General features: G+C 38.5%; 7 protein-coding genes across 10 annotated transcripts; 1 reads left to right on the top strand and 6 right to left on the bottom strand.

Annotated features, from left to right (window-relative positions):
- Positions 1–23486: 23486 nt before the first annotated feature.
- LOC307135810 (transforming growth factor-beta receptor-associated protein 1) lies at positions 23487–32054 on the bottom strand. Its single transcript, XM_079832489.1, has 12 exons — positions 31973–32054; positions 31073–31806; positions 30592–30786; positions 29683–29837; positions 28222–28304; positions 27601–27945; positions 27455–27512; positions 27218–27361; positions 26722–26862; positions 25046–25202; positions 24369–24790; positions 23487–24277 (listed from the first exon to the last, which is right to left on the bottom strand). Exons 2-12 carry the CDS (start codon positions 31734–31736, stop codon positions 24131–24133), a joined length of 2511 nt encoding a protein of 836 aa, XP_079688615.1. The 5' UTR covers positions 31737–31806; positions 31973–32054; the 3' UTR covers positions 23487–24130.
- Positions 32055–34617: 2563 nt separating this feature from the next.
- fhl5 (four and a half LIM domains 5) lies at positions 34618–48347 on the bottom strand. Of its 2 annotated transcripts, none has more exons than XM_079832876.1 (6): positions 47840–48347; positions 38575–38745; positions 38230–38404; positions 37949–38118; positions 35830–36016; positions 34618–35707 (listed from the first exon to the last, which is right to left on the bottom strand). In XM_079832876.1, the coding sequence occupies exons 2-6, from the start codon at positions 38731–38733 to the stop codon at positions 35556–35558; spliced, it is 843 nt and encodes a 280-aa protein (XP_079689002.1). In that variant the 5' UTR covers positions 38734–38745; positions 47840–48347; the 3' UTR covers positions 34618–35555. The 2 variants fall into 2 exon arrangements, with proteins under 2 accessions (XP_079689002.1, XP_079689001.1); XM_079832875.1 differs by lacking the exon at positions 47840–48347 and adding an exon at positions 38964–39109.
- Positions 48348–51320: 2973 nt separating this feature from the next.
- Positions 51321–60052, bottom strand: fut9a (fucosyltransferase 9a). The gene is made up of 3 exons (XM_079833647.1): positions 59646–60052; positions 57507–57601; positions 51321–55568 (listed from the first exon to the last, which is right to left on the bottom strand). The coding sequence occupies exon 3, from the start codon at positions 55558–55560 to the stop codon at positions 54481–54483; it is 1080 nt and encodes a 359-aa protein (XP_079689773.1). The 5' UTR covers positions 55561–55568; positions 57507–57601; positions 59646–60052; the 3' UTR covers positions 51321–54480.
- On the bottom strand, positions 59142–67643 carry manea (mannosidase, endo-alpha). 3 transcript variants are annotated; one of them, XM_079833646.1, is made up of 5 exons: positions 67522–67643; positions 66219–66831; positions 66038–66147; positions 65871–65947; positions 59142–62015 (listed from the first exon to the last, which is right to left on the bottom strand). In XM_079833646.1, exons 2-5 carry the CDS (start codon positions 66712–66714, stop codon positions 61379–61381), a joined length of 1320 nt encoding a protein of 439 aa, XP_079689772.1. In that variant the 5' UTR covers positions 66715–66831; positions 67522–67643; the 3' UTR covers positions 59142–61378. The 3 variants fall into 3 exon arrangements, with proteins under 3 accessions (XP_079689772.1, XP_079689770.1, XP_079689771.1); XM_079833644.1 differs by having other exon boundaries at positions 60314–62015; positions 66038–66138; positions 67522–67638; XM_079833645.1 differs by having other exon boundaries at positions 60314–62015; positions 66038–66135; positions 67522–67638.
- A 4950-nt stretch (positions 67644–72593) lies between these two features.
- Positions 72594–103156, top strand: bach2a (BTB and CNC homology 1, basic leucine zipper transcription factor 2a). Its single transcript, XM_079832714.1, has 5 exons — positions 72594–72800; positions 88920–89173; positions 92784–94217; positions 100105–100311; positions 100400–103156. The coding sequence occupies exons 2-5, from the start codon at positions 88934–88936 to the stop codon at positions 100838–100840; spliced, it is 2322 nt and encodes a 773-aa protein (XP_079688840.1). The 5' UTR covers positions 72594–72800; positions 88920–88933; the 3' UTR covers positions 100841–103156.
- Positions 103157–103168: 12 nt separating this feature from the next.
- Positions 103169–105373, bottom strand: gja10a (gap junction protein alpha 10 a; the record flags this gene model as incomplete). The annotated part of the gene is made up of 3 exons (XM_079832760.1): positions 105191–105373; positions 103537–104947; positions 103169–103299 (listed from the first exon to the last, which is right to left on the bottom strand). The coding sequence occupies exons 2-3, from the start codon at positions 104924–104926 to the stop codon at positions 103169–103171; spliced, it is 1521 nt and encodes a 506-aa protein (XP_079688886.1). The 5' UTR covers positions 104927–104947; positions 105191–105373.
- A 14403-nt stretch (positions 105374–119776) lies between these two features.
- On the bottom strand, positions 119777–138535 carry ankrd6a (ankyrin repeat domain 6a). Its single transcript, XM_079833541.1, has 15 exons — positions 138499–138535; positions 129778–129883; positions 129488–129586; positions 129157–129255; positions 127715–127817; positions 127501–127595; positions 127076–127174; positions 126798–126875; positions 124002–124091; positions 123680–123805; positions 123297–123458; positions 123075–123227; positions 122179–122292; positions 121772–122084; positions 119777–120879 (listed from the first exon to the last, which is right to left on the bottom strand). The coding sequence occupies exons 2-15, from the start codon at positions 129778–129780 to the stop codon at positions 120317–120319; spliced, it is 2097 nt and encodes a 698-aa protein (XP_079689667.1). The 5' UTR covers positions 129781–129883; positions 138499–138535; the 3' UTR covers positions 119777–120316.
- Positions 138536–139610: the final 1075 nt, after the last annotated feature.

Raw genomic sequence — 139610 nt, 5'->3', positions numbered from 1 at the left:
CACAAGTTAGTGACTTTCTAACAGTGTGTTTTTTGTGTGTGCTTATAGCATTGCAAATGTGTTTTGTGTAATCTATCTATCTATCTATCTATCTATCTATCTATCTATCTATCTATCTATCTATCTATCTATCTATCTATCTATCTATCTATCTATCTATCTATCTATCTATCTATCTATCTATCTATCTATCTATCTATCTATCTATCTATCTATCTATCTATCTATCTATCTATCTATCTATCTATCTATCTATCTATGCATTTATATGAAAATCCTATTTAGAAATGTCCAATTATAGACACTTTTTATCTGGTATTATTTTTTTGTTTGTCTGGCTGGTTGTATTTACAAATCCCTCACTTTTTTGGGACTGTCTGGTGCATTTGAATTTCTCCCAGAAAAACATATACAAAAACATAAAGGAAGATTAAGCAGGTTGGTGTGGGAACCGAAAACCTCCCGCTGTCCATAACAACAAACACGATGGATCCAAATGTGTCTGACCATTAGAGAACACATTTAACTCTTTTCCTTGAGAAGTGCTCGTACAGGAGCCACTTTGACTTTGTTTGTTCAGCGTGTCTGTTCGGAGAGTGTGTGAGGCTTTCATAAAATGTACTATTTCAGGCCAAACAAGTTTATGGTTCTTTACGTGTGTATTTTTGCAAGTGCTTCACCCAGAAACAGCTAATAAAGAATATATAAAAAGACGTTCTGGAAAATACATCTGACTTTGACTTTTTTACCCTCTTGTGTGGGGGTGACGATGAGAATTTCACAAAGCGTCCAGAAGAGGGCGTACATTTTGTACAGTCCACTGTAAGTGCATGCCTTTGGATTTGTCAGCATCTTCATCACTAAGCATTTCTTGCCATTATGGTCCTTTCATCATGTTTTATTTCCTTAAAATTAGGTTTTCTCACTGAGCTCTCCCTCACTTTCTGAGGCTGCTGCTGGATTCTTCAATTTATTTTTGGGTGCATGGGAAACGCGCACACCCAATTAATCATACCCTTTACAACACTAGAGTGGTCTTGAGGTATGATCATGATCAGCTATGTGCGGCAGGCAACAGCTCCTAAATCTTTACATAATAACATATACGGTATGGTTCTGCCCATATGATTCCATATGATCCTGTTTACTGAAGCGGAAAGACTAGGTTGAATGGAAGATCCCTTTTGCACACATGATGGAAGATTTCTGCCACATAGTGTATCATTAAGTGAGCCCTGAACATGAAGTTTGTTTCAACATCTCCAATTTTCAGAATTAGTCTCAATCAAGTATAATTTTCCAAAGTGGTGCCTTAACATATAAATAGTTTTGAACAATAATTGCATTTGACAGGCATTGTTTTAACATGTTCTGTTCTGAAAAACCAACTTCTTTGACTTGGTAAAATACTGCATTGCTGAGAATTTGAAGACATGCTGTTTTATAGACATGGCATGACATCTAAAAGAAAGATCACAATATCAGCTGTCTGCAGCACGTGTTTGATTACAACCTACACTCAGACATTTAATTTTTTGCCTAAGACAGGATTTTTCCTCTTTCCTCTGATGTGTTTTTAAAGGGAGAGTTCAGCTAAAAATGAAAATTGTGTGATCATGTAGTCCCTCTTAAACTTGTGTTATTTTTCTGTGGAACACAAAAGGTGAAAGGTTTCTTACAACGACGATTGTGAGTTACTACAATTCAAAGTTTGGGGTCGGTAAGATTTTTGGAAATTCTGGGGTTTTTGAAAGAAGTGTCTTATGCTCACCAAGGCTGCATTTATTTGATCAAAAAATACAGTAAAAACAGTTTACATATTATTACAATTTAAAATAACTGTTTTCTATTTTAATATACACTATATTGCCAAAAGGATTGGGACACCCCTCCAAAGTTCAGGTGTTCAGGTGTTCCAATCACTTCCATGGCAAAGGTGTATAAAATCAAGCACCTAGGCATGCAGACGCTTCTACAATCATTTGTGAAAGAATGGGTCACTCTCTGGAGCTCAGTGAATTCAAGCGTGGTACCGTGATCGGTTGCCACCTGTGCAATAAGTCCATTCGTGAAACTTCCTCACTCCTAAATATTCTAAGGTGAACTGTGAGTGGTATTATAACAAAGTGGAAGCAATTGGGAACAACAGCAACTCAGTCACAAAGTGGTAGGCCACAGAGTGGGGTCAGCGCATGCTGAGGTGCACAGTGCGCAGAAGTCGCCAACTTTCTGCAGTTACAGTTTTTCTCCATTGGTTTGGCTCATTTCTTGAAACAGAAATTACATTCTCAAAATTGTAAGATCATTTGGCAAAACTGTCTTACAGTTCAGCACAACACTATAACTCACTTGCAAAAGCTAATATCTCTACCAAAACTGTTCACTCATGCTTCAGAACTAAATTCCTTTCCCATATAAATAGTCAGTGCCATGAAAATGGCAAAGATCTTTCTCATTGCTTTGGCTCATTTCTTGAAACAGACCGGACGTTCTCAACACTCTTGGTGCTTTTGCCAAAATAACGTGGATGGTTCGGCACAACACCATGGTTCACCTGCAAAAGCTCATACCTCTCCCAAAACAGTTCACTCATGTGTCAAAACTAAATTTCCTTCTCATTTAAACAGTCAGTGCCCCCAAAATGCTTCGTCCCTTTGGCATTGTGTGCACTGCAAGTCAAAATGTTTAGATGTTTTGTCACTATGGCATAGGACCATTGAAATATCCCTCATGTCCACCTTTCAGTCTTAGCCCAGTCCTTCATTTTTGTCTAGCTAACAGAATACAATTGTGTATAAAACTGGAAAAAAAAAAGAAATAGGATTTTAGGGTAAGAGTAGCCTCCAAGGTTTGACATCACACATTTCACTCATACTGCCAAGGAAAATGTAACCATTATCATTCACACACATAAAGTAACTTCCATACATCAGAGTAAAAAGAAAATGTATACAGCATAATATACTGTAATATAACACACAAAAAAACAATGAAAATTACCGTCCTCACCCTCCTGGCCATCCACACGCTGCTGTTCTCAATCTTACTGTAAACACTTGTAATATTATAAAATTTCTACTTTTCTAATGATATAATCTGGGTTTGATTTTTTTCAGAGATATTGTTAGAGTAAAGTATATGAATATATTGACCAAACAGTACACACAAGACCAGTACTGCATATTGATGAAAATATGTATTTCTCTCCACATTTATAAAATAATTAGATTCATTCATGCATTTTCAAAGGTTTGTTTTTTTTTATATCTGCTGAGGTTGGGCTGAATTCTCTGTCCAGTCTCTCTCAATGTCAACCCATGGGTCCTCAGTAGAATCGCATCTGATAAATTTGGTCCCCGTCTTCTTTGGCCACATCCTACTCCAGGTATACCTCTTCCTACCCCTCTCTTCCCCTCTCTACCCCTCTCTTCCCCTTTCTACCCCTCTCTATCCCCTTCCCACCCCTCTCTTCCCCTTCCCCTCTCTTCCCCTTCCCCTCTCTACCCCTCTCTATCCCCTTCCCACCCCTCTCTTCCCCTTCCCCTCTCTACCCCTCTCTTCCCCTTCCCCTCTCTACCCCTCTCTATCCCCTTCCCACCCCTCTCTTCCCCTTCCCCTCTCTACCCCTCTCTACCCCTCTCTATCCCCTTCCCACCCCTCTCTTCCCCTTCCCCTCTCTACCCCTCTCTTCCCCTTCCCCTCTCTACCCCTCTCTACCCCTCTCTTCCCCTTCCCCTCTCTATCCCCTTCCCCTCTCTACCCCTCTCTTCCCCTTCCCCTCTCTACCCCTCTCTATCCCCTTACCACCCCTCTCTTCCCCTTCCCCTCTCTACCCCTCTCTACCCCTCTCTTCCCCTTCCCCTCTCTTCCCCTTCCCCTCTCTACCCCTCTCTTCCCCTTCCCCTCTCTTCCCCTCTCTACCCCTCTCTTCCCCTTCCCCTCTCTTCCCCTCTCTTCCCCTCTCTACCCCTCTCTATCCCCTTCCCACCCCTCTCTTCCCCTTCCCCTCTCTACCCCTCTCTACCCCTCTCTATCCCCTTCCCCTCTCTACCCCTCTCTTCCCCTTCCCCTCTCTACCCCTCTCTATCCCTTTCCCACCCCTCTCTTCCCCTTCCCCTCTCTACCCCTCTCTTCCCCTTCCCCTCTCTACCCCTCTCTTCCCCTTCCCCTCTCTATCCCCTTCCCCTCTCTACCCCTCTCTTCCCCTTCCCCTCTCTACCCCTCTCTACCCCTCTCTTCCCCTTCCCCTCTCTATCCCCTTCCCCTCTCTACCCCTCTCTTCCCCTTCCCCTCTCTACCCCTCTCTTCCCCTTCCCCTCTCTATCCCCTTCCCCTCTCTACCCCTCTCTTCCCCTTCCCCTCTCTACCCCTCTCTACCCCTCTCTTCCCCTTCCCCTCTCTTCCCCTTCCCCTCTCTACCCCTCTCTTCCCCTTCCCCTCTCTTCCCCTCTCTACCCCTCTCTTCCCCTTCCCCTCTCTTCCCCTCTCTTCCCCTCTCTACCCCTCTCTTCCCCTTTCTACCCCTCTCTACCCCTTCCCACCCCTCTCTTCCTCACTCTTCCTCTTCCTCGAGCAGGCAGTTGCCCTTGTTCATTTACTTGGCCAGGTGCCTCCATGTTCAGAAATTGTACTGGTTCTGCATGGTCAAGCTCTTTACATGTATGTTTGGCAGCATTCACAGTCACGGACAGCACCTGTAAACATACTGTTTGATTGGTCATCTGAGATGTGTGAAAGTCCTCCTTCATTAGTCTAGTTTCACCTGACTGTCAATTGCTGTAATACATTTAGCAAATGTTTCAAGGGATTCATATATGGTATTCATGGTATTATGTTCTTGACTAATTTTGACAATTGAACAGACTATTGTGCATGTGATGACTTATACAATGAAATGACGCTGATACGTTTTGGAGCGAACGACCATTAGACTGAGAATCTAACAATCTGTTTAGATCAAAAAGATCTAATCACTTGCAAACTGTGCTAAATGTAGGCTACCTGTACTTAATAATTTGCAAAGATGTACTGAGACATTGAGACATGTACATAGACATTTGCAATTTGATGAAATGAATGAGAAATGCTATTCTGTTGTGAACAATTGCCAAGTGGTTTGGAGATTTGTCCATGTTGTTTTGAGAATGTAATTTCTGTTTCAAGAAATGAGCCAAACCAATGGAGAAAAACTGTAATAGCTACAGACTTCCAAACTTTGTGTGGCCTTCAGATTAGCTCAAGAACAGTGCGTAGAGAGCTTCATAGAATGGGTTTCCATGGTTGAGCAGCTGCATCCAAGCCTTACATCAGCAAGTGTAATGCAAAGCATCGGATGCAGTGGTGTAAAGCATGCTGCTGTACTCTAGAGCAGTGGTTTTCAAACCTGTCCTGGAGGCACCCCAGCCCTGCACATTTTGTATATCTCCCAGACACACCCAATTTAGTCCTCGCAGTCTCTACTAATGAGCTGATGAGTTGAATCAGGTGTGATAAATGAGGGAGAAACACAAAATGTGCAGGGCTGGGGTGCCTCCAGGACAGGTTTGAAAACCGTGTTCTCTGGTGTGACCAATCGTGCTTCTCTGTCTGGCAATCCGATGGACGAGTCTGGGTTTTGTGTTTACCAGGAGAACGGTGCTTGCCTGACTGCATTGTGCCAAGTGTAAAGTTTGGTGGAGCGGGGATTATGGTGTGGGGTTGTTTTTCAGGGGTTGGTCTTGGCCCCTTAGTTCCAGTGAAAGGAACTCTTAATGCTTCAGCCTACCAAGACATTTTGGACAATTTTATGCTCCAAACTTTGTGGGAACTGTTTGGGGATGGCCCCTTCCTGTTCGACATGACTGCGCACCAGTGCACAAAGCAAGGTCCATAAAGACATGGATGAGCGAGTATGGTGTGAAGGAACTTGACTGGCCTGCACAGGGTCCTGACCTCAACCCGATAGAACACCTTTGGGATGAATTAGAGCGGAGACTGCGAGCCAGGCCTTCTCGTCCAACATCAGTGCCTGACCTCACAAATGTGCTTCTAGAAGAATGGTCAAAAATTCCCATAAACACACTCCTAAACCTTGTGGAAAGCCTTCACAGAAGAGTTGAAGCTGTTATAGCTGCAAAGGGTGAGCCAACTCCATTTTAAACCCTACGGATTAAGAATGGGGTGTCATTAAATTTCATGTGCATGTAAAGGCAGGCGTCCCAAAACTTTTGGCAATATAATGTATTTTAAAATATAATTTATTCCTGTGATGGCAAAGCTACATTTTCATTACGCCATCATTACGCCAGTCTTCAGTCACATGATCCTTCAGAAATCATTCTAATATGTTGATTTGCTGCTCAAAAACATTTATTTTTATTATCAATGTTGAAAACCGTTTGTCACTGTACCAGCCAAGTGTAATAAAAACTAATGTTGTTTAAACTTAAAAAAGTAAGTGTTCATGCTGCCTTAAAATTTAAAGTTTAGTCAACTTGAAATGGGAAGTGACATCTTGGATATTTGAGTTTATTTGAATTTTAAGGCTGCACAAAAACTTACTTTGTTTAAGTTGAAAAAAAAAATCATTTTTTATTGTGTGCTTAATGTTTTTGTGGAAACTGTGATACTTTTTTAGGATTCTTATGTGATTATAAAGTTAAAAAAATTTGACATTGAAATGTATTTGACATTTTCTGTAACAATGTAAATCTTTACTTTCACCTTTGATCAATTTAATGCATTTTTGCTGAATAAAAGTATTAACTTCTTTTTTTTTTTTAAATCATACGGACTTATACGGCAGTATGTCACACTAAATAGCTTGATAGCTTCTTAAATTTAATTTATTAACTGAATTTAATTAGTTAAACTGAAGAACCAGATCTTGAGATCATAAGTGAACAAACTGGTTCACTAAAAAAGAATCATGCCAAAAATTCTGCTAAAAATCTATCTTATTGTAAACTTGGCATTGCATATGAATATTGTTGGCTCTTTGACATTTTTAAGTCGCTTTGGATAAAAGTGTCTCCTAAATGAACAACTGCAAATGTAGAAGAATTCATCATTAATGAACTGATCTGGTTCTTTAGTTGAACTCACTGAATGATCAGATTCTCTCTGGAAGACTAGATTATTAGTGAAAAAAATCTGGAATTTTTCCTTCTAAAATAACATCATATGGGTTAGGAATGATATAGGAGGACAAGTAAATAGTGACAGAATTTACATTTTTGGGTGAACTATCCCTTTAAGTGTGTGCGCATGAAGACTTTCCTCTGCTGACAATAGTTCTTTCTAAATGTGTCATTGCACCTCCTGCAGTGAAGTCTCCAGCAAACATTCATTTTTGCAAACTATGTTTGTGTTTACAACCCACTAAGGAGGCGAGTGACTCAAAATGCTACTAACATTTTGTTTAATGACAGAGCAAGTATGGGTGGAGTCTGTCTTTTTGTAACATTTTCAGGTTTTGTTAATTTATGTCTTTACTTCTTTTGAAAACTGTCAAAACGAACAGCATGGAGTGCTTTTCATCACTCAACTCACAACCCTCAAGACGTGTCCATCTGAAATCATACTTCTGTTTGCTGTATGGGTCATTAAAAGTCTATACTGTCCTGTGAGTGATTTAGTTTTCTTTTTATGAGCTGTGTCATAGGGCCATAAAATGACACAGCACTTAGGTTACAGTGACTTCACTTTGCAGTAACAGAGGAAAAGATAGAAAACGAAAGAAATACATTGTACTTCAGCCACATAGGCCTCTGTTAAAGTCATTACCCTCTCTGACACTCTTGTTGTGGTTACCATCTTACTTGATAATAACCATTATGGCCTGCATTGTAGGCATTAATACAATTAACAAGACACTGTACATCTGAATTAAGTGTCTACCTACAGAAAACTATTGTTAAACAAGTGAATTTATTGTCATTACAGACACTAACATTCTACAATAATGATTTCTTAAAGGGACAGTTCACCTAAAAATGTAAATTCTGTCACAATTTTATCACCCTCATGTTGTTCCAAACCAGTATCTTTCTTTCTTTTATGGAACATAAGAAACAGTGGACAATGGACACCGTCAACTTTCATTATGGAGAAAAAAAATACTGGCATTTTTTTCAAAAGTGATGCTTTCTGTTCCAAAAGTGATCCTTTTAATATATATATATATTTTTGGGTGAAGTTTTTAATTAAATCACAGAGCCCCTGCTGGTGGGTACTGTAACTAAAACAAAAAAAGGGGAAAAAAAGAAAATCGAAAAACATTTTTCTGTATTAATGGCCATTCAAACGGATAGTTAACCCAAAAATGAAAATGCTGTCATCATTTATTCCCCCTCAAGTTGTTCCAAACCTCTGCTGTACACAGAAGAAGATATTTTAAAAAATGTTGGTTATCAAACCCATTGACTTCCATAGTAGGAAAAAAAATACTATGGAAGTCAATGGATGCCATGAACTGTCTGGTTACCGATATTATTATTATTATCATTTTTTAAATCTTCTTTTGTGTACAACAGAAGAATCTCATACAGGTTTGGAACAACTTGAGGGTGAGTAAGTAATGACAAAATTCATTTTTGAGTGAACAATCCCTTTAAAAGGCAAAAGTTAAAAATAAAAAAGGCACAAAAAAATGCCAGCAACATAGAAATTGCTAATATTTCCTCTCTTTTTTTTTTACAGCAGATATTTGTCATTCGAAAATAGTTATGTATTTTGATAAAAAAAAATAAGCTACCAATACATAAATCACATTTTTTCAATACACATTTAAAGTAATGATTCTATATTGGTACTTTTTTCCACCAAAATACAAAGCTATTTTTGAATGGTAAAACATCTATGATGTAAAGAAATTCATTACATTTTAAATGTTTCATGAAATTAACAATTATAGATGTTTTGCCATTAAAAGTAGCTATGTAATGAAATTCATTGAATAGCAAAACATCTATAATGTGATGAGATTCTATACTGTAGATGTTTTGCCATTCAGTAGTTGTCTATTCGGATGGAAAATAAATAGCCAGCAACAAAAAAAAATGCAAATATTTTGTTAAATTATAGTAAGTTTTGTCATTCAAAAGACAAATACACTGCCAGGACCATAATACTCACATACAGTATGCTTAGGACAAACAAGTGTTTTACTGAGGGCCACAATGGTGGTAGTACAGGTTTGAACCTCCAACCTTCATTAGCTTTACTAATCTGTTATTTGAAGATACATGTGAAGATGTTTGGGGTTTACCTCCCAGTGACCAGAGCACTTCCTCACCCAGGAAAAGAACATGCTATATAATAATTATTGGTTGATGCACCAGGGATCTGCCTTTGAGTGAGAGCTAAAGATACCCCATCTAGACTGGGACACAAATTTAAGATTTCAATAAACTAACTGTACCACTAAAAGCTACTTTGAGTTTTATGAATGGAAGGGTGGATGGGAACTACTCAAGTAGATTGTCGGTGAAATTATAGGGTCTCGGAAATAGACACTCTGAAACTGGTCTCTGGGACGTTATTCATCAAGCATGAAACGTCAAACATACGCTGATACCATCATTGTTATTTGTCCCAAGTGGCAGTACAAAGATCACATGTGCTAAAACGTGAAAGAGAAAGGTGTGTTGACGGTGTCAAGTGCCCAGCTCTGAGTTAAACGCATTATTGGCTTCACTTGCTTTTCATCTCCACCTATAGGTGGGTCTTCTAAAAGCACCAGCAACAAAGAGACTCTTTCTTTGGAGTTGGTGTGTCTGATCCTCTACCTTTCAGACATGGCTTGCCTTTCACTCTTTATAACAGCATGGGAGGAAAAATATATCTCTCGCCTCAGGGAATCAGAATCACTTAAAGTAATCGGTTAAATAAAGCTACCTAATGGGTTTTTCAGAACATAAATTTTGGTGGTTAAGTCCTGTATTTAAAGATAATAACTGATCCAAGAGTGTCTTCCAAAGATAATTGCAGGTTTTCTGTCTGCAAGAAACAATTTAAGTGGTTTTAGAATAAAACACGACAAACATCTAAAAGACCTAAAGAACACTTTGGAGTTTAGGGAAGTGTTCTGCAATGCAAAAGTCAAAGCAAAAAAAAAAGTACAGAGGCTGTGTTATACTGTACAGTTATAATCAGCTGTAATCTTAATTATTCATGTGAATTCATACAATCTACATTAAAGTTTCAATGAAGCACAAGTAGCGACAGATCTTTTCTTCTGTATTGTGAAGTACATCTCAGTGTAAAAAAATATTCGGTCCATTGGTTCTTGACAGGATTTTGAGATGTGGGTGTTGTTCTCAAAAGTGAACACCATCTTGCAGTCAGTTGTGAAGGGGTGGGGTTTAACCCTTAAATGCATGAATGTTTCGCCAATCATTATTACCTACCCTGATCTATATTTAACATATAAAACTTCCCTGATAATACAGTAACAATTACAGAAGAATAAAATAAAGCATACTTTGTTACCTTTTGGAGCTTGGAAGGGTTCAGTTTGAGCAGATGTTTTATACCATCACCACTGTCCTCGTCAGAGCTAATTTCCCAGTACATTAAGCATCTGGCTCATATTCGCCATCTGAAACATATTCTCAAAACTATAATTTTCAATGATCACCGATAGCTTCTTCACCAGATCCACCATCAAGTGACAGTGACACTAATATTCGATTGTGAAATCGCTGAGCCATTTCAAGTTTTGCTGATGATACTTCCTATTCTTTTGTTTTCTGCCTGCGGTAACTATGAGTGAAACGTCACTTCACCATTGTGTATCAGACATTGCCACCTTGGGGAATAAAGGTGAACTGCACTTATTCAGTCATCAAATTATTGTTGTGCATAAAAAAATATATACTGTTACACACTTCTGGTTGTTAGCGACCCTATACAATTTTTTTTTTTTTTAAATGAATGGGAAAACAGGCATTATTTATTTATTTTTTACTGTTAAATTGTTTATAATAAATTGACTGAGGAATACTAAGACATTTAAGAAATTTAAATAAATAAATAAAATGAATGAGGTCCCGGGTCATTAAAGAGCCGTGGTATGCGTTTAAGAGTTAAGCGAACTAATTATTGCAGAAGTCCGACATACGTCACCAGAGAGATTTCACCAGAAGATGGAGTTTGATTAAACATTACTATGGGTGCGTCTCCATCAGCTCCCTCGTTCAGTCAGGACACTTATCTGGGAGTCAGCCATTTTAAGGGCTGTCTCAATAGCAAAATTCTTCCAGCATCCTAAACATTTACCCTCTAGTCTCTAAGAAGTCCCACAATGCATAGTGAAAACCAGGGAGCATTGATGCTCATGTTCAAATTCTAAAGCATGATATATATTGTGCGAGCCAACATAATACACATCATGGCAAGTGATAGATGTTTAAAAAAAACAAACCGTTATTTAACTATATTTTAGCATAAACATAAATTGATAGACGGGTAGTGAACATAATCTAGCTATCATAAAATATGTACGTTCAGAGTCATTTGAACTATGCCCGTTGATCACATATCTTGTGGTCTGATTGGTTGAAGGACTATCCAATTGCATACAGAGACATTTGAATTATGCCAGTTGATCATGCCTCTTGTGCAGTAGAAAATACAGACCATCCCCCCCCCCCCCCCCCCCCCGGAGGCTGTTATGGGCAATATTCTTTTTGAAATGGTCCATAAATGCTTAAATAATGTGTAAGAGTAACAACTTGCATTTCCTCTTTTAATAAACAGCATTTAAATAACGTGCTGAAGCAAGACCTACATTGCCAGACAGCTTTTAGAAACATATATTTGAGGGGCTAATGCATTTATAAACTATGCCAGTCATAAACAGTTGGAGTCCGGATGAGTAGACAAGTCCTCAGCGGAAAGTCTGGGGCTAATATAGGAGCTTGGCACCAAATATGAGACAACCTCAAGAGTATTTGACTGTGAGAGCTACAGTGATCTCTGTAATTTCAGCATGTGCCAAAGTTGCTCTTCAGGAACCACAACTGATGACCTGTTGACTTTTAAGAACCACATGTAAGATGGTCTCCTCTGCCCCACATTAAGGATCTCTTCTGAGGTTTTTCCTCAATAGCAACATTCTGGCCTCAAAACAGAAGTGAACAACACTATGAAGTTTAATGTTCCAGAACGAGCAAAATTCCTTTTTGTTAAATTTTTCCTGTACGCCTGTGTTGTGTGATAAGACATTCTTGAGAATTAAATCAATTAAGTACATTTTTGATAGCTTTGAAATGCAGTATAGGCTACTTCATAAGGAGTGATGCATTTTTAAAAGAGTCACTTTTAAGGTGTTTATGTTGGTTTAAGGGGACACCTAAGCTATTTGTAGTGATATATGAATAAATTCAGAGAAGGCAGTTTGTGGTTTTATGGTGTACAAATAGAACAGCTGAAACCACAGGGCTAAACTTGCCAGAAACGTGGGTTTAGAACCTTTGGTAAGTTGTGTTTGGTCGAAATTCAGCTATTAGTGGTAGAAATAAAACTTCAAATTTCCTCTTCTACAGATGTTCCAACTTAGAACTGACAATTGCAGACAAATTACCTTCAGAAGATTTTCTTACTCGGGTTGATTTGCTTTTCCTTAAAGATATGTTACTCCATTAAAATATCCGCTCATTCATCCACAAACCAGAGCAGGTGGCCAAAATCCAAACATTTTCATCTGGACAGGTTTTCTTTATCCTTCATCACCACTTAAGAGGCAATTTTGCTCGGAAATAAACTAAACATGGCAGCTATGAATAATGTTGTTTGCTATATAAATGATACTTTTGGTGCAATTCAGAAATGATCTTCTTATTTGGCAGAAAAAATTAGGCATCTCTTTAAAGGCCCAGAGTTAAGTGCCTTTTGTGTTTTTGAGAAAAGTTGAGCATTTAAGGTCAATTGAATATTTTTATCAGTGTTAAACTACATTTACAGGCTTCCGACTGTGGGTTTGTTCCATTGAAATTAGCCAAATTATATCGTTGGACTTTGGAAATCCACTGTAATCTATACATTTACCCTCCATTATCTTTCTAAGTTCCGTCACATTTCTGAAACGCCCTTTCCAAATTAAAGGACAGAAATGCGGCAGAGCCCGACATTATGAGCCATGTGCTTTTTAAAGCAGCGCCTACTCAATCTCAATCTATCTTAATGTGAGATAAGCGTCTGACAGTCAACTTCACGCCAAGTGCCCATTATTGTCAATATACAATAGCTATTTTTGATATTCCTAAAGTGTGACAGGTTACTTAGGTTGAAACCTTTGCATACTTACAAATAAAAAGACATAATCCAACACTCATATACTTGGATAAGGAAGAGCACTAATGAATGCTACTAATAAATCATGTTAGTGTCTCTGACATTTATATAGAGATGTACCTTGCTTTTTATAAGGTCACATCTCTTCTCAGCCAACAATCTCTCCAGTAGAGCAGTTAAATTAAAACACACTCGCCCACTGTGCATTATTAAAAGCTTGATGTATTGGAGATAAGGATGAAAATTATTATGAAAGATCCACCTTTTGGACAATCTTCAATATGAATAGTTAAACAGCTGTACTGATACTGATACAACTGCTTCAGCATAAACACACACACACGCACACACACACACACACACACACACACACACACACACACACACACACACACACACACACACACACACACACACACACACACACACACACACACACACACACACACACACACACACACACACACACACACACACACACACACACACACACACACACACACACACACACACACACACACATGTAGTGTTTTCATCTTTTATGGGGACTTTCCATAGGCGTAATGGTTTTTATACCGTACATACCGTATATTCTATCCCCCTACACTGCCCCTGCCCCTAAACCTAACCCTCACAGGAGACATTCTGCAATTTTACATTTTCAAAAAACATCACTTAGTCTGATTTATTAGATGTTTTCCTCATGGGGACCTAAAAATGTCCCCACAAGGATGAGGATTTCGGATATTGCTATCTTTGTGGGGACATTTTGTCCCCATAACGTGATGATTACCAGTCCACACACACACACACACACACACACACACACACACACACACACACACACACACACACACACACACACACACACACACACACACACACACACACACACACACACACACACACACACACACACACACACACACACACACACACACACACACACACACACACACACACACACACACACACACACACACACTACTAGTTTACCATCATGGGGACTCTCCATATAGATGTAATGGTGTTTATACTGTACAAACTGCATACCATCCCCTTACACTAACCCTACCCCTCAACCTACACATTTTTTTTGCATTTTTACATTTTCAAAAAACATAAATAATAATAATTCTGTATGATTTAGAAGCTTATTTCCTCATGGGACCTCAATTTAGGTCCAAATGATGACACGAGTCCTCATGAGTCTGTGGGCATTCATGTTGAAGTCCCCACCGGAAATAAAAACATGAACACACACATACACAAAACAGGATTAATCAAGGATTTCAATGAATCGTAAAACAGAGATATTCACTTATACCATAGAATAAAGGCTCATTCTTTACATTTCGATGTTAAGCAGGGTGTTGTAAAATTGTCACTGTGCCAGAGTTCAACAGATGTGTCTTCATGGGAACTTTATGAAAATGGATGACATGCGATTTGTGTCCGTGTGCAACTGTTTGGGCCTCATAATTTCTCAGCATGTGCCGCTGGGAATTGCTTGTGCGTGGTTCCTCTCCCACCATGCAGCGTTTTGTTTGGGTGTGTTCATTTGTGGAAACTGATGTTGCTGAATTTCTAAATACTGCATGGCCGATGCCGTTTGTAGGTTCTTAAGTGGATGTCAAGGAATGTTTAGCCTTTAATCAACAGCGTTATATTTCGGTTGAATCCGCAGAGTTGCTGTAAAAGTGTTTAAGAGTAAATGTTGTTGGTCAGAACATGTTAAACGATTGATTCTCTTCATTGTTTACCTTGTTTTTTTGCCCATGAAGAGTATGCACTTTATTTTAAAAATCATATTGATTATCATAATAGTAATTTATTGTCTGAACAATCATACTTTTATTTTGCACCAGATTTTAAGCACTGGTACTGATCTTAATTGCAAAAGTATGATGTCCCACGTCAAGTGATCATTCCAAATTAGACTTTATATACAATAGATACAGTGGTAATTGACAACTGTTTAATATTTAACAGTTAGTACTTAACTAAGGTCTCCATTTAAAGGCATGATATTTGTTTAACCCTTTGATGCATTAATTAATACATCTGTTTTGAAAGTCACACCATGTGACCACTGTATAGTTTGGAATCCTACAATAAGGATTGTAATAGAAGCCAAAGACTATTTGTAAGTAAGCAAAGAGGATTCATTTTTAAACCACTACCCAACAACCATATTATTAATTTTAGGAATAACATACTATGATAAATTATGATCTACCCTGAGTAGAAAATATTCAGCAAGGAGCAACTTTACAACAAGTCTTATATTATAATGCACACTTTAATAATGAGTAATATTAGAATAATGTTACCTAATTGTTTTACTTTAAATACTCTTAGCAATATTCTCAGTAAACAAATATTCTATATTGCATGCTGTCTGCTTTAGGTAATTTTTTTTCCAGATATGAAAACTAAACTGCAACAAATATAATGCATCAATAAAATGATGGTAAAACCTTACCATAAGGTTTCATTTGTTATCATTAGTTAACACGATCTAACAATGAACAATTAACTTCTACAGCATTTATTAATCTTAGTAAATGTTCATTTCAAACTTTAGTTATACATTATTAAAATCCAAAGTAAAAGTATTTGTTAAGATTAGTTAAAGCTACACTATGTAACTTTTCCGTCCACTAGAGGTCGCCTGTTCAAAACAAAGGCGTAGTTTGATGACGCCACGTTTGAGCACAGAATCTTGGGACATGTGGTCTTCACCTCACAGCCGGTGGAAAACAGTCAGGATAGGACTCGGGCAGAAATCATGTTCATGGATGCGATTATTAACATTACTGTAGTGAAGCAGAGCAGGACCGAGTGTTGTGGAGCTGAGCAAGGCCGCAGGAGCGATTGAAGAGCGGGACTGTTATTATGGCATAATCGCCGGCGGGACTTTTATTATGACACGGTTGCCGGCGCCACTTCCTCTTTTCCAGTCATGAGTATATGAGGTAACGCAACTCTGTTTATCGTATTAGATATATCTGAGTGTGTTGAAAAGGAAGTTATGACGTTCGCTCAGCGGCTGCTATGATACTTGTTCACACTGCAGTGAGAGTAAAGTGTTTCACTGAATAAAACTGGAAACCGAGGGTGACGCAGATATGACGCAATCGACAGGTGACTCCCTCAAACGCATAGCTCACACGTCCTGGTTCCTTGGTTAAAATGGCAATTTCTCACGATTTACAAATAGTTGGAAACATGTGGGATATTCTAAGTACTCAACTGAACAAAATATATAACACTGGCCTAGTGGTTTCTTGATATTTTACTGCAAAAATCCTACATAGTTCACCTTTAATGCACTCTGAACTAACACAAACAAACTACATTCTAAGAAAGCCTGGGTTAATTTTCAACCCATGTTTGGGTCCGATATGGACAAACCAAACCGTTTGTTTAAATTTGTTAAAGCTGCAGTCCGTAAGTTTTGCCTCTTTGTCGCCATCTCTGTTTGAAATCTGTTTGAAATAATTGCAGTTATTTGCGGAATTATCATCTTTACGTGGGTTGTGCATCGGCAAGGCTCCTCAGCCTGGATGAATATAATGTTTTGTGTGGCTGTCAGTCACCGCACCCGTGTCTTGGATGTATGACCAAAATAAGAAGCTTCACCGGAAAATGTCATCTGAAGAAGTGAGTACTGCCACTTTTGTTCTGACCAGCTAAGAAAAAACAATTGCTTAGCTCACATCACATCAAACCATGCAAATTATTATTATTGTTATACTTTGTTCTCGAATTGTTAATGTTAACAACATCAGCGCGTGACTATGTGTATTTAGTAGGGCTGGGTAAAAAATATCGATTTATCAATTTTAATCAATTCTCATTTTTACAATATCAAGAATCGATTAGTCATCCTGTTTTCAGTTGATGAATGAATGGGACATTGTAGCGCACCTCCCATCCAATAAATCGCAATAATCTTTGTGCTTTGATACTTTTGATATGAAACAAAGTCTCAGATTTTAAATTATGTCCATATTATTACGTTATTCAAAAACATAAATACCGTTTTTGCGTTGTGGCGCGAGATCGCCCTGGCGCAGGGCTGCTCAGCTCAAGAGAAGCACAAGCAGAAGCGCGGAGTGAACATGTTCTTCTCCTCCGCTCCGCCTTATACCAGTTACAGCGCAAAATAAACATGAATGAGCATCTGAAAGTGTGTTAAAAGATACAGTACAACTTACCGAAATTATCATGTCTCATGTAATCGCTCAATCAGTGTTTCAACCACAGAAAGACGTCAGTAAAACTTGTAAACAATGTCATAACGTCACATTTACGTCAGAAAAAAAAACATATCGAATGTACATAACTCGTTAGTCAACTAGAAAAATTAACTCTAGAGAGGAGCATTTTGCTAAATATATGCACCATATTACATAGGCTATTCATCATCATTTTTAATGTTCTTCAATATTTAATTATCCTATATCCAATATCCAAAATAATCGATATTGAATCGAATCAAAATCGAATCGAATCCCAAGCTTGTGAAACGAAATCAAATTGAATTGTGAAATCGGTGTCAATACCCAGCCGTAGTATTTAGTGTGTATTTTGGCGTTACCTGTAGATTTCAATTTACGTACAGTCTAATATTTTGCTTTTGACTACGGGTGAATATCCAGTTGTCACTGATGATTGTTGTTTGGACGATGACGAATATGACGAAAGGACGAATATAATTATTCCAGCTGCTGTGAGAAAAGGCTATAAATGATTCGCCACCTGCAGCATCCTCACATGCAATAGCCTACTAGCCGGACTCCTTCTTTATGTATACAGACGTGATGTAATGATGCAGTGACAAACGGTGGCATGCTCGAATTTCCCACGGAAAGCTACCACTACCACTCAAATTACAACACATTATTACAAGCTTACCATAGTGAATAGGGCTAAGGTAAGGAGATCGTTTTTTATCAATGGCTGGTTATGTACTTGCGGAAACTAATTTTGGATAATTTTTAACCAAAAAAAGTAACGGACTGCAGCTTTAACTACATTTTTAAACCCAACGGTTGGGTTTGTCCATATTTGACCCAAACATGGGTTGAAACAACCTAACATTTTTTATAGTTAATGAACAATTGTATTTTTACCAAAATTAACAAAGATTAATAAATGCTTAAATATATTGGTTATTTTTAGTTCATGTTAGCTAATGCAAAGTAAAAAAGTGTTACCAAAATTATTCCTCAGATCCTATTCTATTGATGAAGTACTTTGTGCTTCACCACTTTCATCAGCCGTGCCGAATTTGTCTTAAATAACACATTACAATGACATATAAAGTGGATAATCATATGGAATTATAGGTATGGGTAAATTATGGTGGTTTTAGCCACCCTGAATGGTTAAAAATGACCTTTAACTGTAGTGGAGCATCAGAACACCAAATGCAAGGATAACAATGCCACAATGTGGACTTTCATGAGTCAGCAAAAGCAATTGCTTTCCTTCCCAGAAGCTGGGATGCAGTTGGGTTTGGAAAACTACTTTAAATGTATATTACACTCGAGTTCAAAAGCCAGTCAAGGGAACCACCCTTGAACATACACTCGGTTTAGTGCCAACATGGCAATATTGTTTTATGATTCCAAGATCTGTAAATTTCCTGCCCTATTATAATATTTTAACTCAATATCTTCATTTTCCCTTAATTAACACATTTGAGCCAAGAGTTTTCTATGGAAAGCGACCAATCTCATGGAGTCATTAGTCCTTATAGTCCCACTCATTATGTTAATAACCCATAAGTAGAAGATAAACAGGTTTCTAGTTGAGTAAAGGAGCGTGGCGTGTTCATGAATCTATATTTACTTCTCAAAAACATCTGCATGCAAAAGGCCCCATTTACTGCCAGTTTAAAGCCAGTTCACCTTGCCAGTTTGCATATCTCTTCTGCATACTAAACACATTTTAGACTTTAAATATAGCACTCTGATGACAAATTGGTAAGCCGCTAAAGTTTGACATTGCCATTGTTACATGTTAATTAGACTAATTGCATGGCCGTCAAACATGCTAACAATGAGCATTCAGTCCATTGTGTGAGGGCACGACGGCTAGACAAAGCAGAGTGTGCTGCGAATGAACAAATCCCATATGCCCTGCTGTGGGATTATTCTACACGCCACACTACAAGCCATGTCTGGGAGCCAGGATGCATGGTAGGAGCCTGTGGTCTTCGCCTCTCCCCGGTGTCTCCAGTGGTCTATGCTGTGACTATCCCCTGGTGGCCTGGCTCCAAAACCAAAGGTAAAGAAAGCTATGGAAATGACAGCGTTGCTTATAGAGGTTGAAAAATAGATATGTTCTGATCATCCTTTGAACTATTTATTCTCGGATTTACTCACTACAGCGTTAGCTTCTTCAAGGAAACTGCAAATTAGAGATGGTTCTATCTTTATGTTTCTTTGGTACCTTACCATTATTGCAAATTAAGATTCCCCTTGTGTCTCAGCAACCACTGAGGCCATAAAAATGCATGATAAAGAATACGTTGCAATAATTTGTGGCGTATTTGCTAAAAGTGTCTGAGATGCACTTCCTCTTATAAAGTACCGGTTCCCATGGTTATATTTAAGCAGCTACCTGATGCTACCAGTATGCGCTCACAGTGTGATGGGTTTTTGTTCAGATGCCCAACAGATGTCTCAGGATTATTGCATGTTGGCATCGCTGGCACCAACAGCTGACTGAGCATCGCTGTTTGTCTTAAAGTGATAGTTCACCCAAAATAACAATTCTGTCACATATATCACATAACTCACCCTCATGCATTTCAAAACCTATGTTGTCATATTTCCAGAGGAACGCAAAAAAAGAGCTGTCTAGCTCCAGAAAGGAAAGGAAAACAAGTAGCGGACTTGCCAAATCCTGACATTTAAAATAGATAATTTTTACCTCTGCCAAAACTTGGAACTAGCTTGTGTCCATGTCTAGAATAAAAAAAGCACATTAATGTCATTGACGATTAACATCATTTTTTTTTGGAATGCCGTTATATAATGAATGTATATTACTGTATATTATATTTTTTGTTGTATTTTTTATTGTGCAGGTTTTACTATATATACACATATTGTATCAAACAATATCTACAATATACGTTTTCTTTATAGTCTGTCACAACATATTTCGTCATGTGTCACAAAGTATAAATTGGTATGTTTCCAATGCATTTCGAAATGGCTGTTGAAGTAAAAATGTTTTGAAGTAAACACCAGCATTTTAGATGTCTGCATTTATATTTAGAAGCACGAAAGGAACATGTTTTTTGTCTTTTCCTCTGTCTGTGGTGTAGATATTTATAAAGAGGGACCAATGCCTGCATGGTTCTCTACCACAATTTGTTCTGTAACTGTTGATTTTTGCATCCATCCTGTTTCCTCATGTGTAAAATGACCATCTGTGCAGAAGTCTTTAAAGATCCCGGGCTCCTCTCCAGGGGACATGCTGACCGGCCATATAAGCAAGTATCTGCACCAGATTGCTTTATTATTTGAGTATTGGTGAGCATAAATAACATCTGAAAGGTCAAATGAAGCTAGTTTAAATCAAACCTACTAAAAGTGCTACAAAACTGCAAGCTTGTGGGTTTGCAGTCTCCTTAGCCATGAAATGTCAAAACATTGAAGGCCCCAAGAGGCAGCAATCAAAGAAGGGAGGGATCCTAAAGTAAACTCAGAGTCCACCCAAATGACCATCGGCCCGGCCCTGTACACAAATGGACAGCTTTAACTCGGGGCAGAATGAGTCACCGTCAGTGTGGTCAACACATAAATACAGTGCATATTGAATATTGTACTCTCTTTGTTGAACATGCACATGCACATACTTTATGCATAATCTCTTTGTTTGCCCTAATGCACAATTGCACACTGTTTGTATTGTGCTTCACAAATAGTAAATGCAAAAATCACATCCTGTTTGGATTAGTTTGTACTCAGTTTTTTAGTCTTTTATATATTTTACTTAAAGAAACTGATGCTTATCTATTTGCATTGTAGATATAATGTATGTATATATATATATATATATATATATATATATATATATATATATATATATATATATATATATATATATATATATATATATATATATATATATATATATACAAAAAATTCTCAAGTTGTCATATATATACAGTATATACATTCATAAGTCGCACGGGTATAGCAATAGCCAACATTGTATGGGTCAAAATTATCGATTTTCTTTTATGCACACAATCATAGGGATATTAAGTAAAGATCATGTTCCATGAAGATATTTAGTCAATTTCCTACCGTGAATATATCAAATATTTATTATTATTGGTAATATGCATTGCTAAGGAATTCATTTGGACAACTCTAAAGGCGATTTTCTCAATATTTAGACTTTTTTTGCATCCTCAGATTCCAGATTTTTAAATAGTTTTATCTCGGCTAAATATTGTCCTATCCTAACAAACCATACATCATTGGAAAGCTTATTTATTCAGCTTTGGATTATGTATAAACTTCAATTAAAAAAAAAATTGACCCTTATGACTGGTTTTGTGATCCAGGGTCACATATTGTGTGTGTGTGTGTGTGTGTGTGTGTGTGGACTGGTAATCATCACGTTATGGGGACAAAATGTCCCCACAAAGATAGCAATATCCGAAATCCTCATCCTTGTGGGGACATTTTTAGGTCCCCATGAGGAAAACATCTTATAAATCAGACTAAGTGATGTTTTTTGAAAATGTAAAATTGCAGAATGTCTCCTGTGAGGGTTAGGTTTAGGGGCAGGGGCAGTGTAGGGGGATAGAATATACGGTATGTACGGTATAAAAACCATTACGCCTATGGAAAGTCCCCATAAAAGATGAAAACACTACATGTGTGTGTGTGTGCCTCACCACCCTTCTGTATGGTTCTGAAACATGGACTATCTATGCTAGACATCTGAAAATGTTGGAATCTTGCCACATTAGATGCCTGCAGCGCATCCTCAAAGTGACATGGCAAGATTGAGTGCCACATATTGAGATCCTGTAAAAAGCTAACTGTTGGAGTATAGAAGCAACCCTAATGCTCTACCAACTTAGATGGCTTGGTCATGTTGTGAGAATGCCATCAAGTCGCTTTCCACGTAAGGTATTGTACTGTCAATTACATCCTGGCTGCCGTTCTGCAGGAGGTCAGAAAAGAGACTGAAAGAACAACTAAAAGCCCTTCTTAAGAAGTGTGGGATAAACCCCACATCCCTGGAAAGTATAGCGCCATGAACCTGCAAACTCTTGCAGGCAGCTCCTGTTAGAATTCAATTCAATTTAATCAAAGAATTGAGTACAAAGCTATGAAGAAAAGATAATTGAACTTATCCTGTCTAAAAGACATGATAGAAAGCAGCAGATGCTTGTTCCGCCCCACAAAAAATTAACATGCTCTCAAAATGCATCTCTTTGGCTAATTTAGCCTATGAATAATGCTTATGAACACTCTCTCAGACACTATATATATATATTTATATTTAGATACTCATAGATGGTTTGTCACATCAATCTATGTTTAAGCTTTGTTTAAACACCACTGAATGCCAGCTAGTGCAATAGGAAGAGAGTGGCAAGACATTTATTCAAAACAGGAATGGAAGCAGAAGACTTCATGCAACAGTGATTCACTTTGATATATCATAGTCTGGTCGGTATATTTTATGATTCACGTGGATAACATATTTGAGGTGTTTTGTGATTTATTTTTTCATGTCCACAAACTAAACAGTCTGGTCTGAGAATCTGTCCACATAAGGTGGCTTGTCTGGAGAGCACCATGTCCTGAAGTGGTGTGTAGCCTGGGTTTGTCAGGCTGCCAGTTCCACACCATGCTTGGGCTAGAAGCAGACAGAACTGAGCCAACCCAGTCCAGTGGGTGTAAAAGACATGTCGACTTGTTTATTATATAGTTTGTTCTCTGGCACCCATGTCGAGGCCTATAGTATGCAAAGGTCATTTCAGCCAAGTCATAAGACATACAGCCTCAATGAATGTATATGAAGCATGAATGAACATGGGTGAAAGAATAGTTTATTATTGTTTATACTGGCATGCCTAGGCTTTGGCTTGTACTTGAATTGTACGTCTGTTATTTGCAGAGTACAGCATATTTCAAAAACCAAACAAAAAACATTACTTTAATGCAAAAATGATTTTATTTGAAATTTAATAGCGATACTTTGATTCAGCAAGGATACATTAAAATGATCAAAAGTGACAGTAAAGCAATTTATAATGTTACATTTTTTTTATTTACTTTTTTAACTTTATATTCATTCAATTATCAAAAATATTAAGCAGCACAACTGTTTTCATCATTGAGGATAATAAGAAAAGTTTTGTGAGGAGCAAATCAGGATGAAGGATCACTGAAGACTGGAGTAATGATGCTGAAACTTTACATTGTAAAATAAAAATATTTTGAAAAAGAAAACTTTTTTTAAATTGTAATAATATTACATATTTATACTTATATACAAATGATTTGTGCACATTGTCATCTGTCCTATATACAGGTATGTATTGAATTTTACAGTATTATCCCAGCTATATTGTGGTATTGTAGAAATGCATTGTAGGCCAATGTACGGTTGTTGTGGTTTCCTGTTGGTGTTTGTGGCTAGCTTAGCATGTGTCATATATTCTCAGCAATTTGTCCTAGTAATTGCCTTGCTGTCCAAGTAATTACAGTCTTTATTGTAAGCAACCTAGTACGAAAGCATCTGCTAGGAGTATAAATGTAGTGTAAATGGGAATAGGTGTGAATAATAGTGTCTCTCTTGTTCAGTGACCGCTTTCACCACCATGACAGGAAATGTGTGTCAGCTCTCCTGTCGGCCTGCGCAGGAACTCGGGCCCTGTTAGACGTTTCTGGCATGAATTGCAAACACATCCTCTGTCAACTCGAATTTTTTCATGCGTTGCTTCCACCTAGGAGCATAAAGAATAACATTAGCATTGCTGTTTTTGTTACTGATGCCATTTTTATATGTTAAATGGCTTCATTTATAGTGCGTCTCACCCAGGCATGCTTGTGTCTTAGAGTTTCCACCTTGGCTAGGCTCATCTCCAGAGCTCTCATTCTTTTGTCATGCACCGTTCCTCTCAGTGATTCACACAGGAACCGCAGGACCAGTTTCAGAGACCAGGAGTCTGGCAGCACCCTTAACACACTGACTAAATCAAAAGACGCTGCGTTTTTGTTCAGCAGGTCCACTGCTGCGATCACATGATGAGTGGATTCGAGGTATATTTGAAGCAGGGTGAGGAATATTCCCAGTGTGAACTTCTTGTCTTGTCCAGCAGAGGTCCTCCAACAGTAGCTTGCAGCAGCTTGCTGGTCCTTTTCTTCATAGACCAAAACCTGCAGGGCCTTTTTGTGTTTACCGGATTTCCCAAGCAAAATTGCTTTCTCCACATGAAGAGACGAGGATGTTATTTGGTCTGTTACAAAGGGTATAGCAGTTTGTTTCATCCATGGACAATTTGCTCAAGGAACTGAAAACTAAATAAACTAAACTCTCAGAAAGTTATACACACTGTCACTGGGGCGGTACCCTTTCAAAAACTACACCTTTTTACCTCATTCACCCCTAAAGGGTAGCTACCTTTTAAAAGGGTATTGCCCCAGTGACCATTTTTGTACCTTTTTTTTCTGACAGTGTATCAAAGGTCTTTATCTGCATGTTTTGTGCTCACCATATATAGCATCAGCGTTGTATAAAGAAGATTGCCAGAGTAACTTCTGTAGTTTATGTCTCATCTCTTCCCTGCTGGTTTTATTACTGTCATCACCCTCGAATGACAGTATCCATTTGACGTATGATGTGATTAGCATGGTATGATGCTTTTCCTCCTGTGAAGGAAAATGCCTTTATTATTGGTTCTTCTGGAACTATATTTCAGAAACATCCAAATTCTAGAGTCCTATCTGTTTAGTAACCATGGTGATTTCTGTTTGAAACTTGTTAGGTCTTTAATTTAAGACTTAACTTTCTGTTATACGTTCCTGAGACTTAGAAATAATAGCATTTATCCTGCTTTCTCCTCATTATGTCACTTTAAATGGCCGGGTGAAGTTTGTGATCGCCCAGGACTGATGTGTAAACGTGGACGGTCATGTGTTGATGCCATGCCACAGAATTGCAGAAGTTCTTGCAACTTAGTTTCAATAAATCTCTTTTTGGACTGAGGAGGAAGCGTTCTGTTATGAATGTTAAATTTTTTTCATACAAGTGTTGTCAACTAAAACTGTAATAAAAATATTATATGAAAAACTTATTTCAATTAGTTTCCATAGCAACATTTCTTATTTTCATTAAGTTAAAGTACTAATATTACTTAAATAAAAGTAAAGCGGAATTATCTGACTAAATATAAAAAAATAAAAAGTATTTAAAATGACAAAAGTGCATAACAAAATGACTAAACATTAAACTGAAATTAAAATGAAAACTGAAATAATAAAATATATATAAAATTCTAATTCAAAATATTAATAATATAGTATATACTACATATACATATAGTATATACATATACACAATAAAAATTATGATCAATAAGTTGTTTTTACATTGCTTTTAACTAATCCAACTAAGCAATTTTTATACAAGTTATACAAGATTCAACTCATTTTTAAGTCAGTTTAATGTAATTTAAGTTGAAATTACTTAAACATCCAAGTTGATTGTACTTAAACATTTAAGGAACATTTAAGGAAATTGAACAAAAAATATGTATATTATATGATTATGTAATTTCTAAAGTTAATATTACAACTTTATTATTATAAAAAACATGTAATTTAGAGTAATTTAAGTGTTTGTACAAATCAGTTCATTTTTACCTTTAATATTATAGTACAACTGACTCCCATTTGTTTCCCAAATTTGTTTTAGATTTTAGATTTATCGCGAGATTTGTTTTACATTCCAAAATTTGCCATGTATTGTACCTGATATATATCCAAAATAATCAAAATTGAACCAAGCCTTTCCAAAGTTTTTTTGTGATAATGTATTTATTTCATTTAACTTTCGTTTTTTTTAATGAGAAAAAAAAATAGTTTTTCAGTTATCACAACTGTTCTAACACCGGTTATTCAATAAACAGATATTGCTGTTACTAAACTCTGCTCAAAAGAAATTTAATTTCAAATTGATCCATATCGTGATACGTATCGTATCGTGACTTCAGTATCGTGATGCGTATCGTATCGTGACATTGTTGGTGATACACAGCCCTAGTATACATACTAAAAATAACACTGTATCACACATATAAACTTTTTGTATCGCAAAAGATCAATGTAAATCTGATTCCTCATGATCCCACAAATCATCATCAAGCTACAAACAGAATAGTCGGCCTACCTTGCTGTGTAATTCATTGACTAAAAATTCCAAGTAAAGAATCATGGCAACTGGGTAGTTGGTGAGAATGGTAAGGACTTCTTCCGGTGCAAATATAATGTGGTTGCTTGCATGCATCTTTGTAAAGATATGTATTCCAGCCTATATTATAATAAAGAGCATGATTTAGAAGCATTAAAAAAACATTGCTGGCAATGCAATAAATCAAATACTGTTAAAAATACTGTTCGGGGTCAGTAAGATTAAAAAAATCAATACTTTCATTCAGCAAGGATGAACTCAATTGATCCAAAGTGACAGTAAAGACTTTTGCATTGTTGCAAAAAAATCTATTTCAGATGAATTGCTGTTCTACAGCTTGTTTGTTCAAATCGACATAATGTTGTTTCTTTTATATTGCCATGCCAAGGGCAAAAGAGTAAACTGAACTAAATGAAATCTGTATAACTCTGCCCTCTGCTGTTGATAAACAGTATATGATTGTTAAAATACTTGCCTCTTGGTCTCTCCGGAGAACCCAATCTACAAACTTCCAGATGATGGGTTTGTGTTTCAGATTTGAGAGAGTATTAACTATATGCTGGAATACACTGATGTGTGAGGGGTCTTCGCTCTGGTTCTCCACCATTTTAACCCAGGTCTGGAAAGAAAAAAAAAGAAGAAACTTGTATATTTTCCTTCCTGATTCATCTTTAGTCATTGCTCTGGATCTTTCACTGTGATTCAAAGATACCTCTATTGAATTGAAATGCTGGCCTTGGCTTTGATAGAGCAATCCAAGTGTGAAAAACCTGAAATGGCAGCGAATTAGTTTGGCTCTTGAGTGCACTAGAAAATAACCTGTAAACGCTGAAGTAGCCTCAAATGATGAGCACAAACCTTTTGTGTTGCTCCAAGTCAGGCACACACATTTGGAGGTTACAGTCATTCTGCGACGACACAAGCTGGTCCAGTTTTCCATATTCTCCTTGTTCCAAATACAGCTTAAAAAGCGCTGAGTCAATGTCTTGAGGACACATTTGGCCCTGTCCTGTTGGCCTGACTTCTCTCAAGAAGTCATCCAAAAAGCTTAGGTATTGCTGAAATGTCGGCCAGTCGTCTCGACTTAACGTCCACAGGTCCTTGGCATTGCTGACTGCTGTTGTCTGAGGTGTAAAGTCTTCACTCACAACAGGCATAGCTGGATAAAGGCTAATGATTTCCCTTGGGTCTAGTTCACCTTTACTGGAAGATAAAAGATTATACAGGAAAAAAATGTGGTTTAGGATTTACAGTACTTACAGTTTTCACTCAGAAATTGCAAGTAAATTACAAATAAACTGCAACACATTGATTTATATGTGAAATGTGAATTTTTTTGTTAATGTACTCCAATAATCTATTCTATTTACGACTTTGAAACAGTGTAGCTTGTTGGTCATTGCAGTATTATTTTATTTTTAAAGTGAAAGCTGTCAAATTGGTTTCCCAAATACTATGAAATGTTAAAGCATTACTTACATTAAAAGCTCCTTTGCTTCCACAAAAGCCTCTCTGTAGAACTTTATCATTCCAGATGTGCAGATGACATTTTTATGTAGATCCTAAAAGTAAAGTGATGGATGGCATGAAGGATTTTAGCTGAGCTATTGTTTTTATCATAAAATCATTTATCATTTTATCACATTTTTATCATATTGTGTTGGTCCCCCTTTTGCTTCCAAAACAGCCCTGACCCATTGAAGCATTGACTCCACTACCCCTGAAGGTGTGCTGTGGTATCTGGCACCAAGATGTTAGCAGCAGATCCTTTAAGTCCTGTAAGTTGCGAGGTGGGGCCTCCATGGATCGGACTTGTTTGTTCAGCACATCCCACAGATGCTCGATTGGATTGAGATTTGGGGAATTTAGAGGCCAAGTCAACACCTCAAACTCATTGTGCTCGTCAAACCATTCCTGAACCATTTTTGCTTTGTGGCAGGGAGCATTATCCTGCTGAAAGAGGCCACAGCCACCAGGAAATATAGTTTCTATGAAAGGGTGTACATGGTTGCAACAATGCTTAGGTAGGTGGTACGTGTCAAAGAAATATCCACATGGATGGCACGTTTCCCAGCAGAACATTGCCCAAAGCATCACACTGCCTCCACCGGCTCGCCTTCTTCCCATAGTGCATCCTGGTGCCATGTGTTTCCAGGTAAGCGTGAAGGCCATCCACGTGATGTAAAAGAAAACATGATTCCTCAGACCAGGCCACCTTCTTCCATTGCTCCGGGTCTGCGGCTATGCAGCACCATATGCAACAAACTGCGATGCACTGTGTATTGTGACACATTTCTATCAGAATATATATATATTTTAGCTTCTATCAGAATATATATATACTGATAGAAATGTGTCACAATACACAGTGCATCGCAGTTTGTATATACAGTATATAAAATTAAACTTAGAACACATTTAATTCTAAAATCTTGCAGCATATTTGATGTGAGCTCAGACGTTCAGTCTGTGAACTAGTGCATCTTTGACCTTTGCTTAATTCCGTTGTAAGATGATTTTCATCTTGATGAAATGACATCTGTGCATCTGGTTCAAGTGCTCATATGAATTACCTTGCTCAGTGTGTCTAAGAAGCTCAGTCACAGACCTACTTATTTTCACTGACCCCATGGCACCATTAAAGGTATTATGTGTAGTGTTTTATGCTTTAAGCATTTATTCTCATATGAATCAGTTTTTCAGCAAAATATACCTTCTCATAAACATAATCCATGTGTTAGCATATGAATAGATGATTTATTGAGGTATTATAGACACCAGTGTGTCAAAGAGCATGGTCCATAACCCTCTGTCTATCTTAATCTATGACTTCCTTGATTTACAGTGACTTCGATCTTTCTAATGTGTTAAAGGGAGATAAGACATAAACCCACTTAAGACATAAATGTTTAGTACTTTATCATCTTTTTATCGTCTTACCTTATACGAATCCTTTGGCAAGAGATCTTGAACCCTGTCCAGCAGCATCAGAGCTTCATCAACTCTCTGTCTCTTAACCAGTTCTTGTATCTGATCCTCCAGGGGAACTGGTGACAGCCGATGGATCTCTTTGTCAGCAACAATGAAAACACTTTCTATAAAGTGAAAGAGAAGTAAAGAAGAAAGAGTTAGGAAATAGTTACAAGTGTGCCATTAAATGACTATAATCAAAAGTATGACAAGATTATTATTATTATTATTATTATTAGGGGCCACTGACACTGTTTTCAACTAAAACATATGTGTTTTGGACGTTCATTTACTCAACAACGGTGTTTTGTGGGCTTGTAAATGCAAACTTTTGAAAACTGGATTTAAAGTGCAAGTTTGTTTTTAATTATAACGTTATCGTTTCCGTGTAAACTACAAAAAGCAAATTTGTGCGCATGCGTATTACATTTTCAGTCTATAGGCGTTAGTGTTTCTTTTTAAAGTGACATCGCCTACTACTGGCCTGGCAGCAGAATACAGCGTTTTTAGTCGTTTTCCCAGATCAGTGTGAACGGGGATCATTTTGACAACATTGAAGTCTGTACAAAAAAAATGCTTTTTAGTACATCATTGATGTGTAAACGTAATGTACCCTTAGTGTCTGCAAATTATGGCATCAATCAACAACTGCAAAAAGCTCAAATTGCATAGTCAATATTTTAAAGTCAGTATGAATCAACCCATTTTACTCATATGATGTGGCATATTTTGTGTGAAAGTGTATTTAGATTATTTTATTTTAGCTTTTATTTATAAAATGTAGCAGAGCTTGAATTTATAAAATTAAAATATAAGAAAAAAATCTGAATTGACTGGTGAATGATTTTTGAAAGAATGATGTTGGATTGTAAAACGAACCTTCTGTTGAGACCAGAGATTTGGCATTTTGTAAAGGGACAGTTTGCTTCAGCTGTTGGTCCAGAATGCTGTAGATATGAACAGTCTGATTTTGTAGAGCTAGCACATATGGGAAATGCACTGCAGCGTCCACCACTCCATCAGGCCACTGTACAGGAGGATGCTGGGAAGTACCATTCTTCATCACAAACATGCCTGCGTAACATAGGCTACTTTGTTATACTTTTAAAGCAAATAATTAATTTGCATGCTAATTAGCAGTCGATGTGTCAAGTGTTTCAATTGAAATGTATAAAATTATATAAAAAAAATCAGAAGTTGCTCTTTTATAGTTTTTAGTTATGTGTCAATTAAGTATGAGTTATAATTCCTTGGAAATAAAAGAAAATTAAAAAGTAATAAAAATAGAACAGCTATTTCATTTTTTTTTTAAACTCTTTTGTGTTTGACTCATATTAGATCAGGGTATAAAACTTCTTACCCAAACTTCCAGGTCCATTTAAAACGAATTCTCCTTTTCCATATTTGTTGGCAATGATATTTTGTTTTCCCTGGTTATGTGAGAAAAGATCTAGTGTGGTTTGGCTCTGATAATCATGGAGAAAATATCTGTCACAAGTGGCCACACACAGACACGTCCCATGCGCAGTCAGAACCAAAGGCTCCTGCGGCAGAGCCACCTGTCTCACGCACTCCCATCTGTCCACACACACCTTATAAACGCTCACTATTTTCCTCCTGGCCGAAGCTGCAATGAGCTCCACTGAATCAGTCTGAACTGCTGACTCACTGACATAGAAGAGTGACACGTTCTGGATTTTCTTCAGGGCAGGAATGGGTTCCAGGGAGAACATGTTAAGCACGGTGACCGACCCATCCCAGAGAACTAAGAGATGGTTCAGAACAGGGACCGCCGTCAGCTGGCCGATTGCTCCGCTTCGGCCCATCTGTCTCTTCCCCACCTCCCGCACTGAAAGGCTTTCGTCACCGCTCACACTATTTACAGTGAGGTACTCGATGACTCCCTCTTTGGTCCCAATATAGAGGTTTTTACCAAAACACTCCAAACATTGAATGCTGTATTTGTCTCTGCCTCTCCCTGAGGGAATTTTTTGAAAGACTAGCACAGGAGTAAAGACTTTCATGGTTATTTACTCTTCATTTAGCTCCCAGTGATGGCGCTGGCACCTAAAAATAAATGAGAAACCTAGTAAACTGGGTAGAGAAAGAAAACAGCCTTCATTAGCTCAGAAACCACATGCTACAAAGCAAAAAATAAAATAAAAAATAGATTAAATAATAAAAACACAACCAATTCAAAAATATTTTCAATATATGCAGTGTTTGTTAGCTATATGAAACGATTAAAGAACAGTCTCACCTCATTAGCGTAGAAGCTGTCAGCGTTATGGACGTTTCTTTTTTACTCAAGTGTATTTTGACCTTGCCATGTGACTCTCATCCTGTGAGGAAGTTGGTGTCAGCAGTTTTACTGCTTTTACTCTGATGGATGGTTGGTTGCACAATGCCAAATATCCAAGAAAGAGACATAAAACCTTTGGTTAAATATTTCTTGTATACACTAGATCCATGTTTTCAAAAAGTGCATTAGTTAAAGCGCCAAATGCATGAATGTAATTTGATTAATCCACAATACAGTAATAGTAATTGTCAATGTGCAAATGCCTTAGTTGGCTTATCTTATTTAACAGGACATTAGACATTGTCCAGCTTTTTGCTGCTAGCTACACTGACGGGGTCCTATATGCCCATTTTGTTTTGGACTAGAATATGCTTTCATGCTTGATTGTTCAAAAACACATTTTTTTCCACATATTTTGCATTATAACAGCACCTCTCTCCCCAGTCTGGCCCGAACGTGCCTTTTTTTGTGTTTCGATGAAGCCCCTCCTTCTGAAATATGAAACGTGCTGTGATTGGTTAGCTGGCCCAGTGTGGCGTCATAGAACTTTATCACACTTCCTATTTCCGGTAAGTAAAGCAGTGTGCCGCTACTTCCTGTCCCATCGCAACGCAATCAAAAATAATGTCTGAATCCTCTCGCCGGTGTTGTTGCAGTGATCCGGCTGCTCTAATTCTAAACCACGACACCCTTACCTCAGATTTCAAGATTTCCTGACACTAAAAGAAAAGAGGAAAGCATGGGTGGGACTGATATGGCGGGATGAAGGTCCTTCTTTTAAAATAATACGTGGGAGTATGTTCGTGCAGATGTTTACATCTCATATCTTTAGCCTGCTGAAACAATCTCTTCCAAATGTGCATTCTGAATAATAAATAAATGTATTTCCCAAGTAACCGCCACAGTCCAGTGTTCGTCTTCTCATTAAGTGTTTTCTCTTACTAGTCATATTTCATACCTGTTGAATTTACAATTTTAAATGAATTTGACTGATAAACACCCTTTCGAAAATTAACCATGGTTTTATTATAGTAAAAATGTAGTAACCATGGTTTTTTTTCGTGGATTGATTACCATTTGTATTACCACAGTTTTACTACAAATGCCATGGTTAAACTACAATAACCATGTTTTTTTTTGTAGTAAAATCCTGTTTATCAGTTTATCTCTTCTCCTGTCACTGAAAATGTCCGGATTTTGAAATCATCCTTCATATGCTTATTTTAAGAGCCGTTTGTTCAAGGTGTTAATAGCACATTGAAAATATACTGCTGGTATTCACTCAACTTAGCGCGTTCGAGAACTCTCACGTCCCTTAAGGTGCAGCGGGTACTATTTATTAGGATCTATTGACAGAAATGCTATATAATATACCTGACTATGATTTCAGTGGTGTATGAAGACCTTACATAATGAACCGTTATGTTTTTATTACCTCAGAATGAGCCATTTCTATCTACATACACCGCAGGTCCCCTTACAGTGAAATCGCCATTTTGTGCCGTCATGTCTCTACAGTAGCCCTAAATGGACAAACTACTCTACAGAGCACTAGCTACTCTCTGCTGTCTCAGACGACGACATTTTTGTCCTGTATCGGCCACAGTAGCTTCTCTACGTGCTTTGAAAGGGAGGGGTGAGCAGTGGCCGGTTGCAATTCACAGCCTCACCACTAGATGCCTAAAATTTACACAGTGCACAGTCCACAAACAAGAGGATCGTACAAAACGGATTTCATGCACGGACTTTGTAAGCACTACTTCGGCTTTTGCGTTTTGCGTCATCAACCCAGAACTAAAGTTTAATTCAGTTCGATTAATGAACCGGCTCAACTGGTTACTTGCTGAGAACCGGCTAAAAAGAATGATTCGTTCAAGAACCGAATATCACTAATTTACAAAAGCAAGAGCTTAAAAAACTGTAAACACTATATCCACATTAATGTTAGCTAGAAGGCTAGTGAAGGCAACGCTTTGTCCTTTGTTTAAATCATAGCAAAAACATAAAACTTGTAGTTGTGTTTTCTATTAACAGTTCCAATTATAAGACATACAAGTTGTGATCCACAAACAACAGATTGTCCCAACAAAGTGGGAACTGCTCCAATTCAGGAGAAGCTTTTGTGCGTAGCCTATTGTACTCAGTCCAACGGCTGTCATGTGCAGTGGAAAGGCGGCTTTAAGTTCTGAAAGCTGTTCTCCGTAAAATGTGCAGCACACAGATAAACGTTGGGGTTATAATGTCAAGGACAGTGTTTAAAATCAATTTTAACCACTCTAAATTCATCAGGAACATAAAACACATGAGCTTTGGAAACAGGGTGGAAAAAGCGTCTCTTTGAGATGGCAACAACACTGTCTTCTCTAATGCAGCTCAATCAGGCCTCATCCCCTTTTTTGCATATTCCGTGGGTGGAGATTATTTACATGAGTTACTGTGAATTCATAAGATCCACAAAAAATGAGTTGTAGTTCTTGGAAAGTGGATTCTGACAAATAATCTCCCTTTAGGGTGGACTTTGAGCTTTGTAACCTTGCAAATCTTTTTCATGCACAAACAGCAACATTACACACTAACTAAAGTTGAAAAAATGAAAAAGCATAATAGGACCCCTTTAAACTGTATTTTATGTCTGGTTATTTTCAGACAAATTTCGCATTACCAATAGTCAGTTATAGGAATTACAGCAAAATATATATGATAGAACAAGGTACTTCACAACTATATTTGAAGCCACATGCATCACAGTCAGGTAGGCCTAACAAGTCAAAGCTCTCAAAAGTTATGAGTTTACAGTCAGAATTTCATAATTACAGTAATTATGACATGGCGTGAATGCACCTCTTCTCGCTTTATTTAGCAAGTGAAACTTAAAACAGAAAAGTGTCCCTTTAAAAACCCCATGAAATCAAAATAGGTATGACCTTTTAGGTCATATTTTCTTTTGAGCGTTTAGTTAGTATATGCCACAACAAAATAGCAGTTTTATGCATGTAAATGTACAGTCTTTCTATTGAGGGAAAATTTACCAATATATCAATGACTGATTTTGTTCCTAGAGACATAAGTATAGCTAAGCTTGCCCACTATAAATAAGCGGACCCTGAGAATCATTCCCACCTTTCAACACATTCACAGTTGCCATTACTGTATGCATTGTAGTTGCAGTATAGGGAAATGAATGTTTACGTATCTTTAGACTAAAAAACAGACAGTAGACAAGAGGAAAACAGGTTTATTGACTAAAATCACACTTTGTGTGTGCTTGAACTTTTGAACTTTTCAAACATCTTCAGTATGCTATTATTCCATGCTTTATGAGGACAATTGTTACATTATTGTAAACATATTAAACAAAACATTAAGCATCCTAATCAGCAGGCGACACAGATAATTAATCTATTCATTGTTCATGTTTATTCATCATGCCATTTATGTGAGCAGAAATCCAAATCTGAATCAATTTTTTCCCTCAATAGCTTTCCCACAACAGTTTGACGACTGTGCTGCTGTTGTGGTCGTCTGACCCAGTCAAATGAGCTCACTTCTCCCTTCCACAGTCAGTGCACAGGATGTCATCCCGCTGGGTGAGGAATCCACGGCCCACCAGAGACACAGAGCACTGCATACACGTGAAACACTCACTGTGCCACTGCCGCTCTTCAAACGAGATGTACTTAGCACCCGCCAAGCCTGGACACACACACATATTTTTAGTCAACACGTTTTATAGTCAAGTACAATGCTGATGAAATTTTAATTTTAATTTAGAGGCATATAAAAATAGCCGCCAATTGTAAAGAATGAAAACATACTAGTAATTGGCTTAGTGCAGCCCACGCATTTCTTGGCGTACAGATTGCTGAAGCAATCCAGGCAGTATGGGAAGTTTTCTCTCGAGGTAAAGCGCTGGCCTGCCAGTTGTCTCTTGCATCCAATGCAGGTGAAACACTCGCGGTGCCAGGGCTTATCGTTATACGTGACACCGCCAGTTGTAATGGCCTACAGAATTGAAAGTGTGGATCTCAGTATAGTAAGTGTAGGACAATATTGCACATTTAAAGGAACAGTTCACTCAAAACTGAAAAATGAAAACAATACTATTTTAAGGTGGTGATTTCATATGAATTTGAACGATCTGTTTCATATGGAAACCAAGCGACAACCTTCCGGTCTCTTTCTAGAATCCAACACAGAAGCGGCTTAAACTACAATTTATCGACTGGCCGCCTCCAAAAGGGAGTGAATCCCATTGACCCCCATGTTAAAATGCCTAACTTTACAGTAGGAAATAAAATATGTTTTCAGCCTGGTACAAAAAATGGTTTTGGTCTATATAGCTCATTTTGCCCTTCATGACAACTGAGGGGGGTTCATTTTTTTTTATAACTCATCCGTTTAAATTATATTAAGCCTTAAAGTTCTGCATAATTAAGGGTGTGGCCACTTGAGTGACAGGTGGATTCAGCAACCAGACACCTCAGCCCCACCCACGTCCCTCCTCTTTGCCCATTTTCAGTTATCCGGGAGTGACACGCGGTGCCAAGATGGCGACGGCCAGCTCCACCCACTTTGGCCATCAAAAATGCTCTTCAGAAACCTACGGGTTACGTCACAGACACTACGTATATTGTTTAATACAGTTTATGATGAAAACGTATGATTTCTAGAAAAAAAGTAAGCATAAAGATCCACCCCTAACTGTCAGTGGGGCATAGACAGATTGTCTAAAAGTCTACGAATGAGATTATTCAAATTTATACGAATTAACCACCAATTCATTAAACCGTAAAAAGGAGTTGACATGTCACGATTGCAGGTAGCACTAATGAAGATGATTAACATAACAGGCTGTATTAAACTTCCGAAACATCACAGGAACATGCAGGATAAACGCAAACCACTTTCTACACAGACTAGAACCAACAGAGAACTGAACAGAACCAGGGGTATAAATACACAGGAGGTAATAGGAGAACTCGATAAGACATGGCAATAATCAGTAACTAAGGGAACAAACTGGCACACACTAGGAAACTAGGTCAACCTACAATGACAGGGAACACAGGCAAATAGGACCAGGGAAAACTGAACCAAAACCCAATTAAACTAAACAGACAAAACTTCTGTCAGTAACTATGTTTCCATATAAAGTTGCGAATTTAACTTATGTGCAAAATTAGAACGGCACATAAAATATTTGCGATTAAAAATTTCCACCCCATGTGTTCAGGAGAATAAAATTGACACTTCCTGGGAAATTGGCGCAAAATATCTGTTAAAAAAAAGCCAATGTGGCTCAATAAATGCCGTCATGTTATTTTGCGTTTGGAGGTGGATACCTGTTTGGAAACGTAATAATGTGAGACAGTTCTGGGAGGACAAATATACCCAACCAGCACGTCTTCTTATCGGATAAAAAATGTTATTCGCCTCAATGGAGTGAATACGTTTTTTATGCAAATTTATGCAAATCGTAACACTTCCATCTGTTTTTTGTTTTTGTAAATGTGATATCCCAAAATTCGCATTATCATGTTTTTCCAAACCTATATGTTCTGCTTGCTCATTTCGATGCAATTGCAACAAATGGGGACAAAGTTTTCATGGTTGATTAAAGATGCAAAAGCACTATAAAGTATAATGGAAGTACAGTAGTCCATACAATTTATGCACTTTATTCAACGTCTTTGGTGAAAAACGATAGCTTTGTGTGAGAATTTAGATTGTGTTTTTCCCTGCTTTTGAACCTCAAATTCATTTGCATGAAAAAAATGACCATTTCTTTTTGTATTCCACATTAGAAATAAAGCCATACTGGTTTGGAACAACAAGAGCGTAAGTAGGTTCATCATTTTTGGGTGAGCCATAACTTTAATGAACAGTAATATTGTTTTTCAAATCTCTGATTCCTTGCAAGCATATATGACTTACTTTTTTACAAGCACAGCATTGGTAGGCGAATTGCTTCTCAAAACATGGGACACAGAAGTAACTGTTATCTTTAGGGATGAAAGACTTGGTTCCTATTGGCTGCTGACAGCGTTGACACAGAAAGCACGTCTCATGCCAGCTGTTCCCTTTGTACTCCATTTTTCGTGATCCTAACACATGAGCAGAAGGCCACCTTAATACACTGAGATCCTTAACATTTTATAATGTTAACAAAGATTAGTTCTATTTTTCCAAACCGATAAAGATACAAAGCGTTCTACCTGGCATGACAGTCTTCTTGCAGGTGCTACACTTGGAGGAATACTCATGAGAATAGCACTCGGTGCAAAGCATAAGGTCATCTTTAGCAGAAAATGGTTTTTCCACCAACGATCGACTGCATTTGGCGCACTTGAAGCAGTCTTCATGCCAGTGCCGGTCCTTGTAGGAAAGGTCCTTCATTACGCATGCAGAGAAAGTCTGGTTAGAAGCTTGCAAATCTGTTCAGACTTCCTGTCACTCATTTTAAGTCTTCATTAGTTGCATTAAAAAGGACAGTAAATAATGAATTTAATTTTCAAATGTTCTGTAAATCACAATGGCAGTAATTGTTTTCTTATGCCTACCTTAGAGTTGCACCCAATGGGCAAAGAACAAACCTCACAGCAGTTAGCAAACAGATTCTCATAGCATTTTGTGCAATATTGGGTGTCCTCTTTTAGGATGTATTTCTTTCCAAGCAAAGTGTCCTTGCAGTAATGGCAGTCAAATCGTTCCGTGGACATCGTTGTTTATGTCTTAAAAGCAGTAAACAGAACCATAAAAATGTTACAACATACCAGGCTAAAGCAATCAGAGAGGTGTCATCCGCAAAATACGAACACCTCTTAAAATAGACGCAACACGCTAAAATGATGGTCTCTGCAAAGTAACTAGGTCCCTTCCGTAGCATCTTAAACCACCTTGAAGATATCAGAAGAGCAGACTGCCATTTGTAATAGTGAGTGAAACTCACCTTCAGTGACTCAATGGGCTTCTGAGGGGCTGCAGGGTGAGACGGCCAGTGATTGAGCGGGTGCATTAAAATGACCCTCTATAAATACGATTGCTCTTATTAGCTGAAATCCCTGGGGAGATTGGTCCAGTTGCTTATCTCTGCACCTTTTATGGGAGTCCAATCACAACTCATGCCTTATGGACAAGATGATTAGTGAATGGTGCCACTGAAACGTTATTCCCTTTGTGTACTCTTAAATCAGTGATTGGACTCTGAGACCTTTGGACAAGTACTTTTCTTTACATATTATTCCTGTAAGACTTACAGAAATCATCATTTTCCTAACAATCTTTAACACAGCTCCATAGTTACAATACTTTATGTCTCGCATATCAGTGAAATTAGCGATTGCTCTGACCTCAGATACCTGATATCTATACTGTATCCACATCTGAGCCCTCAAGCAACTGCTGAAGGCTTAGAGAGAGTTGGAAGCAAATGTTGCAGTGGTTGCCAAGCTTCTCAGTAACCACTAAAATTGCTTTGGGTCGATTGGACCTCTGTTTACAAGAAATATGTAGCAATTTCCACAGCTTAACAGGTTTCACACAGGGGCTTTCTGTTTCTGTTAAATGCCTTTAATGTAAATGTCATCTCTTGGTTCTTGAGTTGTGGGTATAGAAGTATGTTCCATCATCCTAAAAACAATGTGTTTTTTAAACGGGGGTTTTGGTCAAATGCCTGAAATGAGGTCTGTAGTTAACACAAGCTCAAGATGTTTTAACATTTTATCCTACATAAAATACATGTAGTACTAACAATTTTAAAAAGCCTTTACTTGTCTTGAAAAAGCAACTATTGGCAACTATTTTAACTCTTAAGTATTCTAAGTTTTAGGGAAATGTTTGTCAACCCCTTGAGCCCTGAAGGCATTTTAGTTGTTTTTTCAGAGTGACATGCACAAAAGTAAAGACCTGTAACTCCAAAACTATAGCAAGGAGAGTCAACGGGTATTTGAACATTCTCATGCTGAGAAACTGCTGATAAAAGACAAAACAATAAATCTATATATTTTATCTTTCTTATTTGATATATGGTAGGAGGACCATTCTTTTTTGGTGAAGTTCCCCTACATGAGAGCTGCATCTGAATCAAATTTTGTGGTGATAGCATAAAGTAATCAAAAGATTACCAAGGTAGCCTTTTTGTTTAGCCCTTGATGCCCCCTAATGGGTATTTTCTTTTATTGTTGTTCCTCCGTGAGGAATGCTGCCTTCATGTGCGATTGGAATTATCGTAAATACAATTTTGTTTAGTAAAAAAAATTAGACTGCTATCGGAAATTTCCTACTCGCCGCTTAAGAAGTCGTGATTTGATCTGGTTGCATTCATGTGCTTTGTTGTCGGAATGAACATGAATCGTGGAGGACACCAGGTTTATTCTTGCCTATTTATTAGGAAATGTTATTAAAACCAAAATTATATGTAGTGTCACATGCAGACAACCATATAAACATTTACGATGCTATCCAGACTTAACCCTTTCTGATGATTCTGTAATTTCGGTCAAAAGCAGGCTATTTTCGCTGTGTATAAAACATACAATATGCTTCAAATATTACTTGTATATTTAAATATGCACTACATAATGACAATCTAGCTGTTTTGATCTAGCTGTCACAGCAGTAGTTCTCCCCACCACCTTGTTTAAAGTTTATACACCCATCTCTGGAATTTGGGTATCAAAATTATATCCGAACTTCCCAGTGGTAAACACGACATCAGAGGGCGTTCATGTGCAATTTTTACCTAGTAAACTCGTATTTACGATAATAACTTCGCTACATGTGAGCCTGTGGAGTTGTATGTGTCGTGATTCCATGAGGAATATTTTGTGATCAACGCAATGGATTATGTTGATCCTGGACTCATTTTAATCGTGAGAATAGGCCTTTATCACAGCGGAATTGAATATCGGAAGTGCTCGTCGAATCAGTGCATCGAATCTTCCGGTTTTGCTCCCAGAAGGATGGTATCGTGATATCATATGACAATGTCTTTATTGACATTGCCAAAATTTGGCCAAGAAGATGTGGTTCGTTTAGTGTGAAGGAGAATACTAAAGTTAAAAGTTTGAAACTGGACAAGGGATAAATTGCTGTGTCAAAGTATTGTGGTTGCTAGTTAGCTGTACTGCTTATTACTACCATATGAGTTTACGAACAAGTTGTATAAGTTGTATCTCTGCAGTAAGCTGTTTCCATTCAGTTTGAGCAGTCTACAACGTAATACAGTATATGTGAACGTAAGCTTGTCATGTTCTCATGTTATCGTTCGTATCCAAAACTAACTTTTTAACTTTCAGCAGTGAAAGTTTTTTAAGTTAGCAGTTTCAAAGTAGGCTGTGATAACCTCCCTCCTTCCTTTACAGTGTCAGATATAGTGAATGGCGAGGTAGTACATGTGGCAATTGCTACCAGTCAATGCGAAAGAACAAGGAGCACCATAAACTACAGGTTCAAAATTCATAAAAGTTGTAGAAGCATATAAGAATCATAAATGTTTTGTTGGTTAGATATTTTCTGCAATATTCTTTGTTCTCATATGACATCAGGCTGTTTAAAGGGATAGTTCACCCAAAATTTTTAATTCTGTTATCATTTACTACTTCATTTTGTTCCAAAACGGTACGAATTTCTTTCATCTGTTTAACACAAAGAAGAACATTTGAAGAATGTTGGTAACCAGACAGTTGATGGACCCTATTGACTTCCATTGCATTTTTTCCCCTCCATACTATGGAAGTCAATGGGGTTCATCAACTGTTTGGTTACCAACATTCTTCAAAATATCATCTCATACAGGTTTAGAACAACATGAAGGTGAGTAAATGATGACAGAATTTTCATTTTTGGGTGAACCTCGGGTGAACCTTTAAACAGACTTATGCCTACAAAGAAAGAATATTACAGAAAATAATCTTACCAACAAAAATGTTATGATTCTAACATGCTTCTACAACGTTTATGAATTTTGAAGCCAGAACAAAAATGTTTTGCCAGAACAAAAAAAGTAACCTTAGGTGGCTATAAACAAAACAAACTACACCATAGTCACATGACTTCATTTACATAACATATATATAACTTTCAAAATTCGAACTTATTTTATACTTTCAGACAAGCCTTTTTTTAATCCAACATCCAAAGACGGCTTTTCTATTTTCTAGCTTTTTTTATTATTATTTATTTATTGAATTATTCATTGCTGTGATGCTTGTGGAAAGTTTACAGTAATCTAATACATTAAATGTAAAGAATCATAATGAACAGATCCGTTTTGTTTGCAGTATTTTGCACTTGACACTTGAGCTGCATCCAACTAATTAAAAATGAGTTTGTAGTCATATCATTTATCAAGAGGATGAGAGAAATGATCTCGGTGCAAAAATAGCTCAGAAGATCACCGGTTAAAGAACTTAATCCATCATGCATGCAAATAGGGAGGTTAGTCTATTAGAGAAAGTAATGATCAATGCTACAGTTTCTCCGCAGTTTCTGGCTCACATCATCTGTTTCAAATTCTGGTGATGAATGAACTGCATTCATTGTTTGGTGATTTATTCAGTGTGATGACATTCAGATCATAGGATTCTTCTTTGCAAAAGTGTCTTTTAAAGTGAAGTGCCAAAAACGACAGTTTGGAGAACTGCATGCCTCAATTACGTAACTCTTGACAGCAGTATTTTGAGTCTCATTATCTTTCTCAAGCATCCATGTCTGTCTTTTCGTTCTCTTTACCAGGTGTCAACATGACCTGCTAGATGTTTGAATTGATGAACATCCGTCACCAGGGGTTTTAAGCACAGAGCACGGCTGTTGCGACCACTAGATTAACCTCCAACTGTGCAGTTAGCAGCTCATCATCTCAGAATAAACAAACATGCACAGACTTTCGGTTGCTAGGCATCCCACAGCATGCAGCACGTATGTCTGAAACTAGACAAGTGAGTTTAAAGGATCACATCACTATTTTTGAAAATAAGCTTCCAACTTCCCTAAAGTTAAACAGTTGAGTTTTACCGTTTTCGAATCCCTTCAGCCGATCTCCGGATCTGGCTGTAGCACTTTTAGCATAGCTTAGCATAGATCATTGAATCTGATTAGACTGTTTGCATCTCGCTCAAAAAAATGACCAAAGAATTTCAATATTTTTCCTAAAAACTTGACTCCTCTGTAGTGACATCTAAGACCGACATTCTGCTAGTGTTTCTGATGTGACATTTCACAATTTTTTTTTTCATTTTATTGAAATAGAGGTTATGACATGATGAGCTGCAGACAGAAACATGTACCAGAAAGCGAGCATTTTTAGCTTTCTAATTAGACAAATTTTTAGTTTTTTACTTTTAGTTAGTACTTCAACTTAGCCTACACTTTTTTTTTCAGTTAGTTGCCAAATATTTCTCATTTTCATTTCAGGTTTTTGTTTAAAATTTTCATCTAATATTTGTATTTTATTTTATTTCAGCTTTCTTTCAATTAATAACAACAGTTAGTTTTATTTGGTTTTAGTCCACAATGAAAATCTGATATTAAAATCCAGTTTAAATATTAAATAAATAGTTAAAGTAATGTAAATATATAAGATAAAGGATATCATTCTGGAACCATCATTCTGTTGTACATGCAATGGTGTATGTGTGTGTGTGTGTGTGTATATATATATATATATATATATATATATATATATATATATATATATATATATATATATATATATATATATATATATATACATATATATATATATATATACATATATGCACACACACACACACACACACACACACACACACACACACCATTGTATTTACAACAGAACAATGCATTTGTAATGTTTTCAACCAACAGTCTATTTAATCTGTTGTGACATATCTGCTGTAAAATCTGCTGATCTGACGCTGATTATGAAAAGGCATCTCTTCGGCTACTTCATTCTCACACATTCTACTCAGGACTAAGATGCTTAACAAAGTGTTGACAGTATAAGTGGAGTCATTGGGTTGAGATCAGGTGGCCTTCACAGCAATAAGTGGTCTCACACCATTCAGCTTTTCTGAGTTGACGATTGCCTTTCCCAGCTGCTCCAAGCAGGCAAGCCTCTGCAGAGCGCTCGTTTGGAAATAAGATAGGCTTGGTGGACAAAAAGACAAAGAGGCAAAATTGCAAACCCTATGATCTTGCAGAACTGTACACCCCTTCAGGGATCCTGAGATGCTCTCTCAGTGAGGCCCAGGCGGGATTGGCGGGACAAGGTGACAGGATATGCCATAAAAGCTGATTTAACTTGTGTTACTGTAGGACACAGAGTTCACTAATGCTTACTGCAAAATTTGCAGTTATAAACTAGATTTTCACATTTTCTTTGTGCTACCGTTGTGCTAGGATGCCAGGGTGTATGTTTGTTAGGGTGTTGCTTACTGGTCCAAGCCAAATGAGCCCACCGCAAGTCTCTGATATAACATGTCAATCTCAAGTCCATTCGTAACTATTTTACATTTTGCTGAATTGGTGACTAATTTGTATGATTTTCTACGATCTCATATGTACATTTTCATACAATCTGCTTACGTCCCAATGATTTTTATATATAGGGGTTGTGTTAGGGGTGGACCTTGATGCATTTTCCCAAAAAACGCGGAGGCTAAGGCGGATCTGCGGTGACGTGCAGCCGAGGTGGAGCCAGGGTGCCAGAGGATTAAGGCGCACCGGGTGAGACTGAGGACCTATTAAATTAAGACCTGGAAGTCCGTGGAGCAGACTGAGCAACGACTGTTCAAGGCTGATCCGGAGGGACGAGGGAGCCCCAGTGGAGCTGTAAGGACAATGTTCCCAGGTGGAACTGAGAACCGAGGAGCCAAGGTGAAGCCGACTGGTCGACGGCCAACGTGGAGTCAGGGGATTCACTTACCAAGGCGGAACTGGAGACTGGAATACCCGAGGCGGATCCGTGCAGGAGAGGGAAGTAGACAGAGGAGCCAAAGAACTGAAGGGAGCCAGTGGAGGCGTGGCCAAGGAACTGGCTGTCTTAGGTAGAAAAGGCGGGACCATCAGAGAAGCAGGAGACTTGGAGCTGGGCGGGACCAGCGGAGATGGGAGATCTACGCTGAGAGCCAAGGTGGAGCCGACTGGTCGACGGGCCAATGTGGAGCTTGGGGATTCACTTACCAAGGCGGAGCTAGAGACGGAAGACCTGAGGCAGTTCCTGCGTCTCTGATGGTCCCACCTTCTCTACCTAAGACAGCCAGTTCCTTGGCCTCCGCTGACTCACTTAAGTTCTGTGACTGGGTGTGAGAGGCGGCTGAGGTTCTGGATCCGGAGTGGGGCTGATGATGTCCTCCTCAGCGGGGCAGATGGTGAACAATGCATCACAGTTCACCATCTGCCCTGCTGAGGAGGACATCATCAGCCCCACTCCAGATAAATGCAGCGAAATTCCTCTGAGGAACATCACCGGGCAGGAATGCCTTGGATCTGGGTAGTGGGTGAGGCACACCAGGTCTAAAGATTTCCTTGTGCGGTCATCAAGGGTTTGCTCTTCCTGCTCTAAGCAGAGCAGGTGGACTGCAGGTAAGACCATTATTATAAACGCAGCAAAAAAGTCTTAACTTGTGGTTTTGTCAGATGCAGGAGATTCAAAGAAACATACAGTCTTTAATAAAAAATCCAAGGAGAAACTCAGGAGATTACAATTCAACATAGATTGAACAAAGAACTGAGAGGAACTAAGGGCTTAATGCTGCCTTCACATGCTATCGGAATTATCATAAATACTAGTTTCCTAGTTAAAAAAATAGGACATGAACATCCTCTCAAGTCAAAACTTGAATGCAATGACCCTGTAATCATGATTTCAGAAGTGGGAAGTTGGAAATTTCCGATAGCACGTGAAGGCAGCATTAGAATACAGAGCGTATATTCTAATCTAATGGTAATTAACTGGAACAGAAACAGGTGTGTATTTAATCAGAAACCATGGAAACTAATAACGACCAGGAACACAGGCAAAATGGGAACAGGGAAAATGAAACCAAAACACAATGAAACAAAACCTAACATAACCTTGACAATATTATCTTTATGCATTGCCATGGACGACAGTTCATATTTGTAAATATCTGATGGCTGAATGCCACGATTGACCAATCAGAAACAAGTGTTCCAGAAGCCCTTGTACACTGTGTGCAGAATTATTAGGCACGTTGATTTTCTGATCATATTTTATTTTCAAGCTGAAGTTTTGTAAAATACATGAAGACTTTTTTTAAGGCTTTATGGACAGATAGGTTGAGAGTGACTCTTGAAGGACCAGCACCACATCCTCTAGTACCACTGTTTGAAGAATTCATCTTCTAGAATCTGGCAGTACGTTTTGGGAGTTCATTTTTAGTCCATCTCGGCAAAACGGACTTCAGGATGGACTAAAATGAACTCCCAAATTCTCCGCCACATGTTTTTGTCTGACCTTGCTAACCAAACGAGCATTTCACTGTCCAATGGTCATGCCTTAACTGCAATGTCTATAATTGCATTAGTATTGTATCCTTCTCATGGGCATTTAATAATTTTTGACTTTTCAGTCTGAGTTAAATCTCTTTTTTGGCTCAATTTATCTGTAAAAGAAAACATGCCTAATAATTCTGCACACCTGAATATAAGGTGTTTTTAATTTCCAGCCTTCATGAACAATTATATATCACTTATACATTATTAAATACTAATTTAATAGTAGTTATTAGGATTACTGTGGTTTGGAATTGGTCAAATGTGCCTGGAAAAAAAAAGTTGTGGCAGCAATGCTTCAATGTTGTGTAAAATCTGCTTAGTGATCTACATTGTATCTTTGTTTGTGGATTTTGTTGATCAGATCTTTAAATATCTCAGTGCAGAATAGAATTTAATGCCTAAGCTCAGCCAGTCCTATATGGATTTACACACTGATTATATTCTTGTCCTCTGCGTGCACACACACACACACACACACACACTCACTCACACACACGCGCACAAAAATACACATTCCCTCTTCAAAGCAATACGGAAATATGTAGTAACTGGATGAACTTTACCACTTCATCTGGCATATAGTCTGAACAACTGTCTGTCTTATTGTTTTGAATACCAGAGTATCAACACGGAGAGGTCACAACAACGAGGGATTTGATGGCCAGCTCACCAAACTGTCCCTGTGGTGTCATCATTCAGTGTACAGTGGATTTGGAGGCTATTTTTACCAGTCTGAGATATGTTGCTGAAAAAGCTTTGACTAATGCTGGTGGTGAACTTTTGTAGTCTTGCAGTTGTGTTTATAATGCAGTTGCTTAAAGAAACAGTCCACAATTAATTTTTTCATATCATCTCATATCAATATGTATCAGTATCACATTTTAAGTTTGTTTGCCATTATTTTATTTCAGTGGAACCCTAAAAGTAGAGTTTTTGTAGAATCTTTAAAATTGTCTTTACTAATACAATGACAGTTTATAGTAAACATGTCTGACAAGGTCCTAAAAGGGGGCGGGGTGAGGGGGTTGGGGTTACTCATCAAATCTTAATATTTAATTTTTTTAAAAAGTTTGAAAGGCTCCTTCTCACCAACAACGATAACTATAAAGATAACTATATCAGAATCCAACGCACAATATTGTAATTAATTAAAACTTAATTAAATATTTAAATATAAGTATTCAATGTTAATAAAATCTAGAATATAATGTTTAATTGTTCCATTTTTGAATAGTTGAAATGTACTAAGTGAAGTTCTTAAATCTGGGAGGAGTGAACCCATCTAAATTTTCAGTTAACTGCCGGGGCATATAAACAGTTGCTCACCTTGCTCAGCATCAGCTCTTTTGGCATCTGGATGTTCCATCACCAAAACCGGTCTGATCTCCAGGAAATCCAGCTAATCCCAACCAACAACCAATTCTCCAGCGTCCCAGAGACGCCTGCTATCTTAGCTCAACCAAGACCAGGTCATTCCACCAGGTCATCAGCTCCAGCGCTCGTACAAGCCGTGTTCAAGAAGACTGCTCTCTCCTCTATCAGGACTGATAGCTTCCTCCGTCTCTCTTTCTCCTTCTACTCAGACTTAATTTCTACCCACTCGCCTAGACTCTTTGTCCCCCCTATTTCAAAATGGTCCGTAAACAGCCTCTGCCAAGCATTCTCTATGTCTGGAATCCATTTCTCCCACAGATCCTCAAAGATCTTCTGGCAATTTTTTTCAAAACATTCCCAGCCCTCCAAAACTCCCCCCAAAATCCCTAAGAGCAAAATTTAGTTGCTAATCTCAAAGCAGCCGCTCGTGCTTCCTCGTCCACTCCTGTCCCCTCTCGGCCAGCGACAGCAGCTGCCGAACATAGTTCAATAGCCAATCGTGGTCTCAATAACCCACATGCTCCTCTTCTGGGCCTGAGATTCTCATCTTCCAGGCATGAGAAATAAATCTCATTCAACTTTCTTCCCTTCTGTTTCTACTTTTCATCTTAATTCTCACAAAGGGGCAGAATTCAGCGTGAGGCTCATGTCTCATGTGAGGCTGTCAATGAGAAAGCAGAAAATATTCTAGGCCATAAAAACCAAATCGCTGGCGCTCTTATACATTTTCTCTCTCAGAAATTCAGAACATTGGCTCCAGAAGGAGACTCCAACCCGACACCAGTTCCTCCCTATTTATATCATATTCCTGTTGACCAACCTATCAGTCCTCTTCACACCCTATCCATGAAATCAATATTGCAAGCAATTCAATGTTTTTCCCAGAACCCTACATCCGGATGCAACATGTGCTCTCCCGTGTGAATCACAGTGTGGGAAATTTTGTGTCTAATATATATTTCATAGTCTCTGCCCTTCGTTTGGGCACAGTGAGGGTTCTCCCTTTCCGAATCTCAGTGTGATCCTTTATGTCCTAGCCCAGGGATTCCCAATTCCAGTCCTCACACCTCCTCGCTCTGCACAGTTTGCATGTCTCTCTTATCTGACACACCTGATTCAGATCATCAGCTTGTTAAAAGAGATAGCCATGAATCAGGTGCGTACCGATTAACAGGGTCCCTACGCAGTTTTCACTGGTCCCTACTCCCTGAGCATGAGATATCTATTGAAGTTCAGTTCACTTAACAAAATGCATTCAAGGTTTAAGGTTTGATGCCATAATATAAATGAATATACTTTCATTTAATATACTATATATAATAATGTATAATTTAATATAATATGGAGGCTGCCCCGTCCGGATCGCAGTGTCCAAACAGCGGACTGGAGGAACCTGGAATCTGTCCCTGAGTGATAGCAGGCCCCTCTCACATCCTCACACGATTCAGGCTCTTGCTTTGGAGAGAGGGAAGCACTTATACAGGGAAGTCTAATACATTTTCTGTGGCTGAGGGGCGTTTTTACTTTGGGTATCGTACGGTCTGTTTCTCCGGGGCTCCATGTCATGAACGCAATGACATACTACATCTCTACCACGTTCTCCCTCCAGTCCAAACACTGCCCCCACAGAAGCAACTTTGAGTGTCAATGGTCACGACCCAGGTCGATAAAAGCAGCTTCGAGATGCATCAAACTTTATTTAAAATAAATAAAGAACTTCCTGCAGCAGTACCCATTCACAGCTCCTTGTCAGCACTAGGACACCCTTTTCCAAAGGCAGCTCCCACAGGAGTAACTCCTGAGCATCACTGCCGCAGCAGTGCCCACTTACGACTCCACATGGTGGACATAAAACTGCAGATGTAGTCCATTTTCAGCTCAGGCCGAAGCAACCCCTGAACGTCACTACCAAAGTATTCCCGTTCACGACTCCATGTTGATAAGCACAACAGCAAGAGTCATGCTGCGTTCACACCAAACGCGAATAGAGCGTGTCTACCGCGTCCATTCGCGCGTACACAGCGAATTGGACGTGCGTATAAATTCTGCCTCTTTTCATTTTGATAAAAAAATATATATTAAGCATTAATAGCCACACAAATGTGGTCCAGGCAACTCCTACATTATCTTCACTGCATGTATATTTAAATATCCTTAAAAAATAAAGTTATGAAACTTCTCTTTGCCCTCAGTCAAAACGATTAGGCAGACAACAAATGAGAGCAAAGATCGCCCGTTAGATCCACACAAGACGAACCAATACAAGACATCAGAGCCAGCGGCAAACGTCAGAAGGACTAGCCGAGGAAAGGCTGTTCTCGCCGGGGTTAATGAGCGCTGAGTGCCCGATGATCGGCTGGATCTCACAACTCCAAAAACGCATTTTTATTTTAAAAAAATAGGCGCTCTCTTTATAAATAAACCACAGATTTGAGCTTTAAACAACTACATTCTCACCTGAAAAAGTCTTAAAACCTCATTTTGTAACACAATAGTAGTATTTTTTAATTATGCAGGGTTTCTCATCACGTCACTTTACCACGTGACAGCAGCAAGCAGGCTCCTGATTGGTTAACGCGGCGCGAATTGACGCCAAAGTTCAAATTTTTCAACTTGGGCGTCAGACGCGAATTCGCTTCAAACTCGTGAATGCACAAAAAGCACCACTCGCGTGTAACGCGCGTATCGCGCAAGATGCTCAATTAGCGCAAACTAGACGAGTAAATGAGGCGGAATCGCGTCTATCGCGCCCGCAGGACCTCCAGACGCGTGTCAACGCGCCTTTCCATTGACTTAACATTGAAATCACTCGCTCCTGACGCTCTATTCGCGTTTGGTGTGAACGCAGCATAAAGCACCTGAAATCCTCCTGCAGGCCCCCAGGAGCTTTCCCCAAATTACACAGCCGCAACAGGGCCTCATTTAAAACCTTTGCCGGAATTCAGCTACCATTGTCCCTCGCCTTGTATCTTTGTCTCTCATTACTCCTTTGGGGCGAACAACTGCTTGGATCATGTCTTTCACAGTTTGATGTCCAAAAACAAATCCACATTTTTTTGGGGGGTATATCTAATCTTGAGTTGAAGCTGCTTCAGCCCCATCATGAAATAAAGTTCCTAAACGTAATTTCGGAAGGAATGAACTCAATTCATCAATTCACTGCTGGGGCATATAAGCAGCCACTCACCTTGCTCGGCATCAGCTGTTTCGCCATCCCTCCACCTCCCCAAGTTTACCAATGTACTTTAGACATCTTGCTACCTATCATTTTCCAAGCATTAGTAGGGGGTCTTGACAGATGTGGTCACAATGAACTTTTTGGAAAAACATAACGGCATACAATTTTCAACAACATATTGGTGAGTAGATCATTTTTGGTTAAACTATTTGTGTATTTTTTCATGCTTGAAATCAGAATGGGAAGCTGAATCTTCTGTGAATGTCATTTTATTTTTGTCTCTTTATTTTACTAATAGACATCTACAGTAAATCATTTGGCAAATAACAATGTTTTGGCAATTAACGTTGCAAAGAACAGTTCTATACACCCTCGAGTTCCTTAGCACAATAGGAATGTGGGTCATTTCGCATTCGAGTCCATAATGCATAGAGGAGATATCATACTCCATGCGACCAGCCTACATGTGTGAGTCAGCAGAGGCTCTGAGTCAGACACCGCTAACACACTCATAATGCAAAGGCTGTTTTAAAGGGTACCAAGAGCTCACAGCCAACATTTGTGCATGGGAGATAAAGATACAGAGGTGGAAAGAGAGAGAGAGAGAGAGAGACCACAAATCAATACAAGTCAGTAATTATGGCCAGTAAGTAAATAAGCAATCTCTGATTCACTTTGTACAACATGTTGAAACCATAAACGTTTCTTTGTTATTTCACATTTTACATTTTTAGTCACAATACATCTTTGTACTGCCATTGTTTGAATAAATCACACACTTGAGAATGAGAGAAACTTTTAGCTAAAGTTTTCCAGTCCAACAATGTTCCTAATCCCAAAAAAACGATACGGATGTTCAATGTGAAAACCGCTTTAGGGACAGAAAATGGCCTCTCCATAACACTGTCATCTTTGTCTTCAGCAGGAGACTTTTCTTCCTCGGTGTAAAGGCTCAGAAAGGGCTTACTTTGTCTGTCTCATTTCAGCTCTTCATTCGCAGACATTTGCTACAGGTTTGAGATCGTCCAACAATACGGCTATTTACAATGCATAAAGAGCATTCACGGCAAACCGATTATCTTCGACAAATGTTGATCTGAGATGTGCAGTGTTGTCTTGGTTACTACACATCGTATCAGTTTCCTCAGAGTTCATATAAAAAAAGTCTGGCTCATTGAAATGTGCACATTTGAGTAATATACAGATGGACATTGTTAAATAGCCCACTTTTGATGGTCCCTCATGAATACAAAAGTTAAAAACCCAGGCATGAAATATTTGATGATGCTGTTACTGTTCGTATGTTCAATTGGACACAAACTGCAACACAACAGCAACAATAATCCACAACCATGTGTGCTTCAGACATCAAAACAACAAGAATGCAAGTGATTCAAAACTTGAAATTGGTTATCCATTTATAGGCCTATCTATTAAAGTGTGCTTTTTCATATAAGCATAGCAAAAAATCTATTTTTGTCTTATTTCCCAGTAAAAATCCTTAAAACAAGGCAAATTAGTATAAATCAAAAATGTGTAAGATAATAAGGCATACAATACGATCAGTTTTCAAAGAATATGTAATAGTTGATATAATATAAGAAAAATATTTCGTTTTAAGCAGGTTTAGATTTTATTTTACTGGAAATAAGACAAAGGAGCATTTGAGAACATGATTGTTTGTAGTGACAGTACAGCAGTGCATTCTGTGATCCACAGCTGAACAAGTTCTCATTGATCAATAATAGATTTCTTTACCCTCATCTAATATTAGACTGACTACATGTATGTAAGCACATCAAAAAACAGTCCTTCACCATGAAATGAAAGCCAATCTGAGAAATGTGATGACTTGAATCCCAGAGATAAAAGATCAGAAGCATCTCTTTTGAGAAAGAAAACTTTGGCAGCGAACAAATCTTCTAAGCTTACAGCTAATGCAACTTCAGAATTAGAAAAGTGAGCCATTATGCTTCTCACATTATGATTTCGTTTGTCTCGTACATCAAGTGTGTCTACTCATTTGGCAACGTTTGGAAAAAGGTCTTCTGCATTCCTGTGAATATGGCACCACCCACACATGACTTTATGTATATTAGCCTCCTGTTCTCGATTCAACACTTCACTGTTAAACAAAAGTAACATTTAAATATTTCAAAAACAGAACTTCACAGTACACATTGATACTTCACAGTATCACATAACCAAGCCATGTAAGCTACTTAACAGTGATATTATCAGCAGTTATTCAGTACAGTAAAACATTATCAGCAATAACGCACTCCTGGCATGTTTGTTTTTCAGTAGCAAGTGCATGTTGGTCACTGGTGTACCAACATAGCAAATATGAGTGCGCAAAACAACGTCCAAAACCATGGAAATGAAAGGCAGGTTGTTTGAAAATACATACTATACACTACATTTACAGTACATGGACATTTTGCACAACATAAGTTCTGTAAACACTGCATAGATGTCTCTAGCACTAACATTTACACAGTAACCAATGATATAAAAGAAGCATAAAAATCTCAGTTTTTCAAAAAAAGTGCTCGGCTCTCATTAAATAAACAGATTTCCTATATGATATCATGTATGAAAACAGCGACATTTTAAAGGGATAGTTCACTTAAAAATAAATTCTCTCATCAACACAAAAGAAGATACTTTGGAAAAAGGACTTTTGTGTGTGTTATTTTGGACCCCATGGACTTTCACTTTATATAGGCAAAAGCACTCAACAAAATATCTTCTTGTGTGTTCCACATTAAAAAGAACGTTTGAACAGGTTTGTAAACGATGACATTTAAATGGATTTTGTGCCTTTTGGTCATCTTAATATAAATAAGTAATTATTCAACTCTAAAATGCACGATTTGCATCATGTTTGAGTGAACTATCCCTTTAAACTCATTTTGGTCATAATTAGCTTTCTACATATTAAAATCTAAAATGCATGATTTGCATCCAAAAAAATCACTTACGAAATATCTTCTTTTGTGAAGAGAGAAAGTCATCCAAGTTTGAAATGACAAGTGGATGACATTTAAATGGAATTTGTGCATTTGGTCTAAATAAATATGTTTCTTTTCAAATAAATACATACGTTTATTAAACTCTAAAATGCATGATTTGCATCATTTTTGGGTGAACTATCCATTCAAATGCATTTTGGTCAAAATCTGCTTTCCTAATAAATACTGTGTGTACTCATCAAACTCTAAAATGCATGATTTGCATCCAGGTCAATAAACGCATGAAACCGAACACGAAGTAAATGTACAACTAGTTTGGGACATTGTACAAAAATAAAAGTCTGTAAGTGCTCACAACAGACCCTCATTTGAATTAAGTTAAACGAAGCTCTTATTGTCAAGCGACTTTCATCAAGCTGGTCCAGTGGTTTAGGTTCGGATTAACCCCAATACCATTTGTCGAGATTGTTAATTGACTTGTACTCATTGTGCCTTCTAACATAATCGCAGGCCAGACACGTGTGCTCGGCCCAGAAGTATGCCTTTTTCACCTTAAAGTGTTTACGCCAGTCAAAGTACTTCAGGTAGAGCTCCTCATTTTTGTCAAGGAACAGGAGGTAATCAGCCAGCTCCTTCGGAGACGGGAAGTCGTCGATGTGAATGAAAGCGCTGCCCTGAACGAAGTTCTGATAGTTCTCCCTTGGTGGTCCGAGCACCACAGGTACTGTGCCAACGGAAAGTGGGTTGTACAATTTCTCAGTGATGTAGTCTTTGTGAATCGAGTTCTCGAATGCCAAATAAAATTTACAGCTGGCCATTGTGGGGAAATAATCCTGGTCGGAAATGTACTCACCAAAAGCCTGTCCGTATGCATGAACCTCGATGTGCTTGTACAGTTCATTGTAGTATTTCACTCTGACGTGATCTGGGTTCCAATTGCTGACGATCCAACAAATGAGCTTGTTCTTGCTTGGCGGCACAAAGTCCTCCTCTCCTTGGGCTGCGACAATCGATCCATAAGGCACTTCTATATCAGCATCCTGCCGATAGTTTAGAGTTAAATTAAACAAGTTTTCAATTCCAGGTAACTGAGATGAATGCGACGGCGACTCGAAGTTCATCCAAACCCATCTCTGCAACGTGGGCCGATACGCCGGCGGCATGTTGGAGAGGTCGCTGGTGATGTCCCTGTGATGTATGACGACGGCGTCGGATTTGTTGTAAAGGTTTCGGTCGGCGGTGATGAAGCAGCCATCGATACTGAACAAAGAGCTGCAGACGTTCAGGTCGTAGGTTTCGCCAAAAGGCCAAAGCCAGACCAGGATGGTGGTCTGGTTCTGATCACTTCTGGTGGAAAGGAGGCTTTTCACTCGGGCTGTGGATGTTTCCGACTCGACGGGGCCTGACAACCAGCTCGTGGAGGGTTTGATGTACATTAAAAACAGAGTCACAAAGCATCCCAATAAAAAGATACCGAGCAGGAGGGGTCGTAGAATTCTGTAAGTTGGTGTAGATGGCATACTCTGGCCTTTAAACAGGAAAGAGATAATGGTGGGAAGGCAAAAAAACAAGGTTATCGGTCAGTATATAAAACAGCAGTCTATTCCGGTCTATTTCTTTAAGATTCAGAACATTCTATCGGACAAATAAAGTGTTAATGAACTGCATTGTGCCGTCACAAGCTAAATTAATACATTTTAATGTCCTGAGACTGCTGTTATATATTTTCTAACTCTAAACTGTCAGCAACCGGTAGTGTTCCAGCGGCCATATTAATATACCCATCCACCACTGACAGATGATTCTTTGACCTAAAATGACCCGTATGCAAAGTATCAGTCGGACAGGATAGGATATATTTTTGTAAATGAAGTATTACTTTGCATGATTGGTGTGTCTACTGCACCCTGCCAAAACAGGTGATTGAAAACAAAAAATATAGTCTGTTTATGTATGTGAATAATAATGCAGAATATATAAATATTGATATATTGCATTAAAATTCAAGGTCTTATACCATGCATCATCTTGCTCTGAGCAACAAAATAAATGCTTGGGAACAGCCAGTGTTATTTCTCAGAATAATGTGAAGCATATATTTATTATTATATTAGGCCTATATTACATTATATACATTTTCTGGCTTTTTATTGCTAAGTCAGTTTGCATACAGTGTAAACCTGAATAAGTTGGCAAAACTCAAAAAAGAGAGGCAATCAGTTGCCTCAATTCTTAAGTTAAGAAATGTATAGTTTTGTTAAGCAGAACTTAAAGATTTTTATTTTGTAATCATACATTTTAATTGCTCTGAACTTGAAATATTTGAGTAAGATAATTCATACATTTAACTTAAAAATAGAACGTAATGTCAAATTTTAGTAGTGGAGACTTGACTAGCTTTAACTAGCAAATTCAATAAATGCCACCTTGCTAATTGGTTACACAATGCTTTGGTAGCATTAGCATAGAATTTGCTGAATGAGGACAGCAGTATAATACATTTAACATACTGTTGAACTGTTCTCAAACTAAGCTCATGCTCCATTCGTCACCATGAACCTACAAAAAACAACAACAAAAAAACAACAACAACATAACAGAAGCTCTTCTAAACTAGCATAACAAAACATTAAACACTACTAAATCCCCCACTTAACGTTAATCTTGCACACAAAAAAACATAATATAACATATTGGCATTTACTGTCCCTTTTGAGTGTCATGGCAAAGCATGCTGGGAAATAGAAAAGAAACAAGTTCATAAAACTCAAAACAATGCAACAATTCTTTGAGTTTTGAGAACTCAAAAGAAAAAGAAAAGTTCATTTGACTGAACTAATTTGTTTATTTTGAGTTGGCTCTACTCAAACCAATTAATTATTTTGAGCGTTAGGCTTTACTGTGAGGAATTAAGTGTTTATGTGTTAATTTGACCAACATTTAAGCTGCTATATTAACAGCTTTCAATGCATGCTGCAATGTTAACTCATTACTACATTGAATGACTGTACAAGGTGAATCAATTTGCGCATACTTTAAAACAGTATTTAAATCGATTCAGATTTCAGAATGAGCACTTTGACATTTGCAATACATATGTTGTGTCTTGTCAGTCAGCCGATCATATGTATGCTACTGTAACGGAGATAAGCATAACTCATTAGCAGGAAACGTCTTTGAGTAAAATAAGCAAACTAGGACATTTGCGTTGTAAAACTGTTCAAGGACACTTCATATATTAAAACGCTGTCTGGTTTACTCTCTGATATCAGATGATTTATAGACAGTAGAATGTGTGGGGAGCCCACTTTAAGACTTACGGAATAGTTCCACAATATTTTATGAAATAGTTGATTATTTTTGAAAGAAAAAATATGATTAATATATTGTATCATCATGACAAAGTCAGCTTATTACAAGCACCGAGAAATATATATATGCAAAGTAAATAATCTTAAAAATTCACCTGACAGAATTGCTGATATCCAATAGGTAAAATGATTATATGTTCCAGGTTCTTCTTTTTACTACCAGAAGAATGCCAGTCTTAAAATCATAGGTCTTCTCATGAGGGAAAAAGACAGAAAATGGATTACATCACTATACAATCAAATCACTGACTATAAAGCTGAATATCAAACAACACTTTGTGTAGAAACAGTTTAAGAATTAGTAACCGGTAACTCCATATTTATTGACTATATTTACTGTGGCCCTGTACAAATCCGATCCTCAAAAATGATTCTGTCATTACAGCGAGCATTCAGATAATCAGTTTTACAAATGGGAGCACTGCCATCTTCAGGATGTCAAGAGATAATAGAACCAAAAGGCCAAATATCCACCAAATATTCACAATGGCAGGGTGTTAAAATAAGCTTTGGGATCTAGATTTTGTTTTTCTGTACAGAATCCATATTTTTTTCCCCAATTTCCTACATTCTCATACTGTTAAATGTGTTCCTTAAAACTGCACTGTACATTTTTGTGCACAAGTAAACCAATGTCTTCAACTCAAGGGTATTAAACACCAATAGTATCAGAATATACAATTAAACGCGAATTAACGTTCCATTAACTTATTCAGTAAACTTCAATTAACCGAATAAACAACTCAATTAGCTGTAATTTCACAAGGACCATAAAATCTGCCAATAAATAAATCTGCACGCTTCCACTTAATAACATCCTTTTCTATTTAACTTGATGTGTCAGGTCTTTTTCACATCTCTGATACATATTAGCAAACTTATAGTTGAAGAAATCAATGAACGGACTGATGAGTCATATGACTATTACCTTCATGTGGACTAAAAAAAACATGTATGGAAGTAATAAAAACATGACAATGAAAATGACATTTTCTATATATGACATGCCAATGTCCAGTTCGTGAGATATTTCCTATCTAACACGCCTGTCAATGCATTTCAGCTGTAGGGGTTTTACATGCATGTTTTACACTACAGTTGAGAAATGAGCTTTGTTTCATCTCCGCAGTGTCCATTTACCATTAATCCACATGTGGACATGTAACAGCTGCTTAAAAGGTTTATCAGTGCATTTGTGACTCAATCATCTTATATCACAGCAAAAGCTCTCTGTAAATGAGCGGGACACATAATGCTGCAGGGAGATTATACACCTGTTAAATCAAACATCGGTCACATCCAGTACATAACAGAATGCAATTATGGCTAATGCATGATGTATTGGTAAAGGTTAAGAAACATTAGGCAATAATCAGCTGTTTAAAGACCCTTAGGGCAATTTAAATGTCCTGAGTGGAGGGTCTTTTAATTAGCAAAGTGTTTGGCATATCCTGTTTCCTAACTGCTAACTGCTGCACATTACATACAATATTTTTGACCAACAATACACATGTGTTGCAGGATGCTGTTAAAGTAAATAAATAGAGCAACAAGGTTGCATGTGTGTGTCTCTCTGGGAGTCTGAAAAAGGAAGGCATTTCTTTTAAATGTATTGTGATGTATTTGGGACACAGAGTTGCACGCTGTGCACGTTGGCTTGAGTGTTCACGTCTAATAAATAGAAGATGTGGATGAAGGACATGAAGATGAAAAGAAGATGCAAATCATTAAATATAAAGCTTTTGTAGTTTATTTAGTAGGCTTTATGAATTCATGTATATCCCATCAGTGACATGATGTTATACAGGCTATTTAATGAACACTCACCTAAAATCGCGTTTCTGCTCTTCATAAAAACATAATTGAATGTGGTACCGTGCAAGGTGATGTGCTTTATTCACCAGTGATGCTGAAGGTCATCTTAAAGCATACTGTCACATCTGACATAAATATGGCTATTCTTTAAATATGACAATCTCTCTCTCTCTAGCATCTCGACTGCTTTGTCTATTTTAAGCAAAACCCGCATCCAAAAAGGACGCATGAAGCATCCCATGAGAATGAATGTCCCTGCGCTCGTGCCATGTTTAATTATTATATTTCAAAAATCCCTAAAGAGATGAATGAAAAAATAATGGTGCACGCAGTGCGTGATATTTAAAGCATCTACTCGCGTCGTGCAATATATGCAGAGCATACAGGTAACCTTCATTTCGGTAATTCGTTTGTCTCACCTCTCCATCAGCAATCATCCTCGAGGGAAAGCCACATCATGCGCTTCTTTTATTTACATCCCACACACACTTGGCATATCGGAATGGTGCTGAAAAATCTCCGATGAAGGCAAAATTTGGATAGGATGCACCTGGACCCATAGCCTTCGCGTCAGTGCATCACTGCATATTGCAATGTGTCCGCAATGATGACAGACTCGAATCAGCGCGTGCAAGACAAAACTCGTACGATCCTATGTGTCAGAAACGGAGAGCGCGAGCAAGTGCGACGCTGGAAAAGACGCCATGTAACGCCGTGTGATGTGATGTAGAATAATGTCCCCCTCCCCACACGAGCCCGGATACCTTTCCAGTGTCCGTGCTGCTCATATGCAATGCATGGATGCAATTATAGATTTAGAGTGTGTGCGTGCGCAAGCGTGCGCGTGTGCAGTTAATACGTGCAAATGCAGAAATGTAAAGAAAGGCAATGGATGGGAAATGCAACAGTGGCGTTAGACTGGATTATTCATGTACCCATGGATTATTCCTTTGTTCATCATTGCTGTTTGAATTCAGTGGTTTGCAGCCTATTCCAGTCAGCAGTGTATTAGCCTATAATAAATGCATGTGATGTATAATGTTTTTTAAAGAAACGTTTAAAAATACATGGATCGAACGATCAGTGTTAATTGAATACTTTATTGTCTTAAAACTGGTCCATATGATTAATAGATTGCACGATCAATTAATTGAGCAAAGGTGACCACAGGCAATTCATTTATTTAAAGCTTCCAGGCAGAATTTCTCTGAATGCAATTTGATGAGTTTGAGAAACAACTGTCGCCCAATTAGGCACTACTGAGGCAGGAATTGTTCAAGAGTAACAATTCAATAAATATTCTATTTTATATTCCTGATTGCAGTTTGAATCCATTGCAGTGCACAGAAAATCTATTGCTAAATATAAGCATATGAATGCATTAGTGTGAAAACGAGCAACACCGTGATTTTATTTTTAAATAATTTATTGTTCATTTAATAACTCCCATTAATATAATCAATAATAAATTAAGTAATCAATTCATTGCAAGGCCATAATATGTAAAGCATGTGACACAGTGTACACACACTTATTGTGTTGTTCTGAGAAAGACAGTCATATGTGAATCTTGAAAGAATTTTGCATATTTCCAAATAAACACGATCCATTTAAATTAAGCTACACTCAAAAACAAACAAAAACAAAAAGGTTCTTTACGGCACCAAAAATGGATCTTGGCTGTAATCATAGGGGAACCTTTTTAAGTGCTATATAGCACCAATTTTGGTGCTTCAGTGGTACTTCACAGGTTCTTTGACTAAGATGCTATATAGCACTGCTAACTAAGGTGCTATATAGCACCGCTACCATATACAGAACATGTTAAGATATGGAGCTATACAGCACCAAAAGTGGTTCCTCTGATTACGACGAAGAACCATTTTTGGTGCCATATAGAATCTTTTTTTTTAGAGTGTATACGTACAGTGGTTAAAATATCCTTTATAAAGCATTACTGCTTCAAGGCGGAATATCTCTGATTGCAATTTAGTGTTAATATTTGATGAGTTTAATCAGTCAAGTTGTCATATAGAGTGGTAAAAGGCATGCAAGTAAAACAAACTGCACACAACTCAAATCGAACGAAATGAAAGTAAGCACTACTTAGGGGAATACTTCCTTTTTTAGGATTAACTATGAAGTAAATCAATTATTCCAGCCATTTCTTCTGCTCCTCGCTGAATTTTCTAGCCCATTTTTGCGTTAACTCTAAATAAACTGAAGGTTTATGAGGAAGGTAGTCAAGATACACAGTTTTACCCCATGTCTTGGGGATGGCCTTTTCGATTTGCGTACCTTCATGCCATTCATTGAATGAAGTTATAGAGATGATCTGTGGCCTTGCCGCCACAGCAGCATTTAAAGCATTCTCATAATACCTCCCATTAATGCGGTTCCTTGTATTCTGGGAGTTCCAAGGCCTAATGCTAGTGTCGATATAACCTGGCCCTATACTTGGAATGAATACCAAGTCATTGTGATCACAGAAGGTTTTGATGGATCTCCAGTTGTGATGTGAGGAACCATACGTAAAGCCATTGATTGCAAAATACGTATAGAGTCCATCAAATCCAGCGGCCTGTATGTCATTCTTATGCTTTTCTTCCACAAGAAGTGCAATGAAGATGCCATCATACGGTGTGTCCCGGATTGTCGATATACCATTCGGTTTGAGCAGTTGTTCCCAAACATCTGAAGTTTGTAAGTAGGAGTCATATATATAATACAGAGGAAGCAATTTGCCAGTGCTTGTTTTGTATCTATAAAAAGCAGGATGGTTTCCATACCTGTAAAATGCAATATATAAGTGTTATTAAACACAAATCTGTACATTGATCATTCATCAACGATAGAATAAATATTGATTATTTAGATTAACTACAGAACACTAAGAGATTCAAATCATTGCTTTTCTTATGGACAAAATAGCAAAAACAATCATTCTACTTTAAAGGCTGCATGAAACGGAAGTTGTGGCCTTTTCTTCCGTATTGTGATGTATATCTGAGTGAAAACAGGCAAAATTGTAGGGTGGGACTTGATTTTGTTCATCGGGGATTGATTTGGTAATTGGATGGTTGTGGTTTGCTATTGCTGTGACGTAACAGGTTGTCCTGCCCTCTCATCAAAAAACTGAAAACTCAGCACGACAAAGGGAGCGCATTAAAAACGATCCAGCTGCAAGAGAAGCATATCTTGTAATTATATACAGTATAGTGTTCTATTAAAGTTGCTATGAATTTAATGTTTTAAAAACCCCTGTGGTGAAAATCAAGTTTTTAATGTTGTTTCACTGATGCTCCAGAAGAAAACACGATGCATTATGAGCCGGTGAAAACTTATGAAATTTGAAGATCAAGGTAAATTGTACTCTACTTGTCTTCTGGGAAACATGCAAGTATCTTTTGTTGCTTCTGAAGGGCAGTACTAAATGTGTGTGTGTGTGTGTGTGTGTGTGTGGGGTGGGGGTGGCACATCTTCATCCTGCATCCATGCTCTTAAAGCATTGTGTTTTCTTCTGGAGCATCAGTGAATGTTTGAACCTTTTTTAATAGCTGTGTTTGAGTCCCTCGATTGTCCTCGTGTGAAGGATCTCAAATTCATACAGTCCCTGCTGGAGAGGGTTCAAATATGCAAAATATTATGTAAAACTGAAGAATGTGCAGGACCTGGAGGATTTTTCTGAAGAACATCAGGCACTTTAACTGCTCAGGACAAACAAGGGACTCGAACAACCATCACAAAACAAAAAAACACCCATGGATCATCCAGGGAACGACACACAGTATTGAGAATCAATAGTTCATAAACTTTTGAACGGGGTAATTTTAATACATTCAGCTATTTTTTTGTCTTGTGGACTATATGTAAACATTTTTTATGTAAAATATCTTATTCAGGACGGTACTAAATAAAAAATAACATGCATTTTGTATGATCTCTTTTATTTAGTTAAATTCTGCTAGCGGTTCACATACTTTTTCTTGCCACTGTATGTCTATGTGGTGTTTTTAATATGCTTTAAGACAAACCATGTGCAAATTCATAGTTCAACAACATTGCAGAGTATTTTCTCCTTAAAACAGCAGTGAATCAAAGACAGTCTCAAAAACATGGTTTGAAATCGCTGGTGTTTCTGACGTCACAATCTACCTTTTAACCAATCACGTCATCAAGCGGGCGGGCTTTAGCATATCATTAACTACACTGTGAAGCAGGGGAGTCAAGTTTTTCTGTTGATATGAAAAATCGTGTACATTTAGCAATATAGCAGGTGAATTATGAATATGATGTATATTGCAATGTTATGATGAACTACATGCCTTTCTCCACTGGCGTTCTGAGTCATTTAAAGCGTTTATAAGAACGGGAACATGGTTTATGTAACATTAAAAACACATTATTTGTTGTTTGATAACGTAGTCAAGCCAAAGGCTAATCATATCAATTATCGCTAAGTGTCCGACGGTGTAAAGAGCGATACATTTGTGCAGCGTTTACTACAGTAAAGTTGAACGAGTGGATCTCTGAGCTGGTGTGAGTGGAGATGGGGCTAATTTGCATATTCCGCATATACTAAATGAAGCAGGGGTGTAGAGGTACATTCAAGCTATTTTGAGGCATGAAGATTTTTTCACAGGGAAAAAAAAATTGGTGATCAAAGATGAGTTTTAATTCATAAAATTATTGACTACAGGGGGACTTATATATATTTTGAAGAACACCTTTTTGATATTTTAATTTAAAATTCTCAACTGACTTAAACTGATTATTATTTCGCATCAATAAACTTGCACTGAAGCACTTGCATGTGATGTCGTGATTTATTCAGTTTTTGATCAATTTACTACTTTTACTTCAATAGAGACTGTTGATTAAAACACTTCAGGTGGTACAACCATGTAAATTGTTGATTTAAACCAACAAATAATAGGTAAAAGTGAACAAATGGCTGAAAATTGTGAATAGTTAGTTTATTTAATGCATTTACATGTATATTTGTATGATTATTTGTCTGTCTGTAAAATCGGACGCTAGATTTTGCGTACGCACGAAAAAAATCTGATTTATAAAACCATGTGTACACCAGAACCTGCGCAAAAATCCCTTTATAAATCACAGCCAGCAGAAGATTGTGCGTATGTGCATCTCCACCCTGTCTCCTCCAGAAATCACCATATATGGAGCTTACAACACCTAATTTTACTATGCATAACCTCATTTCCATGCATATTTCCATCCACGTGACACCATGTTTAACACTGTCAAAGGTATAAGACATTGAAAAATAGATACTGCCTATAAATGCCATTTGTGCCATACACAGTATATTGCTGAAAATCATCCAATATCCTAATTATGGTTTAGAATAATTATATCAAAATATCCATAAAAAGAAAATTTTATAAAATACTTCTCAGATAATTTTTTTGAATGAAATTTTTTTTTCTTCCATTTTTTATGCAGTTTTGCTGGTAATGTGAACATATAGGATGTATAGGCTATTTTTAATGGAAACAGATAGGCCTACTTATTTATTGCAGTGTAAATACAATTGTCTGACTCAAGTATTTTAATAAAGGAAACTTGCAAATCTTAACTTTTTCTTCAAGTTGTATCCTTCAAATACAGTGGTATTTTTCATAATTTTGTGAAGATGCAGTTGTACAGTAAGCTATTATTATTGGACCTATTCAAACCGGATAATGGACAGTTTGACCACCGAATCCAGCAGTGTCTGTGATATCGAAGTAAGTGTGCATCACCGATCATTGTTCTCGCTAAAACATGTTTTGTCATTTAACATGAGTTTAGTTTAAAGAGGAGTTATTGAAATTAGCCTATATTTAATCCTTGATGTCATTAAAACAGCGTGTCACAGGGCAAAATGATCAAAAGTAGCACATCCACATCTCAATTCATATCATTTTTGTTTAAATTCTGAGTAATGACTATGTAATTTCAGTTTATATCACCATTAATGAAACTGGAACATTAATGTACGTAAATGTGTATATCAAAATGAAAACAGAGTTTAAAATTGTTCTTACTTCATTACTTTTCTCACTGTAGTAAAAGAGTTTGTATACGCATGGGTCAGAGTTTGCGTGCATGTGCGCAAATGTTCCCGTCAAGTTTGTTTTTATTAATCACAACTTATGTGTCGAAAGTTGCGTACGGCTCTTTCAGGGCCTGTTTTGTGCGTACAGTGTACACAACGGTTATAAATGAGGCCCCTGGTAACTACGTAGAATACAATAATTTAAAATTAATATGAATAAAATACATTACCACAAAATAAAAATGTAGGTTTTCTTTAATAATATTTTAATTATAAATAGAATTGGGAATATATTTATATATTTACAAATATTTGGTTGTACCACCTGGCAAAAATAAAACTGAAATGTTATTTTACAATTGGAATGTGTTTAAACACATTGTTCCTGACTCAAATATATGCATTACATCATGTTTTTAAGCTTTGTTTTTCATTTACCCACATGTAGAAATTAATATTAACCTAGATATTAACCATTGTAAGCTGATACTCAATACATTTAGCTAATATTAAAAATGCTCTTTTGTAAGTTTTTTAAGTAAATGACTAGCGAGAGCTGTATGAAAGACATCAAACGTACCTCTCCACAATATATTTAATATTTTCACGCATATTAGCATCATCTCGTCCCTTGTATGGTTCGATATGAAAAACAACCTGTTAGGGATACACAAAAACAAAAAAGCATGAGACACAAAAGCAAAAGCAAGACTATGAATTTCAAGCCTTCATCTGTATCTACAACACCTTCAACTGATATTTGTCAGCTGCATCCAGAATCAAAGGCAGCAAGTTATCAATTTCTTCACCATTGTCGTCCTTCATACTACGTGGATACCACGAAACTGCTAGAACACCTGAAATAACCAAAGCATATTCAGTAAATGGAATGAGCAGCTATAGTAAGTATTCATAATATATGTCTCACCAACAGCAGCTGTTCGGAGCTGACGCATGTGTTCCTCTAAAACTGATGGGTCTCTGGAGCTGTATGGACCCAGTGCAGGGTAGAAATTTGCCCCAATGTCATCAGGAGGCTGGTGTTGTCCTGTGGGATAACCTGAGGCCACCTTGGGGTCCCAGTGTGGTAAGAGATGATGATCCCAGTGAACATACTTTCCATCAAACTGAGGGTTCCCATACCATACATAGTAGAAAGCGTGCACATTGTAATTTGGTTCAGGGAAATCTCGCATTTTGTTCTCCAGGTTATCAGGTTTCTCTGCCTGCATCATCTGCGCAGGTTTAACAACAACCTTAATATCTTTATCCATTCCTCTTGGAGGTGGAATAAGTCTTAATGGAAACTGGCTGCCAAAATTGTTCTCCTCAGGGCTCAGAGACTTTAAGATGGCTGTTATGATAAACACGACCAAGGCTAAAGCAATAAGTACAAAACATGATTTCCGCCTAAACCGTGCCATTACCCTGGAGGTTGGTTAAAGTCCATTCCACCGAAGATGCTCAGTCAATGGTGGAACAAATATGATAAATGAAATTCTCAAGGTTCTTTCTTCATCTTTAGGCTTCTGCTGGAATAGCTGTAAAAAAAAAAAATAATAATAATAATAAAAAAATTAAACTCTAAATAAATAGATATGTTTTAAATAATTAAATAAAATCATCATATTCATAATAATAAAAACTAAATAAATAAATATGTTTAAATGGACCAGTTATATCAAGGCATTTTGTAAACTTAATTGCACAACTTTGACTAAACTAATCATTAACTTTTTAACCTACGCTCCATTTTATACAAAGTACGCAGTAAGATAAAAGTCTTTCGTCTACGATTTTATAGGTCATTCCTACATTGACTGAGGGGACAGCATTTGTGTAAAAAAAAAAAACGGTATTCATTTAAACATACTGCAGGGAATATTAGTATGTTGAAATTGCATGGACATTATTGCTTTTAAATGGTTAGAATCAATTTAAACATTCAAAATAAATTAATGAATTAATGCATGGACATTATTGCATTTGCTTGGTTAACCTATCAAAAAAATCAACATAACACGGTTTCCATTAAAAAAATCAACACATTTTTGTTACAAACAATTCATATTTTTAGACCTAAAACGGCAACCAATGAACACTGAGGGTGAACACAAAATATAATAGATACATGGTAAAGTTATTTAACCCTGCATATGTGTAACTGACACTGAAACACCCACTCACGTTATTTTATCATTATTACATTTTTTAAATATGCAGCCTCATACCTCTCGTCTTGAAAGACATCAAACGACACATCTTGTTTACATAAAATATCTCACACTACAATACACTCTAATACGGAAGTATCCAAGTGTGACAGTGGACAGTATTTTCTTCTGTTCCGTTTATTCAGTGATTGTAGCTATAAGTGAGTTATACTGCACACTACTGGACGGGAGACGCATTTATGACTCCTACTATGGAGAAGGCTGAACTCGTGAATAATAATCAGCTAGAATTTACGTTCATAGAGACAGAGCGTATTTAGGCCACGCCCACACCAGGGGGGTACAATCCAACGCTCTCCATTGACTTTGCATTGCGGGAGGCTGCCTCATTGTCATTTCGGACTTATAACAAAAAACAGAACAAAGTCTAAAAGCTGATATGTGACAAGGTGTACAGCAAACAAGCTAAAAAACACAGAAATAAGTTTTTATAAGCTGTCGACCCAAAAAAACGAGCGTTTAAGAAGATAAAAGTGGATACCGGCAATACAAAGTGAAGCTTCAGCAGGATGAATGGGTAAATTTTGGGATCCTGACACTCAGTATGTCTCAGTATGTGTATGTGTGCAGTAAACATTTTGTCACTGTTAAGTCAAATATCCAAATGTCCGTTATATATATGATATGTCCTGTTGTTGATTACATTCCCCTCTAGTGCTTGAAGTGCTTTGAGCGGCTGGTCCTGGAACACCTAAAAGACTCATCCACATTGGACTCACACCAGTTTGCCTACCGCAGCAATAGGAGCACAGAGGATGCCGTTTCCATGGCACTGCACTCTGTGCTCACTCACCTGGACAATAAGAACACTTACGCACGCATGCTGTTTGTTGACTTCAGCTCAGCATTCAACACTGTCATCCCAACCAAGTTAATAGCCAAACTTGGAGACCTGGGCATCAATACCTCAATGTGCAACTGGATTTTGGACTTCCTAACTGACAGACCCCAGAATGTTCGTTCAGGATCCACCTGCTCCACATCCATCACACTCAACACTGGTGTACCACAGGGCTGTGTGCTAAGTCCGTTTCTCTACTCCCTCTTCACCGCCGACTGCAAGCCTGTGTATGGATCTAATTCTATCGTCAAGTTTGCGGACGACACAACGGTGATTGGTCTCATCAGCAACAACGATGAGACTGCCTACAGGGAGGAGATCCAGCACCTGGCCACATGGTGCGCTGATAATAACCTGCTCCTCAACACCACCAAAACGAAGGAGCTCATCGTGGACTTCAGGAAGGAGTCAAGAGGCACACACGACACCATCCACATCAATGGAATGGCTGTTGAACGTGTCTCCAGTTTCAAGTTCCTGGGGATCCACATCTCGGCGGACATGTCGTGGACGACCAACACCTCCAGCCTGGTCAAGAAGGCTCACCAGCGCCTCTTCTTCCTGAGGACACTGAGGAAGAATCAGCTCTCCTCGGCTATCCTGGTGAACTTCTACCGCTGCGCAATAGAAAGCATCCTGACCAACTGTGTGGCAGTGTGGTATGGGAGCTGCTCTGTTGCGGAGCGCAAGGCACTGCAGCGGGTGGTGAAAACTGCCCAGCGCATCACAGGGACTCCACTGCCTGCCATCGAACACATCCAGAGGAAACGCTGCCTGCATCGAGCTCGCAGCATCCTCAAGGACTCCTCTCACCCAGCCCACAGACTGTTTTCTCTCCTGCCCTCCGGCAGGCGTTTCAGGATCCACCGGACCAGGACCAGCAGACTTAAGAACAGTTTTTTCCCCAGAGCTGTCTCTTTACTGAACTCAAACCCCCGCTGATCCACTTCCCTCATAAACTGATAACTCTCCTACCTCACATCCACCTTCACTTTGTTATTTGCACTACCGACTCTTTATTACAGTAACAACTGTTTACTTATTCATTTTGCACTACCACACCGTAACTGGATTATGCTCATTTGCACTGCCGACTGTTATTTACAGTACCTACTGTTTACATTTGTATTTTGCACCGTACTTCTAACTGTAATATGCAATCACTTCCACTGCACTTTTACACTTTTTTTCGGATAGCTTCTGTCCATAATTTATTGCACTACCTTAATCCACTGCCATATTCCTCATTTTAGCCTAACATATCATTGTATACCTCTATCTGTAAAATTCTGTTTATAGTAATAGCCATCTGTATATTATATTATATTCATAGTACATATCCACCTGTAAATTCTGTTTATAGTATTAACCATCTGTATATTATTCACTGTACATATTCACCTGTAAATTCTGTTTATAGTAATAACCATCTCTCTATTTATAGACATATTTATATATACTCAGTACATATCCATGTCCTGCACTTATGCAAACGTTGTATATCCTGCACTTGCTGCTATTGCACTTCTGGTTAGACCTAAACTGCATTTCGTTGCCTTGTACTTGTACTTGTGTAATGACAATAAAGTTGAATCTAATCTAATCTAATCTAGTCGCCGTAGTTATCAGTGTAATATGACCTGTAGCGCTCTGTCTCAATGGCCTGAATCCACTTTTTTGTCCTTAAATGCTCGTTATTTGGGTCAACAGCTTATAAAAACGTCTGGGTTTTTGCTTCTGGGTTTTGTTTAGCTTGTTTGCAGTTCATTTTTTTCACATATCAGCTTTTATACATTGTTCAGTTTTTTGTAATAAGTCCGAAATGACAAGGATGCAGCCTCACGCAATGCAAAGTCAATGGAGAGCGTTCGATTGTCCCCCCCCCCCCCCCCCCGGTGGGCGTGGTCTTCAGATTATGACGCGTGTCGCTCTGTCTCTATTGGCGAAAGGCCCGTCACGAAGCCTAATTAATATTCATGAGCTAGGTCTTCTCCATAGTAGCATTCGTAAATTCGTTGGCCGGAGAGCCATGAAAATCTACCCGGATTACTATGGCAGCTGTCAGACGGCGGTTGATAGTAATTCATCGTCTCATTCATTCGTTGTCTGTTGTCAGTTTGGATCAGCTAAGTTCAAATTTCCTTTCCTCTGCGTTGTTTCGCGTTTTCCATGACAACAAAATAAAAAAATGTGCGAAATCCCTTCGAAGTAATTTTGCTACTTAAATGTAATATGAAATGTATTATTCACGTACTGAATAATAAGGTTTAAAATGAATACAGGTTGGGGATTTTCTTTTATTCATTAAACTTAGGCCAATTTGATCATTTGGTTTGAAAACATTCTCACTCGTAGCCATGAGGGGGCACTGTTTGCATTAAAATAAAGTGGGTAGACTCGAATAAAGGGACAATTCACCAAAAAATGAACATTCTACCATCATTTACTCCCCCTCGTTGTTCCAAACTTGTATGAATTTCTTTCTTCTGCTGAACACAAAAGAAGATATTTTGAAGAATGTTGGTAACCAGACAGTTGATGGACTTCCATAGTATTTTTGAACCATTGAACTATTCCTTTAAGCGCGTTGTGGAGATGTTTGTTCAGTTATCTGAGTGCTTGCTTTAACGTTCATAATGTACATATACATCATAATGTGCAAATACATTATGTTCTTGTGAATTTTCACAAGATTGCATAAATTAGATAAAATAAAATTAGGCTAGCAATAAAAAAAAAAAACAGTTTTGGGTATGTACACCTCAAATAAAAGGCACAATAAATTCATACACAATTTCCACTTTTAAATCTAACTTATTGGACGTACATTTTAGACTACATATATATACTCCAACATCAATACTGAGCTGCTGTAGAAATCACAATCAATCCCTGGTGTTTGAAATGACTTCAGTGACTCAAACAAAGCTAGAAAGCAATGGTTTCCAAAGTGCACCATGCACACTATGGCAGGTTCCACTGCCGCTTTTTGAGGATGGATGCAGCAGAGCTGAGGCATTTTGCACATCTTAAGGTCTCCGTTTTCTGTGATAAAGAGGACTTTGATGTCAGTGCCACTCTGCCTCTTTGAGAATCTGTCACAGTTATTTTTTAACCTAACAGTGAAATTATGGCTTGTTTGGATCAGAATCAAAGGAGAAGCAAGAGCCGTCTGCAACAACCCGATAATTCATATAATTGCTTGCCAGCTCCTTTGGGGTACAGTGAGATTAAGTGCTGTTATGCTTACTCTGTCCTTGCTCTAATCTAAATACAACCACTAAAATGGAATCTATTTTTAAAGTGTATATAACCTGAACTGCGGTTGCAATCCATCTTTAACAATTTTTATATGGCTACTGTTGCAATTGTACTTTCTTAAAAAATTAGTGCTGTCAAATCGATTCATCATGATTAATCACATCCAAAATCAAAGTTTGTTTACATAATATGTGTGTGTGCTGTGTATAATTATTATGTATACACACATGCATGTATATATTTAAGAAAAAGTTGTTATATTTATATTATAAAATATTTATATCCATGTATAATATAAATTTTATAAATACATATACAATATATACAAATATTTCTTATATAAATGCATTTGTGTGTATTCAAATCACACTTATATTATGTAAACACAAACTTTTATTTGGATGTGATTAACCGCGAATAATCGATTATAATTTATAGTTTTGGGACTATGCAAATAGGAAATACTCAATGTGCATGTGGTCAAAGAGTAGGCTGCTTTCTGCTTTACACCTGCGGCTACTGCTACTTTCTTGCAAAAGGTGAAAAAGGATTAAAATATATGACATTAATTTTAAAATACAAAATAAAAAAAGAGATAATAATAAAATTAAAAAATATTATTAATAATTCATGAATTGTGATGAATAATTATAATGTAATAAACCAAGTCGCAATGTAATGCGTTCTAGGGGGTTTTAAGTCAACGATGCCTGCACGAGCCGGTGTCAAAATCCCATTACTGTGAAATCATTTGCACGCCAAATGCGTTATACACCTTTCCGCAGCACGTGGCACTTCAGAAAGTGGTTCATTTATAAGGTGTGAAGATGTTAAATTAGATTCACAAATTGTAGAAACCCTGAATGGTTCGTTTTTGATCTCTTTACTATGGGCGCATCGCCATGACGTCATCGCCCCAATGTCAACAATGTAGCAATTTAGAGGAGGCGCGTGCTGGAAATGCCACAATCAGCAAAGAGCAAAGCAAAAGCACGCTGTCTCGAATGTAATCCAACATAGACGGAGACACTGACTGAACACGCCATTCATTCCTCCCGCTTTAAAGAAACGAAGAGCCGCGCACGCTCCTTCAGCTGTTAACGAAGAGCGAAGAAAGAGACCATGTGAAAGCGTCTTGCAGAAAATCTTCGTGCAGGAACGAGTGAAAGTTTAGGTAAGTGAACAAGCCGCCGGTGGTACTGCTCTGTCTTGGTGTGAGCTTCTTGTCAATAAGAGTAAGTTGATTTTGGTACCAGAAGAGGCAATGTCTCCGCTCAGAGAGAAAGCTTACGTCAACGTTTTCGGACGTGCAGTCAGTTAGAGGAGCTGCACTGACATTTTTAGGTCTGGAGGTTCGTGCTGCATTTAGTCACTAGTAGCCTAGTACATGGCAGGTACAATTATGGGTTGGACCGAGTGCACTCTCTCTGACTGAGACAATAGGAAATAGTGATTCAGCAAGACCATATTTAATGCCATGCCATTTTATCTATCTGTGTGTCTTGTCTGTTTATCTGTCTAATTAGTACAATCATGCAAAGGCAAAATCCCAGGGTAGGCCATTAAGAACATTTTCCTTGCCTGGAATAAAGTGAACATTTAACTGAAATAAAATAAAATGTGTGTGTGTGTGTATATATATATATATACACTTTACACATGCATGTATTATGTAAACACAAACTTTTATTTTGGTTAATATACAGTATATATATATTATTCTGTTAGTTTTCCTAGGCAAGACTTCTCAAACTATATATTAAAATGACACAAAATACACAATAACATTACAAAACATTAACTTAAAGGAACACGCCACTATTGGCGTTGAGTTGAGTTTTACCGTTTTCGAATCCATTCAGCCGATCTCCGGGTCTGGCGGTAGCACTTTTAGCATAGTTTAGCATAGATCATTGAATCTGATTAGACCGTTAGCATCTCGCTCAAAAATGACCAAAGAGACCGCAGGCGCAATGATATTACGCAGCGCCTGAAATAGTCCCCAGCTAACACGCTCCCTGTGCAAGCAGGTTGTCACGTTGGTTATGTTGACGATTGTTAGCCTATTTTCAGGCACTGAAACGGTAAACCTCAACTGTTTAACTCTAGGGGAGTTGGAAAATGAGCCAATATTAAAAAATAGTGACGTTACTTTAAATTACAACAGAATATGTATAAATAAAAACTAATTCAATATAAATAAACTGTAATAGTATTGATCTATTTTCCTTTAAAAACGGACTGATATTGTAATATTAGGCAATATACTATGCTCAAAATCAGGGAAACAGATGAAAAATTTATATCAAGTAAATCAAAACTTTGAAGGCAGTCCATACTGTATTTAAAAGTGGACTAATGTTGACGTTTGAAATGATCACGAAACCATATATATAAACCATGAAATTATCTAGAAATTGTCAAGTCTTTAAATAGAGGTGTGATGACTTTGGGGGAAGTAAAGCTGGTAAAGATCCACTGATAACCAAGTCATTGTTCAAATGCAAAAGTAAATCAAGAAATAATAGACTTGATTGTTCCTTACAGTTTCTTATACATGGCATTTTTTCATTGTGGGGATGTTGAAACACACATTTAAAAAAAATTGAGGAATTGCATCACTATGTTGTACTTGTACTGAAAGAAGAAGTGTGAGAGGGCATTGGCTGGTGGCTTTGTGAATATTTACTGTCAGCCTGCCAAAACAAGCTTGTGTTTGATGCTTTCTTATTACTGCATTTTGAACTGCACCAGTTTCAAAACCCGTATACTACAGAATCTCTTCTGAAATATCATTGTTATCTCATCTATTCCGTTACAGAATATGAAACCAATTGCGTTGCACCACATAGACCCAGATTTGATGTGCTTTTGATTAAGCAGGGAGGGTATGAGATACGGCTATATGGGTGGATGAAGTGTTTGTGGTTTACATCCTGTGAGAGGAGATGTTTACAGGTCTTTGTGGTGAAGCAAAAAGAGTTGCTAATTTCCTGTGTTCGTTGTGGAACATTTCACCTGTTTCTATAAATATTCAGATTTATTAGATATAATAACCACCTGCGATAGAAAGCTCTATCTCTCTGACACCTACCTACATCTTTATTTAGAGCTGTGACCTTAGTGTGGTAATATCATGATGAGGAATCTTGGTCTTAATGTGATAATGAGATTCAACTACACATCAGCACCAATTACTGGTGTTCAGTGCTCTCAGTATCTTTATGACAGCAAAAGATCTGGCGTATAGCGCTCGGATCTGTGTTCTTCTGGATTTTTTCCTCCAAAACCTTTGCAGTTCCCATATACAGTCTATATAAAAAGTGTTTAGACTGGTCAAATCAATGGCCACAGCCTAATCAATGACTCGTCTTCACTGTTGACTGCGCAGAAACCTCTCCTTAGTCATGTAACAGCGGTTTGTTCTTCTGATGAAAGTACCTGTTTTGTCAGCAGTTGTGGGTTTGTCGCTTATCACCGGTTGAGAAACAGATGTTATTTGTCTTGTGCATGTGTTTGCAACACAACAGATGCTTCTTTATTGACTGAAACCTGCTTCTGTAATAGTTTGATAAAGCAAACAGAATTCCGGTTCTGTGTAATGAAGTGCTTGAGTCACCATATATACGTGACCTTTGTTGTTCAGCAGTGGAAGATGAAATGTGTCTCAATGCAAGAGCTGCACTGTACACAGATCGTGCAACATATTGAGTTTGGAGATGAAATTCCCTCTTTCAATGTAAGACTATGGGAAGTTTTAGGCCGTTTTGTCTGATCACTTTGAAATAAATCCTCAATCACAATTTGTGGTATAATTTAAAAAAAAAAAGTTCAACTCTTAAGTATGAGCATTAATAATAACGTTGCTTTGTCAAGCATTACTATTAACAAACACAAAAAGATTATATTCACAATTCTGCACCATCAAATCAATGAATGATGTGTTCAGAGTTTTGTTTTTGCTCATTTAGTTTCAGTTTGGCTGTCTGCGTGTATAGTTTCCACCACAATATTGCTAAGTCGGATGCCCCTTCTCTACCCAAACATATTTAGTTAAACAAGCTAATAATGAAGTGCCAGGTCATGATATGATAATACTAATGCCTCTAATGCTCATATGGAAACAGAGCTGGAATGCATTTGGACACAGCTGTCATTTATTAACTGACGTGGACTTGATGAACCTATTGAGTACTGATTCACTTCCTGTTGGACAGGTAGAGTAGTGTTGGTGTGAAAGGTCGACTCAGTCCAAGAAAATACAAACACAGATAACGGGGCCTGTGGCATGCAGCGAGGCAGGGGGACCGTGAGAATGGGAGGAGGAGCTCGGACGCATGAAAGGAGGAGTGACGACATTGAAGGGCGAGATAGGACCAGGGGTCCGTTCTTCGTACCTCGCTTAATACATCTGAGATGATTTGACAGATCCCAGATCTTTTAATCGTGATAATTGATCTCTGGCTAATTTGGTTCTTCAAACGAATTTGCAGATTGGATTAAAATATCTGGATTAAATTATCTAAGATCACTGCGCGTTCTTGTGTTCCCTCACTGTAAAAAATGTATAATCTTCCCAACTCAAAATGTTCTAGTGACTGGTCACATCTAAATTTTTCAATTGGCCAAATTGAATTTCTGTGAATTGAATTTTTATCAATTGTGGCAACAGCCTGTTAACATGGGGTCAATTAGAAATATGTTGAGCCAATGGAAAAAGTTAATTTACCAACACTGTAAAAAATGTCAGGCCTCTCCAATTAAAAATTTTCTAGTGACCGATCACATCTACATTTTTCAATTTGGCCAACTAAACAATTTAGATGTGATCGCTCACTAGAACATTTTTAATTGGAGAAATGTTTTACAGTGAAACTGTGAGGTTGGTCCAATTAAATATTTTAAATTGTAGTAACAATTGTTTATTTCTCACTGTCCCAAAAGACAAAAATGACTAAAAACATAAATATATTAAGCAAAATACAGAACACAGACAACAGGGTTGACATTTTATCACATTACTTTATTAACAAGTATTCCTACACAGGATATTTGGTGAAAATACCTTATTTTCAATAAGGAAAACTTTGAATATTCAAGAAGTCTTCAGCATAACAGGATGTCTTAAAGTGGTGAAGAAAACACGGCACTGCAAGCTAAAAACCTGCAAATAAAAATAAAAACTAACATTAATGGCAAAGTTTACCTGCATCACATCAGGCAAATGACAGAACAGAAGTTACTTCATTATATAATGAGGATGAGACGAATGAATGGATGAATAAGAAAATCGAGCTTGACGTGTTTGATATTAAAAGGCAATAACTTAAGCCCTGAAAGAGGTCGACGCCAAATGCAATCTCCGGCACCGTGTTCAACGGACGCATGCCGCATATATCACACAAATGACTTAATTTACTTATTACCAATCATTTTAGACATATAAGACATGAGGAAAATAAAACTATTGGCTACCCTTAGAGTAAACGAGAACACACGCATGAAACCAATGAATGCATGAACTCGTGATTCTACAAAATGTCTTTTAAACTTCATACCGGTTCATAAAGCAAAACTCTGTAGAATAATTTCAGTGCTAAATACTCACCAACGTCTTTGTGAAATGAATATCTCTATTCTCTTGGGAATGTCTGTTTCGGTCTTCAGCACCTGCTGGTTCGGCTCCGCTCGCGCTACCGCTCCCGCGTCTCCGCATTTGAAATCTCCACACGAACGGTTTTTTTCAAGCGCATTTTGCGCATGCATATACCGTTTTTTGGACGTATACTCCGAAAAGCTCACTTGAAAAGCTTCCGGACCTGTTACTATGACAGGAAGTCCAGGATGAGCATCGAAGAACCAAACAATCCAAGATCATGCCAAATCGTCAACAATCAAATCCAGCTAACTGAGTTAGCGACGTACGAAGAACGGACCCCAGGCCTGGATTTTATGTTGTGTTTTGTTTATGTTTTATTATGTGTGTGCGGCAGTCGTCTGTGAGGAGGCTGCCATATTACTTTCAATTTGTTCATTTATTAAGACGAAAGTTTGTTGCCATTAAGAGATTTCCTTTGTGGTTAAGTGGTGAAGTACAGTTTTTTAAATTTGAATTACACAAGATGGTCTAATATAGGAAGTGTTGTTGTGTAACAATGATATTGAACTGCCAAAATGTCTTTTTTTTTTATTATTGCTTCATGGCAGTTTATGGTTTTGGAGTGTGCGGAGGGGGTTAGTAATGTAGAAAAAATATAATATTTGTTATATTTTTGTCTTTGAAAATAAAAATAAAGTACAAAAAATCATTACAAACCAAAAAAAATTACAAATAAATATTTATTGTGGTTTTTGGGCTATTGGGGTTGGGAAAAATGTATAATATTTGTTACATTTGTCTTTGAAAATAAAAAAAATACAAAACCATTTTGACGAACTTTGGATATTTAAATGAGACAAAACACAAGACGTGTGTTCACTTGCAACATATTATACAAATACACTTTATATTTAATACTGAGTAATATAATGGAATGGTGGTCTGGGTCTTTAACTGTAAATTCCCCTACAGTTTTGCGAGAGGTATCGGGATCGATGCCCACATCCTCCACCAAAACTGTAGGGGAATTTACAGTTAAAGACCCAAGGACCAGATATGATGAAGTCAGAAGTGCGATTTAAAGATTTTCTTTACTGAAGGAGAGTTTGCAGTTTCATCAGCAGAAACCAGCTTGAAGTATCACAAGGAGGTTAAAGGCCACTCTCTGTGTACATACAATTTTCCACCACAATTATACCTTAAATTGCGTCATCACTTCAGGTTGAATGATTCTGATTGGCTAAGAAATGGATACAAATTTAGGCGGTGACCTTCCAGTTCGTAGAACTGCTTCTCTAGGCGCCAACATGTCCAGAACAAGTCAGTCAATCTCCCTAGGATGGCAGTTGTCCACCTCCAATCCTAATCTGTAACAAAGAATACTAGCGCACATGCACAGATACATAGCTTCTTCTTCTTCAAAGTTGGTCGAGCTCTAGCTCTGACCAGAAACTTTCCCAAAACATACTAATAGCATGTTCTTTCTCTCAGTAAGACGTAAAGACATCCTTGGAACTGAACAATATTCACCATTTATTCTCTAGTGTTTAAATATAGTTAAAATAAGCAAATGCATGGAGAGTGTAAATTCCATTAAACTATATGACTACATAAATCTTAAACATTATATACATTGAAGCGGCAGTGGATTCCAGAATCCACACAATGGAGTATATTCATATTCTCTAGATTCATAATTTATTCGTAAAATGATGCAAGAGTGACATTTTAGTGGTGCAGGATAAGTAACTAGCTCGAGTAACGTTTCTTTACGAGACGATTTTGCATATTTGACAAAAGATTCCCGAGATGGTTCTTATGTGTTACTGAGCATTTTATGAAATTATGCATATCTCAGCCATTGCAGCTTCAGTCTGCAAATCCAAAATGTATAGCCTCAAGATGCATTCATGCTGAAGTAGCATGCACAAATCTCCAGTTACACCCCCATCTCATCTCTATTATTCCTTTGAATATAAGTGTCACGATGCTTACCACTGCGTTTTTTTGTATTTTACCGGAATCTTCCGCTTTGACAGACAGATGAAAGCGGAGATGTGACTCTTATCCTCTGTTTGAAGTAGGTCATCAGCTGACTTAGGTAAAAGTAACACAGCTGAATATGAATGCAGGAAACCAGCTGCATAGTAAGCAGTAAACACGCATGGGTTTCGGTATGACATGTGGGTTGCAATTAACCTGATAAACTCTTTGGTCGTGACTCGTGCTCTATGTGCGGTTCGTACTCATTTTCATAGTAGTAGTTCAAATGCTATACTGTATTGTGAATGTAGTCACAGCTGAAGGACATCGTTATGTGCAACTTCCAGGACCAGAACTATCCATTTCATAATGTGTAATTTGATCATGAATATCCTAGATTTCACTGAATGTTGTTACCTCTTTTGTTGCTTTATTTAGCTTTGACTGACTTAAAGTGAGTGGTCCAGTTATGCTCTCGCTGCAGACCGAGGAAACGTACCTCAGGCGAGATGTGATGTCAGTGGTTGGGCTGTAATAAGAGAGGAGAAGACGACATCCTAGAAAATGGAGTGACAGGAAAGAAAGGTCATTCCCAGTGGATTGATATACTTGTGCTTTTTTTAGGAAGGCTCTATTGAAAATGACAACAGTGAACTTCAGCTCAACTTTAGGGCGGTGATTCTAAATGCCATTGTAATATTGCTTTCCACACTTTAAGGAGCACAATTGAGTCCTGTAAACAGGAATATCTCATAGGGAGGCCTTAATTAATCAAAAAGTTTTGCCCGATTGGTGACCAAAGCATGATAATGCAAAAAAGGAAATAAATCAGAAGTCAAGACATGTGACAAGGCAAAAAGGTTTGAAAGACCTAAAATGTAATTTATTAGTACAGAATCTGATTATATCCCAGAAATAATGTTGTTTTTTTCAGCGTTTGTTGTCTTGACATGCCTTTGTTGTCTAGGTTGTCCTACATGGCTACAAGGTAGTAAACCGTCTTTAAATGTATGTTTGAGTTCCTCATCAAATTTGTAAAGCGTGACGAAATTTTAATGAGCGCTCAAACCTTTTAGCATTTGCTTTCCCCCCCATTTCTTCTTTTTGATGTTTCACGATCAGTTTGTAAGATCACAGCTGAATGAAATCTTCAAAGCTTTTCAATGTTTCCTATAGTTAATTCCTATAATTGAAATAATATAGGCTATTTGAACCCACAGCATGTGTGTGATATTCTTTTGAAATGGATGATATTTTACTGTAGTGAGCAAGTCAGGTGCAACCTGCTGGCTGAACCATCAGTCACCCTCCAATGTTACTGCCTCCCATGCTGGCCTCAATTACCATCTGTTTAGAAAGGATGTCCAGGACTTGGTCATGCTGACATCCCATCTACACTACATGCGAGTGACATGACGTGACAAAACTAGTGTGCTCCAGTTACAATCAAGTAGCGTGTGAAGTCAAACTGCAAAAGTGCAGTCTACGCAGCTGTGATTTACAGCATATCAGGAGTGTTCTAGTTTTGCTATGTTGTCAAGCATTGCTCATAGTGTAGATAAGTTCCAATAGGCAACAAGAAAAAAAATCAGCTCTCAGAAGCTGAAAATTAAACCACAATTTTTTTTTGTGTATTTTGCTATTAAAGGTCCCATGGCGTGTATTTTTTTTATTGTTTTATAATGTTTCCTGAGGTGTACTTGTATTGTTAGTATGATTTTTACATCATAAAATTTTGACAAAAGAAATAAAAGGCATTTTTTTCTATCCTGATATTAGACCTCTGGCTTGAATGCTCTGTTTCAAGGGCATGTCTGCTGTGAGACTTCTTCAGTGAAAACGCCCACTGTTATGATTGGCTGACATCTTTTCATTTGAAATGAGTATTCGATTTTGTGTCGGAGGGGTCGTGGTTTAGCGAGGTCTGCAAGCGCTGCCAGAGAGAGACGGACTGGGTAGTGGGTACTCGGCCGTGGACTAGAGAGACGGAGAGCTGGAGAAAGATTGCTGAGAAAGTTATATTGTACCGAGTTGTTGAGAACGCTGTGAGCACGAATTTATTTTGTTTGTATCTGAGAGTTCTGAATAAACACGAGTCCCAGTCACGCCGACCCTGTCTTCTTCCTCCTTATTCTACGATTTTTGTAACATGTGGAACCCTCTCGAATACTTTTACTACGTTTTTTTTACCATTACAGCTGTCGAGATGGACGAATCGTGAAAGTGTTGATTATATTATTATGTTTAGATATTTTCCCATCACATGAAAGGCTGCAGTGATGAGCATTGAGTAGACTGACCGTCTGTTGATCGTGTGAATGCTGTGATCTTGTCATTGCAACGCATTTTCTCTCTCAAAATGCTTTCACCACATCTAACAGCAAACACAAGATCGATATGAATACATTAAGAGCTTCGTTGTGCTGCATAACATCGCCATTCATTATAACAACAGTTTGGACAAGTGTGCAGATATACTCGCGACTAGTGATTGACAACTTCGAACATTATAAAGAGAGTGTTCATTGATCGCTAGCGTCTAGTCACAAATAAAAATAGCTGATTTTTTTCATGCTACAATGTGAAGTTGATCGTTTAGTCACTGGCTTGATTCACTGATGCATTACGCTTAGGGCATCAAGATGGCCAGCGGCGGGACTGACAGTATTAAACGATTTAGAAAGAAAGCCTGTGTGAACTTGAATGATTAGCTACACATCAGAAATCACTGATCACAGATAAGGCATTAATGAACACTCTTGCTCAATGTTTGTGGCGGTGCTGTCGAATCCATATCGTAAAAGTCTGTTTGTAAAGCCTGTGCTGACATTGCGAATTAAAAAATAAACGGAATCAATTTCTCCAAATTCTCTGGGCGGGCAAAGCAGAGGAAGGGGAGCTAACCCTTTCTCGTATGATGGCATACAGGGAAGATTCCAGATCGGCTAGTCTGAGCTCTCATTTTCTCAAAGGCAGAGCAGGACCGTTTACACCTATCAAAATTTCTAGCAACTTGGGGACCATATACAGGGGGAACTCCATATTAATGTTAAAAAAACTCATAAAGTGAAATTTTCATGTCATTGGACCTTTTAAGTATTGGACAAATTGTAACACTTTACAATTTGTTAACTGCATTAGTAAACATGAGCTAACAATGAATACTTAATCATATATTAACCTTATGTTAATTTAAAAATGTACTAATAAATTATTAATATAAAAAAGTTGTAAATGTTATTATGTTTCAGTGCCTTTTAAATTGATTTTAACTTAAATTGCACAAATTTAATTTCAGTTAATATTGATTCATTACATAAAAGCTGTTTAAGCTGTCTCATTGAATAACTTGATTCAACATTTTGTCATTAAAAAATGTTTACTGAAGATTCTGTGAAAATGTTAATGTTTTAAAGATTCAAAAGTTTGGGGTCATTCAAATTTCCATTAGTTTTTTTATTTATGATTATTATTTTTTTAATATTAATTAAATATAATTAAATATTAACTTGATCAGTAAATAGATCATACAATAAAATAAATGCTGTTCTTTCTATTAATTAAAGAATCTCGAAAAAAAATGTATCCGGGTTTCCGCAAAAAATATTAAGCAGCACTGTTTTGATGATAAGAAATACATGTGTGTGTGTGTGTGTGTGTGTGTATATATATATATATATAAATTATTTAACATTGATCAAATTAATGCAGCCCTGGTGAACATACTACTTTTTATGAAAACATTTTCAAAAACATAAAGTCTTTAAACAATAGTGTGTATAGTTTTTATTGTATTTGACATTGAATTTAGACATTTTCATTGTATTTTGATGTTTTTTTGGTTGAAGTGATGCCATTTAAAATAACTATTTTATGCCATTTAATAGCAAATAAATAGATATTGAACATTGAGTTCTTAAATATATTGATATTATATATCCTTTTAACTTTCTGAATAATTAGTTCTGACTGTTGTAATTGCACAAATCACATTTTAAGCTATTGTAAACTGTTAGCGGTTAGTGTCTAAAACCCCTTATTTATGGTACATTTATTGTAATGCAAAGTCTCTTGTGACTCATTACTTTAGTTTAGTTTTAATGCCTAGCTCCTGACCATCTGCTGATTGTATTAAGCAATGCTTGTACTGAAATATGTTTAACCACCTCACTGTGTGCTTCTGTGTGTATATTTATAGTCAGCTTGCTGTGTTTTTGTGTCACGGTTGCCTCTGCCCATATTAACGACAGTTATGAGTCACTTCTCACTTCAGTCTGGTAAAATCATGATTCATTCAAGCTCTGTTTTTCAGCAACCAGTGCCCAAAATACTCTGGCATGGAGTCACCCCCTATCTCTGCTCTGGAAAGCCTGCTTAGAAATGCCCTGATTGACTTGAGGAGTGATATTTCAGCTGTTTGGCTAACACCTGATTGCCTTTTCATTCCTGAGTTCCTTTTAATGAACAACTATATTTTGCATAACTCTGCTGTAATTTATTTAAATAGGCCTATGTGAACTGGCACAAGTGCATTTACTCCATATTGACTATAAGGACTTATTGGCTTTTTGTGTCAAACTTGCATTGTGACCTGAAGCAGGGCAGATGTGAATGCAATCGTGAATGCATTGTAGGACATTTCCCACGGAGTACCGAAAAATAGCTTGCATTTTTTCAATGAGATCCATTCTTTCAAACACCATTTGTTCACGTCCTTTATACAGGCTTGTGAATATGACAGTGACCCTCTGAAAGAGAGACAGCTAACCTTATTTTGAGCACAATAGTTCATTGTTGAAACTAATGATGTCATCGTTGAATTTCCTGCTGGAAAATCCCCCCAAGATGAGCTCTTATCTGAGGTGTGTTGTGTCATTCTGTTTGGTTCTGTGTGGTTTTCTCTACTGACCTGCAGGCTTAAAAGCATCAGCCAGCAGGCAGCACTGGATCGCTGCTCCAGCAACCTGCCACGTCCTGCAACAGAAACCATGAGCTCATGGAATCTGCAGATAGCGGGAAGCCTTTTACGAGGATATGCTCAAGTATTCATCAACTGTTCTCAGCACGAGAGCAGCAGATAGGCGTAGACAATCCTTATCTATAAATCATGGAAATTCATTGGTCAAGTTGTAAATAACTTGCTTTGGATAAACGTTTCTAAGGAACATTTAATCATATTAAAGTTATTGACTGATAGCTTCTCTTTTTTCCGCATGTTAAACCATCCCACCATCTTGTTATGTTTAAGCTTTTTATTTTTACAAGCCAGCACTCTTATTATTCTCAGAAAGCTCTTCGGTGGTTGGAACTGAAAGAAGAGCCGTTGTAATCAGGTCAGTATGAAATTAGGCCAGGCTTCTCTTGGTGGTCATAACGGCCTTATTACCCCCTGAAGTAGGAGGCCTTGAATTATATGTACTTTTTAATTAATGTCTTGGCAATTGTGTGGAAAATGGGGTCACCGCGTTTGTGCTGTGTAATCAATTATTTAATGGTTTTTACATGTGGGAACTAATGGACTTCTTTTCTTGAACTTAATTTTTGTTATGTTTTAAATTGGATACACTAAAGAACATTGAACAAACCTTAAGAACTAAACCATTTCCTATTCCACATGTCATGTAGCTTGCTGTTGGTGAGCTAGTTTTCTAACTAATCGGACTTTCGTCTGGCTGGTGATTTAAAAGTTTTCCATAAACTTATTCGCTCATTAAATTATTCGCACCCTTTTGTGTGATTAATCGCATACTTAACGTAAAATGACCAAGCGGCAACCTCCCCCAGTTTCTTAAACTGCAATTCATCGACTGGCTCCAGGAGGGAGCAGAATCTCGTTGAGCTCCATGTTAAAATGGCCAACTTTACAGCAGAAAAAAAAAACAAGTTTACAGCCTGGTACAAATTGTGGTTTTGGTGTATACGGCTAATTTTGCCCTTCATGACAACTGTGAGGGGGGTGAATTTTTTTATTACTCATTCGTTTACATTACTATAAAGCCTTAAAGTTCTGCATAATTAATGGTGTGGCCACTTTGAGTGACAGGTGGATAGCCATTTATCTGCTGTCTGTTAGTCATCGTGTCACCTCAGCTCTACCCACGTCCCGCCTCTTTGTCCATTTTCTGTTAATCGGGACCGGGAGTGACACACGATGACATGCTGCCGAGATGGCAACGGCCAACTTTGAGGCTTCAAAGGGTGACGTTCATTCTCAATCACGCACACCGATCTCGCTCGCTCCTCCCATGTCTCTCGCTCGTCCACCTCGCCACACACACCAAAGAAGGGCTGTGCGATTATGAAAACAAGACAATCGACGTAGAACAACTATTGTGCCTCTGTTGCATTCTGTCCAGCGCACCTTCTTTTCCATCACAACGGTGCGATTTCGCTCCGGACGGGGTGGAACGCACACAAGCAACGTATACTGTGGGCTTCAGATACACGCCTAAACAGTCATTTGTGTAGTGGATACACAAAAATGTCAAAATGCCGTTTTGGTAAGTATCCTCATAAACACAGTCAGTTATGTCTTAAGTGAATGTAAACCGTTGAGAGAAATCGCACTTGTAACAGTATATTGGATCCGTGCAGCTCTTAAAGTGAAAGCAGCCTAATAAATATACGGCAGTAATTTAATGTTAATCAAACAAAATCAAGACAAGGATAAAATCATTCACTGCTTTTGAATAAACTTTTGTCGTTTTAATAAGGATTAGTCTATATTTAATGTATACATAAGTGTTATTTTACATTTGATTATATACTTTATTTAGTTTCTGTTGTCGGCTATTACTTGTCTGAATACCACTGCTAGTACATCTTCCTGAAAAACCTAAAGCACTGTTTATTTAGTATATACTTATATTAGTATTTTTGGTCTGTTGTATTTTTTTTTGTCGGTTTTGATTGTAACTAGTTTCTGTTCTTATTGTATTGCTGACAGTTTACTTGTCTTCTGTAACTGTTTTGAGGACTTTTTACTTACATTAACTTCGTTTTTAATGAAGTATCGACAATTGTGAAATTTCTCTGACATTTAAAATGAATTACTCATATCACGAAATAAGACTTTGATCATATCCCCCACCAATAATCGTGTTAAATAATAGTGATTTCAATATTGGCCAAAATAATTGTGATTGATGATTTTTTCCATAATCATAAGCATGCACTTTATTCAGCTGAGAAACGTAGTGTGCGTATCATCTGGCCAGTTGTTTCATCTGGGATGCTTTGACGTTCCATTCAGTCTGTATTTCACACAGCGCGATGTGCGAGAGCTCGCGCTCTTCAGAAACAATCACAGAATATTACAGAGCTTGTGTTTTTAAGATAAACAGACACTAGAATGAATTATTTACTGAAAAATGTCCGGGAATCACTGTTCTCTTTGCCATCTCTGATGTGATAAGGCTGTTTTGGATTGAATGTTTGAATGTATTTGCTTATAATTGAACTGAAAACTTTCCCGGAGTGAAACAGCGAAGCAAAGCCAGATTAAGGGGTGACGCAATAAGAAACCACCCAAAATACCCTAGAAACAGCATAGCAATGTGCTTGGTGAGCACACTACGTTATGGTGGCATGTTACACCAGTCGCATTTTCTTCAGAAAATTTTTTCCTTTTTATATCTACATTTGATCTGATAATTGTTTGATCCTATAGTGTGTACATGCTCATTAGTCTTTTTTCCATCAAAGAAATGATTACTCCTCGATACAAAGCCATATTGGTTTTGGCAGTGGATCTAGGTCAGGGAATTAGGGGCTTCATAAATTAGGGAGACTGCAAAGCCAACATGGTGGACATTTTAAAAAATGTTTTTCTAATTATATTTCCATTCAGTCTGGACTCTGGAGGAAAAGAAACAGAATAGGCAAGTTCTGTAGTAGAGACCACAACGGTCTGTTTCCACAGCGACCAGTTAAGTCTAGATTTGGACGAATGAGTTTACAGTGGATCACTTTTCTCAGAGTAATTTGTCTTTTGATGACATATTTCATTGTACTGTTTGTGCAGCACTCACAATACACCCTACTTTGAGCTCCATTGTGAAGACGCTCATCTGCTTTATGGTCATGGTTGTCTGACATAGTCATGCATCAGTGTCGATGATGAAACATGCTGTAATTCCCTGTGTTTATTTGCATGGTATTTTTCCTTTTCAGAGCGGCATCTCTGAATGAATTGACATGGTGGTGATATCTCATTAGTGTGGGCAGAGCAAGCGAATGACAGCTGCTATCAGACATTTCTCTGTCAGTGTGACTGGCTCTGTATGTGATTTATTGGGAAATGTGTTAATGATTCACGAGTTGATGCTGAGAGTAACAAACCAATATGCAGAAATGTATATGGTGTGTTGGAGTGAGGAATTGCTTTTCAACAGCTCATCTTCACTAGACTGGTTCAAAATAATTGGAATTTCCCCCTTCCTAGTTCCCCCTTTCAACATTTCAATACCTCTAGGAATGAACTGAATAAAGTGGGAAAACAGAGAGAAACCATATCTGGTCTAGAATTGCTAAATAAATCTGGGCTTAAATCTTCTATTCCTCAAGAGGATTATTTTGCATTATTAACAGGCTGACTGTAAATATTCCCACTTATGACATGACTGCTTATCAAATAAACATGGACATGTTGTTGAAAATCTAGTATTATCTTGCTTATAGATTAGGTTTCGCGTAGAAAAGAGAATAAATAATACAATATAATTTCACAATATAAATGTGTATATGTGTGTATTAATCTGCAGTGCAATCCAAGTTTATTCTTTGGATTATTTAACATATTTAATGTAACATTCTTCCTCTATTTTAAATTTTGTCTTATCCATGTTTTCATGATTTCTTGCTTCATTAAATATATCTTATCATTCAAAAGTTTGGGGTCAGTAAGATTTTTTTGTTGTTGCTGTTGAAAGAAATACATATTTGTTTAGCAAAGATGCATTAAATTGTTTAAAAGTGACACCAAAGACTTTTATTACATACAATTTTCACTCTTCAAAATGTCCCGTAAATCAATTTCCCTCTATGTTTGGATCTGATTATTTGGGAGGACACAGAAGACATTTGACTTCAAGTTGGTGTGTATTGAACCTTTTTTTTTGCAATGGTGATGTTATCATCTTGAAAATGGAAACAGCTGGAATAGTGCAACAGAAACTACCACAATTGCAACCTGGTCTTGCAAAATAGGCTCCTATTCTTTTGCAATATTATGGCCATGCAGAGCCATCATTAGACTCACTTGAGATGGCTACCCATACTATATTCTATTATACACTAAACACGCTTTCTATATGTAGCAAATGCCCTGTAAAGTAATCAATCTATCCTTATCTATGAGCTTCAGTGTGATTGTCTGATATACTCCATTGCCCTTGCTAAAACTTTTGCTGTTTATGTGCAACTACAACCTCTTTGAAACTCTACTAGCTGTCTTGTGTTACTTTGGGAATTCACATATCAAAGTTCTAATTACCAGTCCACTTTTGGAGCTGACACATGCTGCTAATTGGTCATCAGCTTGATTTGAGACCTCTGTGCACTTGCATCATCATTTGTGATATAATTATTTAAATGTTATATATACACAATTTCGTCAAACTTGCAATAAATCATTTTAGAAACCTGAATAATGTGAAGTCATGTAAACCGTTTTGTAAATAATGCATCTTGTCGGTTTGCTTTCGTCCCCAGGCTCTGAGCAAGGAATGTCTACGGAGAAGCCTGAAGCGCCCATGTATGTGTATGAGTCGACGGTGCATTGTGCCAACATCCTCCTGTGCCTGAATGAACAGCGGAAGCAGGACGTCCTGTGTGATGTGACAGTACTGGTGGAGGGGAGGGAGATCCGTGCCCACAAGGCAGTGCTGGCAGCTTGTAGCCAGTATTTCTCCCTGCTGCTCAGGGGCCAGACGGAACATGAGCTGGTCATCAACCTGCCACAGAAGGTGAGTGTCCTCATTTGGCAGAGGTACAGAATCGTAATACATTAACAGCCTGCAAGGATACACCTAAATGACCTGCGCTGAAAACCTCATAACCATCCTAACTGTGCCAGAAGAGTGTAACTATGAGTTCAATGAACCCTTGTAATTTTGAAGATTACAGCAAATAAACATCTTTATTTGTATTTATTTTTGTTTGTCAATTTAGAGTTAGTTTTATGGCAATTAATCTGACGATTTGTAGCAGAGCTAATCGGCATTGTCTGGTAACCTTGTCCACCTGGAATAAAAGGCCTTATCAAAAGACAATACATTTTATGTTTTAAAATATTTATAATTTTTTAATTGAGTGAATTGTGTGTACCCATGGTCATGGAAGATATTGGATCATTTTAAAGGGGTCATGCTTTTTAAATTTTTTATACTGTGGTCTGAGGTCAACGTATGACGTTTGTGTGGTTTTTATATTCAAAAACATCATAATGAATAAGTAATAGGCTATTTTCTACCTGGTTTTGAGCCTAGCTGCTGGAACACTCGTTTTTTTATGGCCGTGTCGCATTGAAGACTTATAAGTAAATTACCACTGCTATGATTGTATAACAGTTTTGCATATTATAATGAGCAAATCAGTCAGTACATGTGGGGAATTGTTTTGAAAACGTGTGAAAAAATGTAAACCGGAATGATTTGCCCACAGGGCTCGCAAAATGTCTTTCAAACTAACAAAATGATTTATCTCTCATCCACCCGCAGTGAATTGTAATGTTATTTTTTTTATTACTTGGCCCACCCGATCGGTGGATATAACCCTGAACTACCGCATCACTAACACACACACACACACGCACACATATAAGCCAAGTACGTGCATCAGCAAAACTTCACTGCAGACAAATCAGTGAGTTCAAAACTTCCGCGATTGTATTTTTCCTTCAAGAGTCAAGAGAGTGAACAACGCACATCAAGAAAGGAATATTATTTCACTATTTAAGATAGCCCATCGGGCAGGCCGGTGGTACATTTTGGTAGCCCGACTGGAAAACACATTAGCCCCGGAACGTTGGGCTTTGCAAGGCCTGGACACAGGGGCATAGCACAATATCCCGGGCCTTATGCATAGGCAGTCCTGATGGCCCCCATGTTCCTCAACCCTATATTCCAGACTTTTCAAGGGCCCTCTCTCTCCTTGGGGCCCTGGTAATAAGTACTGGTTTTACCCCCAGTTCGACGCTCCTGCCTGGGCGGGCCCAAATATGTTCGAGTCTGATCACAAATCGCTGAACAATGAACAACACCTCAAATACAAAGGATACTCCGGCCTGTGACAGCGTGGTAAGTTATGTGAGGTTAGACACATACACATAATCGGTAGATATCAAACGATCTATAACAATGCCATACTATCACATATTAAAAAAAAAATGTTTTACTCGCATAAGTGTGTTGCACCATTCCTGCCGAATCCAATATAGAAGGCACAGCATCATTTTTAATCTCATTCTGTCTGCAAATCCAGTCTCTTGTTTACAAAAGAATCCGATTCAATGCGTGAATCGGTGGACGGCGCTACAGAATTAGGCATTCTTCTTCTTCGTTTGAGGCGGCGTTTCACTGCTCTCTGACGTCACAGCAAATTTGCAGATTGATAATTTGCTTGACTTTTCTTTGACTGACAAGGAAGTTTTTAGCTCTGAAACTTTCAGGATATTTTTATATTACTATGACCTTTTATATATCAAAAGCTCAAGGGAAAGTTGATTTCTAAATTCATGACCCCTTTAAAATATCCAGGACTCAAAAAGTTTTAGTTAATTTCTTGAATGAATCGAGTGAATATATTTTACCATTCAATGTTTGTTTGTTTTTTTGTTTTTTTTTGTTTTTTTTAAAGAAATTAATGCTTTCCACAATAATTTCCACAAGGACATTTATAGTAATAAGAATTTCTTATGAACACCAAGTCGACACCAACAATTTTTTCTGAAGGATCATTTGAAACTGAAGAATGATGCTGAAAATACAGCTTTCCATCACAGGAATAAATTACATTTCAAAATGTAAAAATTCACATTTTAAATTTGTATTATTAAAAAATAATAAACAGTTATTATAAATTGTAATACTATTTAACAATATTACTGTTTTTACTGGAATTGTGATGAAAAGATGTCTCTTTTAGGAATGTTGTGTTTCAACAACAAGTGCTTCTTTATTGTGCTGATAGATTGAGTCTGGCAGGAATGTGCGAAAGCATGTTCATCGTCTGCAGCTTTGAGTTGGTAAAATTGCTTATGTTGTTGTGTTTGCCAGGAGTGTTTGCAGATTTCCCTCTCAGAACTGTACTGTGCTTGAGGAAGTATGATTTATTCATGGATGATTCTCTGTGCTGTAATACTTTAGGTGCTTTGCGATCTCAAAGCTCAAACTTGTATTACAATATCCCAGATATGTCAGAAGGCCCCTCCATTTGCCTATGCTTATATATTAATTATCGTTCATTTTCAAAACACTTAATGTCAAATTGTAATGACCAAGAAATTGGCTTCATATCTCATTCTCTCCTCAGAGCCATGCTGAGCTGCTTCTCTATTGCTTTATAGTGTGGAGTCTTGGCTTTCTGCTTTGTGTGTGTGTACATGCGTCCCTGCCTGCTGCCCTCATTAGGATTGCTGGTTATAACATTAAAGGAGTCTCATATGGCGCTTGGCTTCCATAAAGACATGCTTCTGCAGGCGGCAGCTGCTGATGCCAGCTGAAAATAGATCCACAGAATGCTCAGCATTTCCCCCCCTAGCTTTTCTATTTATTAGCAGCTCTGGGAGGACTGGCTGAATGTCTGGGGGCGCTGTATTTTCAGCAGGATGACTTTCTATTTTAAAGATGATGTTCTTGATGTAGTAGCACTGCCCCGAGCATTGGTGGATACCTGCGAGAGCGATGTGATTGAAAGTGATGAGAAGGGTTTATTTTTGTTCCTGACACTTTGTGGTTCACTTCATTTTATTACTTGCCATAAAGCTTGTAAGACCTTGATAGGAGGCTCACACACTTTATAGACACGGTTACTAATAAGCAGATCATTTTCGGTCATTTGTTGTCTTAAATATGCCATTTGATTGTGTAACCTTTTCAAGGAGATATCATGGGGTTCATAATAGTGAGTTTTCAGTTGCAAAGAGGTAACAAATAATAATAATAATAAAAAAATAACAAATAAATAAATATATATATGTATATATAACGGTAACACTGTTAAATGTAATCTTTAGCTATTATTTTATTTTTCATACTTTACATTATAATTTTATGATAACAAAGTTCATGTTGCATTTAAAATCATTTTAGTTTTTATGTATTTTTTTTAGACATGTAGTATAAAATGTTTTAATGTCTGCCATGAATTATAAATATCAGTGCATTATAAAGGTACAGTAGTAAAACAGTTTTTGTAATTCTATGAGTCATAAAGAGGTTGGAGAATGTATGGAAATGATGGCAGGAAACAAGTCACAATATAAGGGGTCTTTGGGGAAACAAATAAAATGTTACAAAAGTGGCCTTTTTAATATGATTAAATTATATGAAATATTGTATTGTTTTCTTTCTATAGATCACGGAGAAAGGCTTTGCCCCTCTGTTGCAGTTTGCTTACACAGCCAAGCTGCTACTCAACAGGGACAACATCCAGGATGTCATGTGCTGTGCAGAGTACCTAGGGATGCACAACCTCGAAGACTCCTGCTTCCATTTCCTACAGGCCCAGATGAAAGGTGAGGTTGATGGCATGCACACAAGCCAGAATCCCCCCTCAGAGGACGGAAACGTGCGGCCTAGTGACTCCAAGCCTCCACTGTCCGGATCAAGGCTACACCCTGAAACTGAGCAATTAAAAGTCACTGACAACCTCCATCCTCAAACCTTCGACCTCCCTCGTTATCCCAAATATAGAAAGTACCATCAGGTTCATGCTAAACACAACTCAACCACCTCCTCACACAGCAGTACCTCAATCTTTCATGGCTCCTTGCAGGATACCGTCACCAGCAGCGATGCCCGGGGCCTGGATCTTTCAAAAGTTAAGGCAGAGCCAGCGAGTGGAGGAGTCTGTGTACCACTAGAATTGTCTGAGTTGGAGCAGGATGGTCTGGTCAAGGGTAAAGGTTGTGAGATAGAGTTGGACATGGAAATGGAAATTGAGTTTGAAGGAAGGCAACTTAGTTCAACACCCACTGAACTGCCTGTGAGCAAAAGTTCACCAGTGTGCCTGCGCTCCCTTGTTAAAAAGGAAGTCACTTCTTCGAATCATTATCTTACCACCGATCTGCAACCCGCCAGCAAAACCTCTCCCATTCGAGAACAAGAAGTTGCTCCGGGTAACTTCCAAAAGGACTATCAGGCTTTCATTGGGGGACTTGATGTGATGTCTTCAAAGAAGGCTGAGAAATTAACTGATGCGGTGTCCCTAAAGTCACTTTCCTTCGAGAGAGTCAGTTCACAGGAAGCTGAACAGGAGAGCGACCGAAAAAGCGTCATCTTCTCCTCTCGAACCTCCCACCATCTGGTGGCACCTGTGCACTCCTATCCGGGTGAGAGCTGCTTGGGACAGGAAACCCCAGAAGACTTATGGGCAGGTTCCAGCCAGTCATTCCCCTGCTCCCAAACACTGTCCCCCACTTCTGTCTCTCAAGAGCCCCCATTGCCCTACCGTCGGCACCCGAAGAGCAGTTGTCCGGTGCCAATTAAAATGTGTCCCCGCTCATCTCGTGCCGAAAGTCACATCAGAACCTCCAGCTCTTGCTCTTCCTACTCCTACGCTGAGGATGGCAGTGGAGGATCTCCTTCCAGCCTGCCCCAGTTTGAGCTCTCTACCTCTCCTTGTTCCACCATGGCACGATGCCTGGCACTTGAACACCGGGAGCATAGCACGTCGGGGACACCAACGATCAAGTGTGAGAAGTCATATGACACTAATTCCAGTGATGAATCTGGATCTTTTTCTGATGGAGATAGCGAATTGTTTCCCATCAAAGAGCGCAGTCAAGAGGTTGGTGTAGACTTTTGTCCATCTTTGGGAAAATTTGTTTCACTTCATTGAGTAGAAATTAAAACGTGTAGCATAGTAGCACGATTAATCGAAATAAAACCAAATATATTTAATATTTTTCATATTGCAATTACAATTTGTATCAGAAAAATTGCTTGATACATTTTTCCCCAAAATCGTGCAACCTTGTTGCAGTGGTTAGCACACTTACTGTCAACATTTGAGCTTTTGATAGGCACAAGTTCAAATCTGATACTTGATCCCATTAAAAAGCAAAATCTTCATGCTTTGTGTAATCATTACAAAACATTCCCATATGATTCCAGAGCTTCTGAGATTGAGAATAAAGCTGCAGGAACTTGGCAAACACTGGAGGGTTGCCATGGCAATAAGCTCTGAGCCGTTCTTGTTCCTTAGGTCCCAATGACATAATTGTGCCTCCTCCTGACTACACTGACATGTTGCCAGTTCAAGAATCTGTGTATGATAATTTGCTGTCTCATTCAAATCTCGTTTGATTTTTGATGACCCAATTGAGAGGAGCTGTTGTCAGTATACAAGTGACTACAGAGATAATGCCTTTTTTATGGGATCCTCAGAGTTTTGAAAGCAGCTGCATAAAATCTCAGATATTTTCACAGCAGCATTATGAAACCGATAGCTTCAGGTTCTACAATATGATTGGATGACCTTCTTAGCCGCTGTAAAATAGCTGATAAATGCACAGCTGTGACCATACATTAGTTCTATATTAATGTGCCAAGCTTCTGGTATAAATTTACTTGAAGTAAATTATGTAATCAGATTACTTTTTTCAAGTAATGAATAAAGTAACTATATCATACCGGTGTGATTAGAATGTTCAGTGCATCATACAGACTATATAAATTGATTGAGTTTTATTCATATCAGATACACATTGTGTATGCATTAGGTTTACTCTATTCTAGGGATGGCTCAATACCACAATTTTAGCTTCGGTACGGTACCACATTCTAATACCGAAGTACCGATATTAAATCAATACCATACAGGGTCTGAATTTTGGCGCGGGTATTGCGCATAATTTTACTCACTCTCGCAAGTTTGGGGTTTTATGAAGCGGGAAATTACCACAAATGTTTATTATTAAATTAATCAACAATGATTAATCACATCCAATCAAGCATTGTTAACTATTTTGTAAGAAGTACAGCAATACTGCGCGTCTCTAGCTCTCAAAATTGCAGAAGCAAATTGCTTCTGGCTTTAAAAGACATCATACCTACACTAAAGCAATCTGCGCGCTCAGATTCAACACTTTCACTGTCGTTTCGGGAGCTGACGGAAATCACTTGCCCACGTCTTTTTAAACCTTGCCAATTTGAACATGCAAGCGATTTTATAGAATTTCATAATACATGGTATGGGAGCTCTTTGAGAGAGTTTTCTTTGTGCTCATACCAACAACAAACACACAAGCCTAAAGCCAAATTAAGTTGTTTTTCCTTAGTCAAATACACACAAAATTATGTCAAAAATGCCCATCTTTAGTGAGTAAGTTAGTCACATAAACACAGTTGGTTATGTCTTTCACGAATGTAAATAAATAGTGCAATAGTATCCGTGCAAATATTATGAAATCTAAACATCACTGGTTGAAACGCTGGAGATTTCATGATATTTAAACAATACGATCTTATGAGCGTTGACGAGTGTTAAAAGAAAATAAATCTCTAACTTAATTAGATCGTTTGAATTATGCACTCACCTGTCGATCTCTTAATGTCTTATACAAGACAGGAATGGCAAGTCACAGATGCCTGGCAAGGTTTGATGGTTCTTCAGCTGTTTTATAAGCAAAGTAATTCCAAATTTCATGTCTAATCCTCACTTTATTAATTCGTTTTCGGCGTGTTGAGTGAGATTCAACTGCTGTATTCATTTTGTTCCTCTATGGCGCCACATTTGCCGGTTTCTTGCCATCTAGCGGTGAACTTCGGAACAGCAACATATACCGAAATGAGCAAAATCATGATATTGTACCGTTTGAAATAAAATATATACCTGTATTTTCCCAGTACCGGTATACCGCGCATCCCTACTCTATTCTTCTCCCACTTCACCGACCACTAACTTTCATGTATTTCAGAAGAAGTGGATGAATTGGCATGTTGTAAATCCGACAGATACGATTCTCTGAATTGTGGTGCAAACTAACATGGTGGCTCCCATCCCGCATTATAGATAAGCTAACATGATCATTATAAAGCTTTATAATAATAATAAGGTGATGCGTACTGAAATAACCGTTGCCTTGAATATTTTCAAGGTCTTTTTTTCAAGGTATTTTAACGCTCCGCAAGAATACTTGCGTGTGAAAGGATTAACTGACAAAAGTACAAAGAAGAAATGTCCAATGTTTTCACTGACCAACTTAATTGTATTTTGTAAAAATAAACACATTTTAATGGCTGCAACACACGCCAAAAAAGTTGCGACAGAGGCATGTTTGTCATATCAACATTCTTTTTAATTACACCTGTTAAATGTTTGGGAATTGAGGATACTAATCGTTGCAGTTTTGCATGTGGAATTTTTTTTTGCCCAATCTTGCCTGATACAAGACATCTGCTCAACAGTCTATTGTCTGATCTACTTTTCATGATTGGCCATACATTTTCAGTAGGAGACAGATCTGGATTGCTGACAGGTCAGTCAAGCACATCCACTGTATGGAGTAGTGTGTCTTAAGAAACCACTCTGTTGTAGCACATGCAGAGACCTGGCATTGTCTTGCTTTCCAGGAAAGATGTCATCTTGATGGCAGTATATTTCTCCATCAGTGTTACCTTCACACACATGCAAGTCACCCATGCCGTTTGCACTGATCCACCCCCATACCATAACAGATGTTTGCTTTTGCACCTGTCGCTGATGTAAGTCTGGTTGGTCCCTTTTGTCTTGGGGACTGAGAACTCTGTCAGTTTTTCCCAAAAACAAGCTGAAACGGGGACTCATCTGACCACAGCACACATTTCCACTGTGTTTTGGATCATCTGAGATGAGCTTGGGCCCAGAGAACTCTGCAGCATCTCTGCATTGAACAGAGATCGAGTTGCATTTCTTGATGCAGCACCAATGGTTTTTCAAAGTACACCCGAACCCATGTGGCTGTATTTAACAGAGTAGCATGAGGATTACTCAAATAATGCCATCTGAGGACTCGAAGGTCATGCACATTCAACAGAGGTTTCCTGCCTTGCCAGGCATGGACGGAATTTCTCTGGATTCCCTGAATCTGTTCACAATATTATGTATGGATTGTGAAAGACCTAAATACTTTGCAATCTTGAATTGAGAAATGTGATTTTTGAATTGTTTGTCGATTCTCTCACGAAATTTGGAGCCACAATCAATCTTTGCTTGCAAAGACGAGTCTTTAGCCGATGCTCCTTTTATACCCAAAACACAATACTCTCACCTTTTACAAATTCACCTGCTAATAGTGGACTGTTTCAACTGTATTAACCAGGATATTCAATAGTCTTTTCATTTTTATTTTGCCTCTGTCCCAACTTTTTTGGAGTGTGTTGCAGCCATTAAAATTTTTTTTTTTTACAATGAATACAATCAATTTGGCCAGCAAAAACATTGGATTCTTAAATAGTGTTGCGTTCTAAGTAAATTTGTCTAGTTTTGGGTGTTATTAGATGTTTTAACTGGGAAATTAGACAAAAATACTTGTTTTACAGTTTAAACTATATTATTTCAGAATAATTAGGGCCAGAGCACCGATGGTGTGAGGACCCTATTGGAATTGCTCAGCCTATTATGCTGCTTCTCCGAAATGAATAGTATTTTTGAGGGCCTAAACATGCTCAAAAACTCGTAAAACTTTACACGCGCCAGAAATGGTGAAAATTTACGTCTGATATGGGTTTCAGAATTAGGCATGGCAAAATGGCTCAATAGTCACACATTAAATCATGCAACACTTGGCTAAGTGCTATTGTATGCGATTAACGCCACAAAACAGGAAGTTGTTGTAACTCGGGCATACAATGTCCTACCCCAAACTTCACGTTTGATAATAGTCCTGACCTGAAGACCTCTACATGCCAATATTCAGTTATAGTCAAAGCGCCACCTGATGCCAACTAGAAATGTGGCACATCAAAATGACTTTGCTATTTTTCTCCTATATTTACCCGCTTAAATGCATGTCACCCACTATTCCCGGGTGCGAGGGCCCTTTCATCGCTGCTTGCAGCTTTAGTTATTTATTATAATTGGCAATAATGATGAACTTTAACTATTGTAAGAATACAATAGTACATGTCCAAAACACTATGATAATACATAACCATGCTTTTTTTTTATTAGTCACAAATGAAAGGAAAATGAGGTTAAAACAAAATGCTAAATTTCCGTGCGAAATAGTGTAGAAATCTCTGCAAAAACAATCTTTCTATAGCCGTCTTTATTCTGTCCTTCACTCTGCCGTAGCTTAAAGCTCCCAGCTGTAGGTCCCCAGACAGAAGTGGGGCAGCGGCCCCCAGGCTCCCATCTGGTGATGGGCCGCTTCACCTCACTGGCTAACAGATGAGCCCTACTTCACAGTATGAGTGTCTTCTCCCAGAAACGACCTGACTTCAGAGAGAAGGAGAGAAGAAAACGTGCCTGTGCTGCTGGAAGCCTAATCTGTCATTCTAGCCTTATTACAGAGCGCTCTGTAGTAGAGTGGTTAAATATAGACCTCCATTTTACACAGACTGAGCAGTGGCACAAGGTCACAGCAGAGAGAGGGAGTATTCGTCATGGTGATCACTATGAAAGACTCCCTTGGCAGAGTTTTAAGTCAGGTTTCATCTCTGTCATTGCGCTGAAACAAGAATACAGGTTGCTCTATTTGTGGAATTTTAATTGAACCGTAATGTGTCCTGTGCGCATCTTCATTTGCATGACATTTGCAGAGCTGTACTGTGATTGGCTGAACAGTCTAAAGACAGTAAAATTAAGTTATTTGCTGAAGCTGGTTACAAGCAGATTACCACCCAAACTTAAGTTCTTCATCATGTGTAAAGAAGCAACTTTTGACCCAACAGCTGATCTGAATAGAAATTTAAATTTGTTAAATTCAATCTGTCAAGAATTTGACAAAAAAATACAGTAAAAACTGTTCATAAAATGAAATAGCACTTTAAAAATAACTGTTTTCGATTGTAATATATTTTTAAATGTTAATTATTCCGGTGATGGCAAATCATTACTCCAGTCTTCAGTCACGTGATCCTTCAGAAATCATTCTAATATGCTGACATTTCTTATTATTATCAGTGCTGAAATTAATTGCGCTACTTAATATTTTGTGGAAACCGTCATCATTTTTTTCAGGATTCTTTGATGAATAGAATGTTCTAAAGAACAGCGTTTATTTGAAATCTTTTTTAACATTTATAAATGTTTTTCACTGATTTGAATCTCAATTGATACATTTATTGTGTCCTTGCTGAAGAAATTTATTTCAAAACTTTGTTTATCATGTGTAAAAGAACAAATATTTTGACCCAAAGACTGCTCTGATATTGAATAATTTTATCGTAATAGCATTTATGTGAAAATCTGTCAAGAATTGTACTAATATTCTGATATATTTGTTTGTATGTTTATATTCTTATATATTCTTCCTAAACTTGAGTTACTTGCTCTGAACACAAGTAAATAAAACACTTCATACAAGTTAGATGGCAGTGTCATCTAGTGGTGAAGCACCATATTTTTTTGTGAAATTTGCCAAATAAATATATAATAATTTTGTAATTTGTATTTATTAGCTTTTTCTAGTATATAAAGTAGCATATGTTGCAATTAATGCATCTAACTATTACATGCTGTACACTTGCAGGTGAAACTGCCTTTCTCAGTCGATCAGATCACAGAGCTTCCTCGCAATGACTTTCAGCTGATGATAAAAATGCATAAACTGACCTCGGATCAGCTAGACTTCATCCACGACATGAGACGCCGCGGTAAAAACCGCATCGCAGCTCAGCGCTGCAGGAAAAGAAAGCTGGACTGCATCCAGAACCTGGAGCGTGAGATTCACAAACTGGTAGGCAGCACAAACAACCTTACAGCGTTTGCTTGCACACTCCACCAGAATCTAGATTTTTTTTCTGTGTGTGTTTCTCCCCCATTAGGTCTGCGAGAGACAGAAGCTCCTAACCGAACGCAGCCATTTGAAGACCTGCATGGGAGAGCTTTGGGAAAACTTCTCCTTTCTGTCTCAGGAGGTCTGCAGGGAGGAACAACGGAGTCCGGATGAGTCTCGATCTCTATATAATCTACAACCAGACTCAGTTTTATCTGGTTCAATCGGTACAAACCTTAGGATCTCTCCTTGTCCCACCAGTATAGACATCACTCTCACCTCACATGGCAGCGCCGTGTCGTCCCCTGACTGTCACGCCACAGCTAAACCTTCACACCTTACAGTGGACCGAGAGGCTGTGCTGGCCCAGGACACTGTCACCTCTGTGAGGTCAGTGCCCTCCCAAACGGGCAGCTCAAGTGTGACGATTGATTTCTGCCTGGAAATGACTGAGAAGTGTACGACAGAAGAGCTCCCTGAGAGAAACTGAGTCTGGTAAACTGCATTTTTATCTTTTAACATGAGCTGGTGGGTCAATGTTTCTTTTTTTTCCCAGTGTTAATTTGAGTTGTTTTGGTAATTTAGGGGACTGTTCTGTTTACATTATGCGCCTAATGTGTTTTTGCTTGTGTGTGCATATGGATGTTCTCTCATACACACTGTATAGGATGCTAAAATCAGTTATTTTACCTTTCTCTCACACACACACACACACACACACACACACACACACACACACACACACACACACACACACACACACACACACACACACACACACACACACACACACACACATATGTGTATGTATATGTATATGTGTATGTATTTATGTATGTATGTTCTCAGATATATCTCAGGAATTTCAAACTTCAAATAGAATATGCAAATATGATATTGAGTGTTTGAAAGTGTTTTGTACCTATTGTGCGTTCAAGCATTCCTAATGTGCAAAAAGATAAACTAAATTGAATAACAGAGAAACTAAACAGCTGCTCACCTGAATTTGCAAGAAGCCGAACAATCTGTTTTCAGCACTGAGAAATGAACATCTGATCTCTTTCTTTCTCAGAATAGACCATAAAGCAATCCAGTCAGTATGGGCGATTAGCTGCCTATATATGATTGTCCCCTCAAATATTTTGTAATGAAGCACCATTTGATATGGTCCAGATTTTTTTCTACAGATTTTTTTCTAAGCTCAATTTTCTAGATTGTTTAATCAGGGATGTCTGTTGTATATAAAACTCTCCAAGCAAACTTTAGTAAATTAGTAATTCTGACTGGCAGCTCACATTTTGATCTCTCTGATCTGATTTGATTCCTTCAGGGTGTTATGCACAATATCATTTTAATGTTCAGATATCAAAGCAATTTTTCTCTCTCATTGTTGGGTTATAAATGGGGGGTTAAAAGTTTGTACACTTAAGCACGCTCCACTCCAGGTGTTCAATTATTTCCTTGGTCCTAATGTTTTCACCATTAAAAGTTTCCAATACAGTCCCTCCTTCAATTCGGCTAAATTATAAAAAATGTATGTTTGATTTAAAGTTCAAGCTTTAAGGTGAAAAATCTCAATGCTGTATTACATTGTTGTTGCTTTAAGTGACTCACATCTGTATCGTCACAATACTATAGTTCAAAGGTGAGATGGGGTATATGTTTTAATTGAGTCTATTTACTTGAAATTATTGTGAACTGCATGACTTTAATGAGAGATAAGACGTGATTTAAAGCTGCATTTTAATATTTTGTTTGTACTAAAACTTTTGTGATTCTGATCAAACATGTTACATGTTAGTTTAAGTCTGTTAACGGGCAAAAATCAAATAGCTTTGGCCTTAGAAAAATCTCATATTTAGGGACGTGGGTTAATTTGTGCAACTCTCAAATAATTAACTGTCAAGAATTCAAACATGTCTTCATAATGTTTACAAATTACCAGATTAAATTCTTAAGAATTCTGTGCATATTCTGAATTTTTTTTTCTTTTCTTTTTTCTCATGACCTTAGAATTTGGATAAAGCATTTTATCATGCCTTTGTTGTATGATGCACCACAGTGGAATATTGTGATAAGGGCGAATATGAACATTCATTATTAGTTTACATGCAGTAGGGAGGGTTTGGACAGTCGCAGATCTACCTGTAAAATCGATATACCTCTCGTCTCGGACAAGGTCTGTAGCAGAACTGGTTTACAACCTTTTTAAAAGACGTTTTACAATCATTTCTTTTATGTATATTTTGTATGTATTGTACATATTCTCTTTATAGTTATTTGTGGGATTCTTTGAAAATTGCTTTCTTTTGTTAATCAAATCTTGAAAAGTTGTGACCTCAATGTTCAGAATCTGTATTTGTTACATTCTTGAATGTGTCCACATTGAATTTGTCTACTAGGATATGAAATAAATTGCCAAGCATGTTTTATTCAGATAGAATGCGTTTTGCATCATTTGCTCTGAGGAGTATAATCTGTATTCACCCTGAATTCAAACACAAACACTTTTGGAAAAAAGAAAACTTTTTTTATTTTCTTCATAATTTGATGTTAGATTCCATCAGCTTGCATCACATTTTATGGATGTAAGCTAAATGATTTATAAATGTTCTTTTTTTGCCATCTGTCTGAAGGTCTGAAGCTTTTATAAATATGCACAGATGTCTTTTGGCTTCCATAATTGGACATGGAAAATAATGACACAGTGCTTTACTGGTAAATTAAGGTGCTTTCAATAAAAAATGAACGGTACAAAACAGCACTATTTATACCACAATAAAGCTGCGTTAAACCAGTGCTTTCCAAGCAGAGCAAATCAGAGTTGAACCATTTGTCGCTGATATCTCCATTCATTTCGGCTCATGAACGGCCTGTTACATTCCTGTTGTCCTTCTGTCCGTCTCAGTTTCACTTTTTCATGATTGAAGAGATATCCAAGAATACACTCTGTAAAAAAAAGAGGAAATTTTATTAAACAAATTAGGCACACATTTGACAAACAATAATTTATATTATTGATATTGTTGTTTTTTTATTAATATAAATAAAATTCAATTTCTTGAATGTAGCTGGCAGTTGGTGATTTTTAGAAAATTCCCTATTTTTCTAAGTGGCTATTTGCCACAAAATCAATGAATTGTAATGTTCCAAAATAAATGTTATATGTGTCATTTGCGTCTATACTTGCCATAGACATCCGTCGTCCCCCCCCTGGTGGTGGGTTCATGGGCAGGTCGTTGAGGGAGCCCAGCTCAGACTCCGATCCCGAACTCCTAGTGGAGGGACAGGACGGACTGCCGGACATGCTGTCCGAGGGCATACGGGCCATGAAACTGGCTTTTCTGTTTGGTGGACAAAAGTCGCTCTCGGAGGACCCTAAAGCATCGTCCCCCAGGTCCGCCACACGGCTGGGCCTGTGCAGAGCATTTCGAAGGCAGGCTGGTATTTCTGTATGACCCGAGTTAAAAGGCCTAATGTCCCTCTCTGAGCCGTTACTGCTCTCTAGATGCTGGTCTCGTTTTTCCCTGTCCTCTAGTAGCTCTACGGACGCCTGGGAGTGCAGTTCATGGATCATTCCCTGGCTGGGCTGGCGCATTTGGCGGGGCTGCTGGGTTATGCAGGACACCGGGAGGGTGGCCGCGGCGAAGCTGTTGTGCTGCAGCATGTCGTTGCTCGAGCCGACGCAAGCGTTGGTTAAGAACAGCGGTGGGTCCATTTGCCCCTGCTGGATAAAAGTTTTCAACTGCGGATTTTTGTGGGGCGACAAGTTCGTCATCACACACAGTTGCTGAATGGTCGAATGCTTGGGTTTGCAAAGACTGTCGTCTTCGACAAACTGGAGACCGCTTAGAGTCTGTTTAATTTTTTTCACCCCCAGGTGGGATATTTCCAAGAGGTTCAGGAACAACGAAACCCCTGCGATGACAATCATGAAAACCATGAAGATGGTCTTCTCCGTCGGCCTGGAGACGTAACAGTCCACGCTGTTTGGGCAAGGCACCCTCTCGCACTTGTACAAAGGATCCAGTCCTATGCCATATAAGATATACTGCCCCACAATGAACACCACTTCTACCACTGATCTGGTAAGGATATGAATAATATATGTGCGCAGCAAGGAGCCCCTCAGAGGAGCCTTCTTAATTTTCTTCTGCTCTTCTAGCCTCCTTAGTTCCTTCTCCAACTTCTTGTGCTCCTCAAACAGGGGCTCCGTCTCTTCCAGCTCGGCTCTCAGCTGGATTTTCCTCCTGTGCCGCTCTTTGTCCAAAGCCCTCAGCCGGTACAGAGCATGTCCCATGTACACCAGCGAAGGCGAGGAAACGGAAATGATCTGCAGTACCCAAAAGCGAATGAGCGATATCGGGAACGCCTGGTCGTAGCAGACGTTCTTGCATCCCGGCTGATCCGTGTTGCAGATGAACTCGCTTTGCTCGTCCACCCAAACGTCCTCGGCCGCCACGCCGAGAACCAACATCCGGAATATGAATAGGATGGTCAGCCAGATTTTACCCACGATGGTGGAGTGAATGTGAACCTCCTCTAAAATGCTCCCCAACAAGTTCCAGTCCCCCATCTTCACCGCCACATGTCCGTGCTTAGTTTAAGACAAAAATATATGAGTTTAGCCTACTGTTCAAGTTGGTCTATTCTTTATTTCTCTGCATTTATGCATTAGCCGTTTCAGTTTCGTAGTTTCACATAAATCCCAAGTCTAAAAGACATGCACATGCAACAACAAACTGCTCATATTTAATTTTGCACAAAAGGATGACAAACAAAGTGACATGACTAAGCTAATCAAAGCATTATCTGCAGAACCAAACAAAAATGCACTTACATTTCAGTGGGATTTGCTGTCTAGTTTCCTTGGTATATAAACAAGCATGTTTTCCCCAAAAAGGACAATCATTCCTTCATTTTACAGGCATGGAGTCTCTCCGTATAACGTCGGCTACAGTGAATGTTCCCCACAGTTGTTGCATGCAGCGAGTTCACAGGATGTAGAAATTGATCAGAAACTGACGGGACAATGCCCCATGGCAGATCTTATCAAGCAATTGCTGAAAAGAGCACCCCCACACACATAAAAAGTTGCCCATGTTGCCAACCAACCAAAATGTCCCTCATGCAGTCAATACAATGTTCTGCCACACAAAATATTGCTCTATAGCAAGCCGTATTCATGCAATCACACTCATTTTAGCTCAACCGGGTTGACTCGAACAACAAAATGGGTCTCAAACTTTTGATAACCGTTAATCTTATGTGTAATCTATAATGCTAGTAAATTAGTCAAGCCCAGTTTCAAAGCAAACTGCACTGGTTGTGCATGTCTGTCGTATGGAATTATCAAAATGTGATATTTTATCTGACCCAGCACCTAACACAACACGATACATGTGAAATCTATCAACTCCATTTCACCATTTTCCTTTGTGTTCCTCTTTTGAGTGTGTGCCTAAGCTTTCTGTGTTGTTTATGTTTGTGAGCACTCAATGTCAAATGAAAGACCTTGCACTGGATTGCATCAGGCCGCCCCCCCTCCTAAACTCAATCCATCAATACTGCAGTGATTTGTTTAGCATGTTCTTTTTTTCTGGTATTATGCACCACAAATCTCATTAAAAGCACATTTGCACAATATTGTGCATTCACCTTATAAATCCAATAGCAATTGATACAAAACATGGTTTTATATTGAAACAACAGGGATCGTGGCAAGCCGTGATCCACCAATCAGCACGCGCACGTGATTTTGTTATCCTGATTCGTCCCTGCCCGAACCTCTCAGCTACTGCACAACTCATCTCACCGATCACACTACATGCTTCATAAAATGACCAGCCGTCCCTCAGGGCCTTTAATTAGCTTTCCATCACATGCTGACAGGGTCAATGGGGGATTGATTTGATTTTCCCTTGCAGAAGCTTGAACTGCAAATGCCAGAAGTCACATCAGGGACGTTGCATTACATAATGAGTTCATACAGCGAACGGCGAAACACCATCTATTGGTCTTTGTTCTGTGGTGCTTCATGTGATCTAATTGCCTTGATTGGGGCCAAAATGTGCACAGCGAATTATATGCATTTTTTGAGGAACCGTTTGTAGGATATTGCAATTGGGCAAAGAAATGTTACTGGGGCAGTACCCTTTCAAAAGAGTTTTTACTTTTACCTTTGTACCATATTTACCCCTAAGCGGTGCCTAATAGTATCTTAAGGGTTCATATTGGTACCTAAAAGGGCTTTTCACACTGCCCTTAACCCTGGATTATCGTTGTCCTAAACCCCGTGTTTAACCCCGGGTAAAGGAGTGTTTCACACCGGTTAGCACCGGGCTTTTTACCTGGGGTTATGAAACCCTTCTCTGGAGCTTTTGCAGTGTTAACTCCGCATTGCTGTGTGAAACTTGTACAATTTGAAACGGAGCGATGTTAGAATGTTACAGCTAGACGCTTAGCAGCAGACAACCAATCTCGTACTCCTATTTTTTCACGGAAACACTGTGCATTGTATAACAGTACATTCAGTACTTTTGAGAGGAAAAAAGTAAAATGCTGACAGAAAAGGAGACTATTTAGGGCTTTACACACTGCGCTTAACCCCGGGTTGTCATCGTTCTAAACACTGCTTTTAACCCCGGGTAAAGGAACGTTTAACACTTGTAATTTACCAGCAGCCATATCACCCTGTATAGCCCAAGACTGGTTTCCCACTGAAGCTAAGCAGGGTTTCACCTGGTCAGTACCTGGATGGGAGACCTCCTGGGAAAACTAGGTAGCTGCTGGAAGAGGTTTTAGTGAGGCCAGCATGGGGTGCTCACCCTGTAGTCTGTGTGGGTCCTAACACCCCAGTATAGTGATGGGGACACTATAATGTAACAAGCACCATCCTTCGGATGAGACATTAAACCGACATTAAAGTCGGGCTGCCATGTTGGCGCGTTAGAGGAGAGATCGCTCATGTTAGATTAAACGATTGATTTCTCCCCAGCCATAAATCATCGGCTCAGTTGGGCTTTCATTCCTTCCTGATCTTTCTATTTAGATCGAGAGGGCATGGAATAACCCATGTTCGGCTCATGTTCACTGACATCAGCGGTATGACATCAGCGGTATGTCGCTGATGTCGGGAGGATGAGAGAATATGGGTATGTGTCGTCGCCGTCAATTAACGGGATGTTTGCAATCTCGTATCTGGGTGGGCGAGGACACTGAGAGCTCCAACCCTGCCACCTAAATGATGTGTCGCTTTAATGGCAGGGCATACACGGAACAGCAGGTCGGCCCAGTGCTACTTCTTACACCATGGCGGTGTTTCATGCGCAGCAGGCAGGTTTGCTGAGGGATCTCGATCAGGGGATGTTTTCCTGATGCGGTGGTCGCGCAACAGGCGGAGACTGGGCCCTTGATGATGATATTCTAGGGCCCGCCTGGCTGGTCTGTGAGTGCGCCCCCCCTCAGGCCCGTGGTAGTGGTGCACCTAAGCATACATATTGTGAATGAAGCTTGTGGGTGGATATTAGGGATGCCACAATTCTCAATATAATATTGAACCGTTCGGTACGGCATTCACGGTTCAATACGCGCTTGTGAATTGCGTTTTTTCCAGTTTTGCATTGAATCAATTATTTTTCTACAAATTCTATCATTTGCCTCCTCCATCCCAATATACTGAACAACGCGACATACATTCACATCACACGTTAGTGGTAGAGTTATACTCACGGAACACTGTAGTTATTCACAATCACGAAAGTTCATTATTTGCATGCGTTTTAAAGCCTTGCCGGCTCATTCGCGTGCGCAGTTTTAACATGCGCTTTTCTGAGCACGCACACTAAACGTCTGTCAAACACGTGATTACTGAACTAAGTAGTTGTCTTACTGTGCTAATACTGTCAAATACACACAAGGTTAACATAAACACAGTCAGTTATGTCTAAAGTGAAAGTAAAATCGGTGTGTGTCTGTATATTAGATGCACGCAGGTCTTAAATTGACAGCAGCCAGCCTAGTGAACACGCTGTCCTTAAAGGGACAGTTCACCTCTAAAATTGTCATTATTTACTCTAATATTGTTCCAAACCTGTATTCATTTCTCGATGACAGAATTTTCATTTTTGAATGAACTATCCCTTTAATGTTAATACAACAACAAAAGACAAAGAGAAAATCACTCACTGCTCTTGACTGAAAAACTTTAATACAGTAGCTTTAATAAGAATCAATGTATATTTTATAGTGAAGTCTATGTAGTGTTTTATTTTTACATTTATTTATTCAATTTCATACTTAAATGCTGCTGTACAGCTCTGAGCTGCCCGTGTAAATCTTTATATATATTTATTTTATATTATACAATACACTAGGAATGTGTACAAGGTTTTTTTTAAGTTAAGTTTTAAGTTTAAGTAAGGTTTTTAAGTAAAATAAAGAAAGAGTATTGCAATAAAAAATAGTCGTTTTTTCTCCTTAACTTCTTGCTGTTCCTGTCGCCTAAGAATAGAATAGCAAAAAACTGATGTGACAAGCCATCAGAACCGAACCGAACTGAAAACCGTGGTTAAAAACTGAGGTATGTATTGAACCGTGGACTAACTGTATTGTTGCAACCCTAGTGGATATTATGGCGCGCCGCGGGCGAGCGGTTAAGTCCCCTATAAGAGGGAAAAATATTCATATATTTTTAGACTTATGCTCCCTGTAGAGGGCTTCGGGGGTCGCTATGGATCGTTTTGGATATTTCTGTAGGGCCTGTAGTTCCCCTGTTAGGTGGCTAGAATGATCATTACACACCAGTTGCTTGGGCTCCATGGTGAGCTAGTGTTGCTAGTAGAGAGCCAGCAAGAGAATATATATATATATATATTTATATATTGAAAGAGCCATTCTGCTCGCTGTGGTTTAATAACAGGTTAGACCTCCCAAGACCTTAAAAATGTGTGAGTAGCTCTGGGAAGGCACCGCTCATTCCTGCGGGTATGTAGCATAATTGCTAGGCGTATTTTCTCTCCTAGTTTTAAGCTGGTGACTGGTAGCCACCTCGGGGTAAGGCGGTTTGTACCCTAAGCTCTCAGTATAAGCTTTTCGAGAATGCAGGATCAGACTAACCCTAGAACTACAGTTAGATCTAGAGCCAGCTCTAGTATATGACTGGCACTTCTGCCCGAGTGCCTTTGTGCTGGTTAAAAGTTGCCCTCTCGGGCCTCGGGTATAGATCTATATTGGCCTAGGCTTTCTAGGGATTTCGGAGGCATCCGCTAAAAGCGCTGGCGCCCCGGGCAACTTCTCTGAGTGAATGTAGTTTGTTAGTATCCCTAATGTCAGCCTCCTCTCATGTAGAGTCATCTGGCCAGGGCCCGCCCCCTTCTCTGCATTCTGGGGTCTTCACAAGTAATGCAGGTTGGTGCTGTGAAGAATTGATAGCGACTTAGCCAGTGGTCTTGGGGCGGGGTTTAGGCCATCTTTTGTTCATATAGGAAGAGATTGTATGCGTTGCTCAACCGCATATGTGGTACTCCCTCCGTTTAGAGGATTTCAGGGCGTTTTTTGCTGAGTACTCTGCTATGGGCAATGTGATTAGGTTCCAGAGCTTTTAGGTGCTGCCGGTAAGACTGCGCCGTCATGCAGTAGGCCCCAGGAGGCCTCTGGGATGGATCAGCCACAGGATGGGGCATATTAAAAACTAGTCGGCTGTGAGCAGCCAGCTAGGGTAGTCTTGGCAGTAGACTCCAGGGCAGGTAGTAGGCCTCAGCAGGCCTCCTTGCGAGCGAGTCCCGACGTTTGGGGAGGTTAGCAATTAATAACTGTAACCTAGATAAGCCTTGGTAGGCCTCTTGCAAAATCGGCCCCTTGTGTATTGCGATATGTCTTTACTCCCCAACGATGTCGGATTCAAGTAGCAGAATTCCCAACTAATAACCCTACTTAGTATGTTAGGGTGTTATTTTTGTCAGCCAGCAGAGAAGCTACTGTCAGTCCAGGGTTATAGCAGCCAGTTTTTCATGCCTGCCACCAGGAAGCCGTCCCTGCAGGCCCGCTATAAGGTAGTAGGCCCCACCAAGCCTCCCTGAAGATGGGCTCCCGGTCGCCAGTCGCCGTGGCAGTCAGCATGGATTGCTAGCAGGTAGTAGGCCTCACTAGGCCGCCCCTGGATGCGAGTTCCTGGACCCCAGCCACCTTAACAGCAGGCATAAATTGCTTGCAGGAAGCAGGCCTCAATAAAACCAGGCCTCCCTAGGGGTGAGCCCCGGGACCAGGATGCTTCTGGCAGTGGGCATGTGAGACTATCAGGTAGTAGGCCTCACCAGGCCTCCCTGAAGGTTTGCCATTGGGTAGCAGGCCTCGCCAGGCCTCCCCTGAGGGCATATTCCTGGGCTTCAGTCACTTGGCAGTTAGCATTAGCTATTGGCAGGCAGTAGGCCTCACCAGGCCTCCCTGAAGGCCCTCTATCAGGTAGTAGGCCTCACTATGCCTCCCCAAGGGCATATTCCTGGGCTTCAGTCACTTGAGGAACAGTTAGCATGAGTTGCTAGCAGGTAGCAGGCCTCACTTGGCCTCCCTTGAGGGCGAGTTCCTGAGTCAGCATGCTCGGGTAGCTAGCATAGCTTGCTATCAGGTAGTAGCCCTCACTAGGCCTCCCTGAGGGTGAGTTCCTGAGTCAGGATGCTCGGGTAGCTAGCATAGCTTGCTATCAGCTAATAGGCCTCACTAGGCCTCCCTGAGGGTGAGTTCCCTAGTCAGGATGCTCGGGTAGCTAACATAGCTTGCTATCAGGTAATAGGCCTCACTAGGCCTCCCTGAGGCTGAGTTCCCGAGTCAGGACATTTGGCTAACTGGCTTAGCTTGACTATCAGGTAGTAGGCCTTCACTAGGCCTCCCTGAGAAAACAAGTTTCTGTTTTCCAGCTACTTTGACAGTTGGCTTCGGCTGCTATCAGGTAGTAGGCCTCACCAGGCCTCCCTTAGGCGAGGGGTTGGGTTCTCAGTTTGAGAACTAATAACTGGCATAACGCTAACAGCTAGTGGGGACCTGCTATCAGTAATCTGGCCTTTAGCTGGCAGCATCTGAGGATGGTCTTACCCTAGCGCGACTAGTGTCGCTTCTGCTACTTGGTCCCCAAGTGAAGGAATTCAGACTACACCCTGGTTTACCTACCAGGCAGCCTTTTGAGCTCCCCTCTGTTTGAGGGTCGTCTGTGAGCCCATAGCTGCCGGGGTTTGATCAGACGGTCGTAGGCCCCTCGCGAGGCCTCCTGATTAGATCAGCTTATTGGCCAATCTGGCCTCCTGAGTGTTTCTATAAAGATAAGAGCTCAGTAGATCCTAGGATCGAGCAGATTAACTCCCCTTGCTAGCAAGGGTTGAAAGCGCTTTGCTGAGTATTGCTCTCCAGGATGCCCGTCTCTGAGATCCGGTCTGAGGAGGACACTGCCAGTTCGCAGTACCTTGGGCTTGATGCCTCTCCAGGAGGCAAGTGTCCAGAGGCTCTGTTCTCAAACAGACAAGGATGGCCCGGCCGAAGTGTTCCACGGAAGCGGCACCAGGCCAGGCCTCCCTGGTGGCATTAGTGGCTGGCTGGGGCGCCCTAGGGCCCCCTAGCCACATTCCCTTAAAGGAGACCCTTCTGTTGAATTGGTTGGATCCAGGCATTTGAGCGGCCTGGGTCGGACTTCCCTTTTGTTCGAAGTTTTTACTCAGGCTTATAGCTTGGGCTATGACCGTAGGGAATGCTGTCACTGACAGCCTGGCGTGACCAGAGGGGGAGTGGTTCAGGCATTTCACTGGAATTTGCTTGTCCTGACAGTTGTCACTGCCAGTAGGCATGCACTCCCCTCGGCATGGCGGCGTGGGTATATCGTTCACCATAGCGTCTTTCTGACGCAGCGCGAGTTCCCTTTCGAAAGGGAACGTCTCAGGTTACGTATGTAACCTCTGTTCCATGAGAACAGGGAACGAGACGCTGCGTCTCATTGCCATGCCTCGGGGCCTGCCTGCCAAACAGTCCCTTCAGACGAAAAGCGGTGTCATGTTTGCAAGGTGCCCTTATATACTTCCTGGTCGCACCTTGATGACATCATAGGCTGTCGCCGGTCAATATGATTGCCGTGATTCAATAGTAGTTCAGACACATCACGCTGGAGGCGTTCCCCCGTAGCATCTTTCTGACGCAGCATCTCGTTCCCTGTTCTCAGGGAACAGAGGTTACATACGTAACCCTATATATCTTCATTTGTTAAAGGTCCCATGGCATGAAATTTTCATTTTATGAGGTTTTTCAACATTAATATGAGTTCCCCTAGCCTGAATATTGTCCCCAAGTGGATAGAAATGTTGATCGGTGTAAACCCGAGTTCTGGCTGTCTTTCTCTGCCTTTGAGAAAATGACAGGCCAGACGAGCCAATCCTGAAGTCTCCTGGTTTGACGTCCAAGCAGGAACGGTTACCTCCCTTTCCTCCGCCCAGAGAATCTGGCACGCCCATGCAAGCGCTCGAGAGATCATTGCTTGTGAACGAGTGAATGCTGGCAGTTTCTCAGTGTTTGGATGTACAAATGAAAACATAAATCTTTTTTCAGTTCCTTCTGATCTGTAATCAGTGATTTCTTATGTGTAGCTAATTATTTATTATTCGAGCACACACTGCGGCTTCTCTCTCCCGACAGAACGGTGTTTTCTTGTTTTCTATCTTGTGAGTCAGTGTTTTTGTACGTCCTCGTCGCGTCTATCTGTTCTACAATGTGCATACAGTCGTTTCTGCTCAACATCAGCAGAGTAACATCTTTAGAGATAAACCTTACACACGCCGAGGCTCGGGCTGCACTGACCTCCAACATCCCCGACCCCCAGTACTGCATCTGGCCCACAGCGGAGGCACCAAACGCGGCGCGAGATTAAGCAGAAGGGGGGTAAGCGTGAGGGTATCTGGGCTAGGCTAGCCAGCTATTCCCACAATAAACTGGATTACATTCGATTACTGCTGTTGTGTCTTTGTTTGCGCTGTGTACTCAATGCTCGTCACTGACGCTTTTCATATGATAGGAACATATCTAAAAATAATGGTATTATCAACACTTACTCATAACTCGTTCATCTCGCTGTAATGGTACTTTGCATGTGTTACAAAATTGGTAATAATGATGAAGACGGACTCGGCGTGACTGGGACTCATGTTTATTCAGAACTCTCAAATACAAACACAATAAACTCGCGCTAACTGACAGCGCTCTCATAACTCAGTAGTTACTATAAATAACTTTGTTAGCAATCACTGAGCTCAGTCTCTGGTACATTAGTGATGTCCGGTTCGCGAACGATCTTTCTTTTGAACCGGTTCTTTTTAGTGAACCGAATCAGTTCACCAAATCGGACTGAATCGTTCTAAACGGTTCGCGTCTCCAGTCAGCACTGATCCATAATTTACTAAAGTTACTAACTTTCTGACATGAGTGACAGCCCCTCCGACTAGAAATAGACTAATAACCTGAAGTATATGCTGTAACTAAAACAGTTCACTGAACTTAGACTGACACTTAGACTGACAGAACTGTTGTGAAGTGAACTCCGGTCCATCCGTCTCTCTGGCAGCAGCTCGTGCCTGCTCGTGCCTCGTAGACCTCGTTAAACCACGCCCCCTCCGCTCATATCAAATGCAAAGATGTCAGCCAATCACAACAGTGGGCGTTTTTACTGAAGTCTCACAGCAGACACGCCTCTTGAAGCAGGGCCTTCAGCCACAGGGCAAACAGCAGTATAGAAAAAATGCCTTTTATTTCTAAATTATGACATTTTATGATGTAAAAATCATACTAACAATATAAGTACACCTCAGGAAACATTATAAAATAATAGAAAAATGCCATGCCATGGGACCTTTTAAGAGTTTTTTTTTTTACTGCAAATTTAAATATTAAAAAATAAAAACAATTTGTAACAATGTAACAGCCCTTTGTTTTTGTTGTAGTGTAAAAACATTATGTTGTTGGGGCGGGAGTTGGATGGACGTCCACCATGCTGATAGATTACTTCACTCTGATCCATTTCAATCAATACAGATTTCGTGCAGCCCTGATCTGACTGTTTGGACATAATGAGATTCCAGTACGCCTGCGGATATTTACCAAGAAGAGATTTTGGGTGTGAATGAGGTAACGAACAGAGCGTGAATAGCATTCACTTGAAAACATATGAAAACAGATGTGGAGGATTGTATTTTTTTTGTCTTTTTTTGTCTTGTACTTGAGTTTTAAAGTTTTAAATAGTTTTCAACCTCAGATTTATTATGCACACACAATCATTAATCATTTAGTGGAAAATATATAAATTATTAATGAAAAGTATGAGACGAGGAGATTCACTGATGAAATCATACACTAATGATTATGCTTATGACCCGTTAGACCCCTGCAAACAGAAACGTGGCGCTGCAGAGGTCATGTTGGATCATGACCTATGTGTTATACAACATTTGACCCGCCAAAGCTTTCACATGTATCATCAATCACGACAAAAAATACTGCAGTCTTTGCATACATTTCTCTTTATTCTCAAGTTAAACTGCTATCACTGCATTTTAATTACAACATTTTAATTATATTTTGTATGTACAGGTACACAGACGGAAAAACTGAACAATGTATCATACTTTACAACATCAAGTATCTAACTTATAGTAATTCTAACTAGGGTAAAATAAGTCTTTACTATTCCTCTGGATTGCATGAAAAAAATTCTATACAACAGTTTCCTAAATCACAATATTGCAATCCACACAAGCTATAACTCCATGTTGTTGGAGTAAAGATAATTTAGTCACATTTAAATTATTTTATAAATAAAATATATGAAAATTTTGTCATTTTTACTCACCCTGATGCCATCCAGTATAAAATATATGGCCTACACTGATCAGGCATAACATTGACCACCTTCCTAATATTGTGTTGGTTCCCCTTTTGCTGCCAAAACCAACATGACATCATGACTTTGCGTAAACCTACACGCCACTTTCTAAAGCCAAATGGCGTGTTATCTGTACGCATTTTGAGCTATCCGCGTGTATGTCTACGCTGTGTGATTCCGCGTGTATGTGTAGGCCTAAACGAACCATCATCTCTGCGTGTATGTCTACGCCGTGTGATTCCGCGTGTATGTCTACGCCGTGTGATTCCGCGTGAATGTAAATGGATTTATAAACATACTAAATTATGTTTTTTTGAAAATGTAAAAATGCAGAATGTTTCTTGTGATGGGTAGGTTTAGGGGCAGTGTGTGTGTGTGTGTGTGTGTGTGTGTGTGTGTGTGTGTGTGTGTGTGTGTGTGTGTGTGATGGGTAGGTTTAGGGGTAGGGGCAGTGTAAGGGTATAGAATGAAACGGCGTTGATAAACACGCTAAAAAGCGATTTTGCGTCTTGATAGCACGCCAAAATGGCAAAGCGAATTGACGTGTCATACATACGCCATTTCATGAGATCAGTCTGGCCAAAACAGCTGACCCATCGAGGCATAGACTCCACTAGACCCCTGAAGGTGATTATTCAGACCAGGCCACCTTCTTCCATTGCTCCTTAGTCCAGTTCTGATGCACTGTGTATTCTGATACCTTTCTATCAGAATCAGCATTAACTTCTTGAGCAATTTGAGTCTGTATGATTAGACCACACGGGGCAGCCTTCGCTCCCCACGTGCATCAATGAGCCTTGGGCGCCCATGACCCTGTCGCCAGTTCACCACTGTTCCATCCTTGGTCCACTTTTGATAGAAACTGACCACTGCAGACCGGGAACACCCCACAAGAACTGCAGTTTTGGAGATGCTCTGACCCAGTCGTCTAGCCATCACAATTTGGCCCTTGTCAAACTCGCTCAAATCCTTACGCTTGCCCATTTTTCCTGCTTCTAACACATCAACTTTGAGGACAAAATGTTCACTTGCTGCCTAATATATCCCACCCAATAACAGGTGCCGTGATGAAGAGATAATCAGTGTTATTCACTTCACCTAATGTGATAATGTTATGCCTGATCGGTGTATATATAATATATATATATAACTATTACTAGGGCTGCTCGATTATGGAAATAATCATAATCACGATTATTTAGGTCAATATTGAAATCACGATTATGTAACACGATTATTTCACATGACTTTGGGAATGTGTTGTATTTATTAAAAATACACCTTTCAACAATTAAATTGAAATTGTAACATTTGTTGTACTTTTTGGACTATTAAAATAAATAATATAACAAATTCAAATCAAAGTATAAAAGTATTCACGTAAAAATGATAACCACAAATAAATAAGATCAACAATATGGTTCGGCTAAATATGCTTTTCAGGTACGTCTAACATTAGTTTTCAGGTACAGAAATGTAAAATAACATTGCATATTTGAGTGCATAAATTAAAGATTAATCCTATTAAACTTACAAAAGCTATTCAATCAAGAGCGGTGAGTGATGTCCTTGTCTTTTGTTATTTGACATTAAACAGACAGCAGTAAAGGCTACTGCCTCTTTAAGACCTAATGATCGGATATGCGTCGTCTTTCTCGACTGTATAAAGTTCACTTAAGGCATATACAGACTATGTCTGCTAGGATACTCATCAAGATGGACATGTTGACATACGTTTTGTGTGAGTTTGTCCGTTCAAGAGCAAGACTTGAAAGAGAACTCAATATTTGCGCGCTGAGAGACGTGTGCGCGCTCTCGGCTGAGTGCACAGAGACACATTTTCTCACAGCGCGCGCGGCTTCTCATTCTAAACCTAAAACCTAAAGCACAAAACCCGGGTGATGACGGTGAAAACGACTGGTCATATTCGAAAATATGGCAGCACTCGCATGCATTGAACAAAGTTTACAAAGAGAGAATTATTTGAAAAATATGAGGGGAAAAAGGACGTTTACACGGCACCCCTGCTCTCGTCAGTTTTTGTTTCTTTATTAGATTGTCATAGGTCACTCTGTTTAATTTTCAAGTGGTTAAACAAATTCGTGGTGTTCCCTTGCGTTGCAGCCACTACCATGTAGCAAATCTTGCACGTAGCATGTTTCTGCTCGTCGTCTGATTCCTCGAAGCCAAACTGTTCCCAGACAACAGAGTTGGTTTTGCCTTTTTTGCTCACCAAACGCTGCTGTAACTGCCCTCCTTCTGCCATCTTTACTTGCGCCGAGTTTTTAAATTCCAGCGGATGATATGCACACGAGACTCACGAACTGGTGAGAGAGTTTGTGGCTTCGGGAGGGGTGGATGTGCGCGTGCGCGTTTCATTCAGAACGCAAGACAAAATAAGAGTGTTCTTGCAAAACTGAACATGGCAAAATAATCGTTTTTTCTCGATTGTACTATTTTGGTGATCGTTGGGAGGCAAAATCGAAATCGAAATTCGATTAATTGCACAGCCCTAACTATTACTATATAGTTATAACTATCTATAACTATTACTATAAGCTATAACTAGATAATTTAGTCACATTTAAAGTAATAGTTTATACAGATATGAAGTGTAATTTTTACTCATCCTGATACCATCCAGTATAATATATATACAGTGGGGCAAAAAAGTATTTAGTCAGCCACCAATTGTGCAAGTTCTCCCACTTTAAAAGATGAGAGAGGCCTGTAATTTTCATCGTAGGTACACTTTAACTAAGAGACAGAATGAGAAAAAAAATCCAGATAATCACATTGTCTGATTTTTAAAGAATTTATTAGCAAATTATGGTGGAAAATAAGTATTTGGTCACCTACAAAAAAGCAAGATTTCTGGCTCTCACAGACCTGTAACTTCTTCTTTAAGAGGCTCCTCTGTCCTCCACTCGTTACCTGTATTAATGGCACCTGTTTGAACTCAATATCAGTATAAAAGACACCTGTCCACAACCTCAAACAGTCAGACTCCAAATTCCACTATGGCCAAGACCAAAGAGCTGTCAAAGGACACCAGAAACAAAATTGTAGACCTGCACCAGGCTGGGAAGACTGAATCTGCAATAGGTAAGCAGCTTGGTGTGAAGAAATCAACTGTGGGAGCAACTATTAGAAAATGGAAGACAAACAAAACCACTGATAATCTCCCTCGATCTGGGGCTCCACGCAATATCTCACCCCGTGGGGTCAAAATTATCACAAGAACGGTGAGCAAAAATCCCAGAACCATACGGGGGGACCAAGTGGCAACCTCCCGCAGTTTCTCTTGAAGCCAATACGGAAGTGCCTTAAACTGCAATTCATCGACTGGCCGCTAGGGACAGGCTCCAGAAGGGAGCAGAATCTCATTGAGCCCCATGTTAAAATGGCCAACTTTACAGCAGAATAAAACATGTTTGCAGCCTGGTACAAATTGCTCAAAAACTCAAATCCGCAGTGCCAGACATGTCCCCCTGCTTAAGTAAGTACATGTCCGGGCCCGTCTGAAGTTTGCTAGAGGATTTGGGAGACTGTCATATGGTCAGATGAAACCAAAATAGAACTTTTTGGTAAAAACTCAACTTGTCGTGTTTGGAGGAGAAAGAATGCTGAGTTGCATCCAAAGAACACCATACCTACTGTGAAGCATGGGGGTGGAAACATCATGCTTTGGGGCTGTTTTTCTGCAAAGTGACCAGGACGACTGATCCGTGTAAAGGAAAGAATGAATGGGGCAATGTATCGTGAGATTTTGAGTAAAAACCTCCTTCCATCAGCAAGGACATTGAAGATGAAACGTGGCTGGGTCTTTCAGCGTGACAATGATCCCAAACACACCACCCGGGCAACGAAGGAGTGGCTTCGTAAGAAGCATTTCAAGTTCCTGGAGTGGCCTAGCCAGTCTCCAGATCTCAACCCCATATAAAATTGCAAATAAATTCTTTAAAAATCAGACAATGCGATTTTCTGGATTTGTTTTAAGTGTACCTATGATGAAAATTACAGGCCTCTCTAATCTTTTTAAATGGGAGAACTTGCACAATTGGTGGCTGACTAAATACATTTTTGCCCCACTGTATAATTATAATTATATACACACACACAGCTGATTGGTGATCTTTGAAAGAAGTATTTTATGCTCATCCAGGCTGCATTTATTTGATCAAAAATACAGTACCTACAAACCGTAATATTGTGAAGTATATTATGATTTGAAACTGACTGTTTTCTATTTTTATATATTTTAAAATTAATTAATAATGAGATATTAATATGTTTGGCAAAGCTGAATTTTCAGCATCATTACTCCAGTCTTCAGTGTCACATGATCCTTCAGATAGCATTCTAAAACGTATTTATTTACATATGCTGATTAGTGCTCAATATATATTATTTGTATATGTTTGTATCTATCTATGTATTTATTTATTTATTGTAACACATTTAATAGACCTTATTAACTTTCATTGTATAGAAATTTATGAAATGCCACCTGTCGAAGTTTGTATTCACTTTATATATTTCTCCAGAGAGGAACAAAACATTTCATTTCCCAGAATGCATTACCTGTTTTGAATTTGAATTCTTCTCCCTGTCATTCCAATTCAAATCCCAAATGAAATTCCTGTGGGGTGTGACCAATCCAATTCCCATTCCAGCTCAATGAAAGGAAGCCAGTTTTTCAATTCTGAATCTTTATCAACCCTGTTTGAAAGAGGTTGAGTAAATGATGACGGAATACACTATTCCATGGGCGACGTGATGTGAATTCACATTGAGAAGTTGTCAATATAGTCCATATATTTGTTCTCTCTGTGTACTGTTAATGTACTGTTAGCATAAACACAACCTAGATATGATGATTCTTGTCAAAATTAAAGTTTGATTTGGAGTCCTATACAATTTTAAAGAGTTTGCAACCCTGTGTTTTAAAACTCTACTTTAAAGTTTACTCTGATACAGTTTACAAAGTTCCAATCTCATTTATATTGCCATAACTTTCATATTAAGTGGAATCCAGGTATGTGGGCATTACCGTATGTGTCAAGAGTTGGTTTTCGTGTTAGTGCGAAGCCTCTGTAGCTCTTCCTCCAGTGTGTTGATCTTCTCCAGTAGACTGGCTCTATCCTGCAGAGCTTTCTGCTCCGCCACCTTCTGCGCTTCCTGGATCTTCCTCACATACCAGCGTTCCAGCTGCGTGGAGACCGTCTCAAAGAAACGCTGCGTCACCTCCATGGCGTGCAAGTTTGCCCGCTCTTGAGTGAAGGAGGCCGCCGTGGGCCGCTGGGAAAACACCAGGGTCTTCATGGTGCCGTGCTGCTGGGTTTGAGCGTGATGTGCTTTAATCCTATCCTTCAGGTGCCTGCTGTGTTTCCAGGCCGGGTCGTGCGCTGGTTCTGTATCGCTGTCATTGAATTGCTTGCTGGATGTGGACAGGCTACTGCTGGCACTGCTGTCACAGAGTTCATCTCCCTTGTCTGACCTGGACTTTGAGACATCAACTTCCTGCTGTTCTGCTCGATGCCACTTGGGGTCAGCAGTCGCCAGCTTCCTTGAAAGAGGTTTGTGTTTATCCATGGAAGGAGCTGTCAGGTTAAGACAATCATCTGTATGAATATGGAAAGATATTTTAGTAAAACTAATTTTTTTTATTTATTTGGGATATTTGAATTTTCAGCATCATTACTCCAGTCTTCAGTGTCACATGATTCTTCAGAAATCATTCTAATATGCTGATTTGCTGCTCAAGAAACATTTCTGATTATTATTAATGTTGAATTTTTTTTTTTTCAGGAATCTTTGATGAATATAAAGTTTAAATGAACAGTATTTATTTGAAATATATATCTTTTGTAACATTATAAATGTCTTTACTGTCTTTCCAAAAAAAAAAAATTATTACTGACCCCAAACTTTTGAACGGTAGTGTATAAATGCTGTACTTTTGAACTTTCTATTAATCAACGAATCCTGAAAAAAATTGTACACAACTATTTTCATCATTGATAAAAGTACTGTTGTAATCTTAATGCTTCTTGAGCAGCAAATTAGCATATTAGATTGATTTCTGACGGATTATGTGACACAGAAGACAGAAGAAAAATTCAGCTTTGCCATTACAGGGATAAATTACATTTTAAAATATATTCAAACAGAAAACAGTTATTTTAAAATGCAATAATATTTCACAATACTACTGTTTTTTTGTGTTTTTAATTAAATAAATGCAGTCTTGGTGAGCAGAAGAGACTTATTTTAAAAACATAAAAAAATCTTACCAATCCCACACTTTTGAACGGCAATGTGTATATACTGTGAATATGAATATATGAATGAACGTTGTAGATAAATGTTCTTATATTATCTTTATATATATATATATATATAATATGCTTCTAGTTTTAGTTAAACCTAAAACTTTTTTTAAGGATGTTTAGATATTTTACTGGAGAAAAAAATGATAAAAATATGTTTTTTTCCAATGCATGTTTTTAAAACCTGAAGAACCATTCAGCTTCATCTCAAAGTATCTCCTCCCAAGTGCGTCCCCAAACTCAAGACTTTGCACATCGGCGTTAGGAGCTGCTCCTGGGCTGGGTAACACATTGACGTAGGTGGCTAGTGAGCTGGAGCTCTCCTCAGAGACGAGTGACAGCAGCGGGAGACCCTCAGGGTCTGAGTCCACCAGAGAGTGATCCACTGAAGGAGAGCGCAGGAGTTTGTAGTGTTGTGTCTCGGCAGGCATTCGCACCTCAATATCCTGAATCTTAGACATGCACCAGGTTTTTACACCGTTGGTAGCCGCTAACTGCTTGAAAGATAAAAACAGAGCAACATCAGCTTGATTAATCATGTCTAGACTGATGCAATAGTGGTCTTGCATCCCTTCTCTAGAGCTGATGTACCCGCTTTCTCTCGCCCTCCATGCGTTCCAGTGTGGCCCTCTGATTGATTCGATAATGACACTCCATCCTCTCAGCCGACACACGCTCCTGCGTGAGTTTCTCAAGCACTTTAATCTGAACAGGAAGAGATATGAGTCTTTAATACCCATGGTTTCAGTGCCATTGTTTTCAGAAGTGTTTTTCCAATTTATTTTATCCATAGGGATTACAAAGAAATCTACAATAGAGCCATGCACCAAAACCAACCATGATCAAGTCTCTCAATATATTAAATGGTACTATTTTTAAATTGAATTTGAAGGGGTTTTTTTATACTACTGTTCAAAAGTTTGGTGTTTTTAAAGACATTCATACTTCTATTCAGCAAGGATTCATTAAACTGGTCAAAAGTGACAGTAAAGACATTTATAATGACACAAAATATTTATATTTCAAATAAATGCTTTTCTTTTAAACTTTCTATTCATCAAAAAATCACGGTTTCCACAAAAATATTAAGTAGCACAACTGTTTCAACTTTGATAATGATAAGAAATGTTTCTTGAGCAGAAAATCAGTATATTAGAATGATTTCTGAAGGATCATGTGACACTGGAGACTGGAGTAATGATGCTGAAAATTCAGCTTTGACATCACAGGAATAAATTACATTTTAAAATATATTACAATAAAAAACAGCTATTTTAAAGTGTATCATTTTATAATAATATTTCACAATATTACTAATTTTAATATTACCATTTTTACTGTATTTTTGATTAATTAAATGGTGATTAAAAGATAAAAAATGACCATATTTTTGAACAGTATGTTATTTTTTTTCTCCAAAAGACGGCAGGTGAGTTACAAAGGAAAATGTCAACAAAAAAGTTACAATACCACGGAAAAAGACAAACCTGGTGCTTGTGTTTTTGCTCTATTCTGCCGAGCCTGCAATTCATCTCCTCTTGGACAGTGTGAATTTCTGACCTAATCTCCATCTTTGTGGCTTTCAGCTTTTTCTCCAGCGTTTTAATGAGGGGCTTACAATGACATTCTTGTGCAGGAGCCTGTTTGCAGACAGTCAGAGGTTTAAAACAAACAAATGCACTGCACTATAGCTCTAATGTAGAGTTTACCTGCTTTATCTGTCCATCTCTGTCTCTGTATAGTGTATAAAGCTGATAGGCTTTTCCTGGAGATTGATCTGCCTCCTGAGAGCTGGGACTGCTGTGTTTCAATCTCCGGGATGGAGATCCTCTCTCATGGAGCTGATACTCTCTCCGGGACACATGTTCCAACTTTTTTAATAGATAAAAAATGTATTATTATTAAGATTAATTGAATGAAAATTAAAATAACAGATAAGAAGAAGAATACTGTATAATCAGCATGTCAGCATTATTGCAAAATAAATCCCTGTAGCATGACTATATAGCATTACTTTACATCATCCCTTACATGGTATATTATATATTATAGTGTTCAATAATATAATAGGATATAAATTTAATATCGCTACCTTCCTTCTTGGACTCCTGATCTTTCTCCTCGTGCAGGGGCTCAGAGTTGCTGTGCTCGGTTCAGGTTGTATCCTGTGAAATACGTGCTCACTGTTGTTTGTGTCTTCAGCCACTTCAGTACAGTCCTGCACAATGATGGCAGTGCTCAGCGTGAGAGGGATTTTTAAGCGAAACAATCACATAACCCCTGATCCCTTTTAGGGTTATGGAAGCTTAGTAGTCATGTGACATTTTCTTCTCACTGGCCCCTAGACCCCAATCATATTACAAATGATGAATCTGCTGCAGCGCAGATGGCTGTTTCTTATCTGAATGTTCCACCTTCTCTCTGGGGAGGGACTGAGTTCTCCTCTGGGTCTGCAACACATCTCTTCTTTTCCTCACTGTCTTTCCACGAGCAAACCTCTGGACCTGAACAGGGGCATGCAACTTGAGTTAGAGAAGCTATTGTTAGAACAGGGTTGAAGTTTGGATGGTTTAGCATAGTTCAGTTAGCTGCTGTTGGTAGATGCAGTTTCTACACCATTTGAGGGTACAAAGGTCTTTTTCCATTGATGCCAATTCAAAGTAAGCGTGTATTCTAAATAAAAATTATTTACTGTATATATTTTATTATATTATTATAGTTTATATAACACTTTAAAAGCAACTTTTCCACCGCCGGGCCGAACGGTTCTAAGAACAGTAGGAACGGTTTATATTTCCATTTGAGCCTGGTACGGCATGGCACGATTACAAACCGTTCTTGGCCCGGAAATTTCAATACGGTTGGCTAACTGCGCTGGTAGAATACGCATTACGTAAGTGACGTCACTCAGGATTGGTCACTTGTCTATGTCCTCCCTTACGAAAATTAACCATGGTTTTATTACAGTAAAAGTGTAGTAACCATGTTTTTTTGGCTAATTGATTACCATTTATATAACCACAGTTTTACCACAAATACCATGGTTAAACTATGGTTAGAGTAGCAAAGCCATGGTTAATTTGTGGTTACCATGGTTTAACTATAATAGCCATGGTTTTTTGGTTTTATTTGTAGTAAAACCATGGTTGATTTCTTTAAGGGCTGGCTGCCAGTTTTTCTGTAGCTGGCAAAGCGTGCTTTTTAAGCTATGTAAACTCAAATGAATAATAAAATTAAAAGAAATATCCAATCATCTTCCATAACGCGTTCGCTGTTTGCATCTCACATCGTCTGTAAATTCTTGCATTACCAATGTAACGACTGACACATTTGTATTACATTCCAAAGAGGTCCATTATCAGCAAAGTCCCTTTAAGACAAGTCATCTCACTCAGCGGCCATCTTTGAAACGCCTCATCTCATTAAATGGAAAAACATAAATTTCTCCATTACTGTTTGCCACGCTTTACGATTAAATTTCCTATTTGAAATCACCAATGGAATCTGACAACAAGCAGCAGCGCTTCCGGGTCCAAACATTCACATCTCATACCACAAGAAAAACAACAAACGGTGCTAATATACACACACAATGTGGTGTAATACTACAAAAAAAATTATAATCATAACCTTTATCTCCACACCAAAATTCCAGATGGCCAGACAGTGATTCATCTTTTATAAATCAATAAAATAATATCTGTGACGCTGTGAGCGCAGAGACTGTTGTGTAGACTGTACGTATTTCAAATGTTTAACTTTTTAAATTATTTGATGTTTAATATGAATAAATAGCGCTCATATACGGCCGTCGATGGCATTCTCAAGTGAAATTAGTTGAGGCTTGGTCCCAGAAACGGCGTTCCTTACGTCACGACTTTACAAGCAGATATAGAAAGTCTTTGATAATCAGCCCCACGGTGGAAAATTAAACCATATCCGTACTGGTGGTTAAGCAATGAAGTTTGGCCAGATTGTGGAAAAACGGCTTTTGTTTCAGTCATTGAACTGGTTGGTGGTCATTCACACAGAATGTTTTTTTTTTTTTGCATTCCGCTTCACTGCTCTTTCTTTGTTTTCTATGTAAACATGCGCTGTTTCCCAGCAAATACAGATGGTTCCGCTAACGGTAGTATTTGGTTCCCTAATGGTTCTTTTTTTGAGAACCAAATAATATTCTAGGAACGTTCTTTTTAGGTTTTATTTTTTGCAACCATAAAAATAAATGCATGGTGGTTTTTAAATAACCTAAAAGTCCTTACACAGAATGTTCCCTCCCAACATTTTCCCTCAGAATGTTGGTTATTTTTAGGTTATTATTTAATAACCATGTAAAATAACATGTAAAATCATTGCAGATGTTTTTGTGTAATGATACAGAGCTCTGAAATTGGTTTAATACAGCAATTGTGTTGAAATTAGATCAATCAAAACACGTTATAATGATCACATAAATCCAACTTTATAGCTAAAACAAAGACACAATCTATGGTTTTTAAAATATGAAATGTATTCACAGACATTAAAAAAAACGAATAAACAATTATGAGGTAGGATATTACTTACTTTCAGGTTGATTGGGACACTTTTTGCCACTGAGATGACTTTCCTAACCAAAAACCAACCTTAAAAAAGAATGTTCTGGGAACCAAAAATATTGACTTTTTTTGTCCGCGCCTCGCATGACATAAAAGAAATGTGCAGAGATAAGATAAGTTTAATTAAGAAAAAAAAAAACTCTTCAAACCATGCCTAGTATAATGAAAAAAACACCTTCTGGTTTTCGATGCAAAAACGCATACTGTGTGAATGGCCCCTGTGGGTTACATCCTAGGGTTACATTATAGGCTACCAGTAGTGCAGCATTCACGGCATGCCATAATTACCGTAATTTTGACATGGTACCGTAATTCAGGTGGTACAAGTAGGACCTCTCAGAAAATTCCTAGCTTACAAATTTAAATTACGAGCTCTACGAGGATGTGAAAGTTGAAATGATGGGAATTACGACATGGTGTGAACGCTCCTGGTGGCATGTTACTGTGTTTATGAGCGAGTCATTTGAATCAATCATTAAACGGGTTTGTTCAATAGCGCTGATTTATTCAGGAGTGAATCAAGTGTTCATGTAATGCTTTGCTAAAAAGAGTATGATGGGACAATGAACTGGTTCTAAATGGAAAGTCTTTAAATGTAATAACATTGCTTACCTGATTGGATTTTGCTAGAAGAATAGCCAAATCTCGGTTGTTATTGTCTTGGGCTTTATCAAGAGCAGTGTGGCCTGTCTGTTGATAGATTTAGCATGTGAGTAAGTTGTCATTTAACAGATGCTGTCATCCAACGCAGTTTTCAGTCGGGCTAAATGCCATGCTCAAGGGCACAATAGTGATAGTTAAGCTGTAGCATTTTCCAGACACCCCCATTACAACTAACTTTAATAATGGCAATACAATATTTAGGCATATCATGATATTACACGACTTACATTGTTTCTGATGTTTGTGTCAGCCCCTGCTTCCAATAACAGATTGACAGCTTTCTTGTGATTTAGAGCAGCAGCGACATGGAGCGCAGTGTCTCCTATCTGGAAAATATGTAGATTTTCCTCAAAATTATGACCAAAAACATCTGTATTTGTATATGGAATTAAGAGGAGAAGGCTGCTGGAATCTAAACCACAATCTTGGAGTTTAAAGCAGACAAAGATCATTTAATTGTTTGTTAATTTGTCTCAGAATTTTTCATTGTGATGAAGAATAGTATAATACATCATCCATAAATATGTAGTTTTGTTACCTATTGACAGCTTATAGAATAATTGCCTATTAACTTAATAGACACAATAATTTCCAACATAACAAATAAACCACATTGGTGCTGGATCCAAAACAATCAGAATGAGGATCCTACCTGGTTTTTCTCAGCCACAGAGCAGAAAGAACCCAAGAGGATCTTAATCATGGCCAAGTGATTGTAGCGCACAGAAATGTGCAAACATGTGTCACCTGCCTGGAGGGAAAGAAATGATTCTTCTTCTTTTTCAGGTTTTAAAACGTTTTACTTTCACATTGCAATGTATATATAATTGTTAAAAATAAATTGTGATGATTTTAAAAGAGTGCACATGCATTGTTTTTACTGTCAGGCATAGCTCCACCAAGCAGTAGCAATCGAGCGCTCTGGGAATGGCCATTCTGACTGGCTAGATGTAGAGGAGTGTTTCCTGCCTTTAAAAATAAAAATACAAAATAAATCATTGCATAGAAATGTACAATGAATGTGCAGACTGAATAATGACCATTAATCCGAATCTCAGTTTAACAGAACATCTCCGGTGTTCAAATTGTTTGTTGAGTTTTTGCTAGGTGTAAACCATACCTGTTAGCTTTCAGTTGATCTACAGTAAATTGATCAACTTTTAGCAGATACCCATTAAAAATATATTTTCCTGGAAAATAGTCAGGGGCACATTTTAGCTTTCTGTACTCTAAAATAACATTGATGTCTTAAGACACGAAACGATCGGTTTCTGCGAGAAACCGAGCAGTATTTATGCTATTATTTCACCTATTATCAGACGAATGTCATCAGCTCTCCAGACTGCCATAACTTCCTGCGAATAAGGTCAAAATACCAGCGCGGTCATAGATTTGTACATAGATGCCTCATTAGTGCCTGCGCGGATCGGTCGAATGAGGAATCTACGTATATATTTCTATGATCGCGCTGGTATTTTGACCTTATTCGCAGGAAGTTATAACGGTCTGGAGAGCTGATGACATCCGTCTGATATGAGGTGAAATAATAGCATAAATACCGTTCGGTTTCTCGCAGAAAACGATCGTTTCGTGTCTTAAGACATCGATGTGTCGTCACGAGCCGCAGGGTTTAATTTGAAGTTGTCTGTGCATGTTTTTTTTACTCTAATAGAATTAGACCCCATTCACATGCATTATACGACTGACAGACGGCAACAGTTGGAGTTAAAAATCTTCATTTGTGTTCTACTGAAGAAACAAAGATACCTACATCTTGGATGCCCTGGGGGAAAGCAGAAAAACATCACATTTTCAATTTTGGGTGAACTATCCCTTTAACCCCCTGGAGCCGAGTTGATTACTTATATAATGGATGAATGCATTTTTTTTGGGCTTTAAATTTTGGGCTGCAATTCACTACCATTATAGCCAGGACATTTTTTAATATAACTCCGATAACTCCAAACTCCAAACGTATTCAGGACAGACTGGGGAAAGAGGTGCTGTAATAATGTAAAATATGTGAAAAAATAATGCGTTTTTTGAACAATTAAGGAGGAAAGCATATTCTAGTACACCCGAAAAGTCTTTGTAAAAGGGCATAATAGGACCCTTTTAAAAAAAGATGGCTTTTAAAATTTTTCAACTTCCAGTTTCAAAAGGAAATACATAAACACAGGACAGAAATTTCTGCTTTTTCAAAATATTCCTTGGGACATTTAAAGAAACGCAAGAAAAAATGACTCTTTTTAACAGATAATCTGGTATAATCCTGAGGTATAAGGAAAATAATGCACGTTCTACTTACTTTGTTCTTCACTTGGACATCGGCACCAGCTTTGACCAGTAGCTTTACACATGCACTGAAGCCATGCCATGACACCTCGTGCAAAGCAGTGTTTCCTTCCTGATGAAAGAAAATCTGATTCTATAGCAGCACTGATTTTACCACAAGTAGATGTTTTTTTAGAAGGCAAATCCGACTCATAAAAACTAGAACTATATTCAGAATTTTTTACGTAGGTCTGACAGGTTTATTTACAGCAAGCAAGAGATCTTGATTTGTATAATTTAGAACAATGTGCCATAGTGTAACAATATTCATAATGTAACAATTTTTTAATCGCAAATGAACAGACCTTGTCTTGTAAATCAAGTGCACAGCCTCCATGGATGAGGGCAGAGATGCCATCACGGTTTCCCACAACAGCTGCCCTGTGCAGGGCTGTTTGATGACCCTAGAAAAAAAGAAAAACACAAACAGTTTGATTGTGGTTCAAATTTAGCACTGCTTAAAGGTTACCAGAAGTCACAAATTGTGGCTTTAGCAAAAAACAAATCTTAAGAATATGGGCTTAAGCAGTCTTATCATTCTGACAAAGTAATAATGGTTGACACAGACACAAATAGAGAAGCAAAAGAGATAGACCATGAGTTCACATCTTCCAGGCCTCCTTGGTAACCGCCGACTGCCCCATACGGAGTGAGCGCCGCTTCTGTGTGACTGTTAAGTGAGACCAGGTGAGCAGGACGTCCTGTGGAAAAACAAGTCACGCATGCTCACATAAAAGAAATCCCACGCAGATGTGCCACAATCCCGCACGCAGGATTGAGAGTGTATGACCAGCTGGCTTTACTGACATTAAAAGAGTCACATGGGTAATCCCTTGCACAGGAACAGAGAGAGATTCACTGTAGTCTTTCCTTTAGGTCTTGCACATGGGCAAGAGGGAATATTTCTGGATAAGCATGAAGCTCTATGATTTAAGCCCTTGTTTTAATTACAGGTCAACCTCTGCAAATACTGTGTGTTCCAATATGCTCCTCTTTTTTTGGTTAAATTGGGACAAAAAAAGAATTGAGAAAAGAAATGTTTAATTATGTTTTATTTTTCACAAAATTTTGTTTTCTGTAATTTAGTGCGTCAACATAGTAGGATAATAATGTGTATGGTCATACAAAATATTTATAATAAATAATCAGTAAATTAAGCTGATTTGCAAACAAAACACACATTTGATGCAGTTTCACTCGCCGCCTGCGGTTTCGACTCATGACGGGAACAAACAAACACACTTGCAGAACTCTGTTACTGCTACGGAAAAACTAACTGCATCCACTTAACGCTGGGTTATTTGGGAAGCTGAACATGGTTATCTTTCCCTCACAACTAAAAACACACTTCTTTAGTGACATTGTTGATTTCATGGTCTAAAAACAAAATGACAGCGCTGCCGACGGCTCCCGTAACTGAACGAAGCTCGTTGATGTGATGGACGTGCTCTTGCTCTTGCTCTGGTTGATGTGCGCACACCGCAAACGCTCATCTGGGAGAAGTGCCAATACAAGGAATTCCACCCTTTATGACTTCATACAGGGCCATACTTGAAAAAAAAGTTCAGAAACTTGTTCGAATCCTGGAGGAGTGTAGCCTGGATGCCAGCCGAATTTTGCCCAGCCCACAACATTTGAATTTGGGAAATTCGGTCTGGAATTGATCCGTTGTGGAGCAACTATGCCCGAACAGGAGCTGTCCGGACCAATGAAATTGTCAGGGCGGGCTTTATACGATGATGGACAGATGATCAACAGTAACGTAAGCATTCAGGTCACCAAAGGGCGCTTGGGTTGAATTTGTTCTCATCCTAAATGGAGAACTTGTGCGTATATGCAGTCTCCTTTATTATTTCTCTCAAAAATGATGATCGTGTTGGTAAATACTCCGTGTGTGAATGCCTGTTGTTTACATTGCTTCTTCCGATCTCTTATATTGGGCACTTTTTGCACTTAAATTGGCTTATTCTTACTGATGACATTGAAAATGATGCATGTGTTTTTCTGAGGGATTGCCGTTTTGACAGTTTCCACCAGGGGCCCGTTTCAGAAAGGAGGTTAAGTGAAAACTCTGAGTGTGTTAACCCTGAAATAAGGGAAACTCTGGGTTTTCTGTTTCAGAATGGGAGGTATGTCAAACCCGAGAAAGCAGGGTAAGTCAAGCCCGTTTCTAAAAGAGAGGTAACTATACTCAGAGTCAGTTACCAGGGTAACTTACTCTGTGAACCTAACCTGGTCAGGAGCAGGTTTTCTTTGGTAAACCCAGAGTTTCTTTCAGTTTCCTCCCCTTTTTAAAGTGCCAGCAGTGTTTAAATACTTCATTCATTCATTCAAACTGCACAAATGCTTTTCTTACTGAGTATTTTGGTTGTATTTCAAGAAATACATTTAATCTAAATCTAAAGTAAGCAAAGTTTACTTAAAACAAGTTAAATTATCTGCCACTTGACAAAAAAGTAAGAAAAGCATTTTTTGCAGTGCAGGAACATTCATTTATTGCTCATATTTTCATCATGAGGACACTGTCAAAGTGACATAAATGGCATGTCCTTTTATACAGGATCCTGATGTTCACTTGATAACCTCCAGAAGTAACCTAATAATTACAATTTCCTTTAGGATTTCCAGTGGTTGGACTTGGACGCATTGATGACACTCATATTCCCAACATCACACTTTCTGAAAACAGATTACTGTATGTGATGGAAGGATGCTGCCAGATGGTAGTATGAGATATATGCCATAACCACCACCACAGCTGTTAAATACATTTATTTACAATTGTTATGGTCATCTTTATTTCCTACAAATACTTTATTATTTTGATTCTTTTTAAATACTTTATTCTTTATGTTAATATTCTTCCTCCATCTCCTCTTCATCTGTCAGTGGTGCTGGTGTTTGGCTGGCCTGAGTAGAAGTCAAATGTTAATGTCATTACCCTAATTAATAAATGTAACAGGTGGGATTAGAGAACATTTAATGTGAAAAGAGTATAGACCCTTTTCACATTTCTGGGTTTCTGAAGCTGAAGTCGGCATAGTTGGGTTAACTTTTACAGCGGTGAATGAGAGAATAAATTAAATATATATTTTTGTGTCTCCATTTGCTCAAATAGCAAAAGAAAAACTCCACAATAGTGATTCCACTACTTTCAATAAGAGGGAAAAAATTGAGTGAGATTGATAACGGAAGTGAAAAGAGAGAAAGATATAATTTTTACCATCACTCTCACAGACACTGTATTAGAAACACCCCACACAGCAGCGGTCACTTGTTTTTTGTAATTTGATGCAAAAGTAATAAAATACAAAGTATTAGTGTTATAAATGTACATACATTTAAAAAATAAAATAAAATACAAAAAAAGTTGCAGGATTTACGATATTGATGAGCATTAAAACACGTCATCACAGTCTGTGAAAAGGGTCTATGTGGGAAAAGCTGCTGCACATTGGACACTGAATGATATTTAATATGTCAAATGTTTGTAAAGTCATTAAACCTACACCCATGAACATTTTAACATAAACATAAAGAAAAATAACATAAAGCTTTACCTGATTTAAATATATTTTAATTTTAAATTTTTAGCTGCTGCCACATTCTTTTTTTGCCTTTTGGATACCATGAAAATTAAACTTAATTAAAATAATTAAGAATTAAACTTACATATTGACCCGGAAGTATGCAAAAGTCTTTTTGTTGGGTGCTGTTGCCATGGTGAATCGTAATTTCGGAGCTCCATTGATTGTGGCTTTTCATAGTTGGAGTGCATGAGTTTAACTCAGAGTCGGTCTACTCAGAGTTGATTGAACTACCTCAATTCAGCTGTTCTGAAACCCAAAACTCAGATTTTACCATCTCAGAGTAAGTCAACTCAGAGTTCAGGTTTAAACTCAGAGTTGGTTGAACCTCTTTACTGAAACGGGCCCCTGGACATATAGTCATATTTGCTAATTATCTTTAAAGGGGGGGATGAAACACTCAGTTTCAGTCAATCTCATGTCAATCTTGATTGCCTGTAGAGTAGTATTGCATCCTTCATATCCCCTAAAAGTTTTTAGTTTTATTATATTAATAAAAGAAAGATAACACTGTACCGAGTCTTTCCGGAAAAACCCGAGCGGCTGGGGGCATATCGTGTGGGCAGAGCTAAAGAATGACGAGCGCGCGCAGCTATTGCGTTGAGAGCATCTGAAAGCTGTGACATCCTTAAACGTGTTAAATTTAAAAGAGAGATTCTGGAAACGAAATCTAAATTTAGCGGGATCTGTCGGGTCGGGAATAAAATAATTTATAACGGGTGAACACGGAGTGCATTTTAAGCGTGAGCGGGAGGGTGCGGTGCGGAATAGATCCTATTGCAGGAGCGGGACGAAAAAACAGCCCCGCGTAGATCTAATTTGTATTTAAAGAAAGTGCAGATAAAAAGAAAGATAAAAGAAGAAAGAAAGAAAGAGCGAAAAGGGAGAGAATGGTTGAGAAATAAATAACATTTATGCAAATTAAAATTGGGAAATGAAACTTTATCTTGCCAGTTTGCTCAGGGCAAGGAACTGTGCGAATGCCACCACTAAACGTTTTGTTTACTTCAAGTTCAAGCGGCTGCGCTGTGTTCAATAGTATCCAGGCTACACCAGAGTTACCGACCGCTACTGTCTTTCACTGGGAAATTTAATCCCGCGCCGCAAGAAATCTGATCCAGTGCCGCGGGAATGCAGACCAGTCAATTCCTGAAGTCACCAGTGTGCTATGAATTCTGGGATAGGGTAGGCTGCGAACTTGTGCGAAGGTTCCATTTGTTGTACCCTTCCTTTGCCTGAGAAATGGAGGGCACATTTTGAAGTCGCTTCCGAATTGCGCAGCCTCACACTTCAAATGCGGCCTTCGAAGTGCACGCCCTTCCCTTTGGGACACAGCTTGAGTGTCAGGATCCCAAAATGTACCCATTCTTCCTGCTGAAGCTTCACGTCTTATTGCCTGTATCCACTTTTGTCTCCTTAAACGCTCGTTTTTTGGGGTCGACAGCTTATAAAAACGTATGAGAAACCGGAAAGAGTATTTTTGGCACAGAAATAGGCCTACTCTAATACTCAAATACTCTAATGTCATACGTCCAACTCGTGTTTTGAAATTTTGGCCATGTTAAGCATGAGAATCCAACTCTTTAACAGTGTAAATAAGTCAGAATTCATGAAAGAGCATTAGACCCCACCTTTAAATGTAATTAAAATGAAAACGGGAAAATATAAAAATAAAAGCAAATTCAAAATATAAAAAAATACTCAAATATACAGGGAGTGCAGAATTATTAGGCACGTTGAGTTTCTGATCATATTTTTTTTCCAGGCACATTTGACCAATTCCAAACCACAGTAATCCTAATAACTACTATTGATTTAGTATTTAATAATGTATAAGTGATATATAATTGTTCATGAAGGCTGGAAATGAAAAACACCTTATATTCAGGTGTGCAGAATTATTAGGCATGTTTTCTTTTACAGATAAATTGAGCCAAAAAAGAGATTTAACTCAGACTGAAAAGTCAAAAAGTATTAAATGCCCATGAGAAGGATGCAATACTAATGCAATACTAGACATTGCAGTTAAGGCGTGACCATTGGACAGTGAAATGCTCGTTGGGTCAGCAGGATCTGACAAAAACAGGTGGTGAAGAAAAGACACCTGTTAACCGCAAAAGAATTAAGAATTAAGGTGAAGAATTAAGGGTGAAACCATCAGGAACCCTTTAGTCTCCAGCGCCACCATTTTCCAAAGCTGCAACCTACCTGGAGTCTCCAGAAGTGCAAGGTGTCAGGATCTCAGAGACTTCAGTTAGGTAAAGAATCCTAAAAAATGACCCCCACTAGATAAGAATCACAAGCTGAAGTGTTGTAAAATACATGAAGAAGGTTTTTTTATAGGCTTTATGGACAGATAGGTTGAGAATGACTCTTGAAGGACCAGCACCACATCCTCTAGTACCACTGTTTGAAGAATTCATCTTCCAGAATCTGGCAGTACGTTTTGGGAGTTCATTTTAGTCCATCCTGAAGTCCGTTTTGCAGAGATGGACTAAAAATGAACTCCCAAAACGTACTGCCAGATTCTGGAAGATGAATTCTTCAAACAGTGGTACTAGAGGATGTGGTGCTGGTCCTTCAAGAGTCATTCTCAACCTAAAAAACCTGTAAAGCCTATAAAAAAGCAGGCTTCATGTATTTTACAACACTTCAGCTTGTGATTCTTATCTAGTGGGGGTCATTTTTTAGGATTCTTTACCTAACTGAAGTCTCTGAGATCCTGACACCTTGCACTTCTGGAGACTCCAGGTAGGTTGCAGCTTTGGAAATTGGTGGCGCTGGAGACTAAAGGGTTCCTGATGGTTTCACCCTTAATTCTTCACCTTAATTCTTAATTCTTTTGCAGTTAACAGGTGTCTTTTCTCCGCCACATGTTTTTGTCTGACCCTGCTGACCCAACGAGCATTTCACTGTCCAATGGTCATGCCTTAACTGCAATGTCTAGTATTGCATTAGTATTGCATCCTTCTCATGGGCATTTAATACTTTTTGACTTTTCAGTCTGAGTTAAATCTCTTTTTTGGCTCAATTTATCTGTAAAAGAAAACATGCCTAATAATTCTGCACACCTGAATATAAGGTGTTTTTCATTTCCAGCCTTCATGAACAATTATATATCACTTATACATTATTAAATACTAAATCAATAGTAGTTATTAGGATTACTGTGGTTTGGAATTGGTCAAATGTGCCTGGAAAAAAAATATGATCAGAAAATCAACGTGCCTAATAATTCTGCACTCCCTGTATATTCAAATATATATTAATAAACATTTACAAACATTAATAAACACTAAAATACTGTTATTATTAATATTTTTCACAATATTAATACATAACAATATTAATGATATACTTCTCTGATTAATTTCAAAATGAAAATAGGACATTTTTGTCCCGTGTCTCAAGAATAAGTATCTCTCAGATAAGAGCATGTGATGATCTAATTTCCTCACTGAAAAGAGATCTGGATTTCACACAGTAACATTGCAGCATTAGAGATTTGCACTGAAGTCTGGTAAGAATAGCTTAAAATATGCATTAAACAAAGGACACATTAAAAGCCTGGACCAAATGTGCTGTAAAAAACAAACTAGATTGCAGAGTATCAGAGTTTGATCTCATGAGTAGGTTTAAGATGTCCCAGATGTGAGTCAAGCTACAGCTGGGACATTCTGTAGTAGGACAGATGGAGAAGAGCTCTGGTGTCTCTTTCACTATATTGCAAATGCTACTGTGGCATGCTTCTCAACAGTTCATGAATGCAATGGCGCTCATAACCTCTTTTAGGCTAGCTCATGAATATTGATGTCACACTGCACTAAAACAATCTTTGTACTTAAATATTTAAAATTCTTTAAGCTATGAGACCGGTCTGAAATTGTTCATACTGGTATAGCTCACAAATTTTGAATTAATACATTACTTTTATAATATAATTTTAGTCAGATCAAAGATGTAAAGATTTTGCATTCTATTTGGTTATATCATATTGAGACTTATTAACATATACTTTATTAACATATACTTCAATATTTGTCAAATAAAATCTCTTTAAGCAAAGTGAAGCAGGTGTTTGAAGGCGGTATGATATTGTATTCACAGGGCCTGGAGCTAAAAGAGTACAAATCTTAAATGATAAACAAATAGATACGTCTGGATGTCAGAGACAGAGATGTCAATGTCTCTCAACAGATCTTAGAATAAATCAGTCAGCTCCCAACACAGCACTTCTGCATCAATGACCTATCTCCTTTGAAGTCATCATGAAGTATGTAAAAGCAACATCTGGGAGTTTAAAGTGGGTTGGTTGCATGCGATCATAAGATTACAACAATTCTGGATTTGTGTGCTTTGCTCATGCAGTTTTTGTTGTTTTCAAGGCCGCACACATGGTTTCATGAATATTGCATTACTTTGTCCACAGGGAAATTCTAGCTACATATTAAGATAACACGGAAATTAAAAGTGTTTGCAGGGCAGATGGATGGATCAGTATTAGGTGTCATAAAATAATTAACAAATCTCTGCTCATAGCATTTCCTTTGGCAACTTATACATCTAAAGAACACAGCCAGGAAGTGCCCAGAGTGACCCAATAATAATAATAAGAACATTTTGTGTTGTTAAATGGTTTAATAAAGGCATATACCATCATTCTGCTTCAGGTCAAATCTATGTAGATCATGTAATGTTTCAGCATATATTGTGGTTCTTTTACAGTATAAGCATATTATAGTCTATTTTATTTTATATGGGAAAATGAAATCAGAACAGATGTATACAGCTCCTGTTAGTGCAGTTACAGCCTTTCTGCTTATAGCCTGAGCCTCATGGATCATTTATAAGCGGATCTTGTTTAAAATGATCAACTGACGTTGAAGCTTAAATTGAACCCAACTCTGCTAAGAACAAAACTAAATATAGCACATTTAAATCGGGCTGTTGAAATCACTCATTACCTGGCTGTCACTATAAGCAACAACAGCATGTCTACATTAAATATCTAGGTGTTTAATTAATTATTTATATGTTCCACCACATATCAGCAATATACTTATAAAATAGTTTGTTTGCTTATGTCTACATATTGTGGGCATTACAAATGAAGATCGATGACATTTTGATCACTGACAAGTGAAGTGATTAACACTGATTATCTCAGCAAGGGAACATTTTGTCCTCAAAGTTGATGTGTTAGAAGCAGGAAAAATGAGCAAGCGTAAGGATTTGAGCGAGTTTGACAAGGGCCAAATTATGATGGCTAGACGACTGGGTCAGAGCATCTCCAAAACTGCAGCTCTTGTGGGGTGTTCCCGGTCTGCAGTGGTCAGTATCAAAAGTGGTCTAAGGAAGGAACAGTGGTGAACCGGCGAAAGGGTCAGGGGCGGCCAAGGCTCATTGATGCACGTGGCGAGTGAAGGCTGGCCCGTGTGGTCTGATCAAACAGACGAGATACTGTAGCTCAAATTGCTCAAGAAGTTAATGCTGATTCTGATAGAAAGGTGTCAGAATACACAGTGCATCGCAGCTTGTTGTGTCTGGGGCTGCATAGCCACAGACCAGTAAGGATGCCCATGCTGACCCATGTCCACTGCGGAAAGTGCTAACAGTGGGCATGTGAGCATCAGAACTGGACCATGGAGCAATGGAAGAAGGTGGCCTGGTCTGATGAATCACGTTTTATTTTACATCACGTGGATGGCCGGTGTGTGTGCGTCACTTACCTGGGGAACACATGGCACCAGGATGCACTATGGGAAGAAGGCAAGCCGCCGGAGGCAGTGTGATGCTTTGGGCAATGTTCTGTTGGCGAACCTTGGGTCCTGCCATCCATGTGGATGTTACTTTGACACATACCATCTGTGGGATGTGCTGAACAAACAAGTCCGATCCATGGAGGCCCCACCTCGCAACTTACAGGACTTAAAGGATCTGCCGCAAACATCTTGGTGCCAGATACCACAGCACACCTTCAGGGGTCTAGTGGAGTCCATGCCTCGATGGGTCAGGGCTGCTTTGGTAGCAAAAGGGGGACCAACACAATAGGTCATTGGTAATTTGATCAAAAGTGACAGTAAAGACATTTATAATGTTACAAAATAATTATATTTCAAATAAATGCTGTTCAATTGAACTTTCATCAAAGAAAAACATTGCCAAAACAATTTTCAACATTGATAATAATCAGAAATGTTTCTTGAGTAGCAAATCAGCATATTAGAATGATTTCTGACGAATCATGTGCCCGAAGACTGAAGTAATGATGCTGAAAATTCAGCTTTGACATCACAGGAATAAAGTACATTTTAAAATATATTCAAACAGAAAACAGTCATTTTAAATAGCATATGTTTCACAATATTACTGTTTGTTTTGTACTTAATCAATATTAATCAAATAAATGCAGCCTAAGTGAGCATAAGAGACTACTTTCAAAAACATTAAAAAACTTACCGATCCCAAACTTTTGAATGTCAGTGTATTGTCATAACGTGTGTAGCGTAGCAATGTAACGTTGTCATATTGATCATATAATGTTTTACATTGTACAATAATAAAGTGTGAGACTTTAAGAAATTAGAAAACTAACTAGAGAATTAATCTTAATAGCCTATAACAATTATTAATGATATATATTTTCAGTGGTGAACATGAGGAGAGAATGAGCCACGTCCTTCATAAACGTGCTTGAATATTCTGAATAAATAAAAGTTATTGAGCGCTATATCACAGCGCCATCCAGCGGCTTCTGCACAGATGTAGGCTACAGCTACATCAAACAAACAACAGCCATCTGTCCTTGGCTTTGAAATCAATACTTGGTTTCTAAAATAAT

This window comes from Gobio gobio, assembly GCF_949357685.1.
Source record: "Gobio gobio genome assembly, chromosome: 13".
Classification (NCBI taxonomy): domain Eukaryota; kingdom Metazoa; phylum Chordata; class Actinopteri; order Cypriniformes; family Gobionidae; genus Gobio; species Gobio gobio.
This window is presented reverse-complemented; position numbering and strand designations above follow the sequence as displayed.

Excerpts from the sequence above, each read along its gene's own strand:
- fhl5 (XM_079832876.1), bottom strand. The coding sequence starts at position 38,733 with ATGTCCACGGAACGATTTGACTGCCATTACTGCAAGGACACTTTGCTT. Across the intron at positions 38,405-38,574 it reads CCATTGGGTGCAACTCTAAG|GACCTTTCCTACAAGGACCG; the intron begins GTAGGCATAAGA and ends TGCGTAATGAAG. Across the intron at positions 38,119-38,229 it reads CAAGAAGACTGTCATGCCAG|GATCACGAAAAATGGAGTAC; the intron begins GTAGAACGCTTT and ends CTCATGTGTTAG.
- bach2a (XM_079832714.1), top strand. The coding sequence starts at position 88,934 with ATGTCTACGGAGAAGCCTGAAGCGCCCATGTATGTGTATGAGTCGACG. Across the intron at positions 94,218-100,104 it reads TCAAAGAGCGCAGTCAAGAG|GTGAAACTGCCTTTCTCAGT; the intron begins GTTGGTGTAGAC and ends GTACACTTGCAG. Across the intron at positions 100,312-100,399 it reads AGCGTGAGATTCACAAACTG|GTCTGCGAGAGACAGAAGCT; the intron begins GTAGGCAGCACA and ends CTCCCCCATTAG.
- LOC307135810 (XM_079832489.1), bottom strand. The coding sequence starts at position 31,736 with ATGAAAGTCTTTACTCCTGTGCTAGTCTTTCAAAAAATTCCCTCAGGG. Across the intron at positions 27,946-28,221 it reads GAAGCAAAGGAGCTTTTAAT|TAAAGGTGAACTAGACCCAA; the intron begins GTAAGTAATGCT and ends TTTATCTTCCAG. Across the intron at positions 27,362-27,454 it reads AGCATTTCAATTCAATAGAG|ACCTGGGTTAAAATGGTGGA; the intron begins GTATCTTTGAAT and ends TTTTCTTTCCAG.
- manea (XM_079833646.1), bottom strand. The coding sequence starts at position 66,714 with ATGGCACGGTTTAGGCGGAAATCATGTTTTGTACTTATTGCTTTAGCC. Across the intron at positions 65,948-66,037 it reads CTGACAAATATCAGTTGAAG|GTTGTTTTTCATATCGAACC; the intron begins GTGTTGTAGATA and ends TATCCCTAACAG. Across the intron at positions 62,016-65,870 it reads ATTAAATATATTGTGGAGAG|GTATGGAAACCATCCTGCTT; the intron begins GTACGTTTGATG and ends TGCATTTTACAG.
- fut9a (XM_079833647.1), bottom strand. The coding sequence starts at position 55,560 with ATGCCATCTACACCAACTTACAGAATTCTACGACCCCTCCTGCTCGGT.
- ankrd6a (XM_079833541.1), bottom strand. Across the intron at positions 127,175-127,500 it reads CTGTGGCTGAGAAAAACCAG|ATAGGAGACACTGCGCTCCA; the intron begins GTAGGATCCTCA and ends CATATTTTCCAG. Across the intron at positions 126,876-127,075 it reads ACACAAACATCAGAAACAAT|ACAGGCCACACTGCTCTTGA; the intron begins GTAAGTCGTGTA and ends ATCTATCAACAG.